The sequence below is a fragment of the Suncus etruscus genome, chromosome 2 (assembly GCF_024139225.1).
Source record: "Suncus etruscus isolate mSunEtr1 chromosome 2, mSunEtr1.pri.cur, whole genome shotgun sequence".
In the NCBI taxonomy this organism is placed as follows: domain Eukaryota; kingdom Metazoa; phylum Chordata; class Mammalia; order Eulipotyphla; family Soricidae; genus Suncus; species Suncus etruscus.
Window position 1 is genome coordinate 18607937 of NC_064849.1, and position 143472 is coordinate 18751408.

The 143472-nt window shown below is 46.1% G+C and overlaps 3 protein-coding genes across 5 annotated transcripts in view; 1 reads left to right on the forward strand and 2 right to left on the reverse strand.

Moving 5' to 3' along the window:
• The first annotated feature begins 11440 nt into the window (after positions 1-11440).
• NGEF (neuronal guanine nucleotide exchange factor) lies at positions 11441-93114 on the forward strand. 2 transcript variants are annotated; one of them, XM_049769305.1, is made up of 14 exons: positions 11441-11746; positions 14855-14969; positions 47866-48008; positions 53396-53691; positions 80849-81009; positions 81553-81705; positions 82639-82768; positions 86440-86514; positions 89260-89349; positions 90211-90374; positions 90480-90635; positions 90938-91017; positions 91532-91636; positions 92373-93114. In XM_049769305.1, exons 1-14 carry the CDS (start codon positions 11464-11466, stop codon positions 92561-92563), a joined length of 2142 nt encoding a protein of 713 aa, XP_049625262.1. In that variant the 5' UTR covers positions 11441-11463; the 3' UTR covers positions 92564-93114. The 2 variants fall into 2 exon arrangements, with proteins under 2 accessions (XP_049625262.1, XP_049625263.1); XM_049769306.1 differs by lacking the exons at positions 11441-11746; positions 14855-14969 and adding an exon at positions 47023-47183.
• Positions 93115-94261: 1147 nt separating this feature from the next.
• On the reverse strand, positions 94262-98731 carry SNORC (secondary ossification center associated regulator of chondrocyte maturation). The gene is made up of 3 exons (XM_049769344.1): positions 98656-98731; positions 94598-94786; positions 94262-94397 (listed from the first exon to the last, which is right to left on the reverse strand). Exons 1-3 carry the CDS (start codon positions 98729-98731, stop codon positions 94288-94290), a joined length of 375 nt encoding a protein of 124 aa, XP_049625301.1. The 3' UTR covers positions 94262-94287.
• Positions 98732-110547: 11816 nt separating this feature from the next.
• Positions 110548-143472, reverse strand: part of GIGYF2 (GRB10 interacting GYF protein 2) — a 153918-nt gene continuing 120993 nt past the window's right edge. Inside the window, exons 20-28 of one of the 2 annotated variants that reach the window (XM_049769292.1) lie at positions 141131-141289; positions 136712-136951; positions 127465-127587; positions 124443-124655; positions 124143-124348; positions 122943-123097; positions 120937-121118; positions 117439-117586; positions 110548-112334 (exon numbers count right to left, since the gene is read on the reverse strand). In XM_049769292.1, coding sequence (XP_049625249.1) covers positions 112267-112334; positions 117439-117586; positions 120937-121118; positions 122943-123097; positions 124143-124348; positions 124443-124655; positions 127465-127587; positions 136712-136951; positions 141131-141289 — 1494 coding nt within the window. In that variant the 3' untranslated portion in view covers positions 110548-112266. The remainder of the gene's footprint in view (positions 112335-117438; positions 117587-120936; positions 121119-122942; positions 123098-124142; positions 124349-124442; positions 124656-127464; positions 127588-136711; positions 136952-141130; positions 141290-143472) is intronic. The other variant, XM_049769293.1, reaches the window with a different exon arrangement.

Genomic DNA, 143472 nt, shown 5'->3' on the forward strand with positions numbered 1-143472 from the left:
TGCTTTTTAGTAAAATCCTTTTGTTCTGTGTAAGATGAAATTAAAGAGGGCATTGCTTTTAATAATATTTTTTAAAAGGGCAATTTATAATAAGACACTCTTTTTCCTTCATGCACCACTCCTCTGTTACCAGCCTTATCATACACCCCTATATAAGGTGAGGGATCAGGTGTAGTTAATTCTATGCTAAGTGGGCCATAGTCTAGTTCTATCTATAGGTGGTTCCCATCTTTTGCCCTGTATTAGATAAAAATCATTGTGTGCCTTGCTTTTTCTTAGGAACATAAGAAATCCTGTTTCCCTTACCTGATCTATTTCTGCCTTATTATAGAGACACTTATATGAATCTGTCACAGTCCTTTAAGTATCTCCAGCTGTCAGGTTATATGCTATAGGTTTTTCCCTACATTCTTTCAGCAGAGACTTACCTACTTATAACTGATTCAAAGTTATGGCTAAATGATTTTTACTATTATTATTCTTAAGAATATTAGTGATAGTTTTTAAGCAAAATGTCTTGATTTTCTGCTAAAGACTTCTTTTTCAAAAATCATTCTCAGAAGTTTTTGTGTGATTCATAAAATCATTAATGTGTTCTCAAATAATTATGTTGTGGGTTTTCTATAGAACCCAGTGTCCTCAGGTTACTGTAGCATGGAGTAAGAAAAACAATCATCATTATCCCCAGAGGCAGTACATGACATGGGGGATATTTTCTTGCTTTGGGGCTTCTTGGGACTGCTCCGGGAGGCTAACTTCTGTGAAGCTTTTGCCTCAGGTCTGAGAACATGGCTTTCACCATGTCACGAACTCCACTGGAGCTGCCATGACATCTGCTCCTTTTTTATTTTTAAGAGCTCAGAGATGAACCTAAGACTAATAGTTCATGTGGTTAATTTTTGCTTGATTTTAAAAACCTACCCAGCCTAAGCTGTGAACAGGATTTTTATTATATTTAATATGTTATAAATTCACCATTTTAAATCTATGCCTGGAGGTCCAGGTTTAGGTCTCCAATCATGTACTGCTTTGGTCCAAGCCTTCCACAGCCTTCTTTATTTGCTTTTTTAGTAAATTCTTTTGTTCCTGTGTAAGATGAAATTAAAGAGGCATTGCTTTTAATAATATTTTTAAAAGGGCAATTTATAATATGACACTTTTTTTCCTTTATGTACCACTCCTCTGTTACCAACCTTATCATACACTCTTGTATAAAATGAGGGGTCAGGTATAGTTAATTCTATGCTAAGTGGGCCATAGTCTAGTTCTATCTATAGGTGATGTCCATCTTTTGCCCTGTGTTAGATATAATAATCATGTGCCTTGCTTTTTCTTAGGAACATAAGAAATCCTGTTTTTTTTACCTAATCTATTTTTGCCTTATTATAGGGACACTTATATAAATCTGTCATAATCCTTTAAGTGTCTCCAGCAGCCAGGCTTTATGCTGTATAGGCTTTTCCCTAAATTCTTTTTGTTTGTTTGTTTTGTTTTGTTTTTTTGTTTTTGTTGTTGTTGTTTTGGGTCTCACCTGGCAACACTCAGGGATTACTCCTGGCTCTACACTCAGAAATCGCTCCTGGCAGGCTCGGGGAACCATATGGGATGCTGGGATTCGAACCACCGACCTTCAGCATGCAAAGCAAATGCCCTACCTCGATGCTAACTCTCTGGCCCCTCCTTAAATTCTTATAGCAAATACTTTCCTACTTATAACTGTTTCAAAGTTATGGCTAAATGATTTTATTATTATTATTCCTAAGAATATTAGTAATAGCTTTTAAGCAAAATTCCTTGATTTTCAGCTAAAGACTTCGTTTTTAAAAAATCATTCTCTCAAGTTTTTGTGTGATTCGTAAAATCATTAACATGTTCCTAAATAATCATGTTGTGGGTTTTTTTAATAGAACCCAGCGTTCTCAGGTTACTGTAGCATAGAGTAAGAAAAAACATCATTATTATTCCCAGAAGCAGTACATGACGTGGGGAATATCTTCTTGCTTTGGGGCCCTTGCAACTGCTCCAGAAGACTAACTTCTATGAAGCTTTTGCCTCAGGTCCAAGAATATGGCTTTCACCATGTCACTGACTCCACTAAAGCTGCCGTGGCGCACCATAATTTACAAAGTTATTTATAGCTGAACTTCAGACATACAATATTTCAACACCAATCCCACTGCCAGTGTCAACATCTCTCCACCAATGTTCCTGGGTTCCTATCCATATCCTCTTAGTAAGGCTTACTATTTTGACAGGCACATTTTTAAGTTTGGTTTTACAGTTTGGGTCTCATGATTCCAGTGTTGTTGACTCTGTGGTTTGTGTGATTAGCTTTATGATTCCTTGCAGCATCCATGTATGGCATTGATGTGCCTAAATCCCCTTGACCCCTGCTCCCAGTTACTTTTCATCTCCCTTTCTCCCTGTCCCCTTCACTCTTATTTCTTTCCTTCTCCTCCCTATACCTGGGGCCAAGCGGGATCTAAGCATTCCTTCTTTAAACCATTGCATTCCCTTATCCAGTTATGCAAACTTTCCCTCTTGAAGGGTTATTAATGTTGATTAATATGGTTATTCTAGTTTCCTCACTCCTATGGTTGAAATATCTCAGCTCCATCTCCAAAATGAAGAAAAAAAAATATCTCAGCCCTTTCCTAACTGATGACAGGTGTTCTCTCCCTCCCTTCTCTCTTTCTCCTTCTTCTTCTTCTCCTTCTTCTTCTTCTCCTTCTTCTTCTTCTCCTTCTTCTTCTTCTTCTTCTTCTTCTTCTTCTTCTTCTTCTACTTCTTCTTCTTCTTCTTCTTCTTCTTCTCCTCCTCCTCCTCCTCCTCCTCCTCTCTCCTCCCCTCAACTGGATTCTTCTCAATTCCTAAAGTTGCTTGGTTCTTTGGGGTTGTCTGCCCCTGTAGATTGCCATTTCATCTTTCTTGATAACTTATTTTTGACTCACACTGCTCAAACTCCAGGAAGCATGTTCATGCTGAGACTGGATCCATGTCCAGTCCTTTCATGATTAACACATTCCCAATATCTACATCAGGAGGCATCTGCCTGCTGGTATCTCTTTCCCAGATATTTTCCAGACTGCGATTTTAAGTGTCACTCAGTCACTGACATGTTCTATAGTATTGGCTGCTTAATGAGTTGATAATTGCCTCTGGTTTAGCTAACTCACATTGAAAAGAGTTTAATTAGGAATGAAAACATCTCCTTGAACAAATCACTCTTACTCAATGTCTAACAGCTTTATTTTCCAGGGCCAGAGCGGTGTCGCAAGCAGTAAGGCATCTGCCTTGCTCGAGTTAGCCTAGGACGGACTGCGGTTATATCCCCGTCATCCTATATGGTCCCCAAGCTCATTGCCAGAAGTAAGCCCTGAGCATCACCGGGTGTGGCCCCCAAACAAAAACAAACAGCTTTATTTTCCTCATCAAACTCCTCATTTTTCCTGGCCAAACTCATGGTCTTCTTTCTGCATGTTCTCAGAAGATTCTAGATTGAACCCCAGAGCCTTCTGTCTCTCTCTCTCTCTTTTTTTTTTTTTTTTTGGTTTTTTGAATTTTTGGTTTTTGGCCATACTCAACAACACTCAGGGATTTCTCCTGGCTCTGTACTCAGAAATCATTCCTGGCATGCTCAGGGGACCATCTGAGATGCTAGGAATCGAACCTGAGTCTGTCCTGGGTTGGCAGTATGCAAGGCCCTACTACTTTGCTATCATTCTGGCCCCCTCCATTCATTTTTAGCATTTTTTTTATTTTTTTTTATTTTATTTTATTTTTTTTTTGGTTTTTGGGCCACACCCTGTGACGCTCAGGGGTTACTCCTGGCTATGCGCTCAGAAGTTGCTCCTGGCTTCTTGGGGGACCATATGGGACGCCGGGGGATCGAACCGCGGTCCGTCCTAGGCTAGCGCAGGCAAGGCAGGCACCTTACCTCCAGCGCCACCGCCCGGCCCCTTAGCATTTTTTTTAAATAAAGATCCTGTCCTATTCACATTTCCTCTCAAAATAGTCATCTAATTAATATTTAAATGAGTTAATTTGTACACAGAGCTTTTAAAAATAAAAGAACTTTAAAAAGCATGTACTTTAAATTTTTCCTTCCCTCCCAACCCAATTTTTATTGTTCAAATATTCTCCTCTAAAATATATTTTTTACTTACACACACACACACACACACACACACACACACACACACACACACACATATATATACTTATGTATAAATTTTGGTATTTATTTCTTAAAACTCCTTCCATAATTTTTGGGATATTCATTTCAAGATATTTAAATCTCTCTTCCCCTTGTATGTTAATCGAAATATAATGCATACTCTGCTTTTATTTCTGCTTTCTTTTTTCTTTTTTTCATTCTTTCTCTTTCCTTTTCTTCCTTCCTTCCTTCCTTCTTCCTTCCTCTCCTTCCTTCCTTCCTTATATCTGCTGTGCTCAAGAACTACTCTTAGATCTGTGCTCAGGAAATCACTCTTGGCAGGTCTCAGGGACCACACACAACATCCAGGATTGAACCAGGTTGACTGCATGCGTGTGCCTTCTCCATACAATGTCTCTCTGGCCCCTGCTTTTTGCTCTTTTGTCAGTAACTGGCCCCCCTTCTGATCAGGACATGAAAACTTCCCTCACTCGCCCATTAAACTACATTGTACTTCACTGAGGGAAGTACCTAGACTCCTCATTGGTTTGGCTGGTTCTCAAACAATTCCCCAGGGGTCCCCTGGAGCATCCCTTCCTCTTTCCCGTTGTACACATAGTTCCTAGGCCAAATTCTCTGCAGGAAGTTTTGTTGGGGTAAAGCCTATTTGCTTCTGATCCTGCTAAAACATTGCCAAACTGCTCCCATAGGGCTGACCACTGTGATAATCCCACTAGTCACAATAGGGGAGCAAGGGTATCCGTTACCCCTCAGCCACACTGCTTGCATACTGCATTTCCAGCCAAAGTACTTATGGAAAAAAGTGTTCTTTGCAGGTGGAGAATTTCTATTCTGAGCCCACTCCTTCTGGGCTTTTAGAGTGCTTTGGTTTTTTCCCTGTGGACTGTCTGTTCAGATCCTAGGTTGGTATAAGCTATATTTTTCTAGGTTTGGTTTTTTTTTTTTTAATGTTTTAGTTTTTAAGTTTTTTTTGGATCATACTCAGTAGTGCTCTCAGGGCTCATTCCCAGCTCCATGCTCAGGGATCTCTCCTGGCAAGGTTCGGGAACCATATGCAGTGCCAGGATGGGAACCAGGCCAGCCACTACGCAAATGCCTTAGCCCCTGCACTGTCTCTCCTGGCCAACTCGAGCGTGTTCATCTTCTGCAGCATTTCCAGAATCATGGGAAAAAGCTGCTCCCCTCCCTTGTGTGACTTTCACCCTTCGGTGTATTTTTCTTTTCCTTTTGCCTTTGGCTTTATAAACAATGCACAATAGGTTTTCCCAGAACTTTAAGATCAACTGGGGTGCCAGTGAGGCTTTTGAATCTAAGTGAGCTTCTTGCTGCTACCCACCTTCCATACTCATAAATGTGGACATGCATTACATGTGCATGAAGCCTCACCCCCCACCCTTTCTCCCTAGGTAACTTGACCTTTCCTGCAAGACCCCCGCCCATTCCTGGGAAGGGTCTTGGAAAAGGTAGATAAAGCCTTTGACCCAGGGGATTCGGCCGCCTTTTTGGGTCTCTGCCCTTTTGGTCTTTTGGCCCAGCATGGAGGTGAAAGGGAAGATGGCTGAAAGGTAGTTAAGATGCAGGGCTAGGGCCCGGAGAGATAGCACAGCGGCGTTTGCCTTGCAAGCAGGGATCCAGGACCAAAGGTGGTTGGTTCGAATCGGTGTCCCATATGGTCCCCTGTGCCTGCCAGGAGTTATTTCTGAGCAGACAGCCAGGAGTAACCCCTGAGCACCGCCGGGTGTGACCCAAAAACAAAAACAAAAACAAAAACAAAACAAAACCAAAACAAAGATGCAGGGCTATCGAAGAATGGCTGTGCTTGAAAGGTTATGTATAGGCCACAAACATGTGGTGAATAGGGCGCATGAATAAAGTTGATGCTTCCTGATGCCTGTCTCTGGATAAGTCTGATTTCGCCATTCACCTAAACCTGGGACCCACCAGCTGAATGGGGGTTGCGGAGCCACATGGCCTGGGATGGCATCCTCTCCAACCAGATCCATCGTTAATTATTTAATGCTACATGTGCATACAAGTGCACACAAATGCACCTCACATATAAATGCATAAGCACACCAGCATGCTAACAAACTTCCGGGTGCTAGGAGAATGGTCCTCCATGCAGGGCTACATTGGCGTTTCCATGGGAAGTTAGTGAGACACCCATCTTACCCAATTAGTCCCTCTGGTCCTTTGGACAGTAACAAATCACCAGACTCTCCAGAGATGAAAGGACCCAGGACAGACACCAGCAATGAGGCAGGAAAGTTCTGTGGGTGTTTTCTCAAGCTCCCATGTCTGGGAGGTCAGGGGTTAACGCCTCTACCCTACACCCTCCCTCTGAGTCCTTAATTCTTGGTCGATGTTCAGCCAGAACCACCAACTGATACAGAAACTGCAGGATTCCTAAGTCATGAATGAGTTCATACGCACTAGGTCTAACTTCACACTCAGTTGTAAAAATCCTGCCATCCTCATTTGGCTTTTCTGAAGACTGCAGCTAAGGTTGGGGTTTGGTTGTTGTTGTTGTTTGTTTTGAGGCCACAAACCCGGTGGTGCTCAGGGGTTATTCCTGGCCTCTATGCTCACAAAATCACTCCTGGCAGGCCTGGAGGACCTATGGGACACCGGGATTCAAACCACCGTCTTCTGCATGCAAGGCAAACGTCCTATTTTTTCATGCTATCTCTCCGGCCCCCGAGCTAAGGTTTTAAGCACCAAATTTGGAAGTTCAGCAGTCAGCATACCATGCCCTGTGCCTGCCACACCTGAAGGATCCCCCCTGCTTCGCAAAGAAAGTCCCTCCCTCCTCTCTCCAGCACGCCCACAGGCACCCTCACCCTTGCCTGCCTGTCTGCCCAAGAGGACTCCTCTCCGTCCTCGATGCCACTGCATTTACCACCAGCAGGAATTCAGAGTTTGTTCTTCTGGCCTTGAACTTCTCCAGCTTGCAGTGTGGGTCTATGCAGGGGCCTCTGGCGGTGGTTCTGCAGGCATACCTGCTGTAGGACACAGAGAACAGGATACTTGCTAGCTCTTTTCCCAGGAGCCCTATGGATTCCTGCCACCTCCTCTCTAGTGTATCATCCATGCACTGTCCCTCTCCCGATGCCTGGAACATTCCAGGCTGTTTGGGTTGCGTGACTTCGGGGCATCACAGGAGTCCAGAACCCAGAGGAATAGACTGATCTAGGTGCTGCTGTGGCAGCGAACAGACCTTGTTCTCTATGCAGAGTGAGTAGGCTCTGCATGTGCTGACAGGGCTCAATGCTCCTCAGGTTTCAGCTCTGTTAGTTTTATTGTTGGGGGGCCCCAGGGCTGTCAGGGCCACTCCAGATCTCCACCCATTGAGTTCTTTGTTTTTTGTTTGTTTGTTTGTTTTGGTTTTGATTTTAGGCCACACCCGGTGACGCTCAGGGGTTACTCTGGCTATGTGCTCAGAAATCGCTCCTGGCTTGTGGGGGCTATATGGGACGCCAGGGATCAAACCCAGGTCCATCCTGGGTCAGCCACGTGCAAGGCAAATCCCCTACCTTTGCACTATCGCTCGGTCCCTAAGTTCTTTCTGTTCCTGTGTTTGTCTGGTTTCTGGTGTTGGGAGTCACGAGTCAGACCTGTTCAGAGACCACTTAGGGTTTGGAGGTCATTCCTGGTGGTGCTAGACACACAGAACCCAACTTCCCCATCATGTGCTCTGCCCCTTTGAGCTCATGTGCTACTTGATACTGCAGGTCACCTTTCTGGCTACTGGGGGCCATGCCAGGAAGCCCATGTCCTGGGGCACCACTCAGGCTAGTCTATGGACACATGGTGTCAACATCCTGGGCCCATCTTGCCATCTTCAAGTCAGAAGCCGAGCCCGGGGAGGATTATCAGCCTGTGCCACCTTGTCCTGTATGGGCTATACATCTCTCCCAGGAGCTGTGCATTGCCTCCTCAGAAGGGAAGTTTGCCAGGGCACAGGGCAAGGCCCCCCTATGCTTCTGGCTAGGAAAAGCAGCTCTCTCACCCCCTTTTATGGGGCTACCCCCAAGCTCCTCCAGCAGCTTTGTCCTCTGTAATGTGGAGAAGTGGCCCATGGGGCTATATGTCCCTCCACAGTTCCCAGATTCATCAATATTTTCAAGGATAAAATGGGTTGGAACCATAGTACAGCGGGTAATGGCAGCCTTGGACGCTGCCAACCCAGGTTCGATCCCCACATCCCATATAGTCCTGCAGAGCACTGTCAGGATTGATTCCTGAGTGTAGAGCCAGAAGCAACCCCTCAGCATTTCCAGGTATGACCCCAATACAAAACAAAATAGCAACAATAAAAATAATAAAAAATATTGAATAATAAGATGCTCAAATTCATAGTTAGAAATAGAAAAGGCTTACTGAATAGTAGAAGAGAAGGAAAAATCCCCAGAGAGAGGGAGGAACTTAGTATTTTTATTAGTTTGTGAGCCTTTATAGTATGGAAAAAATGGGTCTTTGTGTTTCTTATCAGCATCTCAGTGGATTCCTAATTATGAACCACTCGTGTTGTTAAAATAAGATTACCATCTTGCATTTCCACTTCAACTGATGAGGACACTCGAATTTAAGACTCTTTCTGTAACAAATTGGACCTTCCACCCAGGTATTATTCTATTACCCTCAGCCTCCTGAGAGCTCAAGGCCTGTGGCAACTTTGACAGCCTTGAAAAGCAGGTCTGGTCCCATATGGTCCTCCGTGCATGCCCAGGAGCTATTTTCTGAGCAGACAGCCAGGAGTAACGCACTGAGCATCACCGTGGTGTGACCCAAAAACCCAAAAAAAAAAAAAAAAAAAAAAAAAGAAAAGAAAAAGCAGTCTGAGGGGCAAGAGCAATAATGCACAGCAGTAAGGTGTCTGCCTTGCCCGTGCTAGCCTAGGACGGACTGTGTGATTCGATCCCCCACATCCCAATATGGCCCCTAAGCCAGGAGCGATTTCTGAGAGCATAGCCCTGAGCACCACTGATGTGACCCAAAACCCCACCACCACCACCCCCAGAAAAAGAAAGAAAAAGCAGTCTGAGAAGAGACTATCAGGAATTTTCAGGAATGTTTAAAAGGTAGGATGGGAGCTGGCAAGGGTAAAACGGATGCTTCCCCTTTCACCAGCAGCTCAAGTTGGACATACACTGCTGGGGGCACCTGCTGCATCACTCCCCTACTACACTGGTAGGGGTTGCCCTAAGGATTTCCTGGCACTTAATGGGCACCTTGGCCTGGCCTTCTCCCTGATTGCTGGGAAATACAGCATAATGGCCAAACTGAGGGGAAAGTCCCAGCTCCTTGCCATGATGTACAGTCTCTTGTGGGCCCGAACACAGACATCAGGACTACATGTGTATATCCAGCTGCCTGTTGCCCTGAAAGACCACCAAGGCCCCCACAGTCCTCCCTGCACCTGGCTGAGCTGCCCCCCCCCCCACTTAACTCTGGTCTGAGATTTTTGGCTCCTCTGGGAGGTAGGATCCAGGCAAATCTTTAGCATTTGGTCACAGGTGGTTCCAGAAGCCAGAATGGCCTGACATCACCCCTGTCCCAAAGGTCTGAATTTCTGTCTTAGAGAAATTTCTGCCTTAGAGAAATATCTTTGCCTAGGGGACAATTTGGGGGGGGGTCTCTCTCCTGAAGCTTCCAAGACCACTCCTCCAAAGGATATACAGATCAGGATGTGTGTATAGACTGGGGCTGGCCTGTGGGAGATTCCAAAGTGAGGATCTGAGGCTAGCAGAGCACCTGGGTGTGGGGAGTAGGGATCTCTCCAGCCCCACCTCCACCTCTTGTCTCCACTGAACAAAAGGAAAACTAAGACCATGTTCTGGAGCTTACTTGAGACTGATATTTTGACTGGCTTTTTTTGTTGTTGTTGTTTATTTGTGGGGAAAGAGATGTGGCCCACACCCAGTCATGCTCAGGATAACTAATGACTGTTTGCTTAGGGGGTCACCCCAGCTCTGTGCTTAGGGTTCCCTTCTATCTCTACACTCAGGGCTCACTCCCAGCTCTATGCTCAGGGATTACTTCTGGCTTTGTGACTGGGGCTCATTCCTCGCAATGTTCAGGGAATCATACACAGTGCCAGGGATCACCAAGGTTAGCCATGTGCAAAGCAAGTGCCTTAACCCCTGGCTGTCTCTCCGGCCCAGTTAGTGGGACGTTATGGAATATGGCTGCAGTTTCTGAGCTAGGATCAAGAAAATATCCAGAGCATAGACATGTCTACACCTCAAATAATTTATGGAACTCACAGCTGGACAGCTGTGAAGTCACAGGAATCCCACACTAGCCCCTGCACTGTTCTTTAGTGTGACCCAAGGAGCCTGGTCTCTCCTTGTGTGTTAAGAGGGCAGGTGGTCAAAAAAAATGGGGTTCTCTGCAGCATCCCAAGTCCCTAGGGTGTATTGGGGTTTCTGAGGGAAGGCTCTTGCTACTCTAGTTGCCTCCATTGCCCTTTCAAAGACCCTTTCAGGGTTCCCAGTAAGCAGGCAGAGGCTGATCTAGGACCAGAGCCCATCTCTGGTGGACTGGTGGATACCCCACCTGTTGCTCACCGTGGCCTTTTGTTTATTTGTTTGTTTGTTTGTTTGTTTGTTTTGGAGGGGAAGCCACACCCAGAGGTGTTCAGCGTTTATTCCTGGCCCTGCACTCAGAAATTGCTTCTTGCAGGCTCAGGGGACCAAATGGATCAAACCAGGGTCCTTTTCAGGTCAGCCGCATGCAAGGCAAATGCCGTACCGCTGTGCTATCACTCTGGCCCTCCTTGGCCTTTCTGTGCTTCCTGACTTGTCTCTGTGACTGCTTCATTCTGGCTTTATCTCTACCTGCTTCTGCTGTTATTCCCTCTTGATTCCCTCAGGAAATGTTGACTTGAAGTTAGTTATTCCGCCACTTGAAGCATTAGCTCTCAAATGCACGCTGTGCATCAAATAAGCAAGCTTTACTACACACCTGCCTCCCAATTGCAGCAAAGACAGCTGTCTTCCAGGGCCCAGATTGCTCCAGACTGATTAGATCTGAAGATTTTGTGGGAGTGGTGATAGAAGAGAACACACCTAGTGTTTGCTCAGGGCTCACTCCTGGTTTTGTGCTCAGGGTTTACTCCTGGCAGTACAAGGCAAGCACATTGCTTGCTCTATGTATCTCTAGCCCCAGAGTCAACCTTGATGGAATCTTCTGCCCAGAGGCCTCTCACTGAACCTGCTTCTTCTTCATTCCAGAGTCCTCGGTATAAGGGAATGGGGAGGGACCTCTGCAGCCACCCAACTGAGATGATTTCCATGGCTTCAGGTGGTCCTACTCATCTGGAAGCTGCTAAGAAGAAATATTCAAGGGCTTCGTGGGAAATTAAGGGGGAGCCCACTCAGGGGAGTCCTGAGTCACTATGGAAAAGGGCTGAGACCCCCACCAACCAGGAGAACCCCGGGGAGGAGGAGCCATCGTCCAGGAGTTTCACAGGAATCCAGAGACACTCCGTCTTCAATCGCGCTGTGAGATACAAGAGCAAAGTCAAAGCCAAAGACACCCCTGAGAAGAATGTGAGCCAAACGGCAGGTCAGTGTGGGGACAACTGGGACTTCACACCCTGACATTCTGGGCTGGGGGGTGGGGGGTGGGCGGGGATATCTGGTCACCCCATTAAGAGGGTAGGAGGGTCAGGACATTGACAACAGGGCATGTCCAGTGGGTAACATTTTGCAACCATTGTCAGAAGAATCAGATAGAGAATATACCTGCCTGCCGGGCACACAGCACAGAGGCTGGGCATGTGGAGGCCCAGGTTTGAGCCCCAGAATCTCAGGGTCCCTGCAAACACACACTGAGACATTGAGCCGGGGAAGCCCCTGAGCACTGCTGGATGTGCTTCCTTCCTCCCAAGACTGAGAGACGGAAGTGATGTCTAAGGGCTGAAGCACTTGTTGTCGTAGAGGTGTGAGCTCCTACATTCCACCACTTTTGGGGGAGCCCCAGCCCCCCCAAAAAATAGATCTTTGTTTAAAAGATTGATGAAGTCAGGTTGACGGCTTTCAGGGGTCCTGGGGTCTTGAATTTCCAGCCATGACTCCTGTCAACTTTGCTGCTACCCTAAAATGTAAAATTGACTCCTTGGGAATAGCTTGGCAGCAAGAGCCTTAACCATTTTTGGAGGCGTTCATGTGGGGAGAGTTGGACCATACTCAGGAGTATTCAGAGCTACCCCCCAACTCTGTTATGGAGTAGGGGTTGCTCCTGGCAATGCTGGGGGACCAAGTGGTGATGGGTCTCTCTGTGAGCCTTTAAAGACCTTCCCAGCAACATTTTTGTTTTGTTTTGTTTTGTTTTGTTTTGGTGCCATACCCGGCGGTGCTCCAGGGTTACTCCTGACTCTGTGCTCAGAAATCGCTCCTGCCAGGCTCGGGAGACCATATGGGATGCCGGATCCGTCCCAAGTTTGCTGCATGCAAGGCAAACGCCTTTCCACTGTGCTATTGCTCCGGCTCCTTCCCAACACCTTTTATCTGCTCTGCGACTTCATGAACCAGAATCCAACTCTGACACACTAAAACAGGAGCTGAAAGAGCTGAGTCATTTGTGCTGGGGGAAGGGGGCTCCCCAACTTTCTTTCTTATAGGGGGTTCATTGACTGATCCCCACTCCCTCAGCACAGCAGGGAGCAGGTTCTAGCACTGGGATCCATCCCCAACACTGTGTCAGCCTAGCCCCCATTAAAACAGTTCAGAGGGGTGTGGCCCCAGTAAAAAAAAAAAACATGGAGACCAGCACTGTGGTTTTTTTTTTTTTTTTTTCTGTGATTCTCAGGGGTCTTAGGGTGGAGCTGCTGCACCTGAGCCTCGGACCATGCAAGGGTCTGATTCTCTGGGCAGTCCAAGTGACCGTGGACAGGGCTACAATCAGTGGACTCTGTGATCACAGTCATCTCCTGGAAATGGGGCCAGTGCTGACCTGCTAGTGCACTCACAGAACAAAGGACGCCCCCTTCCTCCTGAGGCTGGGCTGCACTTCTCTGCTCCTGTGGAGTTTCTGCTGCTCCTTCTCTAGCAGATTAGTAAGGTCACACAGCAGGCCTGTATACCACACAGCAAGCCAGAGACCCTTGGCTTGGCAGAGCCAGAACAAATCCTTAGGTTAGCAATACAGGGCAGACCCTTAGATTAGCAGACTCAGGGCAAGCACCATAGTTTTGTGATCCTGGGACCCAGCAGCAGCAGACAGTCCCTATGTGGAACCCCTAAAATGCACATACCTCCCAGCATCAGGGTATTTTTCACCCCACCTCCTGCAGCTCAACAGAAAGGTAGACTTAGTGGTTGGCTGGGAGGAGTGGGCAGAAGGCCTGCCCAGACACACTCGGGGTTCTGCATGCCACATACATAGCCTGGGCAAGACCCTGCCAAGTGTGGGGGAACATGTTGCTGAAATATCTGGGTCTCAGAAGCAGGGTGTGTGTGTGTGTGTGTGTGTGTGTGTGTGTGTGTGTGTGTGTGTGTGTGTGTGTGTGTGTGTGTGTGTGTGTGTGTGTGTGACTACTTCTAAAATCTGACAGTTGGTACCCAGATCCATAAAGCAGGTTGGGGTATCAGCCCTTAAGATCCCCACTGTTGTAATAATACCATTCTAGAGGAAACATATTTCACAAGAGCACTAACAGGCAGAGACCCTCTGCTGGGTTAGGAAGACCAAAGAGGGCATGTGCGGGACTCCTGAGGTGTGCAGGCTGGGTCTAGGAGTCAACAGGCTGGGCTGTTACTGGCACTTGGTAGTTCTGTAGGTCAGACTTCCACACTCATGATGCCCACTCTACAGATTTTAACAAACTGAGGCCCAGAGCAATTGGGTTACTGAACCTTAAGCAATACTTCAGTTGCCTCTAGAAATGAGTTTGCATCTGATCTCACTAGCTAATTCTCTGCCTGTTTTCCCCACTGTGTATGTGCCATGTAGGAAGTTTCTGGTCACCTGATCAAGATTTCATAGGGACAGAGCCCAGGTTAGCACCTATGGAACAGACCAGAACCATGTCCCTTTGGGGCAGCTTCTCTTTCTTTCCATTCAGGGGCACAGTTTTCACTGTCCTGTCCTCATCTTTCTTTTTTTTTTTTTTGGTTTTTGGTTTTTGGGCCACACCAGTGATGCTCAGGAGTTACTCCTGGCTATGAGCTCAAAAATTGCTCCTGGCTTGGGGGACCATATGGGAACCAAGTCAGCTGCGTGCAAGGCAAACACGCTATTGCTCCAGCCTGACTGTCCTCATCTTAAAGTTGCCTGCAAAGAGCACTTTTCTTTGGGGGGTTCAATCCTGAAAATTCGGGGAGATCAAACCCAGAGTTCCCACATTTAAAGCAAGCATTCTAGGGGGCCAGAGTGATTAGCACAGTGGTAGGGTGTTTGCCTTGCATGCAGCTGACCCAGAACTGATCCAAGTTTGATCCCCAGCATCCTATATGATCCCCTGAGTCTGCCAGGCCTATTTCTGAACACAGAGCCAGAAGTAACCCCTAAGTGCCACCAGGTGTGGTCCAAAAATCCAAAACCAAAACCAAAACAAAGCAAGTATACTAGCTGGTAATCAAATCTATGCAAGGCAAGTGCTACACCACAAAGCCCCACCCCTGGGCCCAAGAACCACATTTCTTAACATGCCATATTTTTCTAACCTCACAGTTTCACCAGCAGACAAAAAATCTGTAAATGACCCCTTGACTTCAACAGTCCCCCAGAGCAGAAGGTCTCTCTGGAAAATACCAACTCGGATGGAGGCTGGAGCTCCCAAAACAAGGTAAGAGAGCAGATTGTGAGGTTGGGGTTCCAACTCTGGTATAATATGGCAGGTGGATGATCCTGTTGTTGTGATCCTGTTGCTGGATATTTGGGTGTTTGTTTAGTTCAGACTGAATATAGCTGCTTGTACATCCAAGCCCCAAATAACAGCTACATAAAATAGAGGACTATTTCACTGTGGTGTTAAGTTTGGGAGGTTGTGCCAACAATTTCTTTAAGGGTTCGAACCCGTCTAGCTTCTACTCTTGCCTCCTGCCAAAATGGCCATCAGAGCTCCAGCCATCACAGCCACAATTTAGAAGAAGGAAGGAGGAAGAACTGACCTGTGCAAAGAGAAGGCACAAGTCAGCCTCATCTGCCCTGAACAGAAAGCAATGGAGAGACTCACATGTTTATCTCAAGCTGAATACCAAGAATAATATTTTGTCCTTTCTTTGTAATCTTTTACAGTGAGTTTGTAGGGACAGTTTTAGTGGAATTTATTAAAAGAGATTCAACTGGGGCTGGAGCAATAATATAATAGATAAGGTATTTGCCTTGCATGTAGTCAACTGGGTTTGTTCCCCAATGTCCAGATGGACCATATGGACCAATGAGCCTGTCAGGAGTAACTTCTGAGCACAGAGCCAGGAATAACCTCTGAGTGCTGCAAGATGTGGTCCAAAAACAAAAACAAAAACAAAAAAAAAAACAAAAAAGAAAGAAAGAAAAAGTTGGATACATATGTTACTTAGCTCGGGGATGCTCATGCAGCCATGATTTCTGAGGTGCTCTGGAGACCAAGAAGTCTAAAATTAGGGTGTTTGGGTAGGTGAGCTCTTCCAGGTTTGAAGATGGCCACTGTTGCCTTTGTCCTCACATGGAGAGTGTAAAGTGAGCATGAAAGTCGGTTTCTTCTTTGTGGGAATCTCACCCGTATGTCTCATCTATCCCCATCCTCACCCAATCTCCCAAGGCCCCTCTGTACATGTCGTTATGGTAGGAGCTGAGGACACCATATTTTAAATTCAACACAATTCAGTTCATTGCAGTAGATTTCTACACTGATATCCACTGCTTGACATCCATCAATCAGAACCACATATAGAACATTCCAACGGATACACAGGAAATTGGCCCAGATCCCTTTCCCAGGCAACACCCCACCTCTCAGGCATCACCCTCTTCTGTCTGCACCATTTGAGGTTAGCTGGCTCCCCACATGGCCTTCCTGAGCTCATAGCATTTTGAGATTCATCAATATATGTGAGTCCTTTTGTTCTTGGGATTTCTAAATACTGCTACTGTTGGCTTGTTTGTTTTACTGTGGATGGATATTTGAATGGCTTCCACTTTCCAACGACTATAAAGAAAGTCTCTCTAAACATTCTTTTTATTTTTTCTAAATATTCTTAGACAAGATTTGTGAGACAGTTGGGGATGGGGGTTGGGATATGCACTCATTTCTCTGGGGGTGGATACCCAGGAGTAGAATTACTGGGTTTTAGAAAAGGTGTGTATTTAATTTTACTAGAAATATTCAGATAATTTCTCAAAACAGTTGTACTATTTTATATTCTTGCCAGCAAGATAGCAAAGTTCCAGATGCTCCAGATCCTTGCCAAAGCTTAGAATTGTCAGTCTGAGAAGCTCAGTCCATTTTTATATAGCGTTGCTTCTCACTGTGGTTTGAATTTGCATTTCTTGGCTGACATCATCCCAGTGAAGTGAAGAAAGGTATGTTCATACCTTTCTCTATGTTTCTTGCCCATTCACATACCTTCTTTTGTGAAGTGACTATTCACAAATCTTATGCCTATTTTTAAAAGTCATTTTAATTTCTCAAAGGACTTTGTATATCTTGACTGCATGTTCTTTGATGGGATAGCAAATATGTTCTGCCAGTTCATGTCTTACTTGTTATTTAATTTTCCTATCTTTTAATGAACTTTTTGTTTTTTGTTTTTGGGTCACACCCGGCAGTGCTCAGGGGTTACTCCTGGCTCTACACTCAGAAATTGCTCCTGGCAGACTCGGGGGGGGACCATATGTGGTGCTAGGATTTGAACCTCTGACCTTCTTCTGCATGCAAGGCAAACTCCCTACCTCCATGCTATCTCTCTAGCCCTTAATGAATATTTTTATCTTGATGAAAACTAAGCCCATTTTTTTTCTCTTACTCTTGATTTATCCTATGGAATATCTGACCACTCTAAGTGAGAATTTTCCTCCACAATTTTCTTATAGATACTTCATTTTTTTCAGTTTTCAAATTTAGGTCCATTGTCCCTATGAATTGTCAAGTTATTGTTATATCTTTTATTAAAGGAAACTTCTTGTAAATTGCTTTGGTTCCTCTTTTCAAAAGCCCATGGGCAGCAGCTATGTTGATCTCTTCCTGGCTTTTATTCTGCTCATAGATTTACTTGTATTTCATTATGCCAGCAGCACACAGTCTCATATGCTGTAGCTTTATGCTAAATCTTCAAGTCTGCTAGTGTAAGTCCTCCTACTTCATTCTTTTTTTAAAGATTGCCTAGGTTATTTTAAGTTCTTTGCCTTTCCACATAAATCTTAGAAACAGTTTGTCAATTTCCACTCCAAAAAAAGTCTGGCAGGATTTTGGATGACAATTGCATGATCTCCGTAGATAAGCATGGAGTCACTGTACCTTAATAATGGCACTTACCTGGTTTCATCTGAGAGCACATCCTCACTTTCCTTTTATTTAGAGCCTGCTTGAATGAACCCAACAGGGAACTATAGACTTTTTTTTTTTTTTGTATAGTGATTTACACAGTTTAATTATATATGTTCCTAGATATTTTCTTCTTTTCATTATTATTACTATTTGGGGGGGGAAACCCACTCCCCATATAGTCAGAAGTTGCTCCTGGCAACCATGCAGTATTGGGCCTGCCTCTATGCAAAGTTTGTGCTCCAACCCTTTGAACCATTTTCCTGATTTTATTTTTTATTATTTCTATTGTCCGTGTGTTTAAATGCCACTTATTTTTACCTACTCACCATGTGGTCTGTGTCTTTGATAAAATAATGTATTAGTTCTAATTGCTAAATTATTCTTTTGAATATTTTAGGAACACAAAACTGTCAGTAATGGGAACTCCTGGCTTCCGGTTCTACACTGAGCCTTCTGTTTTGGGGTGTAGAGAGACCAAACGTCAAAGGCCTCTTTCCAAGCCTTGGAAGTGCTGGGGGCTCAGGCAACCCTCAGCTGTCTTCCCTCTCCTTCCTCCCGAACTCCAGGGCCTTCCCTGGGTGCCAGCCCAGGGAGCCAGTGAGGTGGGTGCTGGGGAGGAGTCTAGAAGGGACTCCAGGCCTTCCCCAACCCCTACCCAACACAAGAGGGGCTAGATTGGGAAAGTCACTGGCAACGATTTTTCTCACCATTCTCCATTTTCAAAACCATTCTCCATTTTCAAAATACATGTATGTTATAGATATTTAGTTGGATTTCCTAGGGATTAATGTATGTTTGCAATATGCAGAATGTCCATGTTGTATTCTGTCCTTCCCCCTTTAAAACACCGCCCTACAATCTCATTTCTAGTCCTTTATTCCCTCACCCACAACCACCATTACCCCACATTTTTGGGGAGGGGCCACACCGGCAGTGCTCAGGGGTTACTCCTGGCTGTCTGCTCAGAAATAGCTCCTGACAGGCACGGGGGACCATATGGGACACCGGGATTCGAACCACCCACCTTTGGTCCTGGATCGGCTGCTTGCAAGGCAAACGCCGCTGTGCTATCTCTCCGAGCCCTTTTACCCCACATTTAACCCTTTTTACCCTCAGTTCTTGGCTCCTCAAGAAGTAGATCATTATCCCCACACAAAGCCACTGCCAAACAGCACCCTAAGTGATGAGATAGACTCTCAGCCTGAGAAGATCCCAGTACACTATTGCTATTGATCTACTCTCAAAGGCTTCCTTTTCTCCTCCTTCCTTCATTTTGTTATATTTTTATAACAGCATTTTACAAATCTTTAAAAGTGATGGTAGTTAGTTAAATCATTAATATCTCTTGTCATCAAATATCCTTTTGGTTTTTTGAAACAGAAATAATCATCCTAAGTTTTGTTGGCTCTTTATCACTTAAATGAGTCAAATGCAAGCTGCTTCTGTGGCATCCTTTTCCAGGCCCTTATGTTGGTCTTCTTTATTCCTTGACCTTTTTCAGTAGTCTATTATTTCCTGTATTATTTCATGCCATCTTCCTAAAATGTAGAAGTCCTGTAAATTGTTTTCATGAATAATATGACTTCCTTTCTACGATGTTCACATACCAACCCTACCAGACTAAACTCAATGAAGATCTAACTCCACCTCCAGCTACTGGCAAAGTACAATACCAGGAAGAGAAAGCAAAGTCACCTTGTATGGCTCCTTTACTTTTATTCCGCATGTAGAGACAGTATGTCCTATTAATTTTCTATTTCAGTATTTTTTTCACGTCATGCTCAATTGTTCATGAACATCTTACGTCTGAACATCCACAATAACTTTCACATGTTATGAAGTCATTTTAACTTTACAATGTTATCAGAATACTTTTAATTTGGAAGCCAGTTTAAGTCAAAGTCTTGTTTAAAACCCTTCACTATTTCCTGGTGTAAACTCTTTTTAACTTACGTCCAAAAAAAATATAGCAGCTAAAGCAAATCACCCATCTATTCACCCAGAAAAAAATAGAACTTTCTATTTATTTCAACATACGACAAGTATGTTTGAATTGTTAAAACAAAAACCTACATTGTAGAAATACAAAGCCAGCCTTTTTTCTTGTGTTTATTAAGTTGTTTTAATATATTTTGGATTTTCAACTTCAAATTGTGAACTTCTATTTCTTTTTTATTTTTTTATCCTCCTTGTATCCAACTTTATTTATTTCTTTGATTTGCTTTTTCTTTTCTATGATTAATAAATGTGCTTTTCTTTGATGTTTTGTGCTTAGCACTACTGTCCAGGTTCAGGGGGACCAGATCTGGTTCCAGGGATTGAACTTAGGTCTGCCATGGGCAAGGCAAAAGCCCTATCCTTTGTACTATCTCTCTGGCCTCTCTACTCTTTTGTACTTACAAGTTTCCATTCCTTGAAAGCCTCAAATTAATTAAAATTAAGATAATGTGGGGGAAAAAATGTCAATAATGAATAAAAAGGGGACTGAAGAGATAGCACAGTACTAGGGCTTTTGTCTTACACAAGGCTGACCCAGGACAGCCTGGGTTCAATTTCTGAATCCCGTATGGTCCCCCAAGCCTGCCAGGAGCAATTTCTGAGTGCAGAGCCAGTAGTTACCCCTGAGGGTCACCAGGTATGCCCCAAAAAACAAACAAACAAAATATGGATAAAGATAATTTCAGTTCTTTATTTTCAATCTTTTTCTAATTTTTTTTTTTTTGCCTTACCACACTGGCAAAAAACTTCCAGTGTAATGTTAAACAAGAAACAGTGAGATATAGGTCTTTATTTTAGTCACTGATGATAGCTCTTCTGATTACAATGATCAGAGCCTATTAAAATTTGTTTAGGTACATAGGTATTATATAAAGATAGTGAAATTGCAAAGAATCTAAGATTGAGAGGCATTTTGGTTTGGAAGCATATCAAATTCAGAGGGACACAGAAGAGCCCTGGCCCTCTGCTTTCTGCTTCTTTCTAGATTCTGTTCTTTTCCTCAGACCAGCTTCTTCTTTTTGCCTGTCAGCTACTCCAAGACCACCAAAGACAGCCACAGCCAGTGTGACATTCTAGCTGCACTATTCACAGTGAAGGAAAACTTCTAACATGCCACTTAGAGAGAATCTCTAGGAAAAACAATCTAATTGGGCCTGTTGGGGTCATGTATGTATATTTGGGGCCATTGCCTCAAGAGATGATATGGCAGGAATCCTGGGTCTGTCCCCACATGGGTGGGTACCATCTTGGTGATGAGAAGGAAACCTGAGTCCCTAAGCATATTGAGTGTGGGAGGGTCTGGGTCTCCCATCTGAGAGAAGAGTCTTTAATGAGGTGGGGAGCCACAGAATGACATCAGAGAAGTTGGGACAGGAGGCAAGATTGAGCCTCTCAAACTCCCATCTGAGTCCAGAAAATAGTCCTCCATTTTGCAAGGTACTCGGTGGAGCTGATTTGGAACCTGCCATGCCCCTGTTCCCTGGGGCTCCATTTGCAGAACCTTTAAGGGTGTCCATCTCCATTTGGTAACAAGGGGTGAGGAGGGGAAAGTCATGGTACTGAAGCTGCACAATGACTGCAAGCAGATCCACATTACAGGGGCTGGGAATGGGAACCAACTCACCAATGTTCATATCCCCACTGTCTCATCTTCCTCTCACTTCACTTAAGAGAGTGACCAGCTGAGGCTCTAGAGACATTGAAACAGTCAAAGCAGGCTGGGGAATATTCTCTGCTCAACAGGGAAAAAATATTCACTCACCATATATTTAACAAAGGACTAAGATCCAAGATATATAAGGAGTTTACAAGACTCAACAACAACAAAAAATAATCAAACTTATCAGAAAATGAGGAGAAGAATGACACTTCTCTAAAGAAGATCTATAGATGGCCCATTAAAAAAGTGCTATTACTGGGGCTGGCAAGGTGGCGCTAGAGGTAAGGTGTCTGCCTTGCAAGCGCTAGCCAAGGAAGGACCGTGGTTCGATCCCCCGGCATCCCATATGGTCCCTCCTGAGTGCATAGCCAGGAGTAACCCCTGAGCATCAAATGGGTGTGGCTATTATTATCACTTATTGTCTTTATTATCACTATTATTATTTCCTGAAAAAGAAAATCAAAACAACACTGAGATACGTCTCTGAGAATAGCCTATATCAAAGAAGAATAAAAAGTTGGCGGGATATGGAGAAAAGTAACTCATTCATTGTTGGTGGAAGTGTGAACTGGTTCCACCTCTGTGAAAAAAAACAGTATGGAGACTTTTCAAAAAACAACAACAGAATTGTCATATGACCCAAGAACACAAAAACACTCCGTTTTCAAAGACCTAGATACACCTAAAACCATTGCAGCTGTTCTAAATCACCAGGAGGAACAGTCCAAGTGCCCAATGACAGATGAATAGCAAAGGAAAATGTGGTCCATGCATGCAATTAAATAGCACTGCAAGCTAGCAAGGAACTGAATGAAACTAAATGAAAGAAGATGAAAGGAGAAAAACATATAAGGGATAATTTCACTCATGTATGGAATGAAAAAGAACAAAGAAAGTCAAAGCACCCAAATGAACCCTGGATTCTGACCCAGACTGAGGATGCCCTCTAGAAGAAGGAGGGCTGAAAGTGCCATGAAGACCAGGTGATCACTGGGAGATGGTGAAGGCTGTAGGTATCTGGGTGGTGGGTGCCATGTAGGATAGACATTTTGAGACGGTATGAAATTGTACCTCTGAAGGGGCCGAAGTGGTAACACAGCGGTAGGGCATTTGCCTTGCTCGCATCTGACCCAGGATGGACCCAGGTTCAATTCCCGGCATCCCAATTGGTCCCCCAAGTCAGGAGCGATTTCTGAGCCAGGAGTAACCCCTGAGCCCCTCTGGGTGTGGCCAAAACCCAAAACCAAACAAACAAAAAGAAATTGTACTCCTGAATTACACAGTCCCATAAACCAGTACATTTTTAAAAACATGAAATCAAAACTTTAAAAATGAGTAATTTTTGTAGGCATATTAGTGGCATGGTGGGTATTTTTTATAAGTTCTTATCTTTTAGAAATGAATTCTGGAACATTTAAAATGTAACAAGATGTCTGAGATTTCAAAATAATCCAGGCCCAGGGAAGGAGTGGGTGGGGTGGAGATGAATGGAGATAAACCTTCAGCTGAATTATTAAAGCTGGCCAGCTCATATTCTTTCTAGCCATTGTAGTGTATGCTTAAAATTGTACACAATAGCAATAATCTGTTTTGCAGTTCATGCAGCCAAATAAGACATTTGATTTGCATAATGCCCATATTTTTTAAGCTTTTAAAAATAGCTAGAGAAAGAGTACAGTGGGGAAGGAAGGAAGGAAGGAAGGAAGGAAGGAAGGAAGGAAGGAAGGAAGGAAGGAAGGAAGGAAGGAAGGAAGGAAGGAAGGAAGGAAGGAAGGAAGGAAGGAAGGAAGGAAGGAAGGAAGGAGGGAGGGAGGGAGGGAGGGAAGGAAGGAAGGAGGGAAGGAAGGAGGGAAGGAGGGAGGGAGGGAGGGAGGGAAGGAAGAGAGAGGAAAGAAATGAGTGAAGGAAGGGGAAGGGAGAAAGGAAAGGAGGTTGTGAGAAGTGGGCAGAAGGATGAATAATTCATGCAAGCTGCAAGGGCACACAGCTGACCTAGCAGGGGTCAGGTTCACTGGGAAACCATCACCCTTTCATCCTTAGCAAGTTTCGATAGAATCCCTAATCCCCAGATTTACTGCCCCCACTCCCTCGCATTTCTGGGCCTGCTTCCCCACCTCCCAGAGTACAGCAGGGCTCCTCATGCACTCAGTAACGAAATGCAAGCAGGCATCTTCAAGTCATCTCTCTTGCAACCCCACATCGCCCAAAGGGCACAAGACCATTCAAAGGGCCATTCAGGTCGCATGGACATGGTTGCTGAAAGGTGTGGATTTTCTCTCTCTGAAATTGCTTCTATTTTTACCCTGTCTCAGAATAAATATATCTGTGGCTTCTGTTTCACAGTTTATGCAGCTAATTTCATACGCTTTTGACAGCTACATCTTATTTTTGGCAGTTCTAATTTTTTTTTTCCGCCTTTGAAGGGCATCTTTCCCTCCATCCTACATCTCCCAGAGTGGGCGGGCTGCCCTGGGGCACACAGGCAGGCTTGACAGGGAAGGAGATTCAGGAGGTGCTTCAGCCCCTGCTCAGGGCCCCTGGGACTTGACTTTGGTTTTAAGTGACTGGGCCATGGCTCAGATCTTAAGGGTCCAAATCAATGATCTCTTGGACATGCTGACTCCCTTGACATTTAAAATATAACAAGAATAAGCGGGTTCCGGCTGTGCTGGCAGCACAGATTTTTTTTCCTACTCATAATTACGTCTAAAGTGTCTTAGACTGTTGGCACGAGGCCCATTTGTTCAAAACACTCTGTTTTGTTTTTTGTTTTTGTATTAACCTGTCATACCTGTCATTCTTCTTAGGATGTCGTTCTTTTCAGCTTCCAGGCTTTGTTTTTTAAACTTCCTTCTTACTTTCCCTTTATTTAAATCACCTTGGAAATGCTTTCCTTTTGCATTTTACCTTTGGGGGAGGCGTGGAGTTTGGGCCCCAAGCCAGCAGTGCTCCGGGGCTATTCCTGGCTCTGTGTTCAGACGTGACCCCTGGTGGTGCTCATGGGAACATGTGTAGTTTTGTGACTCTAACCAGGGTCTCTACAAGCAAGACCTCTTCAGCCTGGTTTTACAGTTATAATTACTGCCACTCTAAGAATTTACTGCTTCTGTCTTTACCCCACTGTCAAATTCAATCTCCTCCCTTTTTATTTTGTTTTTGTCTTACTATTTAAATCCTTGAGCTTCTAGAGATAGGCAGGCTGATACTTAGTGCTTTATTTCCTACTTCTGGTTAGTCATCGTCCTTCATATGCCCTCTTATTTGGTTTGCTTGACTGTGTAGAGCCCTAACTTTTTAGGAAACTAATTTTGCTTTATAAACTCTAAAATGATAGATCCTATCTATTCAATAGCATCAGGCGATTGTTCCTTTTGTTTTAGGGATACACCTAACTGTGCTCAGGCTTATTCCTGGCTCTATGCTCAGGGGTCACTCCTGGCAGTGCTTTAGAGGACTCATTGGGGTGCCAGGGATCAAATCTGGGTTGGCTGCAAGGTCAATAACTGTACTACCTGGTCTTTCTGTTAACTTTTTCTTATTACTAATCATAATCTTAGTGTTTGTAAGACTAGGAAGATAGCACAGCAGGTGGGGCACCTGCCTTTCATGTAGCTAACTAGGATTCAATCTCTGGCATTTCATATGTTCCCCCAGAGCACCTCCAGGAGTGATTCCTGAGCTCAGAGCCAGGAGTAACCCCTGAGAATTGTTGAATGTGGCCCCAAACAAACAAATAAGCAAACAACAAGGATAACCCTAGTGGTTGTATTTTTTTATTTTTTTTGAAAATTTTGTTGTTAATTGTTGGTGGTAGTGTTTTTGTTTGTTTTATTTGAGGTTTTGAATACCCAAGGGTATTCAGGGCTTACTCATGGTTCTGTGTTCAGAAATTACTCCTGGCAGGCTGGGAGACCATATGAAATGCCCAGGATCAAACCCAGGATGGCCATGTGCAAGGCAAAATGCCCTGCCCACTGTGCTATTACTCCAGTCCCTCTTTTTGTCTTGTTTTGTTTCGTTGGTTTTGGGGCCACACACGGCAACGCTCAAGGGTTACTCCTGGCTCTCTGCTCAGAAATCACTCCTAGCAGGCACTGGGGACTATATGGGATGCCGAGATTTGAACCACCATTGGTCCTGGGTCAGAGCTTGCAAGGCAAACGCGCTACCGCTGTGCTATCTCTCCGGCCCCGTTTTGTTTTGTTTTAACTTGACTTTATGGACTGGCTTGAGCAGGAGATGGAAACCAGGGCAACAGGACACAGAACATCTGTTTTTCTCCCCAGCAAAACCCAGTTTTCCCTGGCTTCTTGTAGTCTAAGAAGGTCTTTACACAGGCTTCAATCCTGACTGTCTCATGTCAATAAACTCTCACAGGTCATAAGCAACTTGTACTAGAAGGGAGAAGGGAAAGGGCAGGAGTGATAGCGCAGCAGTTTGGCATTTGCCTTGCATGCGGCTGACCTAGGATGGATCTCGGTTGGATCAACGGCGTCCCATATGGTCCCCCAAGCCAGGAGCGATTTCTGAGCACATAGCCAGGAGTGACTCTTGAGCATCACTGGTGTGGCCCAAAAACAAAAACAAAAGATGGGAAAAGGGATTAATTAAATCCAGCCCAGCAAACACTGGCACCAAATAAACTGCATCAAACGTGGGAATCCTGCCCAGCACTCTCAGATGGTCCCTGTTTGAGGTAATATTCCTTCATATAAGATCCAAAGCAGGGGATTTATACCCTTTTAGCCCCATATGGGATGTTCCTCTGAAATGTACACAATGGCCTTCACCGTAAAGACCAACATTGGGGACCTGAATGACAGTTTAGCAGGTAGGTAGGTGCTTTCCTTGCATGCTTTCAACCAGGGTTCAACCCCAGCACCCCATAGAGTCCCCCTTACCCCTCTCGGGGTGACCACTGATTGCAGAGCCAGCAGGATAAGCTTCAATTACTGCCCAAACAGACTGTGATTGGAACAATGAAAGTAATTTGAAGCATTTCTGAGCATTAGTTATTGGAACAATGAAAGTAATCTGAAGCGTTTCTGAGCATTAGCTAGCAGTAAGATATCTGAGAGAATGTCTTGATTTGGTTTCTGTATTAGTTGATCTGGTGATCCTAAGAGCCAACTCTGAGCTGTAAAAAAAAAAAAAAAAAACATAGAAAAGTGATTGGACAGCTGAACAATGAATAACTCATCAAAGTTGAGTATTTGATTCCCTAAAGCATATGAGGGAAGATAGGGAGGATTGAGTGGATGTCCCCCTCTGTCCCCACCTCCCCTGTTCCTGCCTCTTACCCCACCCCAAATCCTAAGAGGGTGAATTCTTTGTTTTGTTTGGGTTTGGGTTTGGGGCCACACTCAGCCAAGCTCAACTTACTCCTAACTCTGCACTCAGGAATCCCTCCTGTCAGTGCTCGGGGATCTCAGGAATCAAACCCAAGTCATCTATATGCAAGGTAAATGTCCTCCCTTTTGAATTATTATTTCAATTCTTTCATTCACTCAGATTTGAACCCTCACTAGTTAATAATAATAAATAACTATTATTTATCTCCAATAACTATTGGAGATAAATGCACCACTCCATGACCAAGGTAGATGGAGCAAAGCAGCTGATCCTAGTTCTAAGACTCCAACCAAACCAAATCAAAAGAATATGGCAATATTAAAAAAATCACACACACACACACACACACACACACACTCACTCACATTATTTAACACCTGACACTTGCTCCTCACAGAAACTGGAGAAAGGCTATAATGACTTAGCATGTAATTAGAGCTCTTAGGTGTTCTCATCCATCAGATTCCAGTAACCCTGGAACCAAATTTTTATGGAGGAAAAAAACAATATGTTCAAGGAAATATGAAGGTTGCCCTCGCGCAATGCTTGGGGAGCATTCAATGGAGGAACAGCCAGGAAGTCTTTATACCCTCCAAGCGGGCATAGAAGGCCCAGCTCTGACCTCCAAGGTCTGCAGCTATGCAATTGTTTCTTCCCTTTTTTGGTGTGTTTTTTTGTTTCCTGTTTTTGTTTTATATTTTGGGCCACACCCAGTGGCACTCATAGTTTACTCCTGGCTCTGTGCTCAGAAATTGCTCCTGGAAAGCTCAGGGAACCATATGGGATGCCAGGATCGAACCCAGGTTCGTCCCAGGTAGGCTACGTGCAAGACAAATGCCCTACTACTGTGCTATCGCTGTGGCCCTTTCAACATGCTGGTTAAAGACCACATGGTCAGTGTCTTCTGAATAAACTGGATTTTGTTTTGTTTTGGTTTGGTTTGGTTTTTGGTTTTCTGGGTCACACCCAGCAGCGCTCAGGGGTTACTTCTGGCTCTACACTCAGAAATCATCCCTGGCAGCCACGGGGGACCGTAAGAGATGCTGGGATTCGAACCACTGTCCATCTGCATGTGAGGCAAATGCCCTCTCCGGCCCCTGGATTAACTGGGTTTTATCCCTGCACTAGTTGCTCCCCCTGCTCTGTGCTTAGACTAACATTCTACATTTTCCTCCCTTTCAAGTCTGACAGGAAAGCCATCAGTAAGCATGAGCTACAGGCCTTTGGCTGCCCTTCAGAACAGCACTGCAGGGGGGAAGGGTTGGTCCCCTCACTGCCTCCCTTTTTTGGAGTCTGCAGAACTATTCATGTGGCGATGACTTATCTCACCTATAAGCACTCTACCACTCATGCAGAGAAGGGGGAGGAGATTCTAGAGAAGGGTTGCGCTACAGAGCAAGAAAGAGGTAATCCAGCTGCCTTGGTACCTGACACCACTCACCCTAGCAGCCAAGCATTGCGGAAGGGAGTTTGCCTTTGCTTCCCTCTTGCTGCCTAAAGAGGGTAATTGGCGCTGTCGGCCCCTTAGAGCTGCTGCAGCTCTGGGCCTGTGAAGGCAGATGTTGACTCCAGGTAGAATAATAGCAGCTCTATTTTGGCCCAAGTTTAATTACTATGCCAGGAGCTAGGTCTTCCCGGGTTGCAAAGCCACGTGTCTGCCAAGTCAAGCTGCCACGCCTGGGCGGAAAGCCAGGAACAGTGTATGAGATGAAACGGTGGGAGATGGGTTCAGGCAGCATCGCCCACCACAGACAACTAGGGCCCTGAACTGGGTCTCTGGGAGGACCACAGGGGTGCAGGGCAAGGCCCAGCCAGAGGGTTGAGGGAACTGGCAGCAGCCTGGCCCGGACACTGTTGCATCTTTGTTCACTTTGGAATCTTTGGTGAGTGTCAACACGTCCCCTCTATGGACAGTAACCAGTCACATAAGCCGTGGTTCAGCAGTTAGAAACAGGACCCACAAATTACCCATGTTGGTTTCTCCAAGGAAATTGTGTTATATGCCATGCAACATTGGGGGAGCAGGAGGGAGGCAGGGTTGTAATTCCTAATGATGCATCCTTAGCTGGAATTTCTCAGAAATAGGATCGAGAAGGGCCAAAGCAATAGCACAGTGGGTAGGGTGTTTGCCTTGCACACAACCGACTGGGGTTCAATCCCTGGTATCCCATAGGGTCCCTTGAGGCCACCAGGAGTAATTTCTGAGCACAGAGCCAGGAGTAATGCTTGAGCACCACTAGGTATGGCCCAAAACCAAATAAATAAATAAATAAATAAAATTGTGACTTTGATCAATATATGTTTGAAAAGGGATGTACACATCTCTTTCTTGATGTTTATAGATTAAATCTCAGATATTTACTCTTACATAAAGAACATGCCCTGAGTGAGTGAATGAATAAATGAATGAATGAATGAATGAATGAGCCAAAGAACGTTCTGTTTTGGTAAAAAGCCAAAGGAATATGGAGTGGAGGAAAACTTTTTAGAAACACTGGGAATTAGTGTTGGAGTAATAGCATAGTGAGAGGCCATTTGCCTTACATGCTGCTGACCCGGGACAAACCCAGGTTCAATTCCTGGGATCCCAGATGGTGCCCCTAGCCTGCCAGAGCGATTTCTGAGTGCAGAACCAGGAGTAACCCCTGAGTACTGCCAGATGTGGCTCAAAACCAAACCAAACAAAAAAAAAAGTGAAAAAAAATTGGGAATTAACTTAGCAGTGTGTCAGTGGTTGGCTTTGAGGTGCTTTGGTGTGTATAAGTCACACAGGGGTTGGACACCCCATGGGCACTGACATCTGTTGGGGCTCAGTAGATGGTGCGTGCTCATGACTAACTCCTAGAATAGTTCATTACTGAACAGCTGGAGGCTGATGGGAATGCATCAAGTGCTCTTCTTTCCATTTTTTTCCTCTGTTCATGTGTTGGAACCAGTGTGATGTTGGTGAAATATTGCTGGAGCCAGTGGACCAGGCAAATTTGAGCTGATAATGACAATTCCACAACAAACTGTCTCACAGAGGAACAGGGGACAGGCAGGATGCCCTAGAAATGTGCCCAAACAACCTGCAATTGCCCAAGGAGGTGGAACAAGTTCCCTGGGTTCCCAATCCATTCACTTCCAAATGAATCAAATGGTCAGACTTGCACTGGGGATAATGGAGGCTGTGAACAGAAGCTCCAGAATGGGGACAGTGAAACTGAGTCATCCTGCTGGAAATACTTCATTGGGATCTTGTTCAGTATCAGACCCAACTTCTGGTTTGTAGACGATCTGGGGAAGCAAAGATGAAGAAGCAAATTAGGGTACTGGACGTTGTCTGACTGAAACTCAATCATGAACAATTTTGTGACTATGTATCTCTTGGTGATTCAATTATTTTTTATTTTTTAAAAAGATATTAAACAAGAAATTCTGAAGAAATAAGTTAAAACAGAAATCAAGCCTTGCACTCAAATAGGGTTAGATCCTCATCCACTCATATGGTCCCCTGGAGACTGCCAGGAGTGATTCCAAAAATACAGTGCCAGGAGTAACTCCTGAGCACCTCTGAGCATGGAACAAAAACAAAAACAAAAAAAGCAAACAAATGAACAACAACAACAAAAGACTAGAACAGGGACAGGCCATTCAAGAAACAAAACTGAAAGACTCTTATTTGTGGGGGGCTTGAACTAGATTCTATCTTGACTCCCAAATCCCAGCTGTAAAAGCCATTTGGGAAAAAAAAAACCAAAGTCATTTGGGGGCTACCAGAGACATTTGAACATAAACTACTTTGTTGATTATGGAATGATTAGGAGTGCTCTTAAGGGTAATGAGGACACCAAGCATTGAGGGATAAAATATTCTGATGCCAACCATTGCTGTCATTGATTCAGGAGAGATGTAGGAGAGAGGAAGAGAGAGAAATATGGTGGTATTGTCATTTTTGGTGGGGGTTATTTTTTGTCTGGAGATTGAGCATTTATAGATAGCATGATGCTTCCCCTTTTCCTTCCTCTTAAAATGTTGTCTTCACAAAAGAAAGAAAATAATGTTGTCTTCATAAGGAAGTTGGAGAGAAGGAAAAATGTATTTAGCACCTTTGGTTGAAAGAATTGAGTTGACAGTCAAATTGAACTACAGTCAGAATCAATAAGGAACATGCGTGAGATGGTTGAAGGAGATTTACCAAGCTTGCTGACTGTGGAGCATCCAGACCCACAGACAGAGCTTCCATCCCTTGTTTTCTGCCAGTTCCACAACAAAGCCTGGCTCATGGGAGATGCCCAAGCAGCATACTTTGGATGTGGCCAGGAGGTAAGAGCTCAGGGTAATAGACTGTTCTGAATTGTGATAATTTCTTCGGAATTGAGTGAGAGCATTTTTATTGCCCTTCACATTAATTATGAAGAAAACAAAAGTTTATACTTGTTTCTACCCCACCAATTTCCCTTTCTCAATGTTAGTATTAGAGTTCTAAACAATTTGCATTACCTGAGTCGTGAAAATGCTACCTTGCTCCATTTAACTCTGTCTCCACATGCAGATATGCTGTTTTGGTTGTTCTGGACTGTTTCCTAGCCTTATTTCATGTCTTGCTTCCTTTCGTGGTTTAATTTTGGACTCATTTGTCTAACTGACTTGTACACGTCATGTACAGTGTTCATTGTTTGAGCTCTTTCTTGCTTTTCACGTGGCTCATTTCCTAAGAGAGGAGTTTGCTTCTGTAAGATATGGGACTGGGAGCATCAGTGGGGTTCAGGGGGGTGAGCAATGAGCAGTGGGGCTCCTCTGAGGGCAGGGTGAGGCCCCAAAGAGTATGAAAGGACAGAGAAGCTCCAGAGGTCTTTTGGCCTTGAGGTATGTTTTAATTTTCAAAAAATTTTTCTTTTTTTTTTTTTGGTTTTTGGGCCACACCCGTTTGACGCTCAGGGGTTACTCCTGGCTATGTGCTCAGAAATCGCCCCTGGCTTGGGGGGACCATATGGGATGCCGGGGGATCGAACCGCGGTCCTTCCTTGGCTAGCGCTTGCAAGGCAGACACCTTACCTCCAGCGCCACCTACCCGGCCCCCTTTTCTTTTTTATCTTCTGTTGGTAACTAGTCAGTTATCCAGAGCTGCTTTTCTGTCTCTTCCACGTTATTCTTGACCAGTTCGTGATCTTTCCTAAGCCAACCACGACATTGAAAACTGCAAGTAGCTGTCCTGACATTTCCTCTCCTTGTTTTACTTGCCACTCTCCTTCCAAGAAGACCCCTCCATTGATTGGTCATTGATTGTATGAGTCTCCCTTGGATTCCCTCCCAGCCTGTGTCTGCTGCCTCCCTCAGTAAGTTCAACATGCTTTCATGCATTTTCAACTCATTCCCTAGGATGCTCTGACCAGCCCCAACAGGTCTGTTGGGGACCCTTAAATATCAATGTGTCCCTTCCAATCTTGGAGCCGTGACTTGCTTTTCCATTCTCCAAGGAGCCTTTCTGTAGTGTGGGTGGAAATCAAGGTCAGGTCCTCCAAGAGTTTTTCCATGCAGGCAGGACAATGATTATTCGACTCTTCAGTGGATAAAAGCAGGAGAGAGAGTTTGGGGTGAGTGTTTTCATGGGTGTGTTTTTCTGAGTGAGTGTGTTTGTGAGTGTATTTGATTATGAGTGTAGTACACATATGTGAGTATCAGCATCTGTGGGCAAGTATGTTTATGAGCATGCGAGTGTAGAAGTGAAGTATATGTGAGTATATGTGTGTGCGAGAACACGTGAGTGTTTGGGGATATGTTTTGTGTGTTGGTATGTGAGTAGTGTTGAGTGCGGGAGTTTGTGTGTGGGAGTGTAGAGAAGTATGTTTTTGAGTATGTGTGTGTGAAGGAGCATGAGTGAGTATTTTTGAGTACTTGTATGAGAGAGCATGTGAATGTGTGAGTACACGAGTGTGTTTTTGTGTTTGTGATTTGTGAATGAGCGTTGCATATATGAATGTGCAAATGTGAGCCCCATGAACGCCTCTGACTAGAATCCCACACAAGGTGACCATCTCCCCTTTTTTTTTTTTTTTTTTTTTTTTTTTTAGTTTTTGGGCCACACCTGGCAGTGCTCAGGGGTTACTCCTGGCTGTCTGCTCAGAAATAGCTCCTGGCAGGCACGGGGGACCATATGGGACCACGGGATTTGAACCAACCATCTTTGGTCCTGGATCGGCTGCTTGCAAGGCAAACGCCGCTGTGCTATCTCCAGGCCCCATCCATCTCCCTTTCTTAACTCCCCCTTTCTTTTTCTTTTTAATTTTTATTTTGATTATATTGGCTTACATATCTTTCACAGTAGTATTTTAGGTACATATTAACATTGAATTAGGGAAATACCCATCACCAAATTTGTCCTCCCCCCATCCTCGTTCCCTTCCTGCAACCCATATCCCCCACCTGAACCTCTGGGCTGCTAGAATAGGTGGTCCCCTTTTTGTCTAGCTTACTGTTAGTGATCATATATCTGTTTGGTCCTGGTACCCTCCCTTGTTTTCCCCTCTATTTGAGAGGCGGAGGTAGATAATTCAAGTTATGTGGTTTTGTTTGAAGGAAGGAAAAGCAATAGAATGAGGTAAAAAAAAAAATAAATGAAAAGAAAAGAAAAACCAAATAAGCTAAAAATAGGCGGAGTCCTAGAGGCTTTCAACCTCAGTTTGAGAGAGGACATGAAAAAGGTAATTGAAGCACCACCATAATACAGAAAGAAATATCAAATTAAATATTCAGTGAGCACTACAGCAATAACTCCCCCTTTCTTAAGAGGGACACCAGGTCCCTCTTCTCAGCAGAGGTTGGGGCTAGAGAGATATTACAGTGTGGAGGGGGCTTGTCTTGCACATGGCCAACCTACGTCTGTTCCCCTGCACCCAATGTAGTTCTCTGGGCCCTTCCAGGAGTCATTGTTGAGCACAGAGCCAGGAGTCAGTCCTAAACACAGCTTCAAAAAACTCCAAAACAAACAAACAAAAAATAAAAGGGGGTCTGTTCTCTTGCCTTCCTGGAGTTCAAAATCATGGTGACTGTGAAGGTCAGAGGAGATGACTCTGCCCAGTCTCTCTCCAACTCTGGGTATTCTGGCCTCTGGGGTCTGCTTCCCAACCTTCTCCCACAGATGTTTCTAACCTCTGCTAACCATCCTACTAATGAAGATCCCAGTCACCCCTGATCTGATCATCCGATCATCTTACCTACATATGGTGACAGATCTCTCTCTCTCTCTCTCTCTCTCTCTCTCTCTCTCTCTCTCTCTCTCTCTCTCTCTCTCTCTCGTTTTGTTTTGTTTTGATTTTGGAGCCTCACCTGGAAGGCTCAGGAGCTTCTTCTGGTTCTTTACTCAGAAGTGACCCATGGTGGTGTATGGTGGCCCTGGGGGACCATGTGCAGCATCAGAAAATAAACTGGGGTCAGTTGCAGTCAAGGCAAGCACCTTCACCTTTGTCCACCTGATTCCCTCTACAAAGATCTAGATTAAGGGATGAGGGGTGGAGATCTAGCTTCAGTGTGGATATTCTCACAAAACAAGAATTGAGCTGCCATGTGATCCAGCAATACCACTACTATGTACCTTAGAAGCCCAAAAAACATAATGTAGCAAAGTCCTCTGCATTCCTATGTTCATCGCAGCACTATTAACAATAGCCAGAATCTTGAAAGCAATCCAATTGCTGAGAACAGATGAGTGACTAAAGAAACTGTGGTTCATCTACACAGTGGAATACTATGCAGCTGTTAGGAAAAATAAAGTCATTTAATTTGTTTATACATGGATGAATATGGAGACTATTATGCTGAACAAAATGAGTTAGTAGGAGTGGGACAGACATAGAACAGCAACATTCATTTGTGGGATAAAAAAGATAGTCTGGTAATATCCAGAGACAATAGAGATGAGAAGCAGTTTATGGTAGAAGGCTTGCCACAAAGACAAGAGGACTGCAGTTAGGGCAGAGAAGGTATCACTAGGACAATGATAATTGAAAATATGATCACTCTGGACAAGAACTGGGTGATGAAAGTATGATACCCCTCAGTAACAATATTGCAAACCACAGTGTCTAAAAGAAGGGGAGATAAAGGAAGAAGGGGAAGGAAAAAATGTCTGTCCCAGGCAGGGGTATAAAAGGAAAGAAACTGGATATATTAATGACAAGAAATGTGCACTGGTGAAGGGTGTTATACATGACAGCTCAATCATGAATAATTTTGTATCTCTGAAATAAAACTGTTATATATATGAAAGCATTATCTCTGCCTGTTGCTCCACCTACTACCTTCCAGATGGGGGCGCTGTTGGGAGCCTAATAAATAGTTTGAGAGTGAGTTGCTGGGGTCTTTTGGGACAGTTTATTAGCTGGCTCTAGGTTTTTGGAGCAGGTAGTAGGCTGACAAAGGACTCTTCATTCGACCTTCTTACCCTTTCACCCTCCTATCTGTGTGGCTTATTTGCTGAGGATATATATTACCAAGATTTCTTCCCCTTCTAAGGGATAAGAGAATGGGAATCAATTTTTCATTCTGGGAGCTCTTTGAGGATCCATCGATAACCAGTCAAGTCAAGGAGTAAACAGGACCCAACATAAAACCAACTATATTACATAAGCATGGTATTTAAATAAAGTGATAAAAAAAAACACACTTAAGGGGTCCAAGTGATGGCACAGCAGTAGGGTCTTGTACGCAGCTGACCCAGGATGTTCGCCACCAGGATGGTTCGATCCCCCGGTGTTCCATATGGTCCCCCAAGCCAGGAACGATTTCTGAGTGCATAACCAGGAGTAACCCCTGAGCATCACTGGGTGTGGCCCAAAAATAAAAAATAAATAAAAAATAAAAAAGCACTTAAAAAAACCTACTTTCCAGTCACAGCAGAGATGCCACATAACAAAATCCAGTTTATTTTCAACACCCCCATAGCAGCAAAGGAGTTTTGGGTTCTGAAGCATTGACTTCAATAATGCCAAAAATTACTTGAAGTAGCTTTTCCCTAGGCAGTTATAGTATCAATTTTATAATGATTTGGATCCATTGATTTTAGTTTACCATTGAGTCTCAGCTCTGATTTCTTCCCACGTTTTCAGATGCTTTTCAATTACTTGAATATATAAGCATCTAGAGTGTTTACAAGTCAAACTGTAGAAAAGATACAGTTAAAAATCTCTTACAGGGAGCTGGAGAGATGATACAGAGGGTAGCAGGCCTGCTGTACATTGCCTTGCACATGGCCGACCTGGATTTGATCCCCAGCATCCTCTATGGTCCCCCAAGCCTGCCAGAAGTGACCTGTAAGCACAGAGCCAGGAGTAAACCCTGAGCACCACCAGGTGTGGCCCAAAATCGAATAAATAAATAAATAAATAAATAAATAAATAAATAAATAAATAAATAAATAAAAAGATCTCTGACTCAGTTCGGCAGACTTGAGCCCTTCAAAGGTTGAGCTGGGTGGAGAGCCAGAATAGAAAATGCTGGGGATCCTATGTAAGAAGTGCTGGAATCGGGGTTCACATGCTAAAGGCGGAACATCGTGCAATCTCAGATATGCTCCAGCATGAGGAATTTTCCCTTTTCCTCTGTCACTTCCCTGATCACAGGGAAAGAAGGCTTTCTCTCTCCTGGCAAGAAACTGTCACTTGTTACAGACAACACATGGCTGATGCCAGTAAGGCCAAGTGTTAATTCTAAACAGAAAACTGGAAATGGTTGCATTTCTGGCCAGCTGAAGGGTCCTCCTCAGAGGCTGGACAAAAGCCACCTCGTGGTTAGGAGAAAAGAGAGAACCATTATGGAGCCCAGTGAAAGCATGGAGAAGCGGAGAAGCTGCACTCAGGTAGAAGGATGGGATGCATGCAGCCCCCTGCATGGGTTCTAGGAGGAAAACAGGCGTCCACAGCTGGAGCAACGAGGAAGCAATGAGAAGTTGGGAAAACAGAAAATTTACTGTGATGCTGGTAGCGACTCTCATCATTTAGCTCAAGTTGATCATGGGGAGTGGTAAGGAGATCTATATTCAAAGGTGGAAAGATAGGCTTGCCCGTGACCTCAAGGCTCAGTGCACTGAGGCACTGTGCTGATATGGAAAGAATGTTCTCTGCCCTCCAGATTCCTGGACAAAAGTGTTGGCGCCACCAGGATGTGCGAGGTAACAGGCAACAATGAGCCAGTTGTCTCCGAGTAGCCCAGTAGGGCAGAGCTGGAACGAACAAGGAGAGGACCAAGGGGAACAAGTGGACAGCAAACAGAGATGGTTTGATGGTGGGATTCCTGGAGGAGGAGATGGCATTCAGTCCCCAGGCAAGCACAGGGCGCTATGAGGGGTTGGCCAGGTGAGGGGGAGACTCTGATGGGACACAGGGGTCTTAAGGATGATCCTATGGCCACCACTGGAAGGAGGAAGCATCTCCTGGGGGATTATGCTTGGGGAATTCTGGAAGGAAGAGGGGATTTTTGAGAAACAGTCTCCTCAATCAGCAGGTGGATAAAAATACCAGGTAAGTGTTTTAATTTTAGAGGCGCCAGGAAATAATCGACTGAAATCTTTGGGTTCGTAATTTTTTGGAAACTGAAGAGCTTTTCAAGACTGTTTTACATAAGCAGAGATGTTTCCCCCAACTGCAGTCAATCCAGAGACTAGGAAACATCACAGCCCCCCATTCCAAGTTCACCAAGTTCCCCGTTAGTTAAGTGAACATTCAGATCCAGGGTGTAAACTTATGCATAGGATAAAGCTACTGTTGTTTTGTTTGTGTGTGTGTTTTGGTTTTGGTTTCTTACAGTAACTTTTTTTTTCCTTCTTACATAAGTGGCACATTTATGGAGGAAAAAAATTTTAATAGCTGAGTCAAAAGAGGAAAATTCCCTGAAAATTCTGCCAATGACTAGAAAAACGGTAGAGCATTCTTGGAGATCATTTGTTCCAGATACATGTGTGTACATGCTTAAAATTCCACAGAGATGAACCTATTAATGAAATAACAAAGTTTGGGGACCTGTTTCTCAATTTAAGATATTATGGGGCTGGAGAGATAGCATGAAGGTAAGGCATTTGCCTTGCATGCAGAAGGATGGTGGTTCAGATCCCGGCATCCCATATGGTCCCCTGAGCCTACAAGGAGTGATTTCTGAATGTAGAGCCAGGAGTAACCCCTGAGCGCTGCCAGATGTGACCCAAAAACAAAACAAAAAACTAAACCAAAAAAAAAGATATTATGGACATGGGATATTATTTTTTAAAAATAAATTTTATGGGGGCCAGAACAATCACACAGCAGTAGGGTGTTTGCTTTGCACATTGCTGATCCAGGACTAACCTTGGTTCGATCCCCAGCATCCAATATGGTACCCCAAGCCAGGAACAATTTCTGATTGCATAGCCAGGAGTAACCACTGAGTATCACCAGGTATGCCCCCCCCCAAAAAAAATTTAAATGAAGTAAAATAAAGATATTATGGACATGGCGCTGGAGTGATGGTAGAGCAGAGAAAGCATTTTCTTTGCATGTTGCCAACCCTGGTTCAGTCCCCAACACCACATAAGGTTCTCCTGACCACCACCAGGAGTGAGTCCTGAGCACAGAGCCAACTATAGTCCTTAACACCACTGGTGTGGTCGCTAAACAAAACAAAAAGATATTATGGTCTTTTTCCAGTTATTAAATGATTTTAAGTTATTTTAATACTATTTGATTTTTGGCAATAAGGCATCATTTAGTTCATTTTGTATTATGGCCCTGGAGACAGCCCAAGACATTCCCTGTCAGCACTGATTTCTCCTCTCCTCCAGGTAAATCTCCCCACACACATTCTCAGGCCCCTGCAGGTCTGTACAGGGGGTGCTGCCTTCTAGTTCACCTCCACAGGTAGATGCCAACTTCATGCCTCTGTCCTCTTTGAAAGACCACATAGCTGTGTTCACAGCACGGGGATGAGCTGGCTCTCTCTCCACAATCATATCCAAGTATTGGGTGCCCCTTGGTCAGCCTCTCTCTCATGACCTTGCTCTCAGTCCTGCCACAACAGTGCTCCTGAGAAAAGGCAGACTCTCACTTGGGTGCTCAGGTTCAAGGAATACCTCAATTGCATCCAAAAATGACCCACCTCCTGGCTCCTCCATCAAGCTTCAAAAATATTAATGGCTGCCAAGACTTCCCAAGGTAGTCTGGTTTGGGCTGATCCCTCTGGGACCTTCTCAGAAGTGGGGAAGCAGGGGCAAAATTCCCCTTTCTGCATAAACTACAGCAGCCCTACACCCTCCAACAAAAACAGCACAGCTCAATGACTTAACCTTATCAAACTGCCATGCTACCTTATTTGGACCACATGGTAGTGTGAAACCTCTATGTCTTATAGTAGTGTCAGTCCAATAATATCACAGGAAATCTGGTAGGAGAGTTACATAGAAATCTACCAAGCTCTATGAACCTAAAAGTAACAGAAGGGCCAGAGCCAGAGTGCAATGGTAGAGTGTTTGCCTTGGCCAGCACCAGCCTATGATGGACCTCGGTTCTATCCCCCAGCATCCCATATGGTTCCCCAAGCCAGGAGCAATTTCTGAGTGCATAGCCAAGAGTCACCCCTAAGCGTCACCAGGTGTGGCCCAAAAACCAAAACCAAAACCAAACAAAAAAATAGAGTAACAGAAGCTCAACAGGCACCAACCATAGCTGACTTAGGCACTGACTTCAGTAACACCATGGAATAATATAATAATCATTTTAATTGACCTATGTTGATCTAAGATTTGATCATTCCAGTTCCCTGTGTGTTGTAACAAGCAATAAAAGTAAATTTGTTTGTGCCTACAAGACGGCCACCTATGGTTGTGGGTGGGAGATTGGAGACACTGGTACAGGGAAAATCACATTTGTGGTGGGATTGATGTTTGAACATTTAATGATGTAATGACTGCATTGTGAACAACTTGATAAATCACACTATTATAAAAATTAGGGGTAATAATGTGCAAAAATGACCCATTTCTACCTAAAGTTGCTTGGCCTTTTTATGAAATCTAAACTTTGGAACACTTTGTACCGGTGATTCAACCCAGTACGTTCTTGCTACTGGATGTTAAGGGTGAGGTAGCTTGTTTTGACAGGAAAAGAAACAATCTTGTGTCTTACTGCTTGCATGGAAAAGACAGATTTCATTTCCAAAGAGTGACAATTCTCAGAAAACACTTATAATTTTGTTGACAGTGAACTATCTCTACAAGCCCATTTCATTTTAAAATGGGCATCTTTGTCTTTCTCATCTAGCACCATCTATGGATTTATTTGCATTAGATTAACAGTTAAGACAATATATTCTCCTTTACGACAGTCAATGTCTTTTAGTGCTAAACGGAGGCTTTTTAAATCATAATAATTTCTTTGAGAAGGAGGAAGTTGATCATACCTGTTGTGTATGTAAATATTTTGGGGGATTACACAACAATACCCAGTGGTGCTCAGGGCTTACTCCTAGCTCTCTATTCAGTGGACCATTTTCAGAGATTGAAACAAAAATCAGAGGCATGCAAAGCAAGCAGCTTACCCTCTATACTATCTCTCTAGCCCCCAAATAATAATTTTATAGAGTACCATATCTATCAAACTGCTCTCTCCCATTAACATAGGACTATATTAGATCTAGGGATATGGTTTATAAGATTATTTAAAATGAATAAATCTGGGGCCTGAGAGATAGCGTGAAGATAAGGTGTTTGCCTTACATGCAGAAGGACGGTGGTTCGAACCCCGGCATCCCATATGTTCCCCCGAGCCTGTGGGAGATGATTTCTGAGCATAGAGCCAGGAGTGGCCCCTGCTGCCGGGTGTGACCCCAAAACCAGAAATAAAAATAAAATGAATAAATCTGGGACTCGATTGATAGTACAGAGGATAGGAATTTGCCTTGCATGAGGCTAACTCAAGTTCGATCTCCAGCATCCTATACGGTCCCCTGAGCACTGATAGGAGTAATTCCTGAGTGCAGAGCCAGGAGTAACACCTGAACATTACAAGTGTGTCCCAAAATAACATCAAAATAATAATAATGATGAGGGGCTGGAGCAGTGGCACAAGCTGTAGGACATTTGCCTTGCAAGCAAGGATGGACCCTGGTTCGTTTCTGCAGTTCGATTCTCCAGTGCCCATATGGTCCCCCAAGCCAGGAGTGATTTCTGAGCGCATAGCCAAGAGTAACCCCTGAGCATCACCGTGTGTGGCCCAAAAACCAATAATAATAATAATAATAATAATAATAGGGCCCGGAGAGATAGCACAATGGCGTTTGTCTTGCAAGCAGCCGATCCAGGACCAAAGGTGGTTGGTTCGAATCCCGGTGTCCCATATGGTCCCCCGTGCCTGCCAGGAGCTATTTCTGAGCAGACAGCCAGGAGTAACCCCGAGCACTGCCGGGTGTGGACCAAAAACAAAAATAATAATAATAATAATTAATAATAATAATAATAGTGAGAATGTGGGCTATTTCCTCTCCAATCTGAATTTTCACTATGTGTGAATAAACCCCAGAGCCACAACTTAAATTTTGAATTATGTGTCTTTAGAAAAACTCAAAATCCTACTGACTTCAAAATTCAACACAGCTTGGAATAGTTTCCTTTGAATCCCCTTTTCCAGAGTGCTTCTATTGGCCACAGCTATGGTGCCCCCTACTCCAGTATCCTCAGACCTAAATGTCCCCAGGCTTCTGGGTTCAGGAAATTCCTGAGAATCCATACCCATTTTCTCTCCCATTAGAGGGGCCCCCACATTATCATCTTCCCCCTGATTCCTCTCAGGAGGCTGTCCAGAGGCCAATACTTCTGTCTCAGCAATCATCTGCCCCTCAGAGGTAAAGCTCTGGGCCCCATTTGTTCAGCCTTTTAAGGATATGACTTTAGGACCCATAAACCAACAACACACTTTAGAAACAGCAATGTTTTCCTCGCCAAGTCACCTCCCCTGAGCTGCCCCTCAACCCTGGTGGTACAGAGATGAGCTTCACCGCCTGTGTTTTATTAGGAAACTGGGGGCAGCTTTGCAACAACAACTCTTCAACCATTAAATCTGATGCCTTCCTGGCCTGCACCCCACTGAATCCTGGGAGCCCATTCAAAGCCAGATGGAGATATACTCGAGCCCCTTTTTCCCTTTGGGCTGAAACTGAAACACTGGCTGGGCTGCCACAACAAAAAGAACAGAAACACACACACACACACACACACACACACACACAACACTGCTTCATAACAAAACTTATTTCCACTGTATTACCCATCACCACTCACAGAGGCTTCTCCCACCCTTGAGGCAGCACCCCAGAAAGCTGCAAGTTTCCAGAGAAACTTCTTCCCTGCTGTGCTCTGCTCCTCCCAGAGATGAGAAAAATCAACATCATGGCTCTGGGCATGGGGGAGGAGGGGAAGCACAGAGGTCACCAACAACCAATTCACCAACAACCCCAATTCACATGTTTCCTGGAGCCTCACAGGTGTAGTGGGGAGAATACTGAGAGTCATTTCAAAGCTGTCCCCACCTCTCTGTGCCCTGAATACAGGTGCTTCAGGACACACAGCAGTCCTCGACACCCCACTTTTGTCAGGTGGGCCCCAGGAGGATCCTGTGCAGTGGAGGTAACAGATGAATGGAACTTACCAGGTGTGTTTGTTGAACATGGCCTGGGAGCTCATGGGACAGACTGGAGTTGAGGGTTGTGGCAAGGGAACCATTTGAAGGAACTCAGCCCCTCTCCTCAGATTCATTCAGTTTCACTCTCCCTCTAGCACCAGCTCCGGAGTGTGGGGTCCCCCCCAAATCACCTTCATTTTGGGGTATCTTGTTAGAAGGAATCAGTTACGCTGTGGTGAATCTTTGTCAACATGGGCACAATGGAGTTAAATCATGTAAGGGGAGAGTTGAGAGACAGAGCCCACAGGCTCATACACAGGGTCTCTGGATTTCTCCCCTGGCCCAGTAAGGACAGTGGACATTGAGGAACCTCAGGGCCCAGAGTTTTTTGGGGGGTTACCCTTGCCTGGCTGTCTGTCCTGGTAGCTACTTGTTCAGCTCCTGGATGTGGAACTGCTTCCTGATGGCCTCTGCGGCAACCAGGGAAGGCACCAGGACTGGCAATGTCTCCCCTTCAGACACACATTCCAAATGGTTTAACTCACACATTCACACACACACCCAATTCCTACCCCCAGGAGACCAGCAAAGACCAAACTGCTATGAGTCAGGTTAATTTTTCACTAAATTGATTTTGTTTCTGGATGCTTTTCATAGTAAGGGACAATACCATACTGTCATTTATCTTCATGATAAGAATTCACATTTTCCTTCTACCATATCAGAAAACACTTCCAACCACCAACAGAACGCACTGCTTTTGCATGTGCCCTGTGAAAAACACCTCTCATAGCAAGAGTTGGTTTCTGGGTCTTAGTGCTTCATACAGACCTAAAGGTTCTGACTGGTCCTTTTTCCTAGCTTTCTTCCTGAATTTCAGAAGATCCCCTTAATCTCTGAGGCTTCTGGTGGCTTGAGAGCTGGTGCTGTCTATATGGTTTAAATCCATGATTTTCTAAATAAATGAGAGTCTCTTTAAGAAAGACAAAGTAAATCATTGTTCTCATGAATGCAAATAACATCATTTATTAAAAGCAAACAAATACCTGTTTCTATAAGTTTTCAACATGTATTGGAATGCTATCTTCTCATTACTAAAAGAGAAAAAGTCATTTTCCTACTAGATTTAAGAATACAACTGTGGAGGCCGGTGAGGTGGCACTAGAGATAAGGTGTCTGCCTTGCAAGCACTAGCCAAGGAAGGACTACGGTTCTATCCCCGGCGTCTCATATGGTCCCCCCCAAGCCAGGAGCGATTTCTGAGCCAGAAGTAACCACAGGGTGTGACCCAAAAAACAACAACAACAAAAAAAAGAATACAACTGTGTTTTCACATTTCTTGATTTGGTAAAGTACCAAGCAACCCTAAAACTTTTTTTAAAGCTATTTATTTTTATTGATTGATTTTTGGGCCACACCCAGCAATGCTCAGGGGTTTTACTCCAGGCTCTGTGCTCAAAAATCACTCCTGGCAAGCTTGGAGGACCAAATGGGATGCCAGGAATAGAACTGGGTCTGTCCCGGGTCGGCTGCATGCATGGCAAATGCCTTACCCCTTACTATCTCTCCAGCCCCCACTAAAACTATTTAGAATGAGTTTAAACTTCCCTTACCCCACACTAGGAAGCCTTGAACTCACTCCCCAGATCTGCCATCATACACATACACATATATACACACATGCTTACACACAAAAACACATGATCGTGTGCCTCTCATTGTTTGGTTTTGGAGTCACACCCTGTAGTGCTCAGGGTTTATTCATGGTTCTATACTCAGGAATTACTCCTGGAGATGATCAGAGGACCATATGGCATGCTGGAGATCAAACCTAAATCGGCTGCATGTAAGGCAAGTGCCCTGCCCACTACAATCTCTCTATCTCTCACCCCCATGTGCCTGTCATTGTAACACTCTGGTTTCTTCTTCTTCTTCTTCTTCTTCTTCTTCTTCTTCTTCTTCTTCTTCTTCTTCTTCTTCTTCTTCTTCTTCTTCTTCTTCTTCTTCTTCTTTCTTCTTCTTCTTCTTCTTCTTCTTCTTCCTTCTTCTTCTTCTTCTTCTTCTTCTTCTTCTTCTTCTTCTTCTTCTTCTCCTCCTCCTCCTCCTCTTCTTCTTCTTCTTCTTCTTCTTCTTCTTCTTCTTCTTCTTCTTCTTCTTTCTTTTAGAAGGCAAAACTGTTTTTGTTTGTTTGGTTGGTTGGTTTTTGGGCCACACCTATTTGATACTCAGGGGTTACTCCTGGCTAAGTGCTCAGAAATTGCCCCTGGCTTGGGGGGACCATGTGGGACGCCGGGGGGGTCCAACTGCGGTCCTTCCTTGGCTAGCGCTTGCAAGGCAGGCACTTTACCTCTAGCACCACCTTACTGGCCCCAGAAGACAAAACTGTAAGGCCAAATCATTCCTGAATATCCTTCTCAAATTCTCCCTCATTATTTCTTTAAACAGAAATAAGAACTCTCAAAGGCTAAGGATGGTGCATAAACAGTTTTTTGTTTTTGTTTATTTGTTTTTGTTTTGGGGTCACACCCAGCAGCACTCAGGGGTTACTCCTGGCTCTATGCTCAGAAATCACCCCTGGCAGGCTCGGGGCATCATATGGAATGCCGGGATTCGAACCACCAATCTTCTGCATTCAAGGCAAATGCCATTCCTCCATGCTATCTCTCCGGCCCGCATAAACAGGAGTTGGATATTTCCAGAGTTTGTCCTTTATAGCTCAAAGGAAGAAATGGACAATCTTGAGATAGAGATATACTAAATCACTAAATATTCCTTAAGACATACCATTAATTCCTAAACAGACACTTACAGAGCTACCCCTAAATGTCCACCAGGTATAATTACCTGGGACATTTACCTTTCATTTCAGAAGGATTCAGAGCAAAAGGTTCATGAAATGGTGGGTTGGATACTAGCCTGCCTGCCTGCCTAATAAGCACTTAGTAGAACGGAAAATAGAACATGGGAAATTTAGCTTAAGGTTAGATGCCTTCAGAACTCTGTGACTTTCTAAACTGATTTTATAATTAGGAGGATATTTTTAGCTTATTTTTTATCCTTTGGAAGGTTTTATTATACTCATCTTAATATATGTAATTTCTCTGGAATATTTTGCGATTTTACCCTTTCTGCACAGCCACGTTTGAGAATAAGAGCTTATACTTAGCTTGCCTGTGGATTGAAAGGTGGGGCACTAGGCACAGGGATGGGTCCCCGGGCTGGGAGGGGGGGACCGTGGGGGACTCTCCCTGAGCTGAGGCTGGCTCCGATGAGTCAGGAGAAGCCCAGATCCTCTCCAGGAGAGTTCCAGGGCCAGTCACTGCTGCTGGGGATCCGGGAACAATGCCCCGCCCCTGCCCACCCCCTCACCCATTTTAGCCTGGAAAGGAGGGACTTGGTATGCCAGAGCTGGAGTGGAGCTTGCAGATGCTCAAAGCTGGAGATGCCCTGGTGGTTCAAGTGAATGGGTATCGGCCAACAGGATCCCCCACGAAGCATATGTGACAGCCACATGGGGAGGGGGACAGCTGGAGCTGGGGGAGAGGGAACAAAGGCAGACCCCTAGTTTAAAAAGGTGGACTAAGGTGTGGCCAGGCACTGAGCGGCGTGAGACTTTGGGGAGGGACGATGGTCAGTGCGCGACAAGAAAGGTTTAAGGAAGAGCTGTGCAGGCCTTGCTGTCTGGGTACAGTGGAGAGGAAATAAATTGGGCTTCCCCACAGACGCTGCCGAGAGGGCACAGCTGGCAGCGGGAAAAGGGATTCCTGGTCTGCAAATTCTCTGGGCTTTGGGACTGTGTTGCATCCCTTCTACCCAGCGGCAAACGAGGCCCAAGTGGCAGCAGCTTCAGGAGTTGGATTTGGAAGAGACAGAAAGAAGCTCAGCCACCACAGGCTTGCTACCCTACCTGGCAGAAAACGCCTCTCCTTCCACGCTCCCTTCTCCGTCTTTCTGCACGGATGGGTGGGCAGTGGAATCGCTAGCGACCCTCCCACTAGGAGTATGTGCTTAGGCAACACAGGACGGGCTTCACTGTGCGCTCCCCCAGGGCGCAACTGGGGACCCACCAGAAGAACCCTGGAGAGGGGAGCGCGGAGCGTGGACCCCTGGCACCACGCACTGGCGCGGGGAAGGACCCCGGCGGGTGGGCACTGGCTGCGGTTCCAGGGGTGTGACGCCCCCACTCTAGGCCTCCTTGACGCTGATCCAAGGGACACAGCCGGGAACAAAGTGCAGCTTCCCAGGGCCCCGGGCTCTCGTGCAGAAGCGGGGGACACTGGGTCGCCCCTTCTGATCCCTTCATCAGCGTCCCAAGGCCAACCGAACTGGGGATCGCTGGGAGAAGATAGAGTCTCCTAGTCTTCCAAGACGCAGGTCTCAGAGTCGGGTCCCCAGCCCCAAAGTCGCACTTCGGGGTGCGCAGGGGCGAGCGGGCAGCCGGGGTCTCCAAACTGATTTCTGGTGGGCTGGAGCGGGGCCAGTCACCTCGAAGGTCCCGTCCAGGTCCGCCCCGGGTTGCGACTCCGTCTGGCTCGCGGAGTCCCGGGGCCCGGGCGCCGTGCACCCCGCTCCCCGGCCTCGCCCCCGCCGTGCGCCCCGCCCGTCTCCCGTTACCCCGGCAACCCCCGGAGCCTCAGGCGCGCGCCCGGGGCCCGCGGGAGCGCTCGGCGGCGGCGGCAGCGCTAGCTCCGGCTCCTGCCGCGCACGCTACGACCCGCTCCCAGCCCGCTCGGAGCCCCCTGGCCCGGCCCGGCCCGGCCCGGCTGCGGGGTCCCCCCGCGCGCCCCAACTGGCCGCCCCCATGGAGCTGCTGGCCGCAGCCTTCAGCGCCGCCTGCGCCGTGGACCACGACAGCTCCACCTCGGAGAGCGACGCCCGCGACTCGGGGGGACACCTGCCTGGCAGGTGAGCTCGGGCGGACGGTCGCTCCCCGCGCGCAACGGGGTGGACACCGTGCGCCCCCCGTTGCGCACGCTTCCCTGCGCGATCGGTGCCCGGGAGAGCCGCTGCTCCGCCACCCCCAGCCCCGACCCCAATCCGCTTGGCACCCCGCAGTGGCTGTGGGGGCGGCGAGGGCGAGGACAGCCGCGTACTCACCTACCCGCGCCCCCGGAGCCCGGAGCCCCCGCGCCCTCTAGGACCACCCTGGGGCTCGCGCGAGCATCCCTCTTAGCATCCCCCTGGGCGGGGAGGATGCTCCCTGGGGTTGAAACGTCGGGGACCAACCAGCACGGATGCGGGGTTCGGGGTAGGGGACACGAAGGCTGCGCTCCCGGACACCCCGGCCCGACCGTCGGGGCGGCTGGTAGGCGCCGCGCCTTGGCTAGGGCGCGCCAAGTTTCCGACGCTACCCGCGAGCTCCGAAAACAGGCCGGCCTGGGCGGGCTGGGTGGGGGAATGAATCACCGTCGCTCCCTGGCCGGCTAGTGACCAAAAAAAAAAAAAAAAGTGGGGGGGGGGGCTGTGAGACCCGTGGGGCCCGGCCAGGCACGGGTACGAGCCAGCTGGAGGCCCCAAGCCTAGGGGTGCGCATGGCGAACAGTCGAGCAACCCCCACCCCACCCCGACCTTCTCCTGTCTTTGGCAGCGAGTCGTCGTCCACCCCGGGAAATGGGACCACGCCCGAGGAGTGCCCGGCGCTGGCCGACAGCCCCACCACGCTCACCGAGGCCCTACAAATGATCCACCCCATCCCCGCCGACTCTTGGAGAATCCTCATCGAACAAATAGGTGGGTGTCCCCGCCGCGCAGAAAGGGGGTTGGATGGAGGAGGTTTTCTGGGTGTTGTGTGCTTGCTGGACGCTGCTCCCCTCCTACTCCTTCCGAGAGGGAGCACCGTGCCAGTGCTGTCTGACTTGGCACAGACCCCCTTGAACCCCAAACCCAGCAACAACGCTGCTCCTTTTTATAGAACCCCGCAGCTCCAGGCTTTAGGGCGGGCAACCTCCATCCTGTGCGCTTTGCGTCTCTCAGTCTGCCCCATTCCCTCGGACAATACCTGGTGTCACTCCTGCAGAAAGATGGGGTGTGCAGGGGCTAGGAGAAGGGAGTGCTCTGGAGAGGGTAGGAAGGGGCTTCTTGGGAGAGGCAAGCAGAGTTGGTTCTACGTAGGCACAGGAGGACCAGGGGAAAGGAGGGAAAACTGTGTCAGTCAGCGGGGATGCCTGGCCTACCCTGCCCTTGCAAGGTGGGGGAGCACCAGAGAAAGTGTGCAGAGGATCCCCAGCGGCTCTAAGGTCTGGAGGTGCTGTGAAGACACAGGGCCTGGGGGTTCTGTTGTGATAGCCACGTGGTTCTGGCCTTGGGTTCTTGGGGAGGCCCCTGGAAGGCAGTGTCTGCCTCTTTGCTCTTCATCACTATTTCCGTGAAGGATTAAGACTCCCAGATACTACCGGGCAGGATGAGAGGGTCGCCCCAGCACTCAGCTAGGTCTGAAGTGGTTCCCAGGCTAACCGGGGGCTGCGTTTTGGGGGCACTGCGCGGGGCGGCCCACTCTCTCCCAGCTGAAGTGGTGGTTGCTGAGCCTCGTGCAAAGCTGAGGGGGTGGTACACACTCTGCCTGCTGGAATTGTGTTCCCAGAGGGCCCCCCGCGAGTCGGGTGGGGGTGCTCTCCCTTTGTTTGCCCGGGAGACGGGGCTGATCGGAGAACAAAGACTCCTGAGAAGCCCCTTTCCCACCTCTGAGCCCCCTGAACGAAGCCATCCTCAGTTGGGAAGGAAATGGAGGAGTCTATGACTTGTCTCTAGGAGAAGCCTGGAGGGTTGTAGGCCCAGGCACTCTGGCCTGAACCCCTCCTTCTCTTAGCCCTGCTTCTCCTCTCCTGGTCTTTGGTGCCGGGGCAGATGTCTCTGCCAGTAGCACTGGTGTGCCTCCTGGCAACCAGCACCTTATTCCCTGTCTGCTTGGCGAGCCCTCATGTCAGTGCTCAACATGCAAGGACTGACAGCTCGCGTGGTGCCGCCCCCGTCCACACCCTTCACACATGCCCAGGCCCATGCAAGGCAGCTCCTTGCTGCAGTCTGCCTGCGCCCTGAAAGCCCTGAAAGCCCTGAAAGCCAGGGCTTTTCCAGACTCAGGGATGTGGGAAGGAAGAAGCAGAACTCTGAATCCAGAGGCTTTCCCAGGCCAGAGGGTATTGGTAGTGGCTCCCCTGAAGGGCAAAATAGGGCAATAAAGACTGAATGGCGGTGATGGTGTGTGTGTGTGTGTGTGTGTGTGTGTGTGTGTGTGTGTGTGTGTGTGTGTGTGTGTGTGTGTGTGTGTGTGTGTGTGTGTGCAGATGCACAGACCTTGCAATCCTGGAGCTGTGAGCAAGTGGTCGCATATTTTTTACTTTCATCTACAGTGCTCTTACTATTTCACAAATGCATGGCACCAAGGGAATGCTCAAGAAAAAGGAAGTTAATTCCCTGCCTTTTAGAATTCGTTTTGTTTTGTTCTGGGACCACACCTAGCAGTGCACAGGGCTGACTCCTGACTCTGCATTCACAAACCTGGCAGGCTCAAGGGACCACATGGAGTGCCGGGGATCAAACCTTGGTCAACCACATCCTACTCACTGTATTGTTTTTCCAGTCCTGAATTCCCTGCCTTTGAAAAGCTTCTTTTGGAGGGCTCGAGAGATAATATAGGGGTTACAGTGCTGTCCATAGGGTGCCTATGCACCACTAGAAGTGACCACTGAGCACAGAGACAGAAATAAGCTCTGGGCACCATGCTGTGTGCTCACACTCACACACACACAACACACGATTATTCTGATGTCCAAAGGGAGGAAAAATGACTCTTTTCAGAAAAGTGAAGCAAGAGAGTTTTATTGAATAAAATTTATGTAGAAAAAGATCCAGGGGAGTGAAGAGTTAGGGGTGAGAAGAGAAAGAATTGAGATTCAAGAGAGAACACAAGCTTGAAAAAAGCAAAAAAGGAAAGAGAGACAAGAAAGTGAGATACATGCTCAAGAGAGAACAAGGACTTGAAGAGCGAGCCCAGAAACAGACATTTAATGGCTCTGGAAGCTTTGGCAAGAGGGTTGGGAATTGAGCCCCTTTCTGCAAGGCAGGGCTACCAGCTTGCTGCAAACCATGATAATTAGGAGAAATGGGAATGGAACCTTCTAGTCCTCTGTGAGTACAGGTGCAAGTGCTCACGATAATAGCCACATAAAGTTGTTCTGAGTGTACAAAACTAATAAATAAACTGGGAAAACATGATACACTGACAGTACACTGATTGCATTATTTTAACCAGATCATTTATATAGATGTCATTCCTGACTTAAAATTGTTCCATGTTATAAATAAATGTTAAGGCTGATTAAAAAAATAATGAGAGTAGTTATTAAATGGTTACATAGTGTGTCAAGTAATACTATAATCATAGAAACTCAAAAATGGTGTTTAAATTAATATTTTACATGTTTTAGAAAGACTTATGACATCTTAAAATTCTAAAATTATTTGGATTGGGAGTTGTTGACAGAAGGTAATAGAATGTTCTGTGCCCCAACAGACAACTTTAAGCAATAGAATATTTTTTCTCTGTTGATGACTCTGGAGGTAGACAGTTCTGAAGTGGCATCATTCGGCCAATCAGTGGTCCAACTCCTTTTTCCTAACCATTCTCAGAATTGGGGCTTTAGGTCACAAAATTGCTGCCACACAGCATCAGACATCACATCTTCAATCTGCCATGTATATAAACAGAAAAGGACGTGACTATGGGGCAGGGCAGGTGATATATTTTTGAAACCCTTAGACAGACAGGTAATCTCTTTGGCAGGTTTTGTTGCAGGCCCATGAATAAACCCACTGCTATCTGAGTGGGTTCTAATGGTTCAGTTTTCACCCCTGCTCCAGCACAAAGGGTGTGGCAGAGAGGTCACAGTGATCTCAAACCACCCCTTTTCACTCCACTAAGCACAGTGACCACATTTCTCTTTTTTTAGCAGATGGATGATTGACTGCAAGAGGTAGAAATGGCATTGCCACAGCATGTCCACTGTAACAGACACAAGGCATATTTTTGAACCTTCACCAACATACCAGAGTGGTTAGACATTTTTTGTGGCGCTTAGAGACTACATAATAACAATGTGTTCGAGTCAACAAATCCTCATACACAGATTGTTGGGGAGACACTGCTGAGTTTTGATGAGCCAGTCCAAGTCGGCTCCCAGATTCTGCTTTCTTTAAACACAGCATCAGCCTGGTAGAATACAAACTGCCTTGCTGACCAGCAGCAGATGAGGCGACGGGGTGTGTCAGAAGCTGGCCAGACACATTTAGGAGGGGCAACAGGGTGCTGTTTGATGACCTGTCCTAGAAACTCCAGCTTGCAATCTGCTGTATTAGAACATTAAAGAGACACTGTAACTTGCTTACTTTTTATTGAGATAATGCTCCTTTCCAAGATGTTCTCTTTCTGTTTTAAGGGTTGATGTCATGCTGCATTTTAATTTCTTTAAAGAAGTGAAATAAGGCTGGAGAGATATTATAGGGATTTATGGGGTCTGACTAGAGTTCAATCCCTGCTACGGCATATAATCTCCCAAGCATTGCCAGGAGTGAGACCTGAGCATCACTGAGAGTGGCCCAGAAAAAGTAAGTTGATATAAGAATGAAAGCAACAGTACAGTGGTAGGGCTTTTGCTTTGTACAGAGCAGACCCAGATTGGATCCTCAGCATCCCATATGGGTTTCCCAAAGCCTGCCAGGAGTAATTTCTTAGTGCAGAGCCAAGAGTAACCCTGAGCATCACTGGGTATGGCCCAAAAGCAAAAATAAATAAGTAAATATAAGTTAATATAAAGAAATGCTACCCTGAGGCTGGCAACTTGGTTATTCAGTGGTGCTTGGGAAGCTACTTGTCCAGGGTCTTAAACAAGGGGATGGATGAGTGGGCAGGAGTTTTGTGTCGTGTGCAGTTGCGACAGTTCTATACTCAGCCCTCAACTGGGAGCCGCCCTGAGCTCCATCCAAGAGATAATACAGCAGGAGGGGTGATTGCCTTGCACTCAACCAACCCAGGTTCCATCCCCAGCTTTCCATATGGTCTCCTGAGCACTGCCAGGAATAATTCCTCAAAGCAGAGTCAGGAGTAACTCTGAGTACTGCCAGGTGTGGCTCAATCCTCCACAAAAAATAATAAATAAACCAACTCTCCTTTGTGTCCCAGCTGAAGGAGAGAATTTGTCCCTGCCAGGCCCTGAGTTTCCTTCATAGGTATCCCATGGGAACCATGTCAGTATGTTTTGCCTGACATCAGCTGCATTCACCTGCAGACAGGGGCAATCCCTGAGTCAGTTCTGTGCTCTGTGTCAAGAAGGTATACTGAGCCCCTCCTGGAATATACTTTTTTGTTGTGTAACTAAGCAGACCAGGAGCTCAGATGCCCTCAGATGCCCTCCTCTCTGGGGCATCACACAACTTGTCCCTCTAAAACCTGAATTCCAGATACTTCTGTTGTTTCTCTCCCAGCTACCCAGAAGCCTGGTAGAGCCCACCCCCACCCCAGCCAGCCCTCAGCCAGGATTCCACACTGGGTGTGTTGCTGTGGAGGTGATGCCTTGGTGCCAATTCTGTAGTATCCCCAATCTCTTTCAAGGCCTAGGCTAGCCCTCGATCCCAAAAGGAATCCAGGAGGCCATGGGGACGATTACCCAATATTTCCCAGCAGCCCTGTTTTACCGGAAATGTGCAGTCTCTGAATGCTATGACCTGTGGCCCCTTTAGGCTGAGAGCACCTCCTGGCTGGAGAGAAAACACTCTTAGGGATGGTATGGACATTGAGACTGTGCTGACTCTCACAGCAGCAAGACCTAAATCTGGGTCTGCCAGCAAGTGTGGGGATTTTCACATGCATTCATGTGTGTATGTGTGGGTGTGTGTGTGTGTGTGTGTGTGTGTGTGTGTGTGTGTGTGTAAGTCCATGCATGTATGTATGTATATGTGTGTATTGCACCTTTCAGTGTCCCCCCATTAAGTGATCACATCCCCCTGACTATGTGCAGGAGCTGAGCCTTCGTGGGGGCCCAGGGCCACAAGTCTCGCCTCCCCGCCAGGGAAGCAGCTCTATCTGTGCTACCAATTTGTCCTCAACACGTCTCTGTGGCTTGCAGGGCTCCTGTACCAGGAATACCGCGACAAGTCAACGCTCCAAGAGATCGAGACAAGGAGGAAGCAGGATGCTGAGATCCAAGCAGGAGACGACGGGTCCCCCGCCAGCGAGGAGGCCCCTGAGGAGGAAGAAGCCGAGGAGGAGGAGCTTGCCAGCCCCCCAGAGAAGAAGGCTTTGCCCCAGATCTGCCTCCTCAGTAACCCGCACTCCAGGTTTAATCTCTGGCAAGATCTCCCCGAGATTCGAAGCAGCGGGGTCCTAGACATCCTCCAGCCCGAAGAGATCAGACTGCAGGAGGTAACAGGGCTTAAGGGGAAAGTTCCCCCACCCGGGGATTCTGTCTGGGTGGCAGGTGAGGCTCCTGGCTGGGTTTGTCTGTCTGGAATATGCAGGGGATCAGGACCTTTGTGAGTCTGTGCAGCCATTGTCAGCTCAGCTGTGTGTCGTGTGCAATGGACCAAGCTAGGCATGGTGGCCATGGGACTGTTCCTAGTACTGTTATTGCCACCTCCCTCGCCCCAGATTAGTTTTACTCTCCACCTCACCCCCACACCTCTGTGTCATTGTCCTTCAAACATGGAGTGATGGGGGCCTACACAGCCAACCCAGAATGAACCTGGGTTCCATTCCTGGCATCCCATATGGTCCCCACAAGCCTGCCAGGAGGGATTTCTGAGTGTAGAGCCAGAAATAACCCTGCCCTCAACAAAAAAAGTGAGCAGAGGCTGAGGAGAAAGCTGGGGTATCCGTGTAGAATGCGGGGGGGAGGGTGATCTCTGCCACAGAACAAACAGTCCATGCTGATTTGGCCCCTCCATTGGGCTAGCTGGGTGCCCCAGTGGTCCCAGGGCGTGTTACTGGCAAAGAGAAAGAATCTAAGAGGAATGAGCTGAGCCAGGAAAAAGACAGCCAAGAGCATCAGCGCCTTTAGCTGAACTGAGATTTGGGAAGAAGAGGAGGGACAGTGGTCAGGTGAGAGAATGGAGCAAGTATGGGCTCTGGTGGAACTTTAAAAAGTGGGTCCAGGGGCCGGGCGGTGGCGCTAAAGGTAAGGTGCGCCTGCCTTGCTTGCGCTAGCCTTGGACGGACCGCGGTTCGATCCCCCGGTGTCCCATATGGTCCCCCAAGCCAGGAGCAACTTCTGAGCACATTGCCAGGAGTAACCCCTGAGCGTTACCGGGTGTGGCCCAAAAACCAAAAAAAAAAAAAAAAAAAGTGGGTCCAGGGGGCCGGAGAGATAGCATGGAGGTAAGGCGTTTGCCTTTCATGCAGGAGGTCATCGGTTCGAATCCCGGCGCCCCATATGGTCCCCTGTGCCTGCCAGGAGCAATTTCTGAGCCTGGAGCCAGGAATAACCCCTGAGCACTGCCGGGTGTGACCCAAAAACCACAAAAAGAAAAAAAGTGGGTCCAGAACTGGAGAGATGATATGGGGTCAGACAGTGTGAGTGACTGGCTCTGGTTTGAATCCTGGCACCACCTGTAGCTCCTAGCACCTCTGAGTGTCTAGGGTAAGCTCCAGGACCACACTCCCCAGGTCCTTGCTTTGAGCATCCAGCTTGATTGGCCAAGCTCGAGGGGCTCCCAGGTCTCTGAGCACTACTTGGGAGTCCTTCTAGCAAAAAAAATGGTGGATCTAGAAGGTATGGGTTAAGGTACCTGCCTTGCCTGTGGCTAACTAGCTTCCGTCTCTGCCACCACTGCAGACCTCTGAGCAGTGACAGCCTCGAGCCTTGCATTGAACCCCTCTCTGGAAAGGCCCCAGCGGGGTATCTCCTGATCACTACTTCCATGATCCCCCAAATAAAGTGAGTGCAGGGGGCAGAAGATAGCACAGCACATCATCCCTGGCATGCTCAGAACCAAGTTTTATCCCCACGCTATATGCCCATCTTTAAGCACTGTTGGATGTGGCCATGGTGTGCCCCAAACCTCTAGGCTCAAACTAAATAGCCGTTCAATTAGATGAGTATTTCTGGGGGTGTGCCCCCAGATCCCTAGCATTGTTTGGAAACCCCAAACTGAACAACAGCAAAAATGGGTATAGGAACTGGAGGTAATACAAAGTGTTGTGTATGTAAATATTTTGGGGGATTACTATGTTGCTCACCCTAATCTGATTAGGTGATTGTGCCCTACCCTAGGGTGTGACCTGGCATTCTGCCCCCACCCTAGGGTAGGACCTGATTCTGCTTCCACCATTGGTTGGTATCTGATCCCACCATTGGGTGGGACCTGACTCTGGACTATAAGAGCAAGGGTCTGTGGAAGGCGAGAGGCTTTTGCTGGCTGGAACTGAATCGGAGTCTTTGGACTTCAGTTTTGTCCATCCAAATAAAGCAAATATTTCCACGAGCCTGATTGTCTGCGAGCTGTTTACCCGCCGTTTCACCTCAGAACCGTGGGCTAGACAGGGTGGCAGACACGTGCTACGAGCTGGAAGAAAAGGGCCTCATTCTCCATCCCTCCATCAGTCAACCTCTTCAGGGGCTGTCCTGCTACATAATGACGCCCGGACAGGGACCTGAACCCTGGACCCTCAGAACTGTAAGTGAAATATTTCATTGGAAATTTCCTATGCTGACCATCAAATGGTTTCTGTGGTTAGTCATGTGGATTTTACCACCCTTAGTCTTACGCATTGGTGCTCTAGTATACAAGTGGATCATTCCATTTTGTTTAAAACTAATTGGTTTTGATCTAAGGACAATCACTGCAGTTGGATGGTTGTGGTCTATATTTCAAATGAAAAGTGTAGTGTCTCTAGCCATCATAGTTTGTGGAATTTCTGTGTTGACTAACGTTATTATTATGAGCATAGTTATTTGCTGTTATTTCTATTTAGGAAATAGAAAGTGTAGAAATGGTGAGGCTAAAACCAGTATAGATAATAATGAAATTTATCTGACGAAAACTCAGACCAAGGTGCAGGCTGACGAATCCAGCCCCACCATCAACAATATAGAAATTTTTGCTGGAAGAAAAACAACTCAGAATGTTAAGCCTGATTCTAGTGAATTGCTTGACAGTAGTGACTCAGATAATGATCTACCTCCAGTGCTAACTCCACGAAGTATGCCTCCTTCTAGTCACAAAATTGAATCGCAGAGCAGAGCAGATTCAAAAAATGAACCACATGCTCAGTCTCAGAGCTCTATTCAGAGTAATTTTGCTAATCAGGCTTTATCCCCTATAGACGGGGTAAATGTTTCTAACTATGTACCCTATCAGATGGAAGAATTAGATCGGTTTAAAAGATCATGTAAAGAAAATGGGCCAAAATCGCCATACAGTGTGGAGTTATTAAGACTTTGGAGTCATAACTCATCTTGGACTTTGTATGATTTTAAAAGAATCGCTGAAATATGCCTGTCATCTAAACAGCGAACTGAATGGGAAATGTACTATTCAGAAGGCGTAAAAGCTAAATTATATAGTCCGGATGGTATGAAAAAGCAAGTGGCAGGTGTTACTCTATCGTATGAATTATTGATGGCAGAAAATCAATTTGCAAATATTCAGACACAAGCAGCTTTACCTAAGGAAATCTTAAATTTAATCAGGGAGATTGCATTGTCAGCATGGGAAAAAATTGATTCTAACAGCATTGGTAGAGGAAACTTTTTAAAAATTACCCAAGGCCCTTATGAGTCATTTGCAGAGTTTGTAGGTAAGATTAAAGATGCTCTGAAGTTACAGGTGGAAGATGAGGAGATTAGAAACTTCCTAGTAAAATCTGTGGCCTATCATAATGCAAATTCAGCCTGTAGATTAGTATTGAATACATTAAATGAAAAGTCAGATCTGAATGATTACCTTTATGCCTGCCGGAATGTCTATGTGGAACCCCAACCCCCACCCCACTCAGACTCAGTACAAACCTTCCCAGTTACCAAGGGAACAATGTCTTACTCCCCTCGGGGACAGAACACTTTCCGGAAACCAGGTCTTTGCCCAAAATGCAAAAGGGGTCGCCACTGGGCGAAAGATTGCAGATCCAGAAACCTCATTAATAATAACCTAAGTAGAGGTTTCAACACAGTCCCCAGGAGGCAAATCGCCTGCTACCATTGTGGAAAACAGGGACATATCAAAAGAAATTGTCGTCTCCTTATAAATTCAGCTCCCCAAGAACACACATACAAGATGCAGGGAAACGCCCACAGGGCCTCCCCCCAGGCCCTTCCAAATCAGGGGCAAAGTTCACAGACAATAATCCTTCCAAGCCCAGCCCAAGAAAATTCATCACGATAAGGGAATTAATCCACTCTACTTCAGGGAGTGCCGGATTAGACATATTATGCCCAGAGGACATTACAATTTACCCAGGAGCATGCCCTTACATGTTAGAAACTGGCATTGTAGGCCCGCCACCCCCAGATACCATGGGTTTGATTCTTGGCAGAAGTTCCCTCAACATAAAGGGTATATCAGTAATCACTGGTGTCATTGACTCAGATTCCATGGGAGAAATCATTGTAGTTATTACTGTACCAGTTACATGGACCTTTAAAAAAGGAGAAGCGATTGCCCAGATAGTAATAGTGCCTTATGTCAAATTTGGGACTTCAGATAAGACTAGAATTGGAGGTTTTGGAAGCACAGATCCGGGTGCTGCTCAAAACCCAATCGTGGCTCTGGTTACTAAATGTAAAGATGAACACCCAATGATCAAACTTCACTTGGAAGGCAAACCCTTTGATGGAATGATAGATACGGGTGCTCAGGTTACCGTAATTTCTGATAAAGAATGGCCAGAAAATTGGCCTCTTCAGGAAATCCCGTATTCCCTAGAAGGAATAGGAGGCCTGAGTTCCTGTCTGTTGAGTACGAGGACTATACTATTTTACGGCCCAGAAAATCAAAAAGCAATAATCAGACCTCACGTGGGCCCATTTTCACCATCCCTGTGGGGCCGTGACCTACACAAACAGTGGAAAGCAGAATTCCACATCCCATTAGCTCCAGAAGAGTCCGAACCTTCTTTTGATTTAAAAACCCAAAATTTTTAGTGGGGGCCACTACCGTAAAAACACCAGCACCAATAAAAATAAAATGGAAATCTGATGAACCAATTTGGACAGGTCAGTGGCCCCTTAAAACTGATAAATTAAAGGTGCTGACAGAATTAGTGGAGGAACAGCTAAGTTTAGGACATATTGAACCATCTTTTTCTCAATGGAATTCACCTATATTCACTATAAAAAAGAAATCCGGTAAATGGAGACTTTTGATGGATCTTAGAGCTATAAATTTATCCATGATACCTATGGGCAAATTGCAGACTGGTTTACCATCACCTGTAGTTATTCCAAAGGAATGGCCACTAATTATAATTGATCTGAAAGACTGCTTCTACCATATTCCTATCCACCCAGATGATAAAAAACGTTTTGCATTCTCAGTTCCTTCTCTCAATAATACCCATCCCTGCAGACGTTTCCAATGGACTGTTCTCCCCCAAGGCATGCTGAATTCCCCAACCATGTGTCAGTTTTTTGTAGATAAGGTTTTGAGCCCTGCTCGTGAAAAATTTCCTCAAGCCATGATATTTCATTATACAGATGATATCTTGCTCACAATGAACAACGAAACAGATTTACAGGAATTATACTCTTATGTTACTGACTGTTTACAAACATCAGGACTGAAAATAGCTTTAGAAAAAATACAGATAATGCCACCGTATCAATATTTGGGTTTTATTTTGGACCGGACGTCTATACGTCCACAAAAATTTTCTATCAAAAAAGAAAACCTCAGAACGCTTAATGATTTTCAGAGACTTTTAGGTGACGTAAATTGGCTCCGCCCTGCACTAGGAATCCCAAATGCAGAGTTATCTAATCTGTTTAAAACGTTGGAGGGTGATCCTGCTTTAGATAGCCCGAGAAATTTAACAACAGCTGCCAAAAATGAATTGGACATCTTCTTGAGCAGATTACAAAAATCGTTTCTCTCAAGATTCATCCCAGGAGAAAAGGTATTACTGTTAATCTTCCCTACTATAGAAACCCCCACAGGGGCCTTGATGCAACAGTCAGGACCTTTGGAATGGGTGTATTTACATAACAAACAACCTCGCTCAGTTGTCCCCTACTTACAACTGATTTCAGAGATTATTATCAAGGCAAGACTCAGATCTATATCTTTACTAGGTTTTGATCCAGATATAATAGTTTTGCCAGTACCAAAAAAGGAAATTGAGTCAATATTGCCAATTAATGAATCTCTACAAAGGGCCCTCTCAGATTTCACAGGAGAAATATCCTCCCATTATCCAGCAGGAAAAATTTGGGACTTTTTAAAGAAAACTCAGTTTGTTATTTCTTCAATTGTTCGGGATTCCCCTATTCCCAATGCCAAGGTTTTTTACATTGATGGATCCCAAAATGGAAAAGGAGGAATAACTGGAGACAACATTAATATGACCATAGATACCAAATATAAATCTGCACAGAAAGTTGAATTAGCAACGTTAATTTACCTATTAGAAAATGTATCTGAAGCCATGAATATAGTTTCTGATTCTTTGTATGTGGTAAATTTATGTCATGTGATAGCCACTGCATCCCTTAATGCTAATAACCCGATCATACAGGACTTACTTAAACAATTACAGCAGCTTCTTCAAAAACGAACTGAGCCCATCTTCATCACACATATTAGAGCCCACTCAGGTCTTCCAGGACCTATGGCTCAAGGAAATAAAACTGCTGACTTGCTAGCAATGCCTATATTTAAATCACCTATAGAGGAACATTCAGCCCTACACACAAATGCTCGCCGTTTACATGTGAATTACCAAATTCCATGGAGGCAAGCTAGAGAAATCGTAGAAAACTGCAACGTATGTGCACCGTTAACAAAAAAGACTCACATAGCAGGAGCAAACCCAAGAGGCTTACAGTCTAACGAACTTTGGCAAATGGATATAACTCAAACAGATTTATTTCCAAGGAAACCTTATCTTCATGTTGTGGTGGACACTTATTCTCGGTTTATGTGGGCAATTCCCATGTCTTCTCAAAAATCTAAGGCTGCTTGTAGTTTTCTTTTACAATGTTTCTCTGTGATGGGTATTCCATATTCTATAAAAACTGATAATGGGCCAGCCTATGTTAGCAAAACTTTTGAATTTTTTTGTAAGGAATGGCAGATAAGACATCTCAGAGGAATTCCTTACAATTGTAGGGGACAGGCCATTGTAGAAAGGACTCACAGAACCTTAAAAACTCAATTGCAAAAAAATAGAAAAAGAGGTTTACCACCAACGGATTTGCTGTCTTTGACTCTTATCACACTAAATTACTTTAACTTACCCCAAGGGGAAAGCTACACTGCAGCGGAAAGACATTTTAAAGAAGATATTCAGAGACAAGAAACAACCCATAAACCTATTTGGATCAAGGAGGATGAAAAATGGATAGCTGGCTATCTTCTCCTAAGAGGAAGGGGTTATGCCTATGTTTCTATAAATGATGACCCTCCCAAAAAATTTTGGGTTCCATTACGTCTTGTTAGAAATCGGGCTAGCACAAATGATCAGGTTCAGACTACAAACTCCCCTTCAGAGAAAAAACAGAATACTTCAGACACTAACAGCAGTAATATTACTAAGGTCTCTGGGGCAGGGAACGATTTAGCTGTCACACACCATACAATGAGTGAGACTGATGGTAGTGATAAACCCTTACACTCCGAGATGCAAAAGGAAAGACAGGAACCTGTCTTAACTGGGCTCCAAAATATAGGAAACTCTTGCTACATGAACTCAATATTGCAATGCTTGTATAATATTTCAGACTTAACTCAGTATTTTTATAAAGATCATTATAAAAAGGATATTAACAAGAAAAATCCGATGGGGCATGAAGGTAAATTAGCCGAAGAATTTGGTCGGCTCATCAAAACCATGGGAAATGGATTTCATAGATATATTAACCCTGAAAGCTTCAAAGTAACAATTGGTTTACTTAATGACCAGTTTGCTGGACACAATCAGCAGGATCCTCACGAACTACTGATGTTCCTAATAGAGGGATTACATCAGGACTTGCTTACTGTAAATCTAATGACAGACAAAACTACACATCTCATGGGAAATGAAAATTATGAACAATTTAGTCCAGAACACCAAAAGGCTCATAAATCTATTATTTATGATCTCTTTCAAGGACAATTCAAATCTATACTCCAGTGTCTCACTTGCCACCAAAAGTCTGAGGTTTATGAGACATTTGTTCATTTGTCTTTGGCTGTTACATCTACAGATAAATGTACATTACAGGAATGCCTCTCTGAATTTTTTAAAGAAGAAGAATTAAGAAATGACAACAAAGTTCTGTGCAACAGTTGCAAAAATAGAAGGGATTTTTCAAAGAAAACGTACTTATGGAAACTGCCACCAGTACTTATAATACACTTGAAACGTTTTGCTTTTGATGGCAAACAAATAAAAAAATTGCATACTTATGTAGATTTTCCTTTAGAAGACCTCAATTTAGAGGAATTCACTTCAGAGAATAAAAGCAAGATTAAGAAATACAACTTATCATCGGTGTCAAACCATTATGGTAAAGTTCACTATGGACACTGTACTTCATACTGTAAAATTGCTGCAAAACAACACTGGATCAATTTTGATGACAAGAAGATCAAAAAAGTCCCTAATACATTGGTGAAATCCACAGCAGCATACATCCTGTTTTATACTTCTTAGAGATCTACAATGAACACCAGATAATCATTTTACTTCCTTATCAGTTGCTATTAATGCTCTAGGATTCTTTCCACAGGCATGATCAATGAATATAGATTGAAAATCATGAATCCCCAATGTGTTTCCTTGTAGGATGGATTTATGTCTTAATTTCATTATTGCTCTAGGTCTCAGTTAATCATGAAATTTTACAAATTAATTTAGTCAAGGTTCACCTGAAAGAGAAATTTCTCATCATATTAATGTTGTTTTTCTTTCTAGGTATACTCATTTAATGACTTTCACTCTTTTTATTTTAACATCATTGCTTTATTTCCCTCAATTTAGGTTTTAATTGTTGTGTATGTAAATATTTTGGGGGATTACTATGTTGCTCACCCTAATCTGATTAGGTGATTGTGCCCTACCCTAGGGTGTGACCTGGCATTCTGCCCCCACCCTAGGGTAGGACCTGATTCTGCTTCCACCATTGGTTGGTATCTGATCCCACCATTGGGTGGGACCTGACTCTGGACTATAAGAGCAAGGGTCTGTGGAAGGCGAGAGGCTTTTGCTGGCTGGAACTGAATCGGAGTCTTTGGACTTCAGTTTTGTCCATCCAAATAAAGCAAATATTTCCACGAGCCTGATTGTCTGCGAGCTGTTTACCCGCCGTTTCACCTCAGAACCGTGGGCTAGACAGGGTGGCAGACACGTGCTACGAGCTGGAAGAAAAGGGCCTCATTCTCCATCCCTCCATCAGTCAACCTCTTCAGGGGCTGTCCTGCTACACAAAGGACCAAGGCGCATGCCTGGCATATGTGGAGTTCTGAGTTGGACCGTCTGGTCACCACTGGGTGGTTCTGCTGCCTCCATGGGCCAATAAGTGCCCTTGAATGAGTGCCCTTGTTCCCATATGGGGTCGTGGCTGATGGACCCTTGGAATTATGCTCTCAGCCTTTGTCATCAAAGCAAAGTTATGTGTTAAGGGGACCCACCAATGGGGCAGGATAAATGTGGTGTCTGAGCAGCATCCCCAGGGGACCTGCATGCATGGGACATCCTGGGAAGGCTGGAGAGATCTAGAATTAGAGTGGCCCTCAGGCCTACTGGGGGTGCTGCCTGGGGAAGTAGAAGGTGGAGGAGATTTGGACACTTCTGACTTGATGGACCATCCAAGAGTGTCCAGTCCATGTTCCCCATATGGCTTCTCCCACTTTCCACTAAAAACTCATGAGAAGAGGGGCTGGAGTGGTGGCATGGAGCGGTAAGGCATCGGCCTTGCCGGCTCTAGCCTAGGACAGACCGCGGTTTGATCCCCTGGTATCCCATATGGTCCCCCAAGCCAGGAGCGATTTCTGAGTGCATAGCCAGGAGTAACCCCTGAGTGTCACTAGGTGTGCTCACCCCCCAAAAAAAAAAACTCATGAGAAGAGGTCATGCTCCCCCAAGAGACTAGGATGCTTAGTTGGGATCCCTCAGGTGTTGCTGGGCTGAGCAAAATTCTCCCTTTGACTCACTAAAAGCACCTGGCGGAAGGTTCTGGAAGACATGAAATTCATGTTTCTCTGTGTGAATATCCAGGCCTCCCCGCAGACCTCATTCATCAGCCTGATACTCTTCCCTCTGCTATCACAGGGCTATCTCGGGTGTCTTGGGTTCCCAACCAGAAAAGGACCTGCTTGGGAAGGAGAACCCATGTTTGTTTTCACACTAGTAATTGGGGAAACAAAAGTTTCAATTTCTATGAAAAGCCTTTAGATGATGTCTAACAGAATTTAAGTCAGCATTTCCTAATGGGGCCATGGGACACCCCCCCCCCAAATATTCCAAGGGACATTATGGGAATTGGGGTGGTTGGCATCAGCATAAAAATAGGAATTTAACTGGTAGGATGGGGCAGGGATGAGGGCACAAAATGAAAAGTCAGAAGGAGGCTGTGGTCAGAGAAAGGTCGAGAAACACTAGCTTAAAAGGCCTGGCATGACTCTAGCTAAAGCAGAGATAAAAGGAGAAAAAAAATCAGAAAAGCACCGAGCCCAGCGGCATAAAATAAGCCACAGATAACAGTCAGCCTGTCAGCTAGAAAAATAAACATGGGGTTGGAGAAACCTTATAGGGCTTAGGTCCTACACGGTCTCTGGTGCCACATTGCTTCCCGGTTGGGGTAGGCCTGAGTGGCCTCTGAGCACCACAGGACGCAAACAGCACTGCATGCTCAGGCTTTCATTGAACCATTGCCCAGTAGGTCCAGAATCACCCGGAGTGGCCCCCAAGTGGCCCTGAGCATTGCTAGGAAGCCCTGCCCCCCCCCCAAGTAAAAATAAAAGTAACTGCTTAAGCTTCTAGATTGAAAGTCAGAAATTCTCCATCTTTTCAGAAACATCTTCTTGCTTTATTATCAGAATAATAGATTCCCCGGGCAAGAAAACCTACCTAAGGGAACAATGTGTCAACTTGTCTTGTTAAAGGCTTTCTTTATTATAAAATGGTATACAGTTAAACAAGCAACTTACTAGCACATTACCATCATTTTTAAAAAGCTTGGGTTCAGGGACAATGCTCCAGCAAGAGTCACATATACAGAGCATGTATGAAACCCTCTGTTTATATCCAGCACTGCCTGGCTGCCACCCCAAGCTCCGGCCATCAGGCCTACACTGCTGGCTGCAACTCTCTGATCAATCTATTGTTGCAATAATAATATCATTATGCATAATTCATTCATTCATGCAATAGTAAATCTATTGATGCTTATCAATAATTAATTCATTGATGTGTAATCGATTCATTAATGCACTAATCTAGCCATCGTTGTAATGTTCCTCATGTTCAGGCCTTTCCTTGACTCCAGACTTCTCACATGCTTTTATGTGCCAGCCTCCTGCTATGCTTCTGTCTGTGTTGCAAGCTCTGGGGTTCAGACCACTCTGTGGAGCTCAGAGCCGCACTCCTTGGGGCTCAGGGTCACACCCTATGGGGCTCAGGACCTCACCCTAGGGCTCAGGGCCTTGTGGTGATGAGGAGGGAGCTCAGCACAATCTGCCTCCAGCCTGGTTTTCTTCAGCCCTGTCACTTTTCCCATCTTCATGAGGAGGAGAATAAAGAGCAGCTGATGGGGCAGTTTTGTCACTTAGAATGACTCAAAGTGCATGACCCTTGTGAATATTTTCCTGTTCAAGCTTGATTGGACACATCTAAAAGCAATCCAGGGCCAGGAGAGATAGCACAGCGGTGTTTGCCTTGCAAGCAGCCGATCCAGGACCTAAGGTGGTTGGTTTGAATCCCGGTGTCCCATATGGTCCCCCATGCCTGCCAGGAGCTATTTCTGAGCAGACAGCCAGGAGTAACCTCTGAGCATCACCGGGTGTGGCCCAAAAAACAAAAAACAAAACAAAAAAAATTTAAAAGCAATCCAGGGGTTCCCGGTGGGCAAGATATGAAAGGAACCCTAGATGCTGGTTCCCACACAGCTTGGCAGGTACCCAAGGCTGCTGGGCTGGGCAGATCACCACCTATGAGGACAGCCGGTGTAACCCTCTCAGTGCCACCTACTGCAAAGGGGTAGCTGTGGGAATGGCAGCTCAGAAGGCAGCAGTGGGGCTGCCTGTCTGTTCTAGGATCAGTGTTACCAGATAGGGTGATGGGAGGTGCTGTGGAGGCCCCTCCAGCCTAATCCTTCTCTTCCCTGAAAGCCTGGAAGACACAGGTTATGTCTAGCCAGATGCCCATCCTGCTGTAGTGTAGGCTGTGTCCTCCCTCAATGCTGTCATCTCTTGACCTGGCCCGCTCTATTCCAATTCCTGTGTCTGTTTTTCTCTATAGCAGCTGTTTACAGGTTCTGGTGATCATTTTTTCTTAACTCTCAGGTGCTTTCTCTGGCAACAGAGCGTGGGGGAACCTCATAGCCTTGCAGTGCTGCAGGCAAGCATCAGATCCTAGTGGGCTGCGATTGTGAGGACTGTATAAAAAACCAGCGGGCCCAGGCTGCAGATCAGGCACGTACCTGTCTTCAGTCACTTCAAATCTTTTTTAAGTGCTCAAATCAGCAGCATATGTGTTAAAATTGAAGCAATAGAGATTAGCACTGGGGACTTTGGTGGCTTAGAAGTGAGGTAGTTCTGTACTCAAAACTGTAATAATTGGGTGGGAGAAATGGGAAAGGAACGATCACATTTGCCTTGGCTGCAGCTGCAAAGACCTCAAGACAGATTTGAATCCCCAACACCAAATATGCTCCCCCAAAGCACTATCAGAAATTACTCCAGGGGCCGGAGAGATAGCATGGAGGTAAGGCGTTTGCCTCTCATGCAAAAGGTCATCGGTTCGAATCCCGGCGTCCCATATGGTCCCCCGTGCTCGCCAGGAGCGACTTCTGAGCATGGAGCCAGGAGTAACTCCTGAGCACTGCCGGGTGAGACCCAAAAAAAAAAAAGAAATTACTCCAGAGCACATAGTCAGGAATAGCACCTGAGTACCATTGGGGATGCCCAAAGGCCCTCCTTTCCCCAAAAATAACCCTAAAAGTTAATGCTACTGTAAGCATGTGGCCCAACCTATAATTAAAAACTTATAATTGGGCCGGAGAGATAGCATGGAAGTAAGGCGTTTGCCTTTCATGCAGGAGGTCATCGGTTCGAATCCCGGCGTCCCACGTGGCCCCCCGTGCCTGCCAGGAGCAATTTCTGAGCCTCGAGCCAGAAATAACCCTTGAGCACTGCCGGGTGTGACCCAAAAACCACAGAAAAAAAAACAAAAAACGGGGCCGGAGAGATAGCATGGAGGTAAGGCGTTTGCCTTTCATGCAGGAGGTCATCGGTTCGAATCCCGGCGTCCCATATGGTCCCCCGTGCCTGCCAGGAACAATTTCTGAGCCTGGAGCCAGGAATAATCTCTGAGCACTGCCGGGTGTGACCCAAAAACCACAAAAAAAAAAAAAAAAAAAAAAAACCAACTTATAATTAAGAGTTGTTGGGGCCAGAGCAGTGGTGCAAACTGTAGGGCATTTGCTTTGCACGCGCTAACCCAGGGCAGACCTCGGTTTGATCCCCGGCGTTCCATATGGTCACCCAAGGCAGGAGCGATTTCTGAGTGCATAGCCAGGAGTAACCTCTGAGCATCACTTTTTGGGTGTGGTCCAAAAAGAAAAAAAAAAAAGAGTTGTGGGGTCAGATCTATAGTACAGCAGGGAGGGCATTTGCCTTGCACATGACCAACCTGGGTTTAATCTCCTGCATCTCATATGGTCCCCTGAGCATTGCCAGGGGTGATTCCCGAGTGCAAAGACAAGTGTAAGCCCTGAGTATTGCCAGGTGTGACCCCAACAAGACCAAAAAAAGCTTGATAAATCATGATGCCTAAATAAAAGTAATGAGCAAGGCTGTTTTAGGTCAGGGAATGCTTCAGAGAGAGCATGACAGGTTTTTACTTGTTGAAGCCTGGATTCATGAATTACCCAAATACTTCTGGGAGTGACTTCCAAGCATCATGAGGAATAGCCCCCAAAACAAACAAAAATTCATTTTTAATTTAAGACTTAGAGTGGAGCTTATTCTAGGTGAGAGTTCATACTTTATATGAATGAGGGCCTGGATTTGATTTCTGGCATCCCCAAAATAAATAAATAACATTAAATTAAACACAAAAAATGAAACAAAACTAACTTATAGGAGTACTAAAAAAATCAGTCTTTTTCTTTATTTTCACTTAGTCTATGGATCTTGTGTCTTTTGATGGAAAGCCATCCCTGTCACTGTGAAATAAGCCTTGTCACAAGGTCCTGCACTCTGATGAGAACTAGAGCAGAATGTTCCATAATGGGAAGCGAGGTTGCCCGACAGTCTCTTCATAGAAGAAAGGCTGTTCTGTGCACAGGGCCTAGTGAGATGTTCCCATCCATGCCCCCTGATGGTGCTCATGCCACAACCTTGAGGACCCAATAACCCAAGTTAGTTCTGCCTAGGATGGTGGAGTGAAACCCCTCTCCAAATCTGGAAGACATGGTGCAAAGAAAGCATGGAATCATTTTATATTACATGCCAACATAGTAGTTGAGATATGTTGATTGACCCTTTTACTCAGTCTGGGGCATCGTGGGTGGCACTCCGGAAAACTCAGGAGGCAGCATCCTTAATTTGAGACTCTCACATGAGAGAGGGAAAACCTTCTGAGTTGACTCTCTGGCACTTTAACCATTTTTAATGTGGTCAACAGAAAAGTCAAGTGTATGGAAACTCACATTATATTTGTTTGAAGTGTGGTTCCAAAAGAGGCAATATTTGAACCACCAAACTCACCAAGCCAAAACTTGGTCACATTAAGCTGTAACAAAAAATACAAATATTAAAATTGCATTAGCCATAGTTTCTCATCACCATGCAAGGAAACAGAGAAATAAAATTTGAAGGTAATAGATTTTATTTATTTATTTACTTATTTATTTATTTATTTTTGGTTTGGGGGCCATACCCGGCAGCCCTCAGGGGTTACTCCTGAGTTAATGCACTTCTGGCTTTGCACTCAGAAATTGCTCTTGGGACCATATGGGATGCCATGAATCGAACCTGGGTCTGTCTGGGGCCAGCTGTGTGCAAGGCAAATGCCCTATCACTGTGCTATCACTCCAGCTCCAGAAACATAGAAATATATTTAAATAGTATAAGAGCCCCCATTGGAAATATTTAAAATCTCCCAATCAGAAATACTTAGAATGCTCCTAGTCTTTAAGATAAGATAGGTTGCATAATTACACATGTGCCAAAGAAAATAGCAAGGAGGCTTCATTTAATAATGCACAGAATGTGGCCCAGATTCATTCAGATTCAGATCTATGAGCTTTCAGTGCCTTAATTATTAAATGAGAGATAAATACAAAATTAATTAAATAAGATGTCAGCTTGAGACATTTCAAGGAAATTCCTAACAAACATGTTACTAAGGAAACAGTAAGGGAATCCAGAAAATACTTGGTAAAGTCTTGATGTGGCAAATGATTTTCTAAGAAAATGCATGTTACCAAAAATTGACACAGAAAATACGAAGTTTTGAAACAAGAACTGGAGAGACAATCCAGCAAGAAAGGTGGATTTGTCTCGCTCATGGCCCACCCGGATTTCATTCCCAACACCTCATATGGTCCCATGAGCCCTTCCAGGAGTTACTCCTGAGCACAGAGGCAGGAGTAAGCCCTGATCATTGCTGAGTGTGCCCCCCCCCACAATAAAAGAACAAATAATATTTAAAACAAAATATATTTGTAATTTTAAATTTTTTTCAAAAGAGATAAAACTGGTGATTGGATAGTATCAAATGGTCAGAGTTCAAGAGAGGCCCTCACTGCTGAGAACAGTCTAGAACACTTTCATTCTGCCATGTTAGAAACTTCTAGCTCTCCTTCTCCAAAGTCAGCCTCCATTTATAACTAATAAGTATTTTCAGTGTGGTTGGTGCAAGCAGGGAGCTGAAAATCTCCTTAGACACTATTTAAACCTTAACTTCCTGGGTTCCTGTCATGGGAGTGGGCCTGGGGATTCCCACTTTCCTCTTCAAGGGCCAGAGAGTGAACTTTTTTGTTTGTTTTCAGACTATACCCAATGGTGTTCAGGGCTTACTCCAGGCTCTACACTCAGGAATCACTCCAGGCAATGCATGGGGATCCTATAGGAAGACAGGGGTTGAACTTGGGTAGGCTGCATGCAAGGCAGAGTACCATGCTGTACTATCACTCCAGCCCCAATAAAGTGAACATCTTGGGGCTGGCAGGTTTCTGTTGTCATGAGAGACTTTCACAGACTAGGCCCAAGGGATTGAGCATGACTGTGCCCATTTGCTGACCTCCATTTCCAGCTGAACAAAACGAAAAGCACCCAGACACTCCAGGAGAGGGAAGTTGTGGCCAGGTCTGACCATCAGAGCAAGAGGCATGAAAACAAACCCCACAAGTGCGAACATCTACATTTGTCGCTCAGGACCCATAGAATTAGTAAGCATCAAATCCGGAAGGTTCTAGAACTGAAGCCATCTACCCACTGGAATGAGCTAACATTTATAGAAAATACCCCTCAAAATAAAAGCAGTGAATATGCCCTCCAAAAAACATACATGGAACACTCACCAAACTAGATCAGAGCACACTTAAACCAAAAAAAGCCAGGCCCTCAAAGCCTAAGTTTCAGGCATGCACAGTACAAACTCAGAGTTAAATTCCTTGCCCACATTTGTTTGGGGGAGTGGTCCACACCTGGCGGTGCTCTGAGCTTACTCCTGGCAGGGCTTGGTTGGCTATATGGAATGCCAGGTATTGAACCTGGTGATTGGATAGTATCAAATGGTCAGAGTTGTGTGTCAGGTGAGTACCTTGCCCACCGTACTGTCTCTCCAGTTCCCAACCATTGCTTTTAATCATACAAGATATGCTTTCTGACCACAGTCAATTTTTGTTTGTTTGTTTGTTTGTTTTTGGGTCACACCTGGCAGTGCTCAGGAGTTACTCCTGGCTCTGAGCTCAGAAGTCGATCCTGGAAGGCATGGGGGACCATATGGGATGCTGGGAGTCAAACCGGGTCCATCCTGTGTTGGCCACGTGCAAGGCAAACGCTTTACCAACACTGTCAACTTTAACTAGGAATACACGTCATTAAAAAAAAAAAACTGCAAAATCTTCCAAACACTTAAAAGTAATTCTTACATTTCAAAGTCTCTGGGGACATTAGATAGACTAAAGTGTCTCTATTCTCAGATGACATAACTGTGCACATAGTGAAACCCAAGGAATCTACCAAAAACATAAATAATAATCACGTTCTCTGCAGCTGCTTTTATAAAGAATGGCAACACAGTGCCCAGTAAGGTGGTTTAAATTGAGAGCTAGGGCCCATCCTTTGCCCACAAGAGGCCTGGGCACTGACTCTGGGTACTAACTCTGGCACCACATACATAATATAACTCAGTGAAACCCAGCCTGGCAAGCAGTGTGTGGAGTTTTGTGCATTTCAGGACTGGAAGCCTCTCTGGTCATTGCTCAGATGCCATGAGCACCTCTGCCACTGTGACCCACCCTCAGGTGTCTGTCTCTGTACCTAGCTTTGGATCCCAAAGATGTTCAAAGAGTTCCTGTTGAGAAAATTGGCTCAGTGTTCACCCCAAAACTCATCTATGGGTATTTCTAGCACTTCTGGCCACAATTGCACAGACGAGCACAGACCTCCTTGCCCTTGGATGAATTGTTAAATGAAGAAATGTGGGTGACCGATGCTCTGACCTCTGATGCCCTAGTGCCTGGAGCTCAGTGATGAGAGGATGAGTGGGTACAACTTACAGGGCTCTTGGTGGAATGTTTTTGAGGTGAAAAAAAAAAAAGACCATACACACGTTCATCCCACATGTGGCCTTTTAAAGCCATGGGAACAAAGTTGGCTAGGCAGAGTCTGGGGGAAGTAGAGTGACATGGAAATGTGTTGGTACTTGTTGGTCTTTGGAAGCAGCTCCTGTTTGTTTTCATGAAAAAAAAAAACCATTGTTTTATATTAACTTGAATAGAAAAACGTTATAACCATGGGGAGAGCTTCAAAGGCTGGAGTGTAGCCAATGCACAAGATCCTGAGTTTGATCCCTGGTAGCGCTTGTGATTGAGGAAGATTTCTGGATCCCTAGAGGTAGAATTAATGTTGGTGTCAAGTTAGTTCTATAGCAGCTTAAAGGCAGCTTTTCAGGGCTGTAGAGAGAGTGCAGTGGTAAGGCACTTACCTTGCAAGTGGCTGTTTCAGGTTCAATCCCTGGCACCCTGTATAGTCTCCAGAGCCCCCCAGATGATTCTTCAAACAATTTCCAAAAATCAAGCTGATCCGTGAGCTAGGAGTAAGCCCCAAGTACCACAGAGTATGGCCTCCCATAATAAAACACCCCCAAAAAACACATTTCCAAAAGAAGACCTCACAAAAGTGGATGTCTGTAGAAGGGGGGCCAGACCATGCCATCTGGGCAGAGAAAATCATTTGATTTCTTGGTGGGTTTGTTTTTTGTTTGTTTGTTTTTTTGTTTTTTGTTTTTGATTTTTTGGTGTTTTGGTTTTTAGTTTTTGGGTCACACCTGGCAACACTCAGATTACTCCTGGCTCTAGGCTCAGAAATCGCTCCTGGCAGGCTCGGGGGACCATATGGGATGCTGGGATTCGAACTACCGTCCTTCTGTATGCAAGGCAAATGCTTTACCTCCATGATACCTCTCCAGCACCTTGATTTCTTTATATAATTTTGTCCTCCCCTATCTGAGTCCATCAATGGAGCTTTACAAATAAGCATCTGCGGTGGGCTCTGTCTGCTCAATCTAGCTCTCCTGTTCATTTGGACACTGAATGTGTCCTGCTGCCCTGTTCCTCTTTTACCAACCATGCTGCCCATTGGCATCTGAGATTTGGTGTTTTGCACCAGTAACTTCTGCCTCCATCCTCTCCATTGTAGTCACTGAAGCCACAAGGGCAAGTAGGGTGCCAGCTAGCTCTGCTGTTGGAGCATCTGTCTGTCTTCTCCATGTCCATCTGGCTGTCTCCTCCGTGTAGTTCCTGAAGCATCTTGTCAACCCAAACTGTTGATGACGCCTCCTGAATAGTCTTGAGTAATCATTGAGGAATCAGGATTTAGAACATAAGCATTCATCTCCCACCTACTTTTGTTTTAGTTTTTTTTTTTTTTGGGCCACACCCGTTTGAGGCTCAGGGGTTACTCCTGGCTATGTGCTCAGAAATCGCCCCTGGCTTGGGGGGACCATATGGAACGCCGGGGGATCGAACCGCGGTCCGTTCCTTGGCTAGCGCTTGTAAGGAAGACACCTTACCTCTAGCGCCACCTTCCCGGCCCTGTTTTAGTTTTTTTTTTTCCTAATTAAATCACCATGTTGTGGGGCCAGAGCAGTGGCACAGTAGTTGGGCATTTGCCTTGTGTGCAGCTGACCTAGGACGTACCCTGGTTCGATACCCTGACATCCTATATGGTCCCCCAAGACAGGAGCGATTTCTGAGCACATAGCAGGAGTAACCTTTGAGCGTCACTGAGTGTGACCCAAAAACAAAACAAAAAAAAGTTGTTGGGGCCGGTGAGGTGGCGCTAGAGGTAAGGTGTCTGCCTTGCAAGTGCTAGCCAAGGAAGGGCCGTGGTTCCATCCCCCAGCATCCCATATGGTCCCCGCAAGCCAGGGGCAATTTCTGAGCGCTTAGCCAGGAGTAACCCCTGAGCATCAAACGGGTGTGGCCTCAAAAACAAAATAAAAAGTAGTTGATAGCTGACTTTTGGTCATACAATGTCCCAACACCCATCCCATTACCACTGTTCATGTGTCCCCTACAGTGCTATGAGTCATCAGGGCACATAAGAGAGAAAAACAGGGGGCCAGAAAGATAGCACAGCAATAAGGTGTTTGCCTTGCATTCAGAAGGATGGTGGTTCGAATCCCGGCATTCGATATGGTCCCCTGTGCCTGCCAAGGGCGATTTCTGAGCGTAGAGCCAGGAGTAACCCCTGAGCGCTGCCAGGTGTGACCCAAAAACAAAGAGAGAGAGAGAGAGAGAGAGAGAGAGAGAGAGAGAGAGAGAGAGAGAGAGAGAGAGAGAGAGAGAGAGAGAGAGAGAGAGAAACAGGCCTCATCTGGTCTTGCTGGGAGCAGAGCTGGAAAGGAGCAAAGTGGGGAAGTGAGCCTGGAAAACAGGGGTACCATATAGCGTATAAGACAATCCCTAATTTGCAGTTAAAACATAGGTTTAGGCCTATATTCGCTGTATCAGACAGAACGTTCCTGTGCTGCATGTGCTGCATGTGTTCCTGTGCTCATGTACCACAGTGAGCCAATCACAACAAGCAAAGGTTCAAAGGTTATACTGTAATAGACTTCCTCTCTGACTCTGGCCAATCTGAGCAGGCTTTTTGCAGTGTAGATTCGGTACAGAACATTGTCTAATTTGCATGCATCAAAAGCCTGCTTGGATTGGCTGAGTTAGAGAGGTGGTTCGAGCAGCCTGACAGTGATTGGTGCAGGATCGAGTTGGAAAATTCGTTTGTGGCAATATTCAGACAATTTTCGTTTAGCGTATTGAAACATTTTTCGGGATATACTCGGCGTATAAGACGACCCCCGATTTTCGGTTGACTTTTTTGTTTTGTTTTGTTCAAAAGTCGTCTTATACGCCGGAAAATACGGTACATAGGCCCAAATGGGACCTCACTTTCTCTTTATAGGGATGAGAAGTGAAATTTGCCTCTCCCTGTGAAGCCTCACCACAAATCTGCAGTGAGGTCGACCAGCCTGGATGCTCTAAAATCCAACTTGCATTTTTGTTGTGTTTTCGACCCATTTTCTCAACTCTAAATTTAAATGGTCTAACCTTTTTTCTCAAAAAAAGAAAACTCAATTTTGGAGAAAATTACTTAGCATTTTAATATGCTATACCTCTATCAAACACTTAGGTCCCAATTGTTATCTTCTTTGCCAGCCCTCACAGAATCATGTACTTGATACTTAGGAAGAATTATTAACAACTCCAGAAATTGTTTGAATTTAATAGCCCCAGAGGTGGGGGAGAGGGGACGATGGAGAGATAGCACAAGAGTAGAGCATTTGCCTTGCACTGGCCAACTCAGGACTGATGGTGGTTTGAATCCCAGCATCCCATATGGTCCCATGAGCCTGCCATATGGGATGCCAGGATTCGAACCAATGACCTTTTGCATGAATGGCAAACACCCTACCTCCGTGCTATCTCTCCAGCCCCAGGAGCGATTTCTGAGCACAGAGCCAGGGGTAACCCCTGAGCTCCACCAGGTATGACCCAAAAACAAAAACAAAAACAAAAAAGCCTAGGGAAAAGAACCTCTCTTCTGATTTCAGGTGGAAAGTCACTGTCCTCTACCCAGCCAATATCCACCATATTCAAGTGGAAAGTCACTGCATGTAGTACACTGGGCCCAGACTGTGAAAAGATAAATCCAAAGTGTTTCTTATTGAACAAGTGGCAGTTTTGGCATTTATTGTTTTTGAAATAAATCTTTGGGTAAATAAGTTATGTACCTGATGTAATGTTCCAGAAAAGCAAACAGATTTATAGGGGGAAAAAGTCTTTCTTGGATCAGTGCTCATATCTAAATCAGATGCTGTGTGTGTGTGTGTGTGTGTGTGTGTGTGTGTGTGTGTGTGTGTGTGTGTGTGTGTGAGAGAGAGAGAGAGAGAGAGAGAGAGAACTTAAACCGTGCCATGTTTATCTTTCCATCATGCCACAACAGCTCTCTCCATTTCTTTTCTTTTCTTTTCTTTTCCTTCTTTTCTTTTCAGTAGCTCTGTGTAAAGCTCTCCCAGCATTCGTGGTCACGCTGATGCACATTTTTTGCAGTTCGAAATGGTACTTTCAATTTCCCTGCAGCATTTACACTATCTGAGATCGATCTATATGGATAAATAGGATAGCCCTGGGCTAGTAGAGAGCCTGAACTCAAGGGGACCTTCTGTTTTTTTGGTGTGTGTGTTTGTTTTGGTTTGGGGGCCAAACCCAGAGGTGCTCAGGGCTTACTTCTGGATCTGAGCTCAGGGGTTACTCCTGGTGGTGCTTATGAGACCATATGCTGTGCTGGAGGTCAACAGCATGCAAGGCAATTGCTCTATCTACTGTACTACCAGAACTGGTCCTCAGGAGGATATGTTTTAAATTTTAGAGAGGAAACTCCCAACTCATTTTCCCTCTGTAGCTGTGTCTGAGTGGCTGACTCTGTTTTTTCTGTTTGTTTGTTTTTTGGTTTTTGCTTTTGTGTTTTCGGGGAAGGGAGAGCTGTTTGGGCCATACCCAGCAATGCTCAGGCTGACTCCAGCCGCTGCACTCAGCAATGATTCCTGATAGTGCTGTAGGGGACCATGTAGGGTGATGGAGATGGAACCGCGGTCAGCCAAGTGCAAGGTCAGCCAAGGCTGCAAGTGCAGCCTTCCCCATTGTGCTATAGCTCTATCCCTTTAGCCAACAATCTTATTTATCCTGACTAACAGGCCAGCTAGTGAAACTGTGTTGTTTTGAATGTGAATTTCTCTTTCTGAGCACAGCATTTTAGCCTGTGGGAGATATTTTTTTTTCAGTCTGTTTTTGTTTTGGAAGACATACCTGGCAGTATTCAGGGCTTGATCTCTCCTAGTGGGCTCCAAGGACCATATGAAGTGCCGGAAATTGAACCAGGGTCATATATATGCAAGACAAGTGCCCTCCCAGTGTGATTTTTGTTTTTCATCGTTTTATTTTTTTTTAACTTAATACCTATTTCAGCCTGTACTCTTGTTGCAAATGGTTATTAACCAACTCCTCTTGAGGGAATGGGGGAATGGGTTGTAGCTCAGTTGCAGAGCTGACACTGTGCCTGACTGCCTGAGGGTCCCTATCCTCACCCTCATAAACCTGCTATAAACCATCTAACCCTGCTGGGGCTTGGGGCTAAGATGTGGGAGCAGGGGCTGCTGGCCCTGCTAGTTCTGTTTGGAACCCCTAGTGTCCCACCAGACTGGACAGCCCCTCCAGCACAGCACGCCAGGAAGCACATGTAAGGGTCCCATAATTTACCTTTGCTAGGAGTTCAGAATTGAGAGGTTTCTCTTCTGAGCCTGCTGGCGCCAAATAAATATTCAACTCACACTCAACCCAGCCATGCCCCAGAGTTGGCTCTGCTGCCCTCTGAGGAGCTGGGCTGGGCACAACCACACCCAGTGCAGAATGCCTGAGCTGGACATAGAGGATTTTCCCAGGTGGCATCAGTTTCCTTACCGCAGACACAGGAAAGCAGGAGGGCAAAGAGCAGACAGATAAACAGGAAGATTAGCATAGATGGTCCTCAGAACTAAGCAGGGACACAAAAGACAGGACACTGTCCTGTGTGTGAGCTGCCTCACCAGTCTGAACATGTGTCCTCACAAAGGCACACACGCATGTCCACATATATCACACACACATAACATTCTCATGTACTCGTAAAATCACACTCATCATATACTTCATATGCTCATATATATCATATACACTTATGTACACTATCACAGCACACTCGCATACTCATAAACATCCATACACATGTATAAACATATGCTCACACGCATATACATATCTGCACTCACATTCATCATACACACATAGATCCACACTCACAACACACTCATGTACTCATACTTAGGCTTACATGCACATTCAGCGCACACTTACTCACACACACATGCCCTCGTGTATGTTTATGTACATACATCATGCATACTCACCTAGTCACACACTCACCTATACTCACGCCTTCAAACACTCTTACTCAAGCACACACAACCTTTGCGGTCTGCTCCTATCTCTCTCAGCTCTGTCTGACGTATCTCCTCCTTTTGACTCTTCCCTTCCCCTCAGCCATCCAAGTGGCCACAGAAAGTCTGTCCAACTTACCCAGAAGGTGATGATGTCTGGGCCTGTGTTCTATAAGTGTCTGTGGATAAATGAATGAGTGAGTTCATGAAGGAGGAAGGGGATAAATGCAATTGGGAAGAGGGTGAGGAAGAGAAAGAGAAAGGGAATAAATGTGTGAGTAAATTAATGAAGGAGTAAATGAATGAAGAACTCCAAGGGAATGTGTGTTGCGTGCATGAGTGAAAGTCTGAGTGAATGAATAAAAGAAGTGAATAAAAGAGTCAAGAATGAGTGAAGAAATGTGAGTTAAAGAATTAATGTGAAGGGCCAGAGAGATAGCATGGAGTGGGGCGTTTGCCTTGCATGCAGAAGGTCAGTGGTTCGAATCCCGGCATCCCATGTGGTCCCCCGAGCCTGCCAGGAACAATTTCTGATTACAGAGCCAGAAGTAACCCCTGAGCGGTACTGGGTATGACCCAAAACCAAAAGCAAAACAAAACAAAAAAAAAAGAATTAATGTGAAGTGAAGTGTATGAAGGAATAAATGAATAATTGAGCGGGTGAAGGAACCAACTAGAAAAGGAATGTGAGTGAAGGAATAAATATGAATGAATGAATGAATGAATGAATGAAGGAATGTGAGTGAATGAGAAAAGAAATATGAATGAAAATAATGAGCAAATGAGTGAAGGAAAGTGAGTGAATGAGTAAAGGAATGTGAGTTAAGTAAAGAGTGAAAGAATGAGTGAGTGAATGGAATGGAATGGAATGGAATGGAATTGGAATGGAATGGAATGGAATGAAAGTGAAGGAATGGGTGTGAGAAGATATGAGTGAATGAATGAGAGAGGAAGGCAGGAGTAAAACCAGAAGGGCCAGGACTTCAGTCAGCTCCCACAGGACTGACTAATGGGGTGTTGGCAAAGAGGAGATGCCCACAGTGATGTGGCCAATGGTTTGACACAGACACAAAGACAGACCCTGGAAATTGTACTCAGGGTGACTCATGGCCTCTCCTAGGGAGAAGAGGGGGTGCTGCAGTAATGGGCTCTGCTGTGTCAGCAGTGTGAGTCAGGCCAGGCCTGCTCCTCACAGGAAGGCCCACCCACCTCTGCCTGGCTGCCCACTAACTCTGGCCTCTTTGATGAGGATAGAGGTGTCAATGGTTCAGGGCCTGGCAGAGTGGCCAGCAAGGCCCTTCAGAATGAGGAGTGTGGCAGGTCACTTAGGGGAGACTGAGACCACTTCCTCTCAGCCCTGCACAGGGCCTGAGACCTGTCCCTCCACATATGTCACACAGCCAGGTAATTGTTTTGAGTTATGTTTGTATATAATTCACAAGCTATCATGGCCTGACATTTTCTAGAGAAACTCCCATTTAACTGCAGGAGGGGTTTGACTACAGCCTCAGAGATCGGGTGGGGATGAGGGTGTCTGTAGCCACCTATGGCCCACTGGGCAGAAAAAAAAGGGCCAATGTGCACTGCTGGGACCACCATATCCTGAGGCCAGTGTCACATGCTCTTTGTGAGTTTGGATTTTTCTGGGACTTACCAGCATCACACATACAGTGTTATTTCTGGGAAGGAGACATGGGGGTACTGGGATGCAGAAATTTAGGCCTTGCCCAGGCAAAGGCAAAGCCTGCCCTTGGAGCTTTGTAGGTCTGAGTTGACAGTAGCAATGACATGGGGATATTAAAGGTGTTAGTCCCATCAGTCCAGGGCCTCACTGGCACCATCTGGAGGAAGGGCATGATGAGAGGAACCATGCTACACTGGGCTCTGTAAGCAGTGGGCCATTCTGGGGAGCACTCTGCTCTGGGAGCATGCTCTATCCAAGAGAGTACTGTATCTGGGGGAGGACTCACCTATTTCTACTGTGCCGCCATGGCCATTTGGCCTCAGTCCCATGTGGAAATGACAAAATAGCTGCAGGTCAATCCTGCTCTCCTACCCTGCTCTATAGTGTTGGGGAGATAGTTGCAAACACCACCCACCCCCAGAACTATTTTAGAATTCAGCCCAATCAGATCAGGAAGAACCAAAAGGAAAACTCCCAAGAATTGGAGATTTATTTGACACCAGCAGGCTGGAAAGAGAAACTTCCCAATTATGAGCTCCCAGCAAAGGAAAAAAAATTTTACTGCCATATACATGTCCCAGAGCACACATATCAAGTAAGCAAGTGGAAAGCAAGTGTGATTCGTGAGCAATCAAAGGAGAGTGTAATCAGCCAGCAGGGGGCTTCAGAGCCACAGAACAGGACCTAGCCAGTACTTAGCCCTCGATCGTCTAGTCCTGTCTTGAACAAAGTACCCCATTCTTGAGCTCTCTCTCAGTCCAGATCACCTCCTCACACAGGTCATTTTGCAAAGAAGATATATTTCCAGGGGTCAGAGCAGCAGCCCACATTGGGGCTGGAGGCACAGTTCACTCCACCATTGCTCTCCCTTCTGGGCAGCCCGCCCTTGATGAGGAAAATCTAGGGTGGGTGTGGGAAGCAGCAGGTGAGGTGGTCTAGGGTGGTCTTAGCTGGGGGAGCTAAGGAACTGCTTGTGAGCAAGAGGAAAGGTGAGCATAGCAGAACCATTTCACAATGCCCTTTTTTCCTTGCATCCAAGTGCTATAGTCAAAGGCACCAAATGAGCTTCAGAGGTTCTAGACTTCTCTTTTCCAAACTTAAACTGTTTCATTGCTTGTATTAGAAAATTGGACCATGAGGAGCCAGGGAATAGGACTGTTTTAAGAACTTGGATGTGGCTGACATTTCCAGGAATAAATCCTGAACACTACTGGGTGTGGTCTCGAAATCCCTTCCTCCCATCAAAAGGAAAGAAAAGAAACTCAGATCATGAAAAGAATACTGACAGTACACTCAATTTTTATACCTTTAAAGGGTAAAAATAAGAGTAAGGGCTGGGTGGTGACTCAGAAGTAAACATTTCTTTTTTGCATCCATAAGACCTTGCATTGGATCCCCAGACAGCAAAAAAGTAGAGAAACACCCCCACATTGCAAGCCTGCTGCTTCAAGGGGTTGACCTGGTGGCCTGTCTCAGAGTCCTGGAAGGCCGGGGGAAATCTCTCAGGTTGATGCCCCTGGAAGTAGAGACCGAGGAGCTCTAGGGGTGTGGGAGGGGGGGCTCCAGACACAGTAGACCTGGTCTGCACCTATCTCCTGATGAGTATGCGTGCAGTGCAGGCCTTCCTTTGGCAGAGGGGGGTCTGCAGTCTGCTTGCTCCTAGCCCCTTCTGTGCTTGTGGGTCCATGTCTGACTCTCCTCCTTATGACACGAAGCCCTTTTCGGCTGGTATGTCTCAATGGTGATATTCTGTCTTCTCTTCTATCCCTGCCACAGGCCATGTTCGAGCTGGTCACCTCAGAGGCTTCCTACTATAAGAGCCTGAATCTGCTAGTGTCACACTTTGTGGAAAACGAGCGGCTGAAAAAGCTCCTGCACCCATCCGAGGCACACATTCTGTTCTCCAACGTGCTAGATGTCATGGCCGTCAGTGAGCGGTAAGCATCCAAGCAACCATCCTTTTCTGTTGTTTTGTTTTGGTTGATATTTTTCTTTGGGGCCATACCCCGACATGCTCAGGAAAGTTCCAGAAAAGGCCAGGGTAGCTGGTGGGGCCTCTAGGACATGGTTTTAGGAGACTAGGTACTTTAAGGGACAGGGCAGGACTTCCAGGGGTGAGGCTTAAGGGGATCTAGGGCTAGGGGTGAGATCAGGGCAGGGCTTTTGGTATGACGGGCTTGGCTTATGGGTGTGGGTGTGGCTTCCAGGTGGGACTTAAGGGGACGTGGCAGAGGGCAGGGTTGAGAGGGGCTTAGTTGACAGGGGTGGGGCTTCTAGGGAATGGTGTGGGTTGGGGTGGGACTTCAGGGAATATCAACAGGAAACCAGAGGTCCCTAAGAGCTGTTAGGAAGTCTCCCCCCAAAGCAACCAGGCACAAAATCTCTGTCAGGATCAATATTTGCTTCTTGGGATCCCCTATTGGGGCGGGTTGTCCCTGTGTGTTCCCCCCCACACCCACACACTCTATGCTCTTCTGCAGGTTTCTGCTGGAACTGGAGCGGCGCATGGAGGAGAGCATCGTCATCTCAGACGTGTGCGACATCGTGTACCGGTATGCAGCTGACCACTTTTCCGTGTACATCACCTACGTCAGTAATCAGACCTACCAGGAGAGGACATACAAGCAGCTGCTGTGAGTGTGTGGGTCCCGAGCCCCCCAAGCACATTCCATGGCTAGGGCCTAGCTTGAACTCACAATACCAGCTGGGGTGCAGGGAATCCCTGCATGCAAATAGTCTATATAGAACCCTGCTAGATATAGAAAAAATAGACTAAAAAATTCTAGAAGTCAAGAGGACTCTTCATGCCCATAGACAACCTGTGACTAGGGATAAAAGAAGGTGTGGGGAGAGGGGTCCTGCTGAGATGTGGAGCCCTGAATCAGCCCCCCTTCTTTGCCTCCTCATCCCCCCCAGGCTGAGGGCAGCTGGGTTCTCTCTCTGGGAAAGCCTCATTTTCTCTGTCACCAGGCAACAGCCGAGTTCACTGTGCTCTCCCTCCTCTCAGGTTGCCAAAGATATCCCACCTAATCCTTCCCCCCACCTCAGAACTCCTTCCACCAAGCAGGAATCAAATGTGGGGCTTGGGTGTTTCATGTTTGGAATTCTGGACATAGCCTGTCAGGACATCGGGCTGCATAGCATATAGGGAGACAGACTAGTGGAGATGGGGATGGAGATGTCAGGACACCAAGGGCCCCTGTGAGCAGAGACTGTCCTGGGAGCTGGGGAGCAGGAGTTTGTCCCTTCCTGGTGGTCCTTAGCAGGTTTTCGCAGCCTTCTGCTGTCTGCCTTAGGTTTACCCGGCCATGATTTCCTGCTGAGCAAAAGAGCAAAGCATGGGGCTGATTCACAGGCATGGTTACACATGGAATCCTGCCCTCCCACATGCACACATTTGGGTGAGGCATGGGGAGCTGAACTGACCGAGAATGCTTAACTTTTCATTAAAACACATGCTAATAACTCATCACATTTCTCCTGTGCCTGTGGGCTGTCTGGTTCTCAGCTGGCTCCAAATGGGGGAGCAAGTGGCAGACACCAACTGTGGGATCTGTGTCCCCCAGTCAGGAGAAGGCCGCCTTCCGGGAGCTCATCACACAGCTGGAACTGGACCCCAAGTGCAAGGGGTTGCCTCTCTCCTCCTTCCTCATCTTGCCTTTCCAGAGGATCACACGCCTCAAGCTGCTGGTTCAGGTAGGCCCCGCCCATCCATCTTGAGGCCACGGCCATCCATCGATGGGCCACGCCCCGACACACCCATAGCCTCAACGTCCCGCCTACAGACCCGAGGCCACGCCCATTCCCCTGAGGCCACGCCCCGACACACACAATCTCAATGCCCACCCACATACCCTAGGCCCCGCCCATCTTTCCTCAGGCCACCCCCGACACACCCATAGCCTCAACGCCCCGCCCACACAACCAAGGCCACGCCCACACGGCCAAGGCCATGCCCTCTCTAGGCCACACCCACATCTGTGTCCCACTATTCGCCACGTGGCCTGAGCTCCAGGATCCACCTTAGCTGGTTCTTGGGGGAATCTTGCTGGTCTCTGCAGCTTCTTAGGAAGTCCATTTGCTCCCCAGTTTCTTAATTGTGGCTCTACCGTGCACCTCCCACCGTGGAGGTGACTCAGCCTCGGCTCCCACATAATCACATTCATGGGTGGGGTGTTGGGGAAAAAGCACAGTCAGAAGTAGATGCGGTGAGGCCCTGTGCAGCACAGGGGCCCTTAGCCCAAGCGCTTTGGGGGAGGTTGGGGGAAGCAGAGGGACCGGGTGGGAGTAAGTGGGGTGATCTGGACTCTGCTCAGTCGAGGACAGGAGGAGGATCTGAAAGCTCATAGAGCCGCCCCGTGGATGGATACTGCAGTGCAGGCTGGAGTGAGGCAGGTTCCTGGCTTAGATGGTTTAGGTGTCCAGGGGGGCTCTTGGAGCTTACAGGAAGGAGTGGTTGAGTGAGCTCCGTCATGTCCCCGAGGTGGGTGCCTTCTGGCCAGCATGGGAACTCCCCAAGATGGAAATGACTGAGTTGAGCACTTTAGTTTAGTGTTAAAGGGGCCGGACAGATAGCATGGAGATAGAGTGTTTGCCTTCCATGCAGAAGGACGATGGTTCGAATTCTGGCATCCCATATGGTCCTCTGAGCCTGCCAGGAGGGATTTCTGAGTGTAGAGCCAGGAGTAACCCCTGAGTTCTGCCGGGTGTGACCCAAAAACCAAAAGAATAAAAAATAAATAAAGGTTGCTTCAGTAACACTTTACAGGAAGGAAAGAAACCCTTGGGGTTCAGTCATGGGACACCCCCACCCTGAGAATAAACCACAGAGGGAGGAGACCACAAGATGGGGTCTAAGAAATGGGTCTTCTTGGAAGGGGTCTCCACTATGCCCTGGACCCCTGGCATCCTGCAGTCCCTAAAGAAAGGAAGCACTGATGAGGAATAGCAGAGGTCAGCAGGTCAAAAGCCACTGGAGAAAGTATGAAAGAGGAGGGGTCAGTGCCTGGAAGAGGGAGCTCAATGGCCTGAGCAGGAAGTGGGGTGAGAGAATTAGGGGAAGGGGCTATTTCCTATTCACAGAGTGGGAACCTGGAAGCAGTGCCCTTCCTTGAAATTCAGCCCAGCCAAACCTCAATCCCCACAGTCTGGGGGTGCTCGGGAAAGTGGGTAGAAGAGGTAGTGTGAGGGGAGAGGGGTACGGGGTCAAATTGCCTCAGTGAGTTTCTGGGGTCACATGAGAGATGCTGGTCTGTGGGGTACATGCTAAAAGGAGGACCATGCTTTCCCATCTGTGTGGGGTCTCCAGTGGGAACTGGCATTATTTGGACCATCAGAGGTAGATTATTCTGAGGGTGTGACTGGGAGTGAGGCTCAGTGTAGATGGTTGTACACCTGTATGACAGATTCATAGGGGATAGGGGGAGCCTGGCTCCCTGCAGGCCTCTAGCTTGGTATGCATGGGAACAGGCAGGGGGGGCAGAAGTGATGGGTACACCCCAGAACTTGGGAGTGGATGGGCCTCATGTTGCCGAGAGGAGAGGCTGTGGCTCCCATGCCCAGTGCTTGGGCCAGTGTTGCATAGACAATGGGGGACCCTAGCAACAGGACAGGTCAAAGGCAGGTCAAGAAGTAGCAGCTGGGGCGGGGAAGGGGGGTGGATTTGGGAGGACCATGAAGAGATCCCTTTTGGGGCCAGGGATGGAGCCTAACACTAGAGACCTGCCTGGCCTTGGGTTCAATCCCTAGCACTATAACACATGTTTGTTTGTTTTTAAAATCATTTATTGTGGCCGTAAAGATAGCACAGTGATAGGGCATTTGCCTCGCATACAGCCAAACCAGGACGACAGTGTTTTGAATCCCAGCATCCCATATGGTCCCCTGAGCCTGCCAGGAGCAATTTTTTCTGAGTACAGAACCAGGAGTAACCCCTAAGCACCACTGACTGTGACCCAAAAACCAAAAAAAATTAAAAAATAATTTATAAGCAAAGACAATCTGAACATCATTTTATGTTCAATCACAAAAAGTGAACAACTGGGGTTAGAGAGATAGGCCAATGGGAAGGCACTTGCCTTACATGTACTAACCCAAATTCTATCTCCAGCATCCGAAATAGTTCACCAAACTCCTGATAGTTCACCAAGAGCACCTGAGCACTAGGTGTGGCAACCTCCCCCCTGAACAAAAGTGAACAATTGAAGGAAAAAGACATTTTCATCAGTAAGATTCAAGATAACAGAGTACTGGGGTCATGGGGTGCCGACCTGAAAGTCCTTTGGAGTTTGCTAGGCCTGCAGTGATTGAAGCTGATTTCCTCCCTTGCAGCTAGTCAGGGTTCAAATCACATGGGCACACCTTGACCCAGCTATGGGGTTCCCTGCACATTCACACATTATCTCCATACACACACACACACACACACACACACACACACACACACACACACACACACACACACACTGTCTCTGCATTCACATATACCAGGGATGGCGAACAGGATTTTGACCCTCACTCAAAATGGCAAAATGCAATATGTGTTTAATAGATGATTGTTAAAAATTATAAGCTTTTGTGTGAGTGTTTGTCTGTTTTGGCAGGTCACCGCATGGTGACCTCTCACAGTTTAAAATTTTGGCTCTTTGTGTCAAACTTGTTCGCCACCCCTGAATATACTCTCTTCATGCATTCTCTTTCTCTCTTCACACACTCTTTCTCCATTCAGGCATCTTCTCTCCATTCAAGCACATTCTTGGTTCATGTGCATGCTCTGTGTTCACATGCTCTCTCACTCTCTCCATTCATGCATTGGCCACGTGGCTCCTCAATCCCCATTCAGCTGGCGGATCCCAGGTTTAGGTGAACAGCGGAATCAGACTCATCCAGAGACAGACATCAGAAAGCATCAACTTTATTCATGCTCTATTCACCACATGTGTGGCCTATATCATAACCTTTTAAGCACAACCATTCTTAACTAGCCCTGCATCTTAACTCCTGTCAGCCATCTTCCCTTTGACCTCCATGCTGGCACAAGACCAAAAGGGCAGAGACCCAAAAAGGCGCCGAATCCCCTGGGTCAAAGGCTTTATCTACCTTTTCCAAGACCCTTCCCAGGAATGGGCAGGGTCTTGCAGGTAAGGTCAAGTTACCTAGGAAGAAAGGAGGGATGAGGCTTCAAAGCATTTTCTCTGCTCACACACACTTTCTCTCTCATGCACACCCTCTCTATTTCCCCACACCCTCTCTGTTCATGCATATTCTCCCTATTCACGCACACTCTCTCTGTTCATGCACTTTCTCTGTTCACACACACTTCCTTTTCATGCATTTTCTGCTCACATACTTTCTCTGTGTGTGCCCAGAACATCCTGAAGAGAGTGGAGGAGCGCTCTGAGCGGGAATGCACTGCCCTGGAGGCTCACAAGGAGCTGGAGATGGTAAGTGCCGCCTCCCTTGGTTGCATGCAGGTCCCCTTCCTGGTCTGCTTCCTCAGGTGCCTGCAGGGGAGTGACAGGAAATGGGGGGGGGGGGTGCTGGAAAAATGCAGATTCATTTGACTATTGGCTTTTATGATCCAGAAAAGTCTTTAGGTTTAAACCAAAGAGGTCAGGTGTGTGTTACAAGGGCTTGGGGTTGCATAGACCCTTTCCCCAACCCCTAGCAACTTAGCAGCAAAATCAGCCTGAAGGTTAGGGTTTGGGGGTATCCATAATGCTAAGCCACATGCAGCCATCAGTACCTTGCCACACAGGGACTGTTACTTGAGCACTATTTCTCTCTTCTCTATTACTACACTGTCGCCACTGTCCTTCCACAGTGACAGCCATGGACTTTACTCCTGTCCAGTCTGGGAAGGTGAAGGCATTTGACCACACAAGCCCCCTGTTCCCCAGAGGGTTTGTCCAGTGGCCTTTGGCCCCACAAGCCTACAAGAACTCCATACTGTTGGTTAGGAGTGAGCAAGCATTTTCTTTTCTGTTTTGTTTTGGGGTCACACCCAGTGGAACTAGAGCTTACCTGGCTACTACTCCTAGTAGACTCGGGGACCATATCAGATGCCAGAGACTCAACTAGCTCTGTGCAAGGCAAACTCCTTTCTGCTGTACTAGCTCTCTGGTCCCACATTCCTATTTCCTACTATTTTTCCTGCTCTTCTTGTTTCTTCCTAGTTTCTGGTAGCTTCCTTTTTAGATTTCTTTCTTTCTTTCTTTCTTTCTTTCTTTCTTTCTTTCTTTCTTTCTTTCTTTCTTTCTTTCTTTCTTTCTCTTTCTTTCTTTCTTTCTTTCTTTCTTTCTTTCTTCTTCCTTCCTTCCTTTCTTCTCTCTTTCTTTCCTTTCTTTTTTTTTTCCAGCCACACCCTGTGACGCTTAGGGATTACTCCTGGCTATGCTCTCAAAAATCACTCCTGGCTTGGGGGACCATATGGGATGCCAGGGGATCAAACCACGGTCCATTCTAGGCTAGCGTGAGCAAGGCAGACGCCTTACCACTTGTACCACCACGCTAGCCCCTGGTAGCTTCCTTTTTATAAACATGCAGGTATGAGGATACAGAAATGATGTAAGTGATTGAATGTGTGCTCACAGGCTCAAGGTCCTGAGTCCAATCCCTGGCATGACATGGCCCATTGAGCACAGCCAGTTGTGGCCCTAGTGACCCTTTGACAGCTGTGATCCACACACTGGGGGCTGAGTTCTGCTGGATGTAGCCCCTACAAAGCAAAAAGTGGAGAGATTCTAATTTTTATTTATTTATTTATTTTGGTTTTTGGGCCATACCTGGTGATGCTTAGAGGTTACTCCTGACTAACTGCTCAGAAATCACTCCAGGCTTGGGGGACTATATTGGATGCCAGGGATAGAACCGAGGTCCATTCTGGATCAGCTGCATGCAAGGCAAATGCCCTACAACTGCGTTATTGCTCTGGCCCAGTTTCTAATTTTTCTTTTTTTTTTTTTCTTTTGGTTTTAGGGCCATACTAAACTGTGCTCAGGGGATACTTCTGGATATCAGGATATATCCAGAAATATAAGATATTTAATATATTTATTATATTTTAAGATATCTAATATGTATTTAAATACAACAAATATAAGAGATCCACAAATATAAGAGCTCAGGAGTGACCTCTTGTGGTGTTCAGGGGAACAAATGTGGCACCAGGGATTCCAAAGTTGGAGGGATGCAAAACCATTGGTACACAAGATTTCAGCTTTCTGGGATGGAGCTGGAGAACTCAGCAGCTACCCCTGCAGGTGACAGGGTGTGTGTCCAGACAAACTCCTTTTACCCTCCTGCATAACTTCACTTTGGCTGGTACTGTAATTAATACTCCCAGATCTATGGCACAGGTCCCGGAGCCATTAACCATGGGGAAGGCACTTACATTGCAGCAGACCCATATTTGATCCCCAGCATCCCTTTTGGTTCTACACGTTCTGCAAAGAGTGACCCCTGAGCACCAGAATAGACCTTCAGCACCGCTAGGGGTAGCCCTGAAACCTGCACAGCTGCAGATTCAGGTGTGGTCCTAGGAGAACTATCTATGGGTCTCCATGCTGACACTAAGGACCCTCCCAGTCTCCAATTGGCCACTGCCCATGCTCCCAAGCTGAGTGCCTGAGAGGTGAGGGCTTCAGGCTTCCTCTGCAACACTGTGACTGGTTCAGTCTTCTTTTTTTTTTTTTTTTTTTTTGGTTTTTGGGCCACACCCGGCAGTGCTCAGGGGTTACTCTTGGCTGCCTGCTCAGAAATAGCTCCTGGCAGGCACAGGGGGACCATATGGGACACCGGGAACCAACTACCTTTGGTCCTGGATCGGCTGCTTGCAAGGCAAATGCCGCTGTGCTATCTCTCTGGGCCCTGACTCAGTCTTCTTTCTTCATTATGAACCCCTAAAAGACCCCGGAAATTAATGGGGTCCTGGGTTTGGGGACTGAACTGATCCAGACTGTGGGGAGTTTTCCATACACTTCAGCCACCGCCAGGAGTCTGGTAATCTGGCAAGTCCTTTGCTAGATAGACAAGGGCAGTCAGTCCTGGGCAGTCCTGGGCAGGCCCTGTAGCCACAGCCCTGCCCTCAGTCCAGAGGTGCAGAGGGCAGGGGTGGGGTGGGGTGGGGGGGGGTCTCCAGCCACAACCTTTAGTGAAATGGGCTTTGACATTCCTCGGGCCTGGCCTAGGTGGTGAAAGCCTGCAATGAGGGTGTCCGGAAAATGAGCCGCACAGAGCAGATGATCAGTATCCAGAAGAAGATGGAGTTCAAGATCAAGGTATGCCCAATCGCTGCATCCAGCCTGAAGAATCCTCTAGAACTATGTGTTGGGCTCCAGGGCTGTGTGTCCCTAGGAAGTGGTTCCAGGAGCTTTCTGACACTCGGATGGCTGTCACCAAGCTTTTCCCCCCAGACATGAGCCCTGAGGACCCAGGGCTGGGCCAGGGACACTCTGAGGTCCAGAGTGTCAACACTGCAGGACCAGAAGCTGAACCCCACTCCTGGGTGCACATGGGGGCTGCTGGCCCACAAGGAGGATCCCCACCCTACCTCTCCCCCACCCCAGCCTGTTGCTTGACTCCCCACTGTCAAGCTGGGTACAGCTCATGATTCTCATCACAGGGCTGGGCTGGTGGAGGCTAAGGGCGACCCACACACATGTGCGTATGCTCTCAGCCATGGAGTACCTGTGAAGCAGACGTGTGCAATCAAAGATGAGTACTACACAGGCATAGCACATGTGGCCACACTAAACCACTCATGTCTCAGGCATATGATCCAGGCACGCGTGCAGTCACAGTAAGACATTCACAGTGAACACTATACATGGGCACATGTAAGTAAACACTATACATGGGCACATGCTACACAGAATCATGCCTATGTGTATATATGCAGAACATGCGAACATGCTACACACACACGTGGAATACCTGAAACATATTCCTATACACAGACATTTGAACACACTACACACACATACATACATTTTACATATGGAACAGATGCCTGTAATATGCGCACAGCCATGGCTGAGAGGACCCGGAGCTGACACGCAATGCAAGCATGTGTGGGCCATGCCCAGGAAGGATAATGGAGGTCGCCTCCCACACAACCCACACCCGTTGCTCGCCCGCAGTCTGTCCCCATCATTTCGCACTCGCGCTGGCTGCTGAAGCAGGGGGAGCTGCAGCAGATGTCGGGCCCCAAGACGTCGCGGACGCTGCGCACCAAGAAACTCTTCCAGGAGATTTACCTTTTCCTCTTCAACGACCTGCTGGTCATCTGCCGTCAGATCCCGGGGTGAGGGGCCGGGTGGGGGAGAGCCTAGTGTCCCCTCCCGCATGGATGGCTGTGCGGGCTAGGCCCAGTACCTACACATGCCTCCCGCGTGCCCCGGGCCCGCAGGGACAAGTTCCAGGTGTTCGACTCGGCACCCCGGGGCCTGCTGCGGGTGGAGGAGCTGGAGGACCAGGGCCAGACGCTTGCCAACGTCTTCATCCTGCGGCTGCTGGAGAACGCAGACGACCGAGAGGCCACATACATGCTGAAGGCCACCTCACAGTGAGTGCCCTGTGCTGAACTCCGGGCCACCCCGGCCCTCTCGGCCTCCCCGAACTACAAAGGCCACTGACCCAAGGGATGATGACATCCACGTAGACTGGCTCCAGAGTGGGAGTTCCAGAATTGGGGTCCCCCAGGGTCAAGGCATTGGCTTCCAGTACTGACCACTCAGTGCTCATTGTGGGGAAATTTGGGGTGTCGGAGAGTGCATTTCACTGATGGACTTTAGAGCATGCTGGACCCTTAGATGGGGCCCCCCACCAGCACCCCGGCTCTGCAGGCATGTGGCCTGTCCTTTGCAGGAGTGAAATGAAGCGGTGGATGACCTCACTCGCCCCTAACCGGAGAACCAAGTTTGTCTCCTTCACATCCAGGCTCCTGGGTGAGTGGGAAGGGCAGGTGGGGGAAAGGTGAGTGACAAGTGGGAGACTGAAGAGGGGACAGTTGGAGGACACTTAGGGCAGCTAAGGGATAGATAGGCAGTGGCCAGGTTCTCCTACTGGCCCGGTGCTCCCTGCCTCTACCTAGAAGGCTGCTTCTAGGCCTCTTCTAGAAGCCCCTGGCTCTGTGTCCCTGTAGGAGGGACACATGGCCCTGCTTGAGTTTAGTGAACATAGGGGTTCTGAGACCCTACAGGGTTTTAGGGCACAGCCTTAGAGTGGGACAGCAGCTGATGTGGTGTTGAGAGCCGTGGATGGGGTCTCTAAGGACTGACCAAAGAGCAAGTGGGGCTTCCAGGGGTCTGGGAGTTATTCCTGGCAGGTTATTGGGACCATTTGCCCTGACCTTGCAGCATCACATTTGGCCCTTTATACAGTCTCTAAGTGGTGCAGGCTCCCTGTTGGGGTTGAGGTAATCAGGCCTCTGGGCCTGGGTAATGAGGTTGCCCGCCCCAGACTGTCCACAGGTACAATGTGTGCACCCCTACGTGGCCCAGCAGCCCGACGAGCTGACTCTGGAGCTGGCTGATATCCTCAACATCCTGGAAAAGACAGAGGACGGTGAGGGAACCCCTGCCTACACCTCTCCACCCTTTCCTCACCCTAACCCTCCACCCTGTCCACACCCTGTACCTTCCACCCTGCCTAGGAGTCCAGACTCTCCCTCTGCCCACACATCACAGAGGAGAGTACAACTTGGGGCACCCTAAGTCTGATAAACCCCACCCCTGTCATTGAGGCTGTGGCCTGCAATCTGATCATACCCAGCCCCGCCCCCAAACAAACTAGTCCTGAACTGTTCCTCATCAGAGCCCCCCAAAGCATAGTCCTTGGTTTGGTTCTTTCCTCCAGCCCCTTGAAGTCTGCTTGCTGTGGGCAGATGCTGACACAGGGTGGCCACATCTCCTGGTCTCATGTGGGAGAATGGTGTGGGATGTGATTTTTTTGTTTTGGGGCCACATCTGGCAATGCTCAGTAGTTACTCCTGGCTCTGCACTCGGGAATCACTCCTGGTGGTGCTCTGGGAGGCCATATGGGATGCTGGAGATCTAATTTGGGTCAGCTGCATGCAAGGCAAATGGCCTAGCCCCTGGGCCATCACTTGGGCCCCATGGTATGAGTTCTGGGCAGGTTTCCTCAGCACAGTGCAGGATTGAGTTTTTCCTAGTCTTGGGTGTGCTCCTGGCTTTGGAGTGGTTGACAAAGCCAGCTGGGGGAAGTATGGAGCCTCTACAGACAGAAGGAGTCTTCCCGGTGCCCTGAAAATGGTCCTGACCCCCAGCCTCGCTTTGCACAGGGTGGATCTTCGGTGAGCGACTGCATGACCAAGAGCGAGGCTGGTTTCCCAGTTCCATGACTGAAGAGATCTTGAACCCCAAGATCCGCTCCCAGAACCTCAAGGAGTGTTTCCGTGTCCATAAGATGGATGAGCCTCAGCGCAGCCAGAATAAGGACCGCAGGAAGCTGGGCAGCCGCAACCGGCAGTGATCCCCGCCACAGAGGCGTGGGCAGGCAGGTCCCCATGGACATGGGGGGTTCTGGGACACAAGTGCTCATTGTACCCCACCCACCGCCACTCCCATCCCTGCCTCATGCTGAGTGTCATGCGTCTCAGCCGCGGCTCTGCTTTTGGTCCATGAGGACCCCTAACCAGCAGCGCCCCTCCTTGTCTCTCCTCGAGGGATGGTGGCATTGGTATGCTCCAGGGTGAGCAGTGGTAAGGTGCAAAGGTGACTGTCGGACCCTCTGCACATGTCCCTCTGTGCCCTGAAGTCTCTGGATCCTGCTGGGCACACACACAGGCCGCCCTTGCCTGACAAACCCCCAGGCCAGGCCCTGGGTCCCTACAGCCATGCAACCCTCCCCTCGCTGCCTCTGGTTCCATGAAGGGTCGGATATCATTCATGTGTCTTCTGACCCCACAGAAGCCCAGGTGTCATGAGGAATGTATGGGTCACTGCATCTTGTTTGGGTTATGGTCCCAAGAAAAGCAAATCTCATTTTTTTTTGGCTGCATTAAAGAAACATCATGTATTAAACACAGGAGGCGATGATCCCCTCTTTACTGTCCTGGCACACCCAGGAATGAAGTGTGGATTCTGGGTAGGGAGAGAAGAGCCCACATTGGGGGTCTGTGGGACCCATATATCTTAGAAATTGGAGCTGAGGAAGCATTCAGTGGGTTAAGGTTTGAGGGAGTTGGAGACTTCCTTCGACTGCAGGTCCAGTGACCGCATAGGAACCAAGAGGCTGTGACCCCAGATGAGCAGAGCCTGGCCTTAGGCCCTTTTTATCTCAGGGATGTCTGAGGTCCCTGGCCCCAACAGGCCTGAACGTGAGTCCCTGCTGGCACCCCACTCTTGCTGCCAGATACACTTCGCCTCAACCTGCTGTCCCATCTCCAAGCCTCTGAGAAGCCAGGTGTGGGGGCAAGTGAATCGGACATACAGTTCAGCTTGGGGCTCAGAGAATGCACCTACCCTGTGCTGCACCCAACAAGCGCTGTGCCTACACTGAGTCCCCTTTGGGAGTTTGGGGGCCCTGGGCCTGGCTTTGTCAAGCTCTTCTGAGTCTGGAAACTGCTTTTCCACATGTTATCTGTGTTCATGGAGGGACCTTAGGAGGAGCGTATCAGGGGTCACTAAGGTCCGTATCAGGGGTCACAAAACAAAGCTCTTACCCTGCCTTGTTCTGGGATATGTTTTTGGGGAAAGAGAGCTGCACCTGGGGTTCCCCTCTGGAGAGTCCAGAGCGAGAACAGTGGTGGTGAGGAGTGAGAGGGGGACACATATTAGGGAGTTAACCTGGCTCCATGTTTATGCTCGCAGCCCAGTTGCCGACCTGTGTGCTACATTGCAGAGTGCTGATCATCTCCGGTGCCCTGGGTTCGAAGGGTGTTCTTGGGGCCTACAACTTTGTGCCCACTATTGCCTCCACTCCCAGAATCAAAAGGCTTCTCCCACAGCCCCACAAATAATGACTTGTCCACCCTGTGGGAGCCCCACATTTCGCCACACCCCCAATGAATGGCCCAGCATAAAAGCAGGAGGCCCCAGGGTCTGTCTCTGCACCCCTTCTGCTCCTGGACAAGAAAGAGGTAAGGCCAGGTAAAATCTGGAAGCTGTGAGCACAAAGGACCCCCCCCTCCCCAACTCCCCAACACACTGGAGAGACTCAGCTGCGCTGTCACCGTACACAAACGTTTATTGGCTTCAGGAGGCGGAAAACTTTCTCAGCGCGACCACGACGAGCGCCAGCACCACGCAGGTGGCCAGCAGGGCAGCGATGACAATGGCTGCAATGGCGCCAGGACCCAGGGAGCCTGGGGGGGAAAGGCAAGGACAGACTCAGCCGCTAGGAGGCGCTGCCGTCCAGGCCCCGCCCCTTTTCCCGCTCTACCAATGGCTGCTATGCTTCTCCCCGAGGCCCCGCCTCCAGATGCTCCAGCCGGCCCGCTCCACCAATGGCTGCTCCTAATGACCCGCCCATGACACGCCCACTTCTGGATGCTACGCTCCTTACCCGCGCCAGGGTCCAGGCGGCCCTGGTCGGTGCTGTCATCATTCTCCGGGCCCGATTCGGTGCTGAGTTCAGGGGCAGCTGTGGGCTCGGGCTCGCGGGCGGCGCCAGTGCTCTCAGACGGGCCTTCTCCCGACGGCAACTCCATCTGTTCGTGCCACAGCGTGGGCACCGGTTCCTGTGGCCCATCGGCTGCTGCAAAGCCAAGGGGTGTGTTAGGGCGTTAGGGGGAGGTTGCTGGGGGTGGGCTTGGGGGCCCTCCAAAACTCTCCTGGGCTCATAAACAGAATGCACAGCTCTGAACCCAAAGATTTTTTTTTGGTAAGATCTGGGGAAGAGGTACATGGGGCTGAGCTGGTCCCCAGACAGTGGTACTACAGCCCCCCACAAACCCCAAAACTGACAGGAGGCAGGATAGTCTGGCCTGGAGGAGACAGGAGAGAGTCCCCCCACTCCAGATGCCAGAGAGCGTCTGTCCCCTAGTTTCTGCAGGCAGGAGCTAGCCTCGGTCACCCCAACCCCAGACATGTCGTCTCCCCCCACCCCAAGATGAGGAGGGCAGAGGTGAGAGATTGTTTGTGATCAGTGCAAACCCGCCCCCCCAGGACTGGACGTTCCCCATCATAGCTGGGGTTCCAGCAGCCCCTCAGCTTTTCTGCCAAGCTTTTCTCAGCTCTTGGCTCAGGAGTTAGCAGGGTTTAGGGTCAGGTCAGGCTGAGAGGATGTAGCCAGTTCATAAAATCGAGCTATTCCCCCTTCTTCCAAACACCTCCTCCTTCCCAGAGAGGAGACCCGAGACAGGCTGGAAAGCAAGTTAGCTCCACCCTGAGAGGGTGACAAACTGAGCTGTGTCCTCACTGGGAAAGTGCTAGGCTGCCAAGGCCAGACACCAAGACTTGGGGCCATTTTGTCTCTCTGGGAACTCCCAGGGAAGTTGGGAGTGTGCCATTTGCCCCTCGCCTCTGCATGGGCTTGCCTGGTTTCCAAGTCCAGCAGTCCCCCCAAAAGAAGCAAGGGTACTCTGGGAAGTGTATAGGAGTGCCCTCCCGCAGCAGTGCCTCAGTGAGGAGGACTTAGAGAATAGCTCAGAGCACACCCACTCCAATACACTCCAAGGTCTAAACACAGCAATTGAGGGCCTTAGAGGAGTTTCACTTTAATACTTTTCTTTGTTAGGGCCATACTTGATAATGCTCAAGATTACTCCTGGCTCTGCACTCAGGAATTACTCCTGGAGGTACTCAGGGGACCATGAGGTGCCAGGGATTGAACCCCACTTGGCGTGTGCCCTCACTGCTGTATTATCACTCGACTCTATTTTTATTTTATTTATTTATTTATTTATTTATTTATTTATTTATTTATTTATTTATTGGGAAGAGACATACCAATGATGCTTGGCCTAAAGAGACAACTCAACCTGGTCTTAAAGGGTGTTTGCTACAGTCTGATAGCAGGCTTACCTTTAATCTTTCCTTAGAAAGAATTAAGGGGCAAGAGTCTGCAGGACTCTCAAACAAGGGGAAGGGGACACAGGGCATGGGAAATGAACAGGCGTATATGAGCAGTGATGCCTCAGGGGGGGTTTCAGGGCACTGACCAGGATCATCCACCCATAGAGATGGGTACCCGGAGGGCCAGGCAGTTCTGAGCATAGGTTTTTGTGGTGGCTCCAGGGCTGGACAGTGTGACCTAGTGTGCTACCAACACCAACGTGGGAGGTCTGGGGCTCACAAACTATCCCCCAAATGAACAGCAATACATGGACCTCTGCCCATTTGATGGCCACCCACCCAAGAATCCAGCCCAGCAGGACCTCCCCTGCTACCCTCGTACCCATCACTGACACCTGGCCATGATAGCCACCAAGAGCTTCAAGGGATTGTGCCAAGGGCTCAGTGGGCTCAGCTGTGGTCAGGAGAGTGGCTGTCCTGGTCCCCAAGTTGGGGGCGATTTGCCCCACGTCCAGAGACCCAGGGGAGCTGCTGTGCCCTCCCTGGGAGAGAGGGATGGCCCTTCAGGAGCAGCCTTGATGCTGTCCAGCAAGCCACACACACACTACAGGGCTACACTCCTTGCTGGGTGACCACACCACCCCCCAAGGCCCAGTGTGTTCCTGGAGTTTGGGGATGCTGTGGAAACTCCCAGCTGGGAAGAAAAGAAGTCTGCATTACATCTTCATCTTACCCTTATTGGACTCCAGAAGACCCACTTGGGCCTCAGATCACCTTCTCAAACTGGGTCAAAGCTGCTTATGCACCCAGGACCCTTTGGCTGAGAATGTGGTGGACACAGGCCCTGCACCATGCTCCAAACTGCAACTAATGTCCCAAGGTGAACCCAGGCCCATTTGTGCCTACTAGCCAGGGTCCAGGGGCAGCTAGCTTCTGTCCAGCCAATGAAGCTCAGGCCAGAGCTGGCTCAGACCTGCCCTCCAATTGCTGGAGCAGTTGTTTATGAGCTTCTGACTTTGTTTCTCCTTTTGCCACAGTCAGAGGGAAACACAAAGCAAGAACCATGGTTCCCATAGTGGGAACCCAGGCAGGGGCCTGGTAAGGCTGGGACAGGGCAAGCATGGTGGGGAGCAGAAAGGGTGTCGGGAGGAGAATAGAAAAGGAGCACTGGGAAGGCCGTGGGGAGAAGTTTGGGCATCGCTGACCTGAAAGCCAGGAGGGGTCTGGAGACACTGCCCAGCCCTTCTGCCGCCTGCCTGTCGAAGCTGAGTTTGTTTAGCGTGTGCCCTGACCACAGGGCCCCAGCGGGCACCCCAACTCACAGGCGCCTTTGTGAGGGCCGTGAAGGGCCTTTTCATGCCTCCCTGGCCATCCGCCCACCTGGCCTGCTCCCCGCCCCAGGAGCCGTTGAGTGGCCTGAGCAGCCAGGAGCTCCCCATGCTGCTCCCCTGGGCAGAATCCCGGCATGGTAGGTTGATGGTGGGCAGTGGCCTGTAGGTCTGGCACACCTGGACTTCCTAGCCTTGCGCCCCAAAGACTCCAGAGAGAGTCTATCCATCTGTGCAGGAGGAAGGGGGTGAGGCCAGGTGGTGAGGGACGCCCCTCCCAGATGCTGTCACCAGAGCATTCCTGTGGTACTCAGGGGCGCCCACCCATCCAGCTATGTACACCAGGTCATCCGGGGCCTCAGGCAGGGCCAATTGGCGGCTTCGGGGAATAAGAAAAGGGAAACAAGCTCGCCAGGCCAGCAGCGCCCTCAGGCCACCCCTGACAACCAGGCAAGGAGATTCTCGGGGTGGGAGTGGGGACCATGTCCCTACCTCAGGTACAAACCAGACAGTGACCCCCACTGTCTCCAATCCTGGACATGGGTCTGTGTCCAGATGTCAGAAACTGGAGTCCCCATCCTGTGACCAGCACAAGGACATGAGACCACAGAGGGGACAGACATGCTGCTGTCCGGGGATCTGGAACAAAAAATTGGGGCTCCTTGTCTATCCCCACATCACACTCCCACCGGCTGCCCCAAAGCCCAGTGGGCACACCTGGCCCTTAGATACCCCCTTACAGGTTCCACGCCCGGAGCTGCTTGCCTGAGTCTCCCCTGACCCTGTAGGACCAACACTGAGTGCCTTCTTTCCGGTATCAGAGCAGCCCTTCTCACTGGACCCCCAATCTCATCACTGGGGCCTGGTACGGAGCCTCCTCCCGTATCCTCTTGCAGTGTTGAGGAGTACTGAGCTACCGATCCCTCCAGGCCATGCCCCGAGGCAGGACTAGGTCCTGGGGCTCAGCTCTTTGAGAACCCTGCAGAAAGGCCAGCGGGAGAGACGGCCAGCAGCCCTTGGCCTCAGTCTGGCCCCTGGGGCCCCTCACCTCTCCACTGCTGCCCTGGGACAGGGCTTCTCTTGACTCTTGAATATGCACACCTAAATTTGAGGGTGACCCCAGGCCCTCCAGGTATCTAATCCTGCTGCTCTGCTCCCCGAATCCATCAACCATCATCCCTGTCACTCGTTCTCTGCAGGGGTCACCAGCCTGTCTCCAGGAAGCCCTCTACAGAGTGAACCTGAGCAGTGCTGGCAGCAAAACCAAGGAACCCCTTACCTGTAAGCACAGCGGGGGCCAGCACCCCGGGCAGCAGCAGCACTACCACCACGCGCAGGGCCAGGCAGAAGGTCATGGTGGCGAGAGAGTGTGCTGCAAGTATGGCCGGAGAACAGGACACCAAGGACAGAGCTGAGGAAGTTCAGGGCAGTGGGAAGGAGGCATCAAAGGGCTGGGAAGGGTTTTCATCAATGCAAACTCTGTCCTCCTGGGACACCGTGCCCGCCCCCCCGCACACGCGCACACACGGGGCGGCCCCACCCTCAGAGGGGGGAGAGGAAACGGCTCCCTCTCCCAGCTCTCCCCTCTCCCGTTGCCTCTCTCAGGCCTCTGCAGGAAGAGATCCTGCGGCTCCTTGTACAAATGTGCATAAGGATCTGGAGTCTGGGTGGCCAGGACCAGGCACAGGGTCACTGTTCCCTTTGGCTCTTGACACACTCAATAACGGGACAACATAGCACTTTGTCTGTGGTGTTGGGGATCAAACTCAGAGATTCACACGTGTGTGTATGGAAAGTGTTCTGCTACCTAGCCCAACCCTGGGATTATGTCTTTCGTTCTCAGCCCCATGTTAGCTGTTAGCTAGCCCCCTCCTCTGTTCCTAACAGGAGGGGGACACCAGTTCTGCATAGTCAGAAACCCTGCAACAGCTTCCAACAGGTCCCAAGCCAACCTCTGCTCCACTGCACCTGCAACTCCAAGGAACCCTGACACCACCCATTGTTCTCACTTCCTAGCACACTGCTGAATGTCCCCATTTTTTGGGGGGGGGGCACACCCAGTGGTACTCAGGAGTTACTCCTTGTTCTGCACTCAGAAATCGCTCCTGGCAGGCTTGGGGGACCATATGGGAAGCTGGGGATCAAATCCGGGTCCATCCTGGGTCATCCATGTGCAAAGCAAACACCCCACCACTGTACTAACACTCCAGTCCCTGAATATCCCCATCTTTCGTACTCTCTGCTTCTAACCCCCTATCCCAGAAAGGCAATGAGCTCCCCTGGGACTCCTCACGGAAAGTCAGAGGGCATGATTGCCTCCTCCCATCCCCATTTGACTCACTCCTGTCCCAGGGCCCTGGCATTGCTGTGTCTTGTCCCGAATGACTCTCCACATCCATGGAGAATACTCCAGTGTACCCAGGATGCACTCAGGGTGTCTGTCTCTCAACTCTTGGTCCAGTATCAGTCTCTCATCATCCACGTGGCTGTTTGGAGCAGGAGCATATAATTTTATTTATTTTTGGTTTTGTTTTTTGGTCCACCCCCATTGGCTGCGTGCAAGGCAATTGCCCTCCCTGTTGTGGCTACAGCCTTTCATCCTTTTTTTATTTTTATTTTTTGGTTTTTGGGCCAAAAAAATGTTACTCCTGGCTCTGCGCTCAGAAATCATTCCTGGCAAACTCGGGGGACTATATGGGACCCTGGGGATCAACCCAGGGTTCATCCTGGGTCGGCTGCATGCAAGGCAAATGCCCAGACATTGTACTATCACTCTGGCTCCCTTCCACCCATGTCTATTGAGGACCAGTATTTTCTTTTTTAATATTGAGGACCAGTATTCTTGCAGAATTGCTACCCTCTACCCATCCTTTGATCCATTTGTCTATTTTTCCATGTATCTATTTGCATTATTCCCAGCTGGGGACATTTATTAATATTACTCAGGAATCTGTTCTGTTCCTGTCTCTGAGTGAGTAAAGACACATACCTTATGCTGCTCAACACTCTTATGGAATGTTTCAAGTGTCTCAACAGCATTAGGAGCTCCAGTTCCTTTCCTTTCTCACCAACCAGGCACTGCTAAGTCTTCCCTTGGGAGGTGCAGGGGTTGGTCGGGGGTCACACCATACGTACTAATCACTGGCCCCTGGAGGTGCTTAGGAGCACCACATGTGATGCAGGGGTTGAACCTGGGCCAACAGCATATTAGTCAAGTACCTTAACCCGTGTGCAATCTTCCCGGTTCTGTCAGCCTTTCCATCATTTTTCCTAGTCATTCTGACATGTACGTAGGCATCTCTGGTTTTTAATTTTATTTTAGGCATAGTGATTTTCCATACTGTCAATGAGGGGCCTGAGCGATAGTACAGTGAGTAGGGCATTTACCTTGCACGCAGTTGATCTGGGTTTGATCCCTAGCATCCCAGATGGACCCAAGCCTGCCAGGAGTGATTCCCGAGCACAGCCTGATATGATCCAAGCAAACAAAACTACTGTCAACAATAGGGTTTCATGCGTGCTATGTTCCAACATCACACTCTCCACCAGAATGTCCCCCCTCAGCCAGTACCCCTGCCCCACCATGGCCCGCTCAGTTTTTTTTTTTGGTTTTTTTTTTTTGTTTTTGGTTTTTGGGTCACACCCGGTAACGCTCAGGGGTTACTCCTGGCTATGTGCTCAGAAGTTACTCCTGGCTTGGGGGACCATATGGGACACCGGGGGATCGAACCGCGGTCCGTCCAAGGCTAGCGCAGGCAAGGCAGGCACCTTACCTTTAGCGCCACCCCCCGGCCCCGGCCCACTCAATTTTGCAGATTAGTTCTCAGGTCTGTTTGCTTTTTTTTTCTTTTTTTTGGTTTTTGGGCTACACCCGGCGGTGCTCAGGGGTGACTCCTGGCTGTCTGCTCAGAAATAGCTCCTGGCAGGCACGGGGGACCATATGGGACACCGGGATTCGAACCAACCACCTTTGGTCCTGGATCGGCTGCTTGCAAGGCAAACGCCGCTGTGCTATCTCTCCGGGCCCGTCTGTTTGCTTTTGACTATTTGTTTGTTCTTTCTTTCCTATGTTCCTCTCTATCCTGCATATGAGAGACCATTCTGGATAGGTCAGTCTCCTTATCTTGTGATTTTGATTAACCCTGGTCTAGTCTAAGAAAACTGAACACCAGGTCAGAGTGATAACACAGCAGATAAGGCGTTTGCCTTGCACTCGGCTGATCTAGCTAGGTTCAGTCTCTGGAATCCCATATGGTCCCGAGCCCCCGAGGAGTGATTCCTGAGAGCAGAGCCAGGAGTAAACCCTGAGTACTGCTGGGTGTGGCCCAAAAACAAGAAGAAGAAAAAAAAAAAAAAAGAGGAAAACTAAGCACCTTCTCACCTGTACTGAACACAGGGATTTCTTTTCAGTTTGTTCAGGGTTGGGGTTTAGGGGCCTGTTTCTTTGTGTGTGTGTGTGTGTGTGTGTGTGTGTGTGTGTGTGTGTGTGTGTGTGTGTGTGGTTTTTGGGTCACACCCGGGCCTGTTTCTTTGTGTGTGTGTGTGGTTTTTGGGTCACACCCGGCAGTGCTTGGGTCATTCCTGGCTCCAGGCTCAGAAATTGCTCCTGGCAGGCACGGGGGACCATATGGGATTCGAACCGATGACTTCCTGCATGAAAGGCAAATGCCTTACCTCCATGCTATCTCTCCGGCCCCATAGGGGCCTGTTTCTTTTTTTTTTGGTTTTTGGGCCACACCCGTTTGATGCTCAGGGGTTACTCCTGGCTATGTGCTCAGAAATCGCCCCTGGCTTGGGGGGACCATATGGGACGCCGGGGGATCGAACCGCGGTCCGTTCCTTGGTAGCGCTTACAAGGCAGACACCTTATCTCTAGCGCCACCTTCCCGGCCCCAGGGGCCTGTTTCTTAAGGGTACTCTTTCACACATTTATTTTCAGTTCTCTGTGTCTCCTTAGTAAAACTCCTTGTGTACTTTTAAGAGGAAGTGGTCATGGGGTGGAGTCATAGTACAGAGTAGGGCACTTGCCTCACACATGGCTGACTCAGGTTCGATCCCTGGCATTCCATATAGTTCCCAAGCACTGTAGCACCACGTGGCCAAAAAAACAAAACAAAACAAAAAAACCCAAAAGAAAAAAAATGAGCAAGTGATTATCGTGCATCTGACTGTCCCCCTGAGATTCTAATTCTGGGAACATCTATTGCCAGACCCTCACACCATAAGAACCACCACAGTAACTTCGTTTAATACAATCAGTGAAAGGCTCTGAAAAAGAGTGAGGGTTGGATATTTCCTCACTTGCTGATGCATTTGTGGAGACTCTTACTGGTGTGTCCAGCCGTCCTCTGTATGACGCAGAAAGATTTCAGGGGCCTCACTCTGGCCAGCCAACTTCCCGTTAGTATCTACCAGTGGGAGGTATAGCTGGGAGCTCCAAGAAGGGAGAGGTCGCCTCTGACTCCCAAGACCCCTCAAATATCAGTGGCATGGTCACAGAAAGCTGTCAGTGTGGGTTCCTGGTTCAGTCAGCCACTGAGTATAATTCCAATGCCAGGAACCTCTGTAAACAGTGCTCCTGGCCCAGAACTACTCTGCTCCTCCAGTCCCAGTGAGAGCTTCTAGGGTTGGAATGGCCTTACCTTCTTCCACACGCCTTCAGTCCTTTAGATGCCCTTCTCACAAACTGGATTCAGGCTTCTCTGTGAGCTGTTTTTAGGTCAGACCTCACAGCACCTGCCCTTATTCAGGTTTTGTGAACTGGCCCTGAAAGAAGTTTGAGGGTTCAATTCCTCACTCTGTCCAAGTGAAGGCTTTGTTGGAAGTGGTTTCTGTGACATGAGACTACAAAGACAAAAATGGAAGGACTACATGCTGCATTTGGCCTTTATAGTACGGGGATGATACAAGGACTGGGAACTAAATTGAACTAAGGAACTAAATTCCTGTCTCTTTTTTGTTCATACAAGGCAGTGCTTAGGGATTACTCCAGCAGACAGGGTTCGGGGGACCATAATGATGCTGGGGTTCAAACCTAGGTCTGTGTGCAAGGCATATGCCTTAGCAGGTGTACCATCTATTTGTCCTTACCACTTCCTACTGCATGTCGTGCTCTTAGGAAACAGTAAGTTTGAGGCCTTAAGTTCTATGGTTAATGTGTGATCAGAAAACAGAGCATATTGACGGAGTCTTTCAAAAATTCCGTGTGCAGACAGACCCTGAGCTTGAGCCTAAAGAGCACTGAGGGCCTAAGCACAGAAACATCAAACCTATAAATAAGCTAAGAGCTGAAGTAGGCAAGTGAGGAGAGTGCTTGCCTTGCCTGTGCCCAATCCAGGTTCAGTCCCTAGAACCCTAATCAATTCCAAGCACCACCAGGAGTAAATCCTCAACACAGAGCCAGAAATAATTCCTGAATGTCACCGGATGTGCCCTTCCTACAAAAATAGCTAAGTCCTGGAGCCAGAGCTATAGCCCAGCAGGTAGGGCATTTGCCTTAAATGTGGTCAACCCAGGCCGGGGCCCCGTTCAATTCCCGGCATCCCATATGGTCCCTCGAGCCTGCCAGGAGTGTTTTCTGAGCATCACCAGGTGTAGCCCCAAAACAAAAACAAATGCTAAGTTCTACCAGGCACGGAATGGGGTCACCTCTGAGTATGCTTGAAGATTCTCCCACTACAAAGAATGTATTATCCAAAAATATCTATCTATCTATCTATCTATCTATCTATCTATCTATCTATCTATCTATCTATCTATCATCTATCTCAGAGCCAGAGTGAAAGAATAGCAGGGAGGGTTCTTGCCTGTGGCACAACCTAATCCCTAGTCTCCCATATGGTGCCAAGTCCTACCAGAAGGATCCCGGAGTAGAGTCAGGAGTAAGCCCTGAGCAAAGTCACATGAACCAAAACTGTCTAAGACGGTTATAGGCACACAGCATGCCTAAGGCCTTGGTTGCATCTTGCACTCTGACTCGAGCACTGGACTATCAGCACTGTGGACTGAGTAGCACTGAGTGGCTCCCAGGCACTCCCAGGAGAACACCTTCATTCCATATTAAAAAAAAAAAAAATTGGGGGGGGGGCAGAGAGATAGCACAGCAGTAGGGCATTTGCCTTAGATGCAGGATGGTGGTTCGAATCCTGGCATCCCTTGATGGTCCCTTGAGCCTGCCAGGAGCAATTTCTGAGCACAGAGCCAGGACCCCTGAGAGCTGCCAGGTGTGACCCCCCCCCCCAAAAAAAATCTTGGGGCCAAAGCGGTGGCACAGTGATAGGGCCTTGCACTTAGCTGATCTCAGACCGTGGTTCGATCTCCCGCCATCCCATGCAGTCCCCTAAACCTGGAGCAATTTCTGAGTGTATAACCAGGAGTAACCCGAGTGTAACCGGATGTGGCTCTAAAACAAACAAACACAAATCTTATTTCTGGTACATATAGGTCCTAACTGGCTGCCAATCAGTTCCAGGGAATTAGAGGCGAATGAGTAGCACAGCAGATGGCCACTTGTGACTGCTCAAGACAGCAGCAGGGAAGATTATTTTACTTTTTAATCACAGAATCCAGAACTCTGTGATGTTCAGACAATGTACAGGGTCTGAATGTGCCATTCAGTCAGCTCAGAGGGACAGACAGTAGAGACTCTGCTTAGGGGAGATTCTGGACTCAACCTTCTCACCAAGTATCAAGCAGTAGCTCTACATTCACCTGGCTTCGAAGTCGGACTTCAATGGACAGATTGCGGAAGGAAAGCTGAACAGTCCACCCCAAGATCTGGACTTTAGGATTTCTGAGCAGCTCCATAGTGTAATCTCACTAGTCCAGGCTGATGATGGTTTCCCCATCTCTAGAGAGGAATAACACAATTCTAAACCCAGAACTCCTGACTGAGAGGCACTAGAGGGCAAAGGTGCAGCAGCCAGCAGAACGCAGTGTCGGTAGGACTTAAGGGGCAGCCGGCCAGCATAGGCTTTGTACAAAGAATGCTTGGGTGAACAGACATCCGTATTAAACACAAGGGACACCAAGCGTTTTAATTCCCAGACCCAGGATCTCATGAGAGAAGGAAGCTTATCTTTAACTTCCCAAATAGCATGGCCCAGGTTGACACCTCTGGTATTCTCAGAAAATGTGGTGGGGGTTGGAGGTTGCGGGCAGATTCCCTCTCTGCCTGAATCATAGCAGCCCAACACTACCCCCCCCCACATCCTCCAAAAGAAACTGCACAGCTCCTCAACTTAACCTTATCAAATTTCCAAGCCACTTAATTTGTTTTAGATCCTACAGCTTGACACCTCAATATCTTGTACGGTCAGACCAGTAGTACCATAGGAAATTTGATGGGAAAAGTTAGAGAAATCTAGTGAGTCTAAACACTAAAAACACTTAAGCTCAACTAGCACCTACCAGTCCAGGAAATTTTTAGGCACTGACTTATTAACATCAGAGAGATCGAACAATCATTTCACATCGACCTGTGTTGATCTAAGATTTGTTATAACCAGAGCCGGAGAGATAGCATGGAGGTAGGATGTTTGCCTTGCATGCAGAAGGATGGTGGTTCGAATCCCAGCCTGCCAATAGAGCGAAGAGCCAGGAGTAACCCAAGCAATGCCGGTGTGACCCCCCCAAAAAAAAGAACCAAAAAAGATTTGTTGTAACAAGCAATATACAGGCAAATTTGTGCCTGCATGGAAGCAGTCTATGGTGGTGTGTAGGAGTTTATAGGGTGTTTGCCTTGAATACAGCCAACCCAGGTTCAACCCCAGCATCACATATGGACCCCCCCGTACTTGTCAGGAATGATTTCTGAGCACAGAACCAGGAGTAATCCGAGCATCACCAGGTGTGGCCCAGAAACAAAGAGAATAACTTGGTAAATCAGTTTAAAAATTAGAAGGAAAAATAAAATCAAGTTAATAATAATAAAGACTGAGTGAGGCCCAAGTCTAAGGAGCGAGACTCTCCACAAAGCCAGGGCCCCTGCACTAGATTGAAGACAACTTCCAAATAATGGGAGCTGGCTTTTTACTGTTGTTGGGGAGGGAATTACCAATATGCAAAGGTGGAGAGTATAACCAGGAGGAAAAGGAATGAAGCAGCAGTGAAAGAGACTTCGTACATCTGTGGATCTGACACCTACCTTTGGGATCTGATACTGCCGCCACCACCACCACCACCACCACCACCACCACCACCACCACCACCACCATTAAGTTCAAAAGTAGTTAAGAAGTTTTTCTTTTTTGGCCACAACAGAAATGCTCAGACCTTACTCCTGGCTCTTGGGGTATGGAATGCAGAGATTGAAACAGGATCAGTTGTCTACAAGGGAAATGCCTTACCTATTGTGTTTCATCTCAGGCCCCCTTTAAAAAAGCAACCTTACATTGTGGGGCCAGGGGGTACAGGGGGTTCAGCATTTTCCTTGCAGTCAACCAGGGTTAGATCCCCTGCATCCCATATGGTGACCTGAGCAAAACCAGGAATAATTTATTAGTGCAGTCAGGAGTAACCCCATAGCAATGTGAGGTATGGCTCACCCCCCCTCAAGTGTCACTCCCCTGTTCAATGATTATACCCTTATTAATTTTGGGGCCATAAAATTTTTTTTGACCACCCAGCAGTGCTCAGGGATTATTCCTGGCTGAATTGGGTATCAAACCTTGATCAGATGCCTGCTACCCACTGTACTACCACTCCAGCCCTGGTATTATGAAGCTTTTCAATTAATATCTCTGAATTTGCAGTCTTTTCTTGCAACTCTACTGTAGACATATTGCTATATTCTAGTTGCTAAGACTTACGATGTTAAGAGCTCTCCCCCAAAAAGCTCCTTTAAGGGGCTTACAGGGTGCTCCCTTTCTCATCTCACTCAGCTCCTGTCTGGAACATGGATGAGATGACCGGTGTTCTAGAGCCACATTGGAACATGAGGGACTTGGAGAATGGAAGCCAGGCCACCAAGCTACCTAGACTGGCTTTGGATTGACAACCCCTTAACTCGACTGAGAAATAAATTTTTTTTTTTTTTTTGGTTTTTGGGCCACACCCGGCGGTGCTCAGGGGTGACTCCTGGCTGTCTGCTCAGAAATAGCTCCTGGCAGGCACAGGGGACCATATGGGACACCGGGATTTGAACCAACCACCTTTGGTCCTGGACCAGCTGCTTGCAAGGCAAACACCGCTGTGCTATCTCTCCGGGCCCTGAAATAAAAATTCTTAAGTCACTTGGACTTTGTGTCATGTGGCACCAAACCTAATGCTGACCTACTGACCAGTTCTGGGGCTTTCTCAGGCTAGATAAGTCAGCAGAAAGTTAACCTTCAACTCCCAGAATGGGGACTTCCTTGCACAGGACCTACATTCGATCCCCGACATCTTTTTTTTTTTTTTTGGTTTTTGGTTTTTGGGTCATACTGGCAGCGCTCAGGGATTATTCCTGGCTCTATGCTCGGAAATTGTTCCTGGCAGTTTTGGCAGACCATATAGGATACCGGGATTCGAACCACCATCCTGCATGCAAGGTAAATAAATGCCTTACCTCCATGCTATCTCTCTGGCCCCGACATATCTTATAGTCCCTGAGCATCACCAGGCATGATTCCTGAGCAGAGCCAAGAGTAGCTTATAGGAATTGCTAAGTGTGGCCCCAAAACAAAACAGCCCATGGTATCACATGTTGATCCCAGGCAGTACATTGCTGGAAATAAGCTCTCGAGCATCTGGTCAAACAGCAGGCTGAAGTACTGCTGTTGAGTTTGCTACCTGGCCCCTCAACAACAAAGGGGAGCCCTGTTAGGTGAAATATGACCCCATTTTAGAAGACCAGAGGCCAGCAGCACTGAACCTTGTGAAGGCAGCAGTGCAAGAGCCCCATTCTGCTCCAGCAAACATGCACCATGCCCCCTTAGATGCATAGTCCTCTCCAAAGGGACACTCATCTGGAAGGCGTCGGGATCCCAGTCCAGAACGGGCACTGCCAAAAGGCGTTATAGGTCTGTACTGCTGAGGGTCTCTTTAAGACCACCTATAAAATGAACATCCCATAACAGTGCTTCCCAGATCCTAGCCTACCATGGAGCACTGGCTTTCGCCCTTGTCCACCAGGTCAACTTCCATTGGGATCATGCGCTTTATTGTCTCCCCACCCCAACCCTGCCCCATGTATATTTTATTATTTAAACTAAGGAATTAACGAGCACCCACTGTTAGGTCAGTTCATAGACACAGAGCACACCAACCCCTCCTCACCAGGGCTCTACAATGTACCTGTCTGCTGCTCTCAAGGAAACCTGATTTCTATACCAGCAAGCAATGGTTAGGACAGGGTCACTTAAAATAAGCCACATTTGGTCATCAATCAAGCATACACATCTTTAACTTTATTAAAGCAGCACTCTGTATAAAATAAATTTCCATTTCTTCAAACAAGTTGAAAATAGTGTGTGTAAAATGACACATACTACAGCAGGTACTCAGTATCATTTTATTATGACCTTGATGAAGAAAAAAAAAAAGGACCTGGCCAATGCATAAGGACGCAGTACTTGTTAGAAGTAGTTTACAAGGATCCAGCAATGACACGAAGACTTGTTGTATGTATAAATAGTTGCCCTTAGAAGAAAGTTGTTGAAAATAAAGCTGGATGTGCCTTTATCTATCTTCAAGTCTGCTCCCCTACCTCCTCTGCAACATGAACATACAGGGTGGAAGAGAAGACCCTGTGCCACCCTTGAAAATGAAAGGTCTGCGACTATTTTGACAGAACACAGCATCATGTCACATGTGGTTGGAATTTAGAGCAGAGAAGGGGGTACAACCTGCCAGGTTTCCAGGGAGAAGCTGAGTTCCAAAGGAATCGCCCAACACCTCTGAAGAAACCAGCGCCAGCAGGTCTGACCATAGCAGGAAGCAGATGAATGAAGAACCACCCAGCTGAACCCTTCACAAATGCCAACTTAGAAAACTTAGGTGTGAAGTCAAGTTTGTTATGCAGAAGAGCAATCAAACTCAGAAACAACACAACTGAAACTATCTTGTCTTGGCCTTATAAACAAAACACACAAACTTTCATTCATCAAACTGGAAGTAAACAATGTACAAAATGTATAAATGTGGCTCTGAGTTTCTGTGAAACTCAGAAAGGGCTGAGGGACACAGCTCAATGGCAGAGCAGTGGCCTTGCACATGTAAGGCACTGGGTCTTATCCCTAGCACCACATAGAAATTAAAATAAAATACAGAAAAAGGGTCCAGAGTGATAGCACACTGGTAGGACATTTGATCTGCATGCTGCTGACCCAGAATGGACCCAGGTTTGATCCCCAGCATCCCATATGGTTCCCCAAGCCTGCCAGGAATGATTTCTGAGCTCAGAGCCAGAAGTAAACCCTGAGTGCTGCCAGGTGTGGCCCAAAAACCAAATAAATAAATAAATAAATTAGTAAGTAAATAAAAATAAAACAAAATCCAGGAAGAGTGAAGATAATTTATAATTAAGTTTACAAAATTGGGGTAAAACATACTATCTGAAAGCAAAAAAATCACCAATCAAAAATGAAAAAAAAAAGGAGCAGAATTGAGACAAACATTCCCAGGGAAGGGGAATTTTAATGTTTAAACTAAGTAGGCACTTTCTCTGGTAGAATTATGGCTCTTTTTAAGCATCTGGAGTGTTTCACTCCTAAAATAACATTTGCTCCCTCTAGCCTGCCTATTCCAACAATTACGTTTACTGTGGGAATCTGCATGGACAGATGGGTGCATGCACATACATAAGTACAGTTCATACATTTCATATTTGTTTCTCAAGTTTTTTCCTGTACAAGTACACAATACTTGAGTTGGAAAGATCTGCGTAGGTCTGGACGGTGAACTGGACTGGGGTGGGATGATGTGTGAGGAGAGGAGACAAGTCAGAAAGCAGCAGAAAAAGAGTCAGAGGAGGAAAGATATTTGGTCAAACTTACCTGTGTTCATCTTGACCTCTCCATTCCCAAATACAGAACAGCTGATGTTCCCGAGCATGAAGGAAAAAAGCTACAGTGGCCTCCACGTCCTCTGTGCTTGCAGACCTGAAGTTTTCCATAATGCCAAGGAAATGGGTCTGGTGCAAAACTCAGCTTTGGCAGGCGAGTACAAGAGGTGCACTCAGAATAACACCAGATTTTATTTAAGTTCTTTTTATTTTCCTCCACACTGGCAAAAGTTCCGAGGGAGCTTAAAGTTTTGTAAACATTTTAACTATCCCTCTTTCCCACCCCCACTTCTGAATTTACAAAGCAAAGGAGAACAGGAGTCCCAATTCTGAAGGGGTCCCCATCTCCTCATGCTATTTGATCCAAAAACTATATACAACTTTGTATCAGTCTCTGTATAGTTACTGTACATGTAAAGAGGGAGGCGGCAAGAAGGGACAGGGAGGATGACAATCCCAAAGAGAATAAAAACTGAAACCGAACATAATCATCCAAAACCAAACTACTCTCAAAACAACTCTGGCCTTCTTCAGGCATGAGAGGAAGAAAGATGTCCCCCAAACCATAACACTTCTCATTCAAGGAAGGATGGTCCAATGGCTCCAGACCAAAGTGTACTTGGCATTCCGGGTAATGGGGGTGTGAGGAGGGGGGCGGTGGCAGGCAGCTGGTGGAGGCAGGAGGAGTATCTGTCTATAAATAGGGCTTGAATACACTTCTATCTAGGAGGTCATCCCCAGAAGAAGCCAGACCCAGGCTTCTCTGCCTGAACTCTGCCCACCCGCTCCCTCCCTCAATCCTGCTGCCTTCTTTAGGATAGTTTCCACCAATGAAGGCCTCAAAGATTCTGTATGTGCACTTTTTCAGAAAAGGCAACACAATTTGCCATTCCAGAACCTTTCAACAAAACCTTTTTGGGGCCAAGCAAGACAAACACGCAATGCTCTGAGGAACCAGAGTAAATTCCGGGCTTTATCAGAAGCAAAAGTTTATCCCTATCCCAAACGTAAATTATACAATTTCATACATACGGTAAAGATCCTAGCTGCCTCTTAAACGAGACAAATTTTCAGCAGAAAGGCCCAAAACAAACTGGTCCTAGTCCTCTGAAGTAAAAATATTTATGGGAAAAAAAATCAGTTTTTATAAGAAAAATTAAGCACAAGTCCCTCTCCCAGGCCACAGGATTTCTTCTGTCCAATGAGGTTGGCGTATGCCAGGGGGAAGCTAGTTGGCTTGCTTGAAAGTCACTAGTCTAGGAAGAACAACACAAATCCCTTCTCCCAAATGCTTGGAAAGAAGGGATGTGTGTGTGGTATCCAAGCAAAACCATCTAGATCCTACCCCTTGGGCCACTATGATGCAATCCCACAGTTATCAGTGGCCACACAACATGCAGCCTGGAAGAGCTTGCTCTGTTGGGCACCTGAGCCATGGTCCAGTACAATGGGCTGTGGGCCAGGTCTGCTGTCATTCACTCTCTTCATTATTGCACCAGGAGGACCCCTTGCTTGCCCTTTAAGGGGTAGGAGGGAATGGAGGAGAGGAAGAAAAAAAAAGAAATAGAAAAGTAAAAGTGACAAGAGAAAGTAGATTGCTATTGGCAGATTCCACAGATTCCAACTCACTTTCTGGGAAACAGCAAGTAAACACATGCTGCCCAAGATGAGCTTGTTGGGAAGTGATCCCAATTGTCCTCCGAGAGGCGGGATCGTCCAATCTCTCATCTACAGTTGGGAGATGCTCACCAACAAAATGGCCTAAAGAATCCTGGACACAGAGCTAGAGGAAAAAGCCCGAGATGGCCAGTTCTGTGATTTGTTGCAGAGGGATAAAGAGTAGAGGTGAGGAAGTGGAGAATCCGTGGTCGGTAGAAAGGAGAGGGAAGGCCAGTCTCCGGTGGACACTCAGTAGTCATCCAGTGTCTCGATTTCACCCATATTCAGTCGCTCCGAGGAAGCATTAACTGAAAATCCTGCCAGGGGAGAAAATGGTAATGAGTGACCATTCAAACTGGAAGTAAATAATGTACAAAATAGGGGCCGGGCGGTGGCGCTGGAGGTAAGGTGCCTGCCTTGCCTGCGCTAGCCTAGGACGGACCGCGGTTCGATCCCCCGGCGCCCCATATGGTCCCCCAAGAAGCCAGGAGCAACTTCTGAGCGCATAGCCAGGAGTGACCCCTGAGCGTCACAGGGTGTGGCCCAAAAACCAAAAAAAAAAAAAAAAAAAAAAATAATGTACAAAATATACACTGTGAAATTCAGAAAGGGCTGGGGACACAGCTCAACGGCAGAGCAGATGGCAAGAGGGTCATGCAGCACCCACTCCTGACAGGGCTGAGACCAGTATCTCTGGCTCTGAGCACACCCTTGGGATGCCACAGGGAGGGAAAAGTCAGGAATTACTGCCTGTCCTTCTAATAAAGAATTTTTTGTTTCATTTCTCAGGGTACTGGTATAATTTAATTAGGAAGGAAGGTGGGGTGGAGATGTGAAACCCAGCATCATTGTTTTGTTACTGTCCCCCCTTGTTAAGGTGGTGGGGTCAAACCCCAGGGCCTCCTATAAATTCATTAGTTTTTGAAGGGTGGTGCACTTAGTGGTGCCCTGGGCTACTTCTAACTCTGTATCTAAGGGGTCAATTCCAGCACTCTTGGGATCTCGTGGTGTCTAGTATAGAACTGAGCCCCCTGTATGATTATTACAGCTCCCAGCTACTTTTTAAAATAAAAGTCACTGTTGTTGAAAGTCTCCTGAGATGATCCTGGGGTCAGGGTGAGAGCAGGTTGGCCTACCTTTAGTAAAGAGCCCTAAAGAATCTTTAGGATGAGACGTGCTATTGCCTAGCAGGCAGCACACAAGATGGGCTATTCACCTCAGTCTTGGACAGAATTCAGCTAAAGAACTTCTGTTAGCAATATTTGATAAACTCCAATTGTGGAAAAAAAGCAGGACTGCCGCTAATGGCAGCATCCATGCCTCACAATTATGAACTGAAACTCACAGATACCATTTCCCAACAACTGCATAATCATATTAACAAAAAAGCAGATCTTCTTAAGAATAGGAAATTCCCAAAAGATTCTCAGTTTATTTACCCTAAATAATATCCTGAACTGTTTTAGCATCTACTTGAATGTCAAACAATAAGCTAATGGAAAGTCAATATTATGTTTTCAGCCATTCCTTTTTGTTCTTCAACGCTCAAGTCTTCAAACAAAATGACTTTTAAATGTACCAACAATAAGTGCCTACATAATAGGGTAACTATATTATACTCTTGATGCAGAAATATCACAAATTAAAAAAAAAAACATGCCTGTTTGATAAGCCAGTAGGTATAGTACAAACTGCTTACTAGGCCTGATAGTGCTACCCATCAACTATGCTCCCACAATCCACAAACCTTTCTCCTATGGAGTAAATCACTTAGTGTCTGCATTGGAAATAAGTAAGAGCTGGATTATAAAGTATAAGAAACATAAAATCAAATCTGTCTATGAAACAAAATAAGCCATTATTCTACACTGAAGTAAATTTTCTATGACTTCACAACTCAACAACAGATGTAATGTGATACGTGCAATACACAGTGTGGAAATGTAGAGCCAGAGAGGAAGCACAAAGGGCTAGGGCACATGCTTTGCATGCAGGAGTCCCAGGTTGAACCCCCAGAGTCTCACTGTTCTTCAGAGTGTGATTCCCAGCTGTGAATAGCCACCCCAAAAAAGTAAGTTAAAAAAAGGCAAAGTGGGGCCCGGAGAGATAGCACAGCGGCGTTTGCCATGCAAGTAGCTGATCCAGGACCAAAGGTGGTTGGTTCGAATCCCGGTGTCCCATATGGTCCCCCGTGCCTGCCAGGAGCTATTTCTGAGCAGACAGCCAGGAGTAACCCCTGAGCACCGCCGGGTGTGACCCAAAAAAAAAAAAAAAAAAAGGCAAAGTAATTTTAACTAGGCAAAGACAAGAGTGAAGAAACTTAATGTCAAAAAAAAAGAAGTTATTTATTGCTGTAGTGTGTTGACTGCTAGGCCAGACTTGCACAGTGAACCAGGCACGCTTGCCAGCAAGCAAAAGGAAAATTCTAATGATCAAGTCCAAGGCTTTATTAACCTAACGTGGGGAGGCTAAAAGGAAGCTGGCGCTCCCACCAGTATGTGTTAGAAGCAAACTTCTTCAAACACTGCTTTACAATGGTATGTTCAAATCAAGGTAGAACCTGTTTTGCCATTCTGTGCACGGACCAAGTGTGAATGGTGAGTGCTTATTACTGACTTTTCAGTGCAAATCAGTGTGTGTGTGTGTGTGTGTGTGTGTGTGTGTGTGTGTGTGTGTGTGTGTGTGTGTGTGTGTGTGTGTGTGTGTGTGTGTGTGTGTGTGTGTGTACGTACGTACGTACGTACGTACTAAGAGGAATTTCTAGAGAATTTCTGAGCAGATGTTTAGGATAATCTACCCTTTTAGTTATTTCTTTTCCCTTCAAACATATACATTGTCTGAACTGAATTATGAGACTGATAATAATTTTAAGTCCTTTTTTCTTTAGCACTGTAACAGCAGATAGGGTCAGCCAAACAAGCTCTGCCTCATCTTCAGAGTCTTGTGACAAGAGATCTATATTTCAGTAAGAGATTCTTTTACTAGAAACAAAATTTAAGAAAATTTAAGAAATTTAAAAAATTTTTAAGATAAGTTTTAAAATTTCTATTTACCTATACCTACCAAAACTGAATACAATTTTGGGTTGTTCAATCCTTAATGAGGGGAGAGGAGGAGGGGGAAGGGGAGGGAGAGAGAGAGGAGGAAGAGAGGGAGAGGGGGAGGGAAGGGAGAGGAGAGAGGAGATTTTACCAGATTCTCATGTTCACAAAGCTACTTTCAGGATGTCAGATCTTCATTGCTGGCATTTTCTGTTTTCTGGGACAAGAAGCTTCTGAGGAACTGAATCTTACTGAGTCTTCACGGAGGCTCTGGCCACCCTGCATTTAACCCACTGAGTCCCTGCTACCCTGCTACTGTCCCTGGAGCCTGTAGGCAGTGCCCTGTTCACCCTAATGCTCAGATCTTCCCATTCTAATCATGTCCAGAAGTCCATACATGTAGTTTCTGAAATCCATCTCCCTCCTCTTTCTGCACTTCTGCTAAGATTCAATTCTAGCAACCAGGGGCCGGGTAGGTGGCGCTGGAGGTAAGGTGTCTGCCTTGCAAGCGCTAGCCAAGGAAGGACCGCGGTTCGATCCCCCGGCGTCCCATATGGTCCCCCCAAGCCAGGGGCGATTTCTGAGCACATAGCCAGGAGTAACCCCTGAGCGTCAAACGGGTGTGGCCCAAAAACAAAAAAAAAAAAAAAAAAAAAACAATTCTAGCAACCTTCTCCTGCTCTTCATTACAGTCTAATGATATGTCCCTGAATGGACCAACACCACAGTCTGCCAACGTTTCCAATATAACCATTCTATTCTGGGCAGCACAGTGCTACCATAGCAAATTTTATATTTTGGAGAATGATTTAACTTTTATCTTTTCTTGTGAGATTGCTAGGCTATTAGCTCTGCCAATGTCGTTACTGCAGATATATACCATGCCTTGCCCTTTCAGTCTTCCAGGCTCCAATTCTAGGACAAGTACTCCTCACAGATACCTTATCTGAATGAAAAGAAGAGCTGTTGGTGATACAGAATAGAAAGAAAAATCCTTGATCCAACGCTATAGAGCTGTGACTCTGAACTGTTCTAAAGCCATGATACCTTGATTTACTACTTGCAGTAAGTTAATTCTTAGAAGTATGATACAGGGTGAAGATCAGTAAGTATTGGTTCTTCTCTTTGAGCACTTGCTTGAATTTAGGGCCAATGCCCACAAAAATCAGCAATAATTGATTCTATTTTTACTTTTTGTGGGGATAGAGTGACAGTAGTGGGTAGGACTCTTGCTTGCCTTATATAGAGGTGACCCGGTTGTGATCCCTGCATCCCAATGGTCTCCCGTGCCCCTCCAGGAGTGACCCCTGTATACAGAGCCAGGAGTAAGCCCTGAATATCACAAGGTGTGCTCCCCCACAAAAATAAAACAAAGCAAAAACAAAAACCGAACTCTAAAATTGTTGTTGCCCATTAGCATATTCAATTTTCCAAAACAAAAACCTGAAAGGCTACTTCTAAAGAAGTTTATATTAACTCTGCGACAGGACTTTCAAGTTTTAAGAGACACAGTTTAAACTATTCCTTTTTGGGGTGGAGCAGTGGCATAAGTGGTAGGGCGTCTGTCTTGCATGCGCTAGCCTAGGACGAACAGCGGTTCAATCCCCCAGCATCCTATATGGTCCCCCAAGCCAGGAGCGATTTCTGAGTGCATAGCCAGGAGTAACCCCTGAGCGTCACCAGCTGTGGCTGAAAAACAAACAAACAAAAAACCTATTCCTTTTCTTACCCTAGACACAGTGTCTAAGGTAGGAATCTCATGCTAAGAAGCTCAGAAACACAGTCTGGTTATTTTGAACTGGTTATTTGGGGGGAAAGGGAGCGGGAGGAAGAGGAGATAAGTGTTTGGGAAGACACAGGGGCCAGAGTGATAGTGCAGCAAGTAGGACATCTGCCTTGTGTGCAGCTTGAACTGGTTATTGGGAAGTGGGGGTGGGTGTGTTCCCTGGCACCACAAATGGTCCCTCAAACCCACCAGGAGTAAGCCCTCATCACCACTGTGTGTGGGCCCAAACAAAACAGAACAAAACAAACAAACAAACAGGAGAACATAGGCTTAAAGAGTAAACTAAAAAAATTTTAAGTATTTCCCTTCATAAAAACAATTTCAGGAGCCTGGAGCAATAGCACAGCAGGTAGGGTATCAACACTGAACACAGTTGACCCAGGTTCAATCTCCAGCATCTAATATGGATCCCCCGCCAACACCGCTGGGATAATTCCTGAGTGCATATCCTAGCTAGGCAAAGCACCTGAGTACTGTTGGGTGTGGCTCCAAAACAAAAAAACAAATAACCATTTTTCAACAAGACTACCATATTGGTACCGGGAATTATCTAGACAATTCTCCCACCAACTGGAATTTCAGGTTTGTGCTCACCTAATAAACTGGGATCCGCTCGAACCATCTTTTGCTTTTTCTTTTTCTTGCCACTTTGTACGGCTTCAAAATTTGATTGCTGATTGTTGCTCTGATTGGTCTGAAATACTGAATGGAGTGCACTGTGGTTCATCCCCCACACAGAGTCCTGTTTGTTGTTTTTTTTTTTAAAAAAAAAAAAGGAGAGCACAAGTGAGGTCGCAAGTGGATACTAAGTTGGTCACTCCCCTAAGAAAGTGATATGCCCCACTATCAGGTATATAAATACACGTGAATTAAAAAAATAACTCATTGGGGCCTGAGCATAGTGGGTAGAGTTTTTGCTTGCATGTGGCCAACCAGGTTTCGATCCCCAGCATCCCACAGAGTCTCCAAAACCTGCCAGGAGTGATGTCTAAGCTCAGAGCCAGAACTAACTTCTGAGCATGGCCGGGTAACTGATCAGTCCTCACTAATAAAAGTCAGGTGCAATCCCATGGTCTTTTGATTTTGGCCCCTAGAGATAGACATCCCATAGAAGCTCTACTCTGTCATGCATGAAGCCCATGCTGACAATGTTGACATGACAGTCACAACTTCAGTGCTATCCATGCTGTATCTCTTTGGGGGGATTATACCTGGTGGTGCTCAAGGTTTACTGCAGCCTCTATTGGAGTTCAGGTGACCCTATGGGATGCCAGAGATTGAATCTCGATCATTGTGGAAGGCAACACTGTACTAGCCCTCAACTGCCCCCACTTCTGGCTTTTGTTTTGGGTTCACAACCAGTGGTGCTCACGGCTTACTCCTGGCTCTGTGCTCATGAGTAACTCTTGGAGGCAGAGGTAAGGTGCAGATTGGGGGTTTGGGGTACCAGGATCTAAACCCAAGTAGACAATATGCAAGGCATGTGCCCTATCTATTGTACTCTCCAGTCTCTACATGAAACCTATCTTATCCACTTGGAAATGTCAAACAGCAGGTTCTGAATAATGTTGATTGGGGGGGGGGAGGCTTTGAGGAGGAGAGGCCTTATAAAGTGGACAAACTGCAGCTTTTCTCAGGATTTTGGTTCATTCCCTCATCCCAGCATGAATGCCAGTTTGTTAGAATGCCTAAATGTCCAGTCTGACAGCTGTCCTGGTTGGAAGGGGTTCCTGACCCAGGCTAGTCCTATTTGTGCCTTGAGCTACATAGGCTCCAGATACCCTGGCCCAGAACTGGAGAACCAGGGCTAAAAACAAAGGAAGTTGACTAAACAAATCTACATGACTTTCATATTAGAAGTATCTGAGATTTTAATCAGTCTGGTGATGTTTCTGACCAGAATTTATTCTTTTGCTTTATCAAATAACCAATAGACAAACTGGCTTCATTCATGTGGTAGTTACCAAGAAATTATCTGTCACGGTAAAGGAAAATTTATTACAATAATCACAAATTGCCCCTTGAACTCTGGGAACTTACAACCAACACATAGTCAAAGCAGAAGAATCCTTTGTTCTCTGGGTCCAAGTCTGCAGACCAACTTGTAGCACATTACCAAACAAAATCAGAGACCCCCACTTTCTATCAGTTATCTCAGAAAAGATCTTGGCAGTAGAATATTTGTACTTTACACCAAGTGTCTACAAATTTGTCTACCAGTTATTCATACTTACCTGTTGCTTCTTCAATAATTCATTTTAAGTTGGGATCAGTACATGAGCCACTTAAGCATGGATGGAACAGGAGTAAGCACTATAGAAAGACAAATCTAGACACCTATGCACAACTATTTTTGCACAGAAGCGACCATTGCACAAATGCAACAACAAATGTACAATGACTTCGCTCCCAAATCCTTAAATATGCACCCTGTGTTCAGGTTTTCATCTTGCACTATCCTCATCTGATCACAGAGCATTTACCCAAAAGGATGTAAAATGCTCCGAACTTGACTCTATTTTATATATTCTCAAAGTATTTTGATTTATATATTCTCAAAATATTTTGACCTTTGACAAAGTACAAAAGGATGAAACTAAAGGTTTTGGAATAGTCTTTTTTTTTTTTGAGGGGGGGAATGGTGGTGGGCCACATCTGGTTATGCTCAGTGTTTACACCTGGTTCTGTACTCATGGACCACTCCTGGAGGAGCTCAGGAGACCACGATGTTCAGAGGATTAACCCCTAGTTGGTCATGTATAAGGCAAGAGCCTTAACTGCTAAATCATCTGTAGTCTAGGAATATATTGCCAAACTTTGACAACTGAATCTCATTACTCAGGAATTCCCAACAGTAACAATCTGCTTGCTAGAATTTATTTATAAACCCAGAATAACTAGTTTTTCTATGTCATTTTGGACATGTACATAGAAAGAGTAGTGAAATGAATTATCCAAGGCACATAATCCCAGTTAAGGCACAATACAAAGGCAATACTCTACCTTCATACCTTAGCTCTTATCATGCAGACCAACTTTTTTTTTTCAGTCTATTTAACATTATGCTTTTCACAACTGTTTTTTTGGTTTTGGGTTTTGTTTGGTGATTTCATTGCTTAAAATGATCCCTATGAGGCTGGAGCGATAGTACAGCAGGGAGGACATTTGCCTTGCATAGAGACAAACTGAGTTTGATCCCTGACATCCTCTATGGTCTCCTGAGTACTGCAAGGAGTGACTCCTGGGTGCAAAGACAATTAAGTTCAGTGCACTGCTGGGTGTGACCCTAAAATCAAAAATAAAAATCCTCAATGTCTAGAGATTCTAAGGGCATAAAAAGCTGTGATACGCCTCATGGTTAAATGGTAAGCCTCATGGTTAAATGGTAAGCCTCATTTGGGAACTAATTAGAGTATCTGGCCATGAGGTTCAATGTTCTGAAATCAATGTTTTCCGGTCCCTTAAGGATTCTTTCTTTAAACAGAAGCACCCAAAAGGCCAAGTGACACCTTAGCCACCTGAGAAAATGTGACCAGGGATCTTTCAGAAATATTACTAAGCCTTTATTTCTGCTAGAACCATTGGTTCAATCATTACTCATTCAATGTTGGCAGAGACTCTGCAGAAAGTAACCGCCAATGCTAACAAGAACTGGTAGCATGGGCTGGCATCTCCATCAACAGCAAGTGAAACACCAGATGTCATGGTATCGTCAACAATGGCTATGGAGGAGCTCCAAAGTACCAGACACTTAACATCGGAAGCTTTTCACTATCAAAACCAAATATATAGGTCTATGACAATTTGGAAATTGCTATCTGAATGAGGTACACAAACAAAACAAGAAAAATGGTGCCAATGTGTCAAACAGGAAGTGAATGGTTGTTTTAATGAGAGAAAATGCACAAAATTCTTGGTAAATAATCTAAAAATACCAGATCGGCATTTTAAGATGCTTTGATCATCTGCTGTCCCTGAATGATGTGAGTGCACTCTTGTGGTTTTGGTTGTAGGCTTCAAGGAGTTATGAACACTTCTCATGGGGCAATACCCTCACCAGCCCACCTGCGGCTGTTGCTGTTGCTGTTGTTGCTGCTGCTGTTGCTGCTGTTGTTGTTGCTGCTGCCGCTGGCTAGTTTTCTGCTTGGCACGGCGCTCGAGGAATTGCTTGGCAAACTCCTTGGCCTCAGAGGTATCTCCTAAATAGGCCCTTATATAATCATGGACCTCATACGGTGATTCTACTTCTTTCAGGAAAGAAACAAATGTGGGGACTGCAACATGAAGAAGGTAAAAGACAAAGAGCAACAATAAGATACATCATACCTGAAGGAGCTTCAGTTTGTGGTATGCTGTTATATATATAACATAGACCTGAGCAATGGCAACATTAAGGGTCTTTTTACTGTATCAGAAATCCCTGCACCTACTCTTTTTTAGAGTGTAAACCACAATGCCCCAATTATTTGAAATGGCAGTCAAACAAAAACATACCACATGTGTTTGGTTTCCCTAAATGACAGGTTACTTAAAAAGAATATCTGTAGCCAGAGCGATAGTATTGCAGGTAGGATGTTTGTCTTGCACAAAGCTGACCCAGATTTGATCACCACACTCCATTGGGCCCCCAAACTGAGCCTGTCAGGAGTGTGCCCTGACTACAGAGCTAAGAGTAAGCCCTGAGAATAGCCAGGGGTGGCCACAGCCCTATTCCCCACACCCCCTAAAAAAGAGAGACAAAATTTTTTCTAAGACTGAAGTAACTTGGGCCAGAGAGATAGTACAGTGGCTAAGGCCCTTGCCTTGCACATGGCCAACCCAAGTTCAATTTCTGGCATCCCATATGGTCACCTGAGTCTCTCAAGAGTGATTCCTGAGTTTAGAGCCAGAAGTAACCACTGAGCATTGATGGACATAGTTCCAAACATAAACAACAACAACAACAAAGAAAAAAAACAAGCAAAGACTGAAACAACTTGGAGATTCATCCATTCTTTCCATAATTTAACATTAAATACCATGTGTGCCAGGTACCATGACGAAGTTATAGCAACAATTTCCTAAAACTTCTACTCACTGATATTATATGCTTAGAGAAAGTCAAATATAACATGCAACTGTGGGGTGTGGGATGAAAGCACAATGTCAGAGTTAGAAGGAGTTTAGACATGGGTTTAACACCTGATTCTGAAATTTGCTGGCTTTGTGACCTTGAAGAGTTTTTTTTAACCATTCTGAGCCCCTGTTTCCTAATTTATAAAATGGGGATAATGTCACCTAGATTATTAACATTCCTACAAAGCTACTGCAATAAGTTAACAGCTAAGATAACATGCCAAGCCCTGAAAAGTGCCTCGCACATGGTAGGTGCTTAATGGATGGTAGCCATTACCAGGATCCAACACTGGTTGCTCTGGCTCTGTCAGGCCAGATAATGGTACAGTGAGACAAAAGAACCTTTCAATTACTGCTCTTTGTAAAGCCCTTGGTTTTAGACATGAGAGGGAGATTAGTCTCTTAGAGGAATCACTTCCACATTCAAGTCTCTCTCTGTTCAAAGATGAATGATGGATGGCTCACTGCTACCTAACTCCTGATGCCATTTTCTTCAAGCAGTGCTGAAATTGGCTCACTTGACACTCAGACCCAGTATCTTCCTATACAAAGAAACATCACCTAGTCTGTCCCAAGATTCCCACCCCCACCAAAAGGTTCTTTCCAAAAGGGAAAGAGGTCACACCACCTCAGCCTTCTCTTTCCTTTGGACTTGCCAGCTGAGAAGGCCCCCAAGAAATAATTGCACAATGCAACCAACCATGATTTTCTTTGCCCAAAGAAAGCTTGACATAGCATGGCATTCCCTTTTGGCGATAACTGCTAACCTATTTGATGAGCAAAGTATTAACCTTTGTTTTTTTTTTTCTCAGAAGACATCCTATTCCTACTATTTAGGATCCATACTCCTGTGTTGGGGTAGGACTGGACCTCCAACAGATTTCACCTCCTGAGTTTTGGCGCAATGTTCCAATCTGCCAACTTCTTATGGGTTTGCCCTGCTCTGCCCTTCCACATGCTGGGTTTCTCTCCCCCATTCTTACCATCCAAGTTATTTGCCGTATTAAGGGCATGAAGCATCTGTTCACACCATTGGGTAAATCCATCTTGGGCTTTATTTACTCCCTGAAAGAGCTTCAGCAACTTTTCTTCTTCTTCTACTTTCTTATTCTGCCGGTTAGACACACCTACAGATTTACTAAAGCAAAACAATAGGGCGATATTATATTCCCAGAAACTATTACTACATGATTACACTAAAATACCATAAGTAAGTAAATAAATGAACAAATATCCTGGCAACACTGGATGGCTGTCCACCAATCTACTGCTTGGCTTCCAAAAGAGAAGTTTCAAATGTTTGGATTGAGAGAGAAGGGGTATTCAATACTCCCTTAAAATCTAGCCTTGGCAAAGACATTCTAGTTTTAAGCATAGAACTTCTTTTCAAATGTAAGATTAAACACTATGATTAAATTCTTCCTATGTATCTTTCAGTATGTTTTTAATTTTGCTGAGCCTCAGTTTCCTCATCTGTAAAATGGTACTACTTCTCTGAGTTATGATAAGGAATAAGGGTGCTGAACACAAAGGCCAGTGCCTGGCGAAGATTCTCAGTAAACTGATAGATGTAGTGTCCTACTAAAACATATCAGGGTCCCCAATCTATTAACTCTACCATTTATTAAGTCATTACTATATGCCAGGCACTTTACTAATGAATGACTTCACTGTGTGTGTTTGCTCTTTACAACTACACCCTGAAGTTGCTATTATCTTCATTTTACAGATGAGGGAACTGAGGCTCAAAGAGGTTCTCTCTTGCCCAAGGTCACAGAGCTAATAAGTGATAGGACTGGGAATTGAGGTCACATATTTAATATTAAAACCCACGTTCATTCAGCAACTCTCTATACTGAGGAAAGCTGAAATGTAACTGATTTATCATAACAACAAATAGGCTCAATGTAATCATAGAGGTGTTGGTATTGCTGTATTGCTCATTATAGCATAACTAACTTAAAATGTAAATTTAGGGGGAAATGCTAGAATAGCATCTATGGAATACATTGGAGAAATGTTAAACAAAAAGATCTTGACTATGTTATTTAGTAAGTGGTTATTAAGTGATTGGACACTACTGAATTAAGTAAAAGACAAAGTAATGTTTCTTGGTCCAATCCCTAGCCCTCCCTTCCCCTTACCCATGAAAGGTCAGATGGGTTGATCATTTGGAGCCCTACCTGAGACTGGCGCTGTTTTTGTTTTTATTTGTTGAATTCCTAGGTCCCACCTCTTTCACTGCATCATCCCAGAATCCCATGTTGGAATTTTTATTGTCGGCATTACTCCAGATACTACTGACTAGGTCAGATGCCCACTGGTTTGGAGGACCAGTATTTATAGAACCCCAAACAGAATTCCCCATGCTGGTGTGCAGGTTGGAATGCTGTTAAATAAAGAGAAACAAATGACGATGATTAACAAGAGTTGGCAATCACCAGGAAAGACCACTCGGCACACCCTCAGGGAAGCAAACCCACTGGAGGATTCCGAGATCTACTTGGCTGCTGCTGTTGCTGCTGCTGTTGCTGTTGCTGCTTTTGCATTTGCCTGGCTTCTTCCTGCTGGATCTCCAGAAGGGACTTGGTGGTGCCTGCAGGTTTGCTGACGTTCCCCCAACCTGAGAGTTTCTGCTGCTGCTGTTGCTGCTGCTGCTGCAGAGCTTTCATCAGTTCTCTCTGCTGGCGCCGCTGCTGTTGCAGAGAGAAGCAAACTCAGAATTCTAGATTTTATGGATGATTACTGGGAGAAGCTCCCCCAAGCAATGCTCAGGAGGTCTATGGGCCTTTCCCACAGATAACTGGCCAACTGGGCCGCAAGGTCCAATGAGAGCCCAAGGATGTCCTCTGTTCTGGCCTGTAGTGCTGGGGAACCCCAGCAGCATTAGCCACAGGTACTTAATCCTTATACTCTCTCCCATCTTGGTCTCTGGGTATTTGGGTTCATAGATGTACAAAAGATATAAACTGTCAGAGATTCTAAAGAGTATTAAAAGATCAAATGTAGGGATTGTAATAATAGTACAATGGGGTACAGTGCTTGCTTTACATACAGTCCATCCAGAGTTCAATAACAGGCACCATATATGGTCCCCTGAACCCTGCTAGGAGTGTACTTGACTTGCATGAGGCCAACCTGGGTTTGATCTTGGGAACCCATATGGCCCCCAAGCATATCAGAAGTGGCTCCTGAATGCAGAGCTTGAGTGCAGAACCAGGAGTAAGCCACTAGGTATGATCCAAAAAGCTCCCCATCCCCTAAAATAGCATTCACTAAAACTTCAAAATAAAGACTTGAAAAATAAAATAGGAGAGGGGGAAAAAAGGCCCAGCAAAAAAGACAGTAATGCATCAAAAAAAATAAGATCAATCAGTGCCAGAATGAGTGTGGGGAAAAAATGGACTCTCATTCACCACTGGTGGGAATGGTCAACTGGACCAGCCTTTTAGGAAACAATATGATCATTCTTCCAAAAACTAGAAATTGAACTTCCTTTTGACCCAGCGATACTGCTCCTGGTAATATTCTTAGGGTCCCAAAAAACACAATGCAGAAAAGCCCTCCACAATCTTATGTTCACTGCAGCACTACTCATAATAACCTGGAAACAACCAAGTGCCTGAGGACAGACGATAGTCTTTATACCATAAAGAAACTATGGTATATCCACACAATGAAATAATACTACGTAAAATTTAGGAAAAATGAATAAAATTTACTTGTATAAGGAGAGACATGGAGAGTACTATGCTGAGTAAAATGAGTCAGATGGAGAAGGCGAGACAAAGAATGATCACACTCATTTTTGGGATATTTAAAAAAAAAAAAACCCATAGTATGATAATAATACCCAAAGACAATAGAAATGAGGTTCTGGAGAACTGGTCTTTGTAGGGAGCTTGCTACAAAGAGGGTGGGATGCAGTTAGGACAAAGAAGAAATTATTATGACTGATTGTTGGTAGAACTGGGTACTAAAAGGAGGTAAAGTGATATGCATGGTACTTTTTCAGTAATAGCACTGCAAATCACAGTGAATAACAGAAAAAGGGGGTGAAAAATAGTGTCTTCCATAGAGGCAGGCTGGTGTGGATAAAAGGGAAAGTGAGAGCACTGGTGGTGGGAACTATAAATCGTGATGGGATGGGATGAGTGTTGGGACATTGTATCACTGAAACTCAACCATCAACAAAAATTATGTATCTTACAATAGACTCAATAAAATATAAAATTAAAAACAAAACGAAAACAGACACAACTGGAGCTATAGCACAGCCAGGAAGGCATTTGCCTTGCATGCAGTGACCTGGTTTCAATCCTCAGCATTCCAAATGGTCCCCTGAGCATGCAAGAATTTCTAGGGGCCAGAGAGATAGCATGGAGGTAAGGCATTTGCCTTGCATGCAGAAGGAGGGTGATTCAAATCCCAGCATCCCATATGGTCCCCCAAGCCTGCCAGGAGCAATTTCTGAGCATAGAGCCAGGAGAACCCTGGAGTGCCGCCAGGTGTGACCAAAAAAAAAAAAAAAAAAAGTAATGTCTAAATGTAGAGCCAAGAATAAACAGAGCAATGCCGGACATAGCCCCCAAACAAACAAACAAAAAAAATCATACAGGGGTCCTCATACTTTTTTTTTTTTTTTTTTTTTTTTTTGTGTGGTTTTTGGGTCACACCCGGCAGTGCTCAGGGGCCACTCCTGGCTCCATGCTCAGAAATTGCTCCCAGCAGGCACGGGGGACCATATGGGACGCCGGGATTCGAACCGATGACCTTCTGCATGAAAGGCAAACGCCTTACCTCCATGCTATCTCTCCGGCCCGGGGTCCTCATACTTTTTAAACAGGGGGCCAAGTTCACTGTCCCTCAGACCATTGGAGGGTCTGACTACAGTAAAAACAAAACTTATGAACAAATTCTTATGCACACTGCATATATCTTACTTTGCAATGAAGAAACAAAACAGATACAAATACGATATGTGGCCCGCGGGCCATAGTTTGAGGACCACTGGAGAGCAACAAGCTCTAAAAGAATATTGTTTGAGATTGTATGTTGAGTAATTGTTGTAATATTGTTTTTGCCTGTCATCCCACCTGGATCTTCCAGGTGGGGGTGATTAAGGAAAGAAATAAATAGCTTGTTGGGGAGGCATAGGGGGTTCTTTTGCCAGAACTGACGGCTTGTTCGGTTAGCTTTTTGGAGCTGGCTGCAACTGACAAAAGACTTTCTTTGCTAAACCTTTGGTCCCCTAATCTTTTGCATTCGTTGATTATTTACTCCGGATATTATTATCAAAGTCTCCCCCAAAAGGGGGGGACGGAAGAATGGGATTCAATTTATCTTTCTGGGAGTCATTCTTAGACTTGGAGACCATCAACAAGGGGTTTGACCTCCCCCCAAATTGAGTGGGATTCAATTTATCTTTCTGGGAGTCATTCTTAGACTTGGAGACCATCAACAAGGGGTTTGACCTCCCCCCAAAATTGTACTTTTTCAGTTTACCTCTTCTCGAAGCTGCCGTTCTCGTTCCTCTTCTAGTTTCTGGATTTCAGCCAGTGACAGCGTGGCCTGGGACTGACATGCCGCTGTACTAGACTGTTGGCCCCATGTTGAAGAGGAGGGAAGCTGCATGGGAATGGGAAAAATTCATGAGAAAAACGATAAAGGAGATGCTAAAGAATTACAGAGAGCTAGAATACTCCGGTTTCCTTTCCTTTACAGCATTCACTTCCTTCTTCATTCTATGATTCACCAACAATCTGCTTCTTTAACTTATTTTTATTATTATCTCAAATCCAAGATCAATATAACAAATACATTTCTTCCTGATCTCACCATTTGTGGGTTGCACATAAAGCAATATGCAGGCAGAAATTGTAGACTAAAAATAAATCCTGGGCAGAAGGTGGTTCGAATCACGGCATCGCAGATGGTCCCACATGCCTGCCAGGAGTGATTTCTGAGTGCAGAGCCAGGAGTAACCCCTGAGCGCTGCCGGGTGTGATCCAAAAACCACCCCCCCCAATAAATCCTGGGTTCTAAATAATGCACTCAGTTTGATTATTCTAAAGGGACATCCTTTAGATTTTAGGTGAGAAAATATTAATTTTGAGATATCTACATTTTATAAATAAAAGCAAACTAAAATGACAAAAGTCACAAAAACACAATACACTGATTTAGATTTTGGGGTCACATATGGCATTATTCAGGGCTAACTCCTGGATCTGTGTCCCAGAATCACTCCTGACAGTGTTTAAGGCTGTACATAGTGCTGGAGGATCAGAGTCATGTGGACAACAAGCATAAAACTATCTAGCATAAAACACTAACACTATCTCTCTGGTCCGAGACAAAATATTTAATAGTAATACATAAGCATGGGTCAAAACAAAATATCAAATAGTTCCCCCTAAAAATGACTCTGTAGAAAAAATTTTAAATGGAAACTGATGAGGCTGGAGGAAAAACACAGCATAAAGAAGCTCGCTTTGCATAAAGCAAACCTGGGTTTGATCTCCAGCACCACCACCCCTTAAAATTCCCTGAGCATTGCTGGGTATGCTCGCTGCAAAACAAACAAACAAACAAACAAACACCTTATACTATCAAAGGTTTTATCAAACATCTTATCTGATGAATACCCGCAACAACACTGTGAGTGTAAAGAATCCCCTTCCATTCCCTGTGGTGCCAGGGATCAGATGTAGGGCTCACCACTACATTCCTGGCTCCTATTCAGTTTTTTGGAAGGTGGTACTCAGAGCGAACCAGAAGATCCCAAACCTAACGGCATCATTCAGCGGGATCTATAAAAACACAGCTGGTCTGGTTCTACACTTACAACAATCATAAGACCAATTATTTGGTGAGGCCAAAGAATTTACATACTTTTCTAATTCAGATGCAAGCAATCTACTGATGCTATCTCAAGTCCCAGGAGTATGGACCCCACCAATTCCAGAACCAATGTCCAGTAATCTCCGGAGAACCTCAGTTAGCTCCAAAATAGATGCATGTGGCTCCTTCAGGCACCTCAAGCCCCCGTTTCCCTTGCAGTGCCAAAGCATACTTCGGGTGCTTTTCACTCAGTGCTCTCCGGACTTAAGGCAGAACCAACCAGTCATCTCCAGGAAACACTAAGAAATCTGCAGATCACTATCATTCTCCTTGTCTTATCTGTACATGGAAACAATATCCCACACTCCTGACACCGCTTTAGGACATTTTCCAGTTTCAAGCTCCCACACCCCATGCCACCCCTAAAAAAGAAAGTTCCTCAAACTTTTTAGAACAATTCTCTCCCTAAGGAGAAGCATACAGCAGGAAATCTGGCACTATTTGTGATCCCTAAATGTCAAATGTTTCATTCATCTAAAAATTTCTACACCACTCTTCCATCCTGACAGTTTTCTTTACACGTTTTGGTTCAAATATACGTGACTGAGAAGAAAGCTCTAGTGGTCAAGCACTTTGTTTAGTGTGTGTAAGGCCCTGAGTTTGATTCCTGGCAGCACATGGTACTCAATAGACCATGCTGGCCTTATGGAGCTTAACTTGATACTGTGACCAAGGCACCAAATCAGTGGAAACAACAGGCCTGTACTAACTAGGCTGGAATTGAAGGAAGTACCTCCCCCTGCAATACATCACACATAGGCAGCACTGCATACAATTCCCTGAGCACTGCAGAATGGACCCTTGAGCAGCAAGTGTACTCCACTACAACATACACCAGATTATACTACCTCTATAATCCTTTCTAGTAACCTACAGGCCTGCAAAACTACTAGTGCCATTCTCTGCCACTGAGGATGCCACTCCTAAAGCAGGAGAGACTCGTGCTCTCATTCTCAGTGCCACAGGTTTCGTTTTGCCTGGGTGTGTGTGGAAGGAGACAGGCTAGGAAATCTAGTGTGTTCTCCCCCAAAACTACCTTCGCATGCAACCAAAGTGTGAAAAAGCTGTAGTTCAGAAAGGGCATTTTGAGAAGCAATTATGGAGGGAAATGATAGTACAGCAGATAGGGCACTTGCCTTGCACACGGCTGACTAACTTGGATATATCTGCACGCCACTTAAGTCCCTGCAATACAGCTACAAGTGCAAAGCCAGGAATAAACCCTAAGGATGGCCCCAAAAAACCATAAAAAAAGAAAAGAAAGAAAAGAAACTGATGTCAAGAGCTCCAATGGCAATAGGCTTACACTGTGGCAGATACTCCCTGAGAATCTGAGAAAGAATGGGCAGGAGTGTTGGGGGCCGAAGAACCCTGAATTTTATTGGGTCAATCTGTGAAGGAAATGGGCCTCCAGGCATTCTTAAAAACAATGGAGAAATCTGCTAGCAATTTGTGGGGCGTGACACAGCAGGAAGTGGAAGAGCAGAAAATCCAGCCCAAATCACTGTTATCACCAAGTGACCCTGGCAGCAGAGTGGACACTGCTGGGAAAGGCAGGGATGTCCCTGTCAGTCCACACAGTAAAGGGAGAGCAATGAAGGACGAGAACATAGGCCCAGTGGTGTTTTGAAGTGCAATTATCATCAGAGAAATTGCTTCTGACCAAAACTGGAGACAAGGGGCCAGGGAGATAGTACAGCAGGTTAAGGTGCTTGTCTTTTATGTTGGCCCAACTGGGGTTGATCCCCAATATCCCATATGGTGTGGCCCAAAGACCAAATCAAACAAAACAAAAATTTGAGACATAGAAAGAAACACAAAAGTAAATCAAAACTGTGAAAGTAACCAGATACCAGAATAAACAAGCATGGAAGTCTTGCCATATTTACTGGGCATATAGAGACGACCCCCTAATTTTGCAGTTAAAACATAGGTTTAGGCCTATATTCGCTGTATCAGACAGAACATTCTTGTGCTGTAACTGTTATGTACCACAGTGAGCCAATCACAACAAGCAAAGGTTCAAAGGTTATACTGTAATAGACTCCTCTCTGACTCTGGCCAATCTGAGCGGGCTTTTGACAGTGTAGATTCGGTACATGAACATTGTCTAATTTGCATGCATAAAAAGCCTGCTTGGATTGGCTGAGTTAGAGAGGCGGTCCGAGCAGCCTTGCAGTGATTGGTGCAGGATCGAGTTGGAAAATTCGTTTTGTGGCAATATTCACACAATTTTCGTTTAGCAGCATACTGAAACATTTTTCGGGATATACTCGGCGTATAAGACGACTCCCGATTTTCGGTTGACTTTTTTGTTTGTTTTGTTTGTTTTGTTTCAAAAGTTGTCCTTATATGCCAGAAAATACGGTAGTTAAGACTCGGTAAAGGGCTGGAAAAAAGCATCTCCAGAAGTGGAAGGCCGGGGATCAATCCCAAGCACTAACAGAGCAGCCCCAAACACTGAGTTGGTAATAGCCTGTGAGCACTGCCAGGTGTGGCCCACAGGAAAAGCATATTTATGAATTTTATAGCATTGATATCAGTAGTACCCAGAGTAGAAATAGCTCCACACTGACCATACCTGGTTGAATGATGCACAATATCTAGCACAAGATACAATTCAGAGTTAAAAGCTAAGTAAAAAACTATCACGAGTGGCTCACAACTCAGATCATCTGTTTTTCTCATTTCACCATTCCAGGATCATATTCACACCCTACATGGTTTGTATCCTGAACTCTGCGGGAGTAATGTGGCCTATATATTACACTTCACAATTACACACAATTATACCTCCAGTCTCTAAATTGGTAGGAAAGGAAAAGAACAACAATCACCTGATCCCTTAGAAACATCCATGGAACAAACTACAAAGATCCCCTCTCAGAATACAGCAAATAAAGTGGGGAAGCTCTATGGAGAGAGACCCACCATGCTCTCTACAAATAAAAACAGAAGCACAGAAACACTATAAATGCCAGCTCTGTAATCTCCCAGACAATGCTATGAAGATCATACTGAGGGTATTTCATGAATGCAAAGCAATGATGATATAGGTAGTCAGCAAAACACACAATATGAGAACAGAAAAAAAATGACCACGTCTGGTTTTAAACCCCCAGCATATCATATGCCCTCTCCAAGCAATGCCAGGAGTTAGCCCTGAGTACTGCTGGATATGGCCAGAAACCCACCAAAATCCAACCAACCAAAACACCTAACACATGATATAAGCGAACAGAGTAAGAGCAGTTGAGAAAAAGCAGGTGAGCTCCATTCATATGTAACCTCCATCATGTAGAGACCTTCTGGAAAGATGGAAAAAAGTCTGAAAAGAAATGAACAGCAAAGGGGGCCGGAGCAATAGCACAGTAGTAGGGTGTTTGCCTTGCACGTGGGCTGACCCAGGACGGACCTCGGTTCGATCCATGGCACCCTTGGATGCTCCATGATGCTCAAGTTCAGGAGCAATTTCTTGAGTGCATAGCCAGTGAGTAACCCCTGAGCATCATCAGGTGTGACCTCGAAAACAAAAACAAATGAACAAAGGAATGAAGAGCATGCCAGAGAGCTTATGGGATAAGTTCAAAAAGAATACAATGGATTATTGGTGTCCCAAAGAATAGAAAAGCAAATTTGATGAGACTACCAAATAAAATCATAGGTAAGAATTTCCCCAGAATAGGAATTCGAGAAATAGCACAATATTCAAGTTGCTTTCCTTGCATATAGCCAAACCAGGTTCGATTCTTAGCATCTCGTATAGTCCCGCTGACCAGAGTGATCCCCTGAGTAGAGCAAGGAGTCAGCCCTTGAATTCATGGGTGTAACCCCAAAACCATACAAAAACTAATTTCCCAGAGTTGAAGGGTACAGGACACCCAGATAGATCCAGGAGGCCCAGAAGGATCGTTGGCCAAGAGAAACACAAACAGAAAACCTCTGGAGACATTGTAATCAGAATAACAAAAGGCCACAGAAAGAATACTGAAGCCAGCCAAGATTAAAGAAAGAACTTACAAAGGAATGTCCATAAGATTCATAGCAAATTAATCAAACAAAACTCTATAGACCAGAAGATGGTGGGGTACAGTAAAAACAATTTAATGAAACAAAACTCTCACTTGCACCCAAGAAGACTCTATCCAGGCTATTCAAAACCTATCATTCAGAATCATTTGAAAGAACATACAAAGTTTGATGAACATGCAACAGCTTGTGTGAGTTTATAGCCTTGAAATTGGTTTTGCAATGAAGTATTAGAATGGTGGGACCAGAATTATAACATAGCAGGCAAGGCGGTTTACTTTGCACACAGCTGACGTGGGTTCGATTCCCAGCATCTACTATGGTCTCCCAAGCCTTGCCAGGAGTAAATTTCTGAGCGTAGAGCCAGGAGTAACCCCTGCCAGTGTGGCCCAAAATCTTTTTTTTTTTTATTAAAAATAAAAAAGAACATACTTTAAAAAATGGAGCAAAACTCATTAACATCCACAACATACAAAATGATGGCAATAAATTCCTTCATCTCACTCAGTGTCAAATGACCTGAACCTGGGCCAATCAAGAGAGAGACAGTGGCTGAAGGAATCAGAAAATGGAACCGAACTTTCTGTTGCCTACAAGAACATATCTGGGACAGTCAGAGTGAACACAGATTAAAAGCTGAAGGTTAGAAAACAATTTTGTAGGCAAACAACTTCCCCTTAAAAAAGCTGGTATGGGGCCGGAGAGATGCATGGAGATAAAGCGTTTGCCTTTCTGCAGGAGGGCATCGGTTCGAATCCCCGGTGTCCCATATGGTCCCCCCCGTGCCTGCCAGGAGCAATTTCTGAGCCCGGAGCCAGGAATAACCCCTGAGCACTGCTGGGTTGACCCAAAAACCAAAAAAAAAAAAAAAAAAAAGGCTGGTATGTGTTGGTGGGAATACAGACTGGTCCAGTCCAGTCTTTTTGGAAAAAAAACTAGAAATTGAGCTTCCATATTATCCAGCAGCAGTATTCCTGGATATACCTACCACAATCCAAAAGTCCCTTGCAGAAATGTCCTCTGTATGGCTGATGTTCATTGCAGCACTAAATATTTAAATAGAATCTGAAAACAATCCAAGTGTCCGAGAACATGAGTGGCTAAAGAAACTGTGGTACATCTCCACAATGAAATATTGCACAGCGGTTAGGAAAAATGTAAGTCATGAAATTTACTTATATGTGGATAGATAGGAGATTATTATGCTGAGTGAGATGAGGCAGAGGAAAACATAGAATAATCTCACTCATTTACAAGATGTAAGAAAAATAGTATGGTAAAAATATCTATGATAACCCCGATTCTATGTTAATATGTTTTCTAAAATACTACTGTGAAAGATATGTAAGCCATTATGATAAAAAAAATTGTGTTTTAATCAGAAATGTTCTTTGATTTACATGTATTATTATATTATATTAATTACTATTATGTTTATGTTACTATGTTATGCTAGTTTCACCTCAATATGTTAAGCAATTTTGTCTCTTGAATAAATTCTTACAATAAAAAAAAATATCTAGATACAATAGAGATAAGGATCAGGAAGAACCAGTCATGATTGGCAGCTTGGCACAGAGTGGTGAGTGCTCCGATAGTGATAGTTAAAGGTGATCACTGTGGATAAGAACCTGGGTGCTGGGCCGGGAGGTGGCGCTAGAGGTAAGGTGCCTGCCTTGCCTGCGCTAGCCTAGGACGGACCGCGGTTTCGATCCCACCGGCGTCCCATATGTCCCCCCAAGCCAGGCGCGATTTCTTGAGCTCATAGCCAGGAGTAACCCTGAGCCGTCACCGGCTGTGGCCCCAAAAAAAAACCAAAAAAAAAAAAAAAAAAAAAAAAAAAAAAAAAAAAAAAAAAAGAACTGGGTGCTGAAAATAAGAGAAAAGTGATGCACATTACCCCTTCATTAGAAATAGTGCAAACCAGTGTCAAAAAAGAGTGGGGATAAGAGACCTGACTGGACGACATTGGTGCAGGGAAATGTGCATTGGTGAAGGATAGTGTGTTTATTTTATGACTGAAACTCAACCATGAATAATTTTGTGACCATGGTGCTTAAGGGTCTTCAATATATTTTTAAAAAAGCTGGTGTGACCATACTTTTATCAGATAACATAGTTTAAAATAAGAGGCTGTAATGAAATGATGGTCAATTCTCAATGTTCAAGGACCAACAACATCAAGAACACTTACACTACTAAACACAGGACAATGATTGTCCGTTTAGAGCATCGGAATTCTTGGAGAGCTTGCTCAATCAATTGTTATAGACCATCCATATAAGGTTTGACTGAATAGGTCAAAGAAGAATCTGCATTCTCAAGTCCGTAGTTGATCAAATTATGTACTATTGCCTTCTCAGACCCTCCCACATATTTCTTGTTTAACCAGTCCTCCTCCCTGTGAGCTCCATGAAGATGGGTCACTCACCTTCTACTCACCACAGATGCCAAGTTCTGTGGGCCTTGCAAGTACCTACCAGTTGATGCCAATGTTCCAGTCACTTCCTAGGACTTACGAGGAGACATACTGATACCTGCCTTTATTATGCCTGATTCAGACGATCACAACTTCCTTCACTTTTCTATGTTTCAAGTAATTCTTTTTACTCCTCTTAAAAATATTTCTGCACAGGGGCCAGAGCAATAGCACAGCAGGTAAAATATTTTGCCTTGCACGGCAACAGTATCCAGGATGGACCTGGTTCGATCCCAAACGTTCCCATATGGTCCCCTGAGCCAGGAAGTGCATATCCTGAATTAAGTCCTGAGCATCATCGGGTGTGGGCCCAAAAACCAAAAAAAGAAGGAGTTCTGCACAAACCTTTACTTTTTCTTTCTTTTTTTATTTCTTTTTGGTTTTTGGATCAGGACCTGGCAGCGCGTCAGGGGGTCACTCAGAGGCTCTATGTTCAGAAATCGCTCCTGGCATGCTCGGGGAACATATGGGACAACTGGGGATCGAACATATGGGATACAGGGATTCAAAACCACTGTCCTTCTGTATGCAAGGCAAACGCCCTATCAACCATGCTATCTCTCCGGCCCCACCTTTAATTTTCAATCACCCCGTGGTCAGCTGCTATACACCCTGTGCAGTACCTTCCTCTTTATACACCTAATGCTTGTCTCCTCTCTCCTTAAGTTTGTGCACTCTCTGAGAATAATCCCATCTCAGTGTTGAACCAGTGACCAGCACACATTATAATGCTAGTGGGAGCTGGGGGCCAGAGATAGCATGGAGGTAAGGGCATTTGCCCTCGCACACGAGAAGGTCAGTGGTTCAAATCCCGGCATCCCATATGGTCCCCCGAGCCTGCCAGAAGCGATTTCTGAGCATAGAGCCAGGAGTAACCTCTGAGTGCTGCTGGGTAATGACCCAAAAAACAAAATAAAGAAATAAATAAAATGAAAATAAAAAAAAGTAAAAACAGTGCTAGTGGACTGCGCTCATTACAGGCCAAATTGGAAGAGCTTGGTTGGGCTACTCATTCATGTCTGCTTTTTTAATTGGGGGGGGGCACACACCCCGGTGATGCTCAGGGGCTACTTCTGGCTCCAACGCTCAGAAACGCACCTAAACCGCTGCGCCACTACTCCAGCCCCATTATTCATGTCTGTTGTTTTGTTTTTTCTTTTTTAGTTATCCGTTCTTGTTCAAATATTCAATACAAAGCATATACAATATGCTGTACTTTTATCAGAAAGTTATTAGTAACACTGTACAGTGAAGGTAAAACCCACTACTTCTTTTACAACCTTTAGCCCTAACTGGAGAGGATCGAGAGGTAGGGTGGGAGTTCTGCAGCATGGCTTTAACCTTCATCTGTGCAAGCTGCTGCTGCTGTTGCTGCTGTTGCAGCCTCCGCAGAGCCTCCTGCTGCTTGCTGCCTCTGGCGCATTTACTCCTTCTGACGCTGAAGTTCCAGCTCTTTCCTCTCCGCTCTTCTTCCTCGTGCCGAATTCTGGCCGCCCTCCTCTTCCATTCCGTAGCCGGCTTCTCCTCTAAACGGCGCTGGGCTTCTTCTTCTTCCCGGGCCCATTTTGCAGCCTCCTCTTCCTTCCCAGAAGGAAACATTACAGAAAAAAAAATTTTGGAGATCACTTCTGAAAGTTTCAGCCAAAAAATTACAGAGAAAACAACAACTTGATGACATATGGTAGAAATTTGTTTTATATATACAAGCGTTACAAGGCCTGATGTATGTACAGAATTAAAAGGCAATCTCAGGGCTGGAGCAAGGGCGCAAACGGTAAGGCGTCTTGTATGCCTTGCCAGTGCTATCCTAAGAAGGGCCAGTTTGATCGCCCGGTGTCCCAGGAGCGATTTCTGAGCTCATAAGCCAGGAGTAACCCCTGAGTGTCACCGGGTTGTGGCCCAACCTCCATCCAAAGGCAATTTATTTGTTAATTTCAACATAAACATGTCACTTTGACATTTGTGGTTGGGTTGGAGCGATACAACGATAGGGTATTTGCCTTGCACACAGCAGACCCAAGGCACACAATGGTTCAAATCCCGGCATCCCATATGGTCCCCCAAGCCTGCAGGAGAGCAATTTCTGAGTGCAGAGCCCAGGAGTAACCCTGAGCGCTGCAGGGTGTGACCCAAAAACCAACAAAATAAATAAACAAAAAATAAAAATTTGTGGTAAGGATTCATATAGAAGAAATCACCAATTGAAGAAAGTCTCCTGGAAACTACTATTGAGGCAGAGAGCCAGCTTTCTAGGAAATCCTAGCAAGAATACCACTTCAAAGAAAGGAAGTTCTTAAACCCAAGTAACTTAAGACCACTCTTCACTTTGTCCATTCTTCACTTTGCTTTTTAAGCTTCTAAATTCAACTAGAGATAGCCAAGAGCTCTAGACACTGAAAACAGGTGCCAGAGTAACCTGTTGGCCAAAGCACAGGAAAGGATAAGAAGGAAAGAGTGAGTGAGTGAGTGAGTGAGTGAGTGAGTGAGTGAGTGAGTGAGTGAGTGAGTGAGTCAGACAGAGAGAGAGAGAGAGAGAGAGAGAGAGAGAGAGAGAGAGAGAGAGAGAGAGAGACAGTGTGTGTGAGAGAGAGAGCGCGCACGTGTCTTATCCCCTTACTTTACGTAGCAATGCTATTCTACTATTCTTCAGCAACTTTGAGGTGAAATACTGTAATTTACAGTCAAAGAATCATTAACTACGGCTTTCATTTCTTGTCTACATATCATTCAGAGCATCTATGATATTCTTTTTTTGAGGGGGTCACATCTGGCAGTACTCAGGGATTACTCTTGGCTCTGCACTTAGGAATCACTCCTGATACCGATTTGAGGACTATATGAGATGCCAGGGATTAAATCGGGTCATCTGTGTGCAAAGCAAGAGCCTTATCTGCTGTACTATCATTTTGACTCCACTTGTGGGGTTTCTTAAAAGAACAGAAAACACTTTCTTTAAAAGCTTTATATTCTGTTGGGGCTCAAATGTTAATATAGTTAATATAAAGGGCATTTACCTTAACCCAGGTTCAATCCCTGAGCACTGTTAGGTATGGCCCCAAAACAAACAAAAAAAGTTTTATTTTCTGTGAAACAAGTACAACTAGTTTATAGCTATGCAGAGACCAAAATATACTGACTGATTTCAAAAAAATCAGATAAGGAATACATCCACATACAATCTGAAGTTATCAGACTCAGGGGTCAGATGCGACAATACAGTAGTGAATATGGTGTTTGCCTTGCACATGGCCAACTGGGTTCAATTCACCAGCATTCCCCCATATAGGTCTCCCAAGCCTGCCAGGACTGAGCCCCGAACATAGAACCAGGAAGTAATGCCTGAACACCGCTGGGCGTGGCCCTAAACCAAAATATAAAGTTACCTGTCCTCCAAGTAGCATTTCGATTTCTTTGAGTTTTGTGTTTCTATTTTAGGGCCAACACCCAATAGTGCTCAGGGGTTACTTCTGGCTGAGCACTCAGGAATCACTCATTGTGGGCTTGGGGGACCATATGGGATTCTGGGGATCAAACCCAGTTTGGCCGCATGCAAGGCAAACGCCCGTCCCATTCTGCTATCGCCTCTGGCCCCTTTTAAAGAGTTTTAATTTAAAAAACACAGGCAAAATGCTGATAGTCTTTATATTTGTGCCAATTCAAACAATAAAAATATACATGTGTAAAATATATATATACAGGTGTTTCTATTTGTTTGTTGTTGTGAACTCGGGTCATGCCAGTGGTGCAGGGGCAGCCACTGCTTGAATTGAACCAGGGTTTCACAGATGCTGGGTATGTGTGCCAACACGAGAGCTTGCAGTTTGCAACACCTTCAGAACAAAGAGATAAAATAGGTTCCTATAGCTGGGCCATCCAGATTTAGCTGGGAGTCATCAACCATGCTGCAAGAACATACCACTGACCTAGTGTGACAGTAGCAACACACTGCTCCATGTGTATGCTTCTTCCCAATCAATCACCTTTCCAGGCTAGTCATTGAGAGAAATTTCCAATTCCAATCCAAGACTACTAACACTGGCTGACATTTCTTTAATACTGTCAAAGTCATAAAACACAAAGCTGAGAAACACACAAAAAAATAACTAAGGGGAAAGTTGACAACTAAGTGAAACATTGGGGGGTGGGGAGGAAGAGAGATGATATTTTGGGGCAAGGACATCCAGAAAATAAAGAAATGGAAATGAAACTATGGACTTTTTATTAATTGTAAATGCATCAATATCAGCTTGTGACAAAACAAGCCCAAAACCCTTATGGCGGGTGGGATGAAATATAATAACACACAATGTTTTGTTTTTGTTTTTGTTTTTGGGCCATACTCGGCAGCGCTCAAGGAGAGCAGGCTGGCAGGTTCGGGAGACCATATGTGATGTTGGGTATCGAATTCAGGTTGGCTGCATGCAAGACAAACGCCCTACCCGCAGTACCACCCTAATTTTTATAAAAATCTAACACTGTTCTAAAAACAAAATCTATTAATGAACACCCATAATATTCTTAACCATAAAACAAACGTGATTTAGGAGTTTCCGGCTACCTGAAAACAATATTCCAAGGTTGGGACTGGAATGACAAGAGACTAGGTTGTACATAGTCTTGTGGACTCCATAAGAAATAGGAGGCGGCCATGTGTTCCTTAGGCCCATACAAAAGGTGCCCAGGTACATGTCACTGCCATCTTCCCTCTTTCCTACTTTCATTTTTTTTTTTTATAAACCAGGGCTCTCTCCATTTTTGGAGAAGGCCCATGCTCTCTACAAGTACATTATTCTCTTTCCTCTCCACTTCCCGCCCTCATTCCCTCAGTACCGCCAAATAAAGCCGGAGGAGGGGGCGAGGGAGGGAGGGAGGGAGGGAGGGGGGAGGGAGGGAGGGAGGGGAGGAGAGGGAGAGGAAAGAGAGAAGGAAGAAAGAGAAAGAGAAAGAAAGAAAGAGAAGAAGAAGAAAGAAGAAGAAAGAGAGAAGAAAGAAAGAAAGAAAGAAAGAAAAGAAGAAAGAAAAGAAAGGAAAGAAAAAGAAAGAAAGAAAGAAAGAAAGAAAGAAAGAAAGAAAGAAAGAAAGAAAAAGAAGAAGAAAGAAAGAAAGAGAAAGAAAGAAAGAAGAAAGAAAGAAAGAAAAGAAAGAAGAAAGAAAGAAAGAAAGAAAGAAAGAAAGAAAGAAAGAGAGAAAGAAAGAAAGAAAGAGAGAGAGAGAGAGAGAGAGAGAGAGAGAGAGAAGGGGAGGGAGGGAGGGAGGGAGGGAGGAAAGGAAGAAAAAGAATCGAGGGAGGGAGGGAGGGAGGGAGGGAGGGAGGGAGGGAGGGAGGGAGGGAAGGAGGGACAGATGGACGGACAGACAGAGGCTGAGTGGTGGTGCAAACGGTAGAGCATCTGCCTAACCTAGGATGGAGCATGGTTCGATCTCCCAGTGTCTCATATGGTCCCTCAAGCCAGGAGCGATTTCTGAATGCATACATAGCCAGGAGTAACCCCTGAGCATCACTGAGTATGGCCCCCAAAGGAAAAAAAAAAGAAAGAAAAAGAAAAAGAAACTGCATGTTGAAAGTTGAAAGAATAAATTGGATATACTGATTTTTAAGGGGAAGGCCTTCAACATTTGCTGGAAGCCTATTATTTTTGTTTTCTTTGAACATATCTCTTTCAATAACTGTTAGTAGCCTGCGAAGTTTTTAGGCAGTACTTTCTTCATCACAAAGACCTAGCCCCGAGTCTAAAAAGAAAAAGAAAGCCTTTCAGTTACCTGCTTGCGTAACAACTCCTCCTGTTTTCGCCTCTCCTCCTCCTCTCTTCTCCTCTCTTCCAATCTCCGAAGTGCTTCCTCTTGCTGCTGCCTCTCTTCCTCCTCCCGCTGTCGCCTTAATGCAATTTCTTGCTCCCTCTGGCGTCGCAGAGCCTCTTCCTTTATCATCAAAAAAAGGGAGTGTGTATGTCTAACTTTGCACCTCAATACATTACAATACAATTTGAAAAGAAATAGATTAGATGCTGCTAAGACTCTTAACAAGAACTACAAGTGTAAACCAGGATCCAGAGTGAAAAGCATGTATCTGGGATAGATGTGTGTGTGAGAAGACAAAGTATGGAAACATTAACAGTTAAAATAATTTGCACTAAAATGCAGTTAAGTACTGAATAAAAAATACCTTCTACACTGGTTACCTCAGTTGCTAATTAACCCTAGAAAAGGCTAACTTATGGTTCAGGCTGTAGTTTCCACATTGGTACCAAGAAGTCCTGTTTTTCTGAGAAAACATAGCATCTAAGAACCTATGGCATAGAGAGATCCAATGCAACCAGTCATCAGAAATGTCCTATGAAGTAGGAATGAATAAGGCATCTAATTAGAAGCATTGTATCCAAGAATGTGTTCTGAAAAAATGGAAGTCATGCATATAAAAGTGAGCAAAGAGTCCCATTGTGAAAGTAATTTAGGGAACGCTAAATATTCAATTAAGAATTAAGTAGAGGGCCCCAAAAACCAAAAAAAAAAAAAAAACAAAAGGGGCCAGGCGGGTGGCGCTGGGAGGTAAGGTTGCCTGCCATTGCCTGCGCTAGCCTAGGACGGACCGCGGTTTGATCCCCCGGTGTCCCATATGGTCTACCCAAGAAGCCAGGAGCAACTTCTGAGCGCATTAGCCAGGAGTAGAACCCCTGAGCGTCACAGGGTGTGGCCCAAAAAACCAAAAAAAAAACAGATTAAGTAGAGGGCACAGAGATGATAGCATAGCGGTGTGTTTGCCTTGCAAGCAACCGATCCAGAACCTAAGGTGGTTGGTTCGAATCCCGATGTCCCATAAGGTCCCCCGTGCCTGCCAGGACCTATTTCTGAGCAGACAGCCAGGAGTAACCCCTGAGTACCGTCGGGTGTGACCCAAAACCAAAAAAAAAAAAAGAATTAAGTAGAGGGGCCGGAGAGATAGCACAGCAACGTTTGCCTCGCAAACAGCCGATCCAGGACCAAAGGTGGTTGGAATCCCATATGGTCCCCCTTGCCTGCCAGGAGCGATGTCCTGAGCAGATAGCCAGGAGTGACCCCTGAGCACTGCCGGGTGTGTGGCCCAAAAACCAAAAACCAAAAAAAAAAAAAAAAAAAAAAAAAAAAAAAAGAATTAAGTAGAGTTCTATACGGCAATATTTCTTCCTTCTAGTAGAGTGTGACTTCAAAAAACATTAGCAGCTGCTCTGTGCCCACAGAGACAACTCAAGTGGCTGAAACAGATGGTCTGGGCCTAGCGGAGAATAGTGGTTTAGTCTGCCTGCAAGCACAATGGCATGAGTTCAAAGTCCAAGTGCAATCCCAGAGTGATACTGCCTGGGATCCCTGGTGTCCCATGCAATTTCCAGATTTACTGCAACCAGGTCTGCATAAACACCACATCACCTCAGAGAGTCCAAGAAACTAAAAAAAGCTGTGATACCATGACCAGGCAATGCACCCACTGGCACCGATGTATGAGCACCATTCCCAGGAATCCTGGTAAATGCCATGACCATAATTTATGTGCAAGAACATCTAAAAATAGCCAACCCACAGCCAACACATGTGCAACCTCAGGTCATTGTTAGGAGAATATCAAAAACAGTAACAATGAAGAGATGAGGGGAGGAGAGTAAAGAAGCAAGCACCCAGTTTTCGAGGATGAGGTTCATCAGCAGAGTACATGCTTCTTTTTGGGGGCGTATGTTCATACTCTGCCAACACCCAGTCTAAACTAAAAGTACCCTGCCTTGTATCTGTGACATCACAAGCAATTTTTCTTTTGTCTTTTTCTTTTCTTTTCTTTTCTTTTTTTTTTTGATTTTTGGGGTCATACCCGGCAGCACTCAGGTTACTCCTTGCTCTACGCTCAGAAATTGCTCCTGACAAGCTTGGGGACCTTATGGGATACTGGGGATTCAAACCACCGTCCTTTCTGCATGCAAGGCAAAATGCCCTAACCTCCATGCCTCTGGCCCCCATGATCATTTTTCTATAAATTCTTTAACTGAATTACCATGAGATAGTTACAAAGTTGCTCATAACTAAGTTTTAGTCAGACAATGTTCAACATCCAATCACTTCACCAATGCAAATCTCCCAAC

Excerpts from the sequence above, each read along its gene's own strand:
- NGEF (XM_049769305.1), top strand. The coding sequence starts at position 11,464 with ATGATTTCCATGGCTTCAGGTGGTCCTACTCATCTGGAAGCTGCTAAG. Across the intron at positions 48,009-53,395 it reads AATCCTCATCGAACAAATAG|GGCTCCTGTACCAGGAATAC; the intron begins GTGGGTGTCCCC and ends TGTGGCTTGCAG. Across the intron at positions 53,692-80,848 it reads AAGAGATCAGACTGCAGGAG|GCCATGTTCGAGCTGGTCAC; the intron begins GTAACAGGGCTT and ends TCCCTGCCACAG.
- SNORC (XM_049769344.1), bottom strand. The coding sequence starts at position 98,731 with ATGACCTTCTGCCTGGCCCTGCGCGTGGTGGTAGTGCTGCTGCTGCCC. Across the intron at positions 94,787-98,655 it reads GGCCCCCGCTGTGCTTACAG|CCGATGGGCCACAGGAACCG; the intron begins GTAAGGGGTTCC and ends GCTTTGCAGCAG. Across the intron at positions 94,398-94,597 it reads CCGCCTGGACCCTGGCGCGG|GCTCCCTGGGTCCTGGCGCC; the intron begins GTAAGGAGCGTA and ends TTTCCCCCCCAG.